Below are 129781 nucleotides of genomic sequence, written 5' to 3' on the forward strand. Positions count from 1 at the left end.
CTGTTTGGGTTATAAATGCATTTAACAATAAAATTAAATAAGACTAGCTTGCGTAGCAAGCGTTTCCGTTGGGTTTAGGAGCAGAAAATGAGAAACAAGAGTCAAATACCGCGCGAAAATTGGGGCGAGTTAAAGAGCGGGGAGGGCAAAACCGGAAATCCTGCTCTTCGTCGTTCCTCGGTCTTTCTTTACTCCGAAACCCCACGGAAACGCTTACTACACACGCGGGCTGAAATGAGACTTACTTCACTTGACCAGGTTTTCCTTGGAATTTTATTATGTACATGAAAGCTAAGATATTGGCTTCGTAAATCAAAAATCTAGCAATGTAAATATTTACACGGGCCACGGGCAAGATTTTCGGGGTGATGGCCGAAGCTTAGTCATCGCATGTCGTCAGGAAATAATTTAGCTTTGGTATTTTTGGTTAACTAAAGGAAATTAAGCAGTAATGTAATTAATGTCAAGAATATAAATTTCCTTCTTATTTTGTTATATTCTGCGGAATTGTCTGGTCGACGTTGATCTTGAGCGTTAACAATGACTATCATGTCCTTTGGTCTCGTGGGTCTTTTGATGGTCCCTGTTAAACTTGCATCTTTAGTTACCCTTGGGTCTTGTGTTTGGTATTCTTCGTCAATTTTGGTAAAATTAATTGAATCTTTGTTGCCGCAATCTGAAAATTAAGATAACAAATTACTAACAGGGCGAGCATGAAGATGTGGTTTAAACGGTTCATGGCTTTCTCAGCGGCCGTTCGCAGGTATAGCGTGATATTAGTAGAGATTAAGCATCGCGTTTACGGTAAACGGCAAACATGAAATTAAAGTTGAGGAATAATCAAAATAAGAAATGAACAGAAAAACAGCTCAAAACAATTCTTATTGATAGAGCTGTCGTGAATCTAACGAGTTTCGTGTAGTCGTAACCGAACAGTTAACGTCAAAGGGAAAACTTGGTCACGTGGTACAAATTTACGTTTGCGTTTGCAGTAAACTCGATGCTTTACTCTCCATTGTTAGCCATTGTTACGAAGACGCAACAAAACGATTAATTACTACTTTACCTTGCGAGCATCCAAAAATTGCTCATCCAATTTTTATCTACCACTTCATGATCAATTTGTATGTCTGAATCAATTAACGATTGACTAACTAGTCGATATTACCTTTTCATCTCTGCGTGGATTTAAAAGGGGTTCTGTACCTTAGGGACCGGTCATTATTTATCACCTGGGGGGGGTCGGAGGATTTTGGGGGGGATCACTTGATTTTTAGGAGAACAGAGGGGGGGATCAGTCGTAACTGAGAGCCCAAAAGGAGGGGATCACTGAAAATTTTGGAAGGATTCAGAGGGGGGACCACTTAAATCTGCTTGAACAATGCCAGTTTGAAAGCATACAACATAAATGTGCCCATTCTGCTGGGAGATGATGGCATTTGCAATCTCAATTTGTTCTATTAACACAACTTTAATTAAAAAACGGAAGTCTGTCACACTGGCGAATGTGTGCATTTCAATTTATATCGAGAAAGCTTTGTTTTAACGCTTTTATATTTTTCCTTTTCTAACGTGCTCATGACTTAGCTAACAGTCAAATGTTCGTATGCCAGTTTTAACTTTTGTACCAGATGACCAAATAGCTGAAGTTACTGTACAAGCAAACACTGGATGAAAAAAAAAAAAAAGGAAAACAAAAAGAAAACAAACAAAAAAACGAACAAAAAAAAAATTATAAAAATGTGAGCAAAGCTACAAAGGCTGATCTATTACATTATAGATGAAAATAAAAAAGGAGACAGGAACAGTGGCTGATCCTAGCCCTTCCAGATGGCCGAATTGTCGCTAAATATGACCTGCTGATAGGGACTTGGCGGACTGCTATTTGGCACTCTAAAAAAAGTAACTTTGCAGTTTCAAGCACTGATTGCAGTTTCAAGCACTTTGCAGTTTTAAGCAAGATTGCTTGTATGTCAACTGAATTCAGATGTCTGGATCCAGACTAGAAAAAGACACGGATCAAGAGACACTTTTAAAAAAAGACTGCGCGATAACGGCTTTATTATGCTGTAAGTACATCATAGTTAGAAATACTACCTGTATATGAACGTTTAAAACACTAAATATACACGTCGAAATATGGGTACAAAGACATGGGGGGGGGGGATCACGAAAGTTATATATAGTTATGAGGGGGGATCACTTCAATAAAATAACATTTAAAGGGGGGATCGGCTAAATTTCATCGTGTTTAGCCCAAAATCCTCCGACCCCCCCCAGGCGATAAATAATGACCGGTCCCTTAGTATTTTCAAGGAAAAAACATGAAACGTTGACTTCAAATATAGACCATGAAATTTTCTCTGAGGTTGCAATAGGGAAAAGGCGGGTTTTTCATCATTCGTCGCTTGACAACAGCGAATAAGGTCTGAAATAAGGTAACGGTTACGGTATGTACACTTACCCCCCCCCCCCCCCCCTCCCCATCCCGAGGAGACTTCTTCCCCCGCGCTCCCTTGCCCCTTCGTATTAAATAAATCCTCGTTTCCAGGTTTCGTCGTCTTGGGCGAAAATGAGACATCATGGTAATGATGAACAGTGATCAAACGTTTGAACACAGAAGTAAGTGGGACACCTTAGGACGAATACATAAAGTAGCCTAAGCTGTGCAGAGAAGTTGAGCATTGATTAAGGTTACGAGACAAAATGAATCAATGATGTTTTGTTTTATATGGGGTTGTATACGCGTCATACGGTCTCCGCTTTCCTTCTGGCATTAGGAATTCTATCTATAGTGATATTATTATTATTTATTATTATTATCATTATTATTATTATTGTTGTTGCTGTTGTTGTTGTTGACTTACCAGCGTTGACCTGTTTACATCCATAGATTTCAAGTCGCAGACATGCTTTCTCGTGCTTTCTCGATAACAGACGAATCCGCACAAGTCGAGCTTTCAAGGGGACTGATAACTTGTTTTGCCTCGCACGGTTGTTTTTGTATCCTTCAAAAATCTACAAACAATAGTTTATCGTCAATATGAGTATGTATTTTGGGTTAGGCAAGTTATAGCGACAGAAAAAAATCTTTGTGTTCTAACGTAACCCATCAGTAGTGACCTCTGCTCAGCGACAGAGTTCCTATAGCTTAGTGTTAAGGATGAAGAGTTGGGACGTACTCCCTATGATGGCCTATACGGGGAGGCTCCGCCAGAAAGGGGTACCTTTTTCGATCTTCAGGTATATGAAACGATAGGGGTTTTACTAATGAAGTATAAGAAAGGGGAGGGAAATCTGTCATTGCGGTCTGTGAAAGGACCTAAATAAATAAAATAAATAAATAACGATTTGCAGGTAGCACATCCACATAGTGGTTCTTCGTCTACCTGATTCCTTTAGGAGAGGGGAAAACCGGAGTACCCGGGCTAACAGATGAATTTTATGGCTGAGAAAAAGAAAAGAAAACGTCTTAGTTTAGTGATTTATTATATTCATATCAGTTTTTAAAAAGACAGTTCATTAACAGCAGTTGAGCCAGGGATACATTGTTCTAACCTAGTACGTCAATAGAAGGTATATGAGAGGGGTACCTTTTCTGTCAAAAATGATATTACATTCGACTCCCGATAACTCGAACCTTCAAGGGAAATCGAAAAAAGGTTCGAGTTATCGGGAGTTCGAAGAAAATAGCCGAGAGTAAGGTAAAAAACAGTTTTTACTGCACAGTGAACATTTTAATCACATTTAATTGTAGAAATGTCAAGTGAAAATTTAAAGATACTTATAGATACTTTTTTAAATCAGAACGTAACGTAACAAAACATAACCTAAATAGAGCATGCGTTTTACTATTTTGAGAAGAAAAGCTGCTTCACGTTAGCCTGTGACTATTAACATTAGCCTCCACTAGTAAACTATACTCCTACAACACGTCAATAGGAAATCCAAAATTCAATGTTTCGGACGCCAGTAGACGGCTTTTTAAGGGCTCAAAACATTGTTCGAGTTATGGAGGGTAAAATTATATAGGAAATGACCTGAGGGGAAACGAAAATTGGTTCGAGTTAGCGGGAGTTCTAGTTATCGAGGGTTCGGGTTACCGAGGGTAAAATTACAGTGAATATATGACGGAAATCCAGGGGAAATTGATTTTGGTTCGAGTTAGCGAGGGTTCGAGTTATCGGGAGTCGACTGTAAAAGGGTAAGGGGTTGGACATCTGGGCGGAGCCTCTCCGTGTAGAATTTTGTTGAGTACCCCTTCGGGGTTCAATTCCCATTGTTTTTCCAAAGTAAAATGTATCACCTTTCCATCTTGGTATTCAAACCAGACTTTTCCGTCGCAGCTGTAATTGAGTTTGTATCTCAAGGCTGAGTTGTCTCTGAGAGGAAGACCCTGTGTTGCCAGGGCCGTGATTACAGTGCTTGTTTTCAAATTCACTTGGAGAAAGGGATGGTTGTCGGAATCCTTTGCGCACCATCCTCCGAATGACCTTTTCTGGAGGCTCCTGTCAACAGAGACCACATAGGTAGTTGATTCAATAAACATTAGTTAAACCTCTGTGTTTTAATTCTAGTCTAGGAGAGGATGGGACAGTCCAGACAAGCTACGTGAAGATAACCCCTCTCTTATCTTAAATATGCGGTTTTTCTTTACTGCAAACAGGGCGCGACGAAACAGCACGTCCAAAAGCCTCGTTAGCGCGCGCGCACGTAATTTGCCGCAATGCGCCTATGCAACAGAAGGCAGATTTGCGCGCGTAAAGGACTGAATGCAACCTCTGTTGCTCAATTTGCCGCTCTGTCATTGGTCAATTCGGTTTTTAGATTCGTGTGCGCTGTAATAATCGAGGGATTCCTTGCAGCCTACAGCGCTAGTCTTTCACTTTAAAATATATCGGTTTGTGGCTTACAGTTGATTGTGAAGCCTTCCCTCGGATGGTCTGGTCCAAGAGCTTTTATAAGAAGACGCCTTGATCTGAGAATTGTTTATCGCACCAGACTGCATCCCGAGTGGTTCTGAACAGACTGTAAAAAATAAAGTAGAAATGGAAAGTTAGAAAGCCCACCCAAATAAACAAATCGAAGTTTAATAATGCCATATACTCTGTATTAACAAAACTGGCAAATCACACTACCTTTCGACAGTAAAAAAAAATCCGAATTAGAAGCAACAGAATAAAAACGTGCTTATATTCTTAGTAGCAAGGTGGGGGCGGATACCTGGATCTCTGTGATGGAAAATGTATCATGTGTATGCATTGGATCCTAAACGTGAAAAGTATTTTTGAAGGATTTGAGGACACACCGAACTCGGAACCTCTCGTTTAGAACTTAGGGCTTGATTAACCAACTTTGGCCAGTCCTTGCGGCTTAACATCAAAAGAGCATTAACTTCTCTTAGGAAAATTGATTGCCAGTTTTTCAATCTTTGATTACATGTATGGAGGAACCGCGATATATAGAATTGCCAAGAGACAAGTAAAATTCATCATAGCCGAATGTCAGTTGTTCTACCGGGGTGGGGATTTTTTTTCTTCCTAAACAGTGTCAGGGTTCCAAACATTCAGCTACTCACCTATACCTAAATATTCTTCACCCCCCCCCCCCCCCCCACCGGGTCTACCGGGGCCTTTGTTATAATGGGGTTCGTCATATCAGGTATCCAATGTAAAACATATCCCGGGCAATATTCCGCTCCCAAAGATTAACGCCCATTCATTCAATAATTTCTACCCGTGAACTAACCGATAGGTGTGGCATTAGTGGTGGGTACAGCAGTGTCCGTGACGTGTTTACCGCTGCTCCATTGGCTAGGACTCTGAGGCGATGTATTTGATTGGTCTTTGCCACTTGGCGCGGGTGTTGTCTTGGTAACAGCATTTGAAAGAGGAACTGCCTTGGTTGTTGCAACTAACGTTGTATCCTGTGTTGGGTGAGGGCAAACTGAAAAATAAAAAGATCCCTGACTGTGTTAATTACAAGAAAACAACTATTAGCACATATTTTGTCTTGGTTTATTTGTTGCTTTGATTAGTTAGGAAAAAAAAGAATTTCTCGCAATACTGGTTTTATATTGGTGCTACAGTAGTTTAAGCCGGTTGCAATCGAACGATCTGCCATTGCAAAGTAGTTGCAAGCTAGTTTTAATTCACTTGATCGTGCCCTGAAATTACTGTTTATTTTCCGGAATTCCCCTTGTCATAGACATTTTTAGAGTGGCTAGGTCGACTACTCTATTAACCAGGTAGTATTGCTTGTTCGTTTTACATAAGAAATTCATTTGCTTAAAAGCTAGCGTTCTATACCCTTGTAAAAGAACTGTGTAGTTTGGTTAAAAAGGTAAGGATAAGAGAAGTGTACGTTTGTAAACAGCCGCGTTTCCTGACCGAAGCCAGGCTCGCTGAAAGGCTGAAATTGAGCACTTTTTATACATGATTTTTCTAATGTAATCCTTTGCCTAAGAGAGCTTAGAGCTTAAAACTAGGCAGCCGCGTTTCGACAGAGTCAAAGCCGTTCGTCATTATAAACGATTCGGACAATTCCTTTCGACCGTTCTTTTTCTTTTCTTTTTCTGTTAATTTTTTCATTCATGTTTTTTTATTACCTTGGTTTGTCTGGCAGCCGTACAATTCCAGTCTTAAACATATTGATCCTAGCTGATTCCATGCCAGAGGGTTTATTCTAACAAAACGAGCCAATATTGGCACTTCAAGTCTGTTGGTTACCACGCTGTCAGAATCATTATTTGCCTTGAATACCTGCAAGTAAAATGGATCGTGATTTTTGACGTTATCAATCGATGCAGGGTTTGGCAATATGCAGTGAGATTAAGTCGGGCGTGGTTCAAGAGACGGGATGACACAGTGAGCGCGCCGGGAGATCGGAGTCTTGCGAGGTGATTCTAACTTTCGAGTCTGTGGAAAATCCCTTCCGTGTCATCAATAAAATGAAAAACTGTCTTTGTCAATACGTTCACATGGTACTATTTGTTCTTCAGCCTTTTACAGATAAAGGACATTTGAAAGTTTTGTCTAATTTTTAATCTTCTGGAGTCTCCGGGAAAGAAAGGTTTAGTGAGACTGGAAGGTAGAGGATAAAATTCACGGCACTTTAAAACACTTTCAAAGATTCTTATCCGAGTCAATAGGTAAATGGACGGGATAGAAAATGAATGTTCCCTGGCTCGTCTAATTTGGGGCATTATAAAAACTAAGGCCAACAAAGGTTATTGTTTTATGACCAGATTATGTTTACACAGCCGGATAGAGTTTCTCTTTAAGCCTCTGATGATTTGAAAATACATTGCTTACTTCATGGCCTCCTTGAAGCGTGTAACGAAACCATCTGACTCCATCACAGCTATAGTTCAAAGAGTACTGGGTCACCCAATGGTCACCGTACCCAAAGCCCTGAGACCCAAAGCCCTGAGATGCAACCGCTGACACATTCATAGTAGTTAGCAGGTCAATTTGAAACCATTGGTCATCATCTGTATCATCCGAGCACCAGGCCCCTAACGAACCACCTAATGAGCTCAAGGTTCTGAAATTCAATTGAGAGAAATGAATTACAGCCTCAGATTGTACATAATAAGACATTATTATCATATTGTTGTACTCAAAAACGCAAGGCTGGTCAGACAGCCGTGGATAGATAATTTATTTGCCCCATATTTATCAGCTCATCAAAGCTAACCTTCTTCAGGGGCTTAGACAAGCCGGTTACTATTCACTATCTGTCTTCTCATTGGCTAAGAGAAAACAGTTATTTTGAAAATCTGCGCAACATACCGATTGCTCAGTCAGATCTGCGAGCAATTGACTGACTAATCTGAAGATTTCTGGCACATCATTGCGTGATTTCCAAGGGCAATCGGTCAAACTGTGTTCCGTGCGATCCGAATGTCACAAAAAGAAAACTTATCCAATACTGTCTGAATAGAAACTTGCAGTGTAATCAATCCCGTTTAGGGTTTCTGTAACAGTCCTAAAGCCATAAGTCAGTAAATGTGATCGTCCAGATTAGTATAGTCCTGAATAGGACTGTTACCGCCGACAGTGAGTGGCGTTTCGACAGCCACTGATTTAACTTATGCAAAAACTTTGCGGAAGAAGGACCAACTAGTTGTTACTATGTTTTGTCTTTTAGGCCATCCCCTAAAGCTGGATTAATGTCGAGGATCTACTTACGCTGTGTTATGGAGTCTTCCAGCGGATGGCAGCTGTAAATCGCTCATGGAAGATGACGCGGAAATCTGGTCATCTTTTATGAACCTTGATTTCATACCCAGTGGTGATAAGCAACCTATGAAAATAAAAAATATATATATAGATATTCGCACGATACAGGCCGCTTTCTCTATCCTCGGCCTCCGCACAGACTTCCACTGAGTATCCCAATAAAAATAGCAATACATAGAAAAATAAAAAACCCGCGGGGCACGATGGGAAGAGGGAAAAGTCTCGCCTCCTCTCTTTTCAATCCCTTTCCCATCGTGCCCCGCGCGCTTTCTATTTTTCTTCTTTCCGGCCCCAGCCTCCTTACAAAGAGGCCTCCGCGCAGCCTCGTTCCCAGTGCTTTTCCCTAAAAAATTGGGAGGGGCGGGAAAAGGTCCCTTCTAGGGAAACGCCCTGGGGACGAGGTTGGTCTCCACGAAGGAGAGAGGACCGTTTTGTTTAACTTGGAATGTAAACAAACTCAATGCATTCTGCAGAAGTTTTCGTAGCCTGCGTAGCAAGGGTTTCCGCGCGAATGCGTCTAGAAAATTGGGACGAGAGCAAAAAAAGGAATGAAGGGAGACGGGGAAAGGAGAGAAGGAAAAATAGTAAACTGATCCTTGCGGCAGGAAGAGTGATAGAAAAAATAAAGAAAGAAAACAAAAATAAAGTGGGCAATTATATTTGCCCGATATTTCGTTTGCAACACAAACTTTCGACGGGGGTCATACCCCGTCGAAGGTTTATACCATTTTTGATTTAAAATTTGGTACTCAAGATTCTACTGGTCCAGGTCTACTAAAGATCCGGCGGACCCTCACGGGTTTGTCGTTGTGGTTTTGCCTTCACAAGTGTTTCCGAGAGAAGGAAACCCAACTTTCGCGCAATAACTCGATTGGAAACGCTTGCTACACAGGCTAAAGTTTTCGGCGAAGTGTACTATTACTAGGTTGCTAAGTGTGTAGACACGCAGTATCAGCTACCATGAGGGAGCTACCATAAAATGGTGAAACAAGTCAGTTGTGTAAGGGTTCAAAAATCTTTTGCAGTCCAATGGAGAGAAAAAGAATATTTACTATCATTGAACTGGGAGATTTTATGTTCACAATTTTCGTTTGAGACTATCTCAGTTCAAGCAAAGTTTACATTTTGGCACATGTTGACCAGTAATCGTAAATAGTTTAATATTGTTTTGAAAGGCAACATTTGATAGATCAACCAGGCTGCAATGGAGGGGTCGACTGGGCACTAATTTTTCCTCTTACACTCTCCACCATGGGACAAGCAATGTGTTAACAAGCAATGGCCTGTGTCAGAGCAGGTGTTCAAATGCGAGAGAAGAAAACGGGCTTGCAAGCTGACGCGATAAGTGGTCCTCGCGTGCCCGCGCGTGGCCTTTAATACGTACTTGCGCGCGCGAAATTCCCCGTCCATTTAGAGGGTAAACAAGCATTGTGTCAATTCCGCATTCGGAAGGAAGGAAGAAAATCGTAACATATATATTAAGAACTGAGCAATAAGATAAGCATTTTTAAGAACCAAACTGAATATTTATTTAGACATCTCAATCAAAATAAAGCCTGGGCGAAGGAATACTCACAAACGCAGTTTTCCATTTCCTTCAATTAGTCTATCGAGGGCGTTGAGTGTGAAATATTTGATGACACGACAAAATCCCGATTTTCACTTTCTTTGAAAAGCCAGCTTTAAGATAAAAAGGCGCAGTTCGGGTCTATTCATTTGGTTGTACCGATCTCCCAAGGCAATCGTGTTCTTTCGGATTGTTTCTTCCCATCCATTGTGGTCGTCCGATTTTATTTTCCTTCATCATCTTTGTACCTACCTCAGTCATCGTCTTATTTTCTGAGTACCCTTCAGAGGCCTGTAAAACGCGCACTAAGAGCCTACCAGAGTTTACTTTTTCACAACAAAGAAACAATAGCAAAGTTGGAGGAACTGTCAAAAGGAAATTAATTAACTGGTAATGAAATCTCATGATTTGTCTAGAGCAATTCATCACTTTTGGCAGCCGACAACTTCATTGTTGATCGATTGTCTGCAGAGTGGAGATGCGTATTTACAGAAGTTATCTTCTGCTTTCAAAAAGTGAAACAATTTGCTCGTTTTCGAAGTAATTTATCTTGTGCGTATTTCAGAGAGGAACTCATGGATTAAGCAACGTTCGCTTTTGACGTGAATAAAGTGCGAACATCGATAAACTCAATGTAATTGTGTCTGGAGTCAAACTGGCTTCAAGGGGGTAAGACATTGTACAAACTGTATTATACCGCGAAGCGAGATGAAAGATGTTAAAAAACTGTTTTGTTAGCAGAAAATCTAAAACACAGAGGCCGTATTTTAAAAATGTTCTCTATGTAAAATTTTTGTGGCCTAAATTCTTGCTTTCTTCGATGTTGAACCTTCTCAGTCCAACTTTGACAAGTTGTTGTTGCGTGTACGTAAGCTGTTGTTTTCCCGGCGTCTTTCACTTCAAAATGACCAGCGCAGAGCGTTCAAATCAGTTCAAAAAATTTTCTCAGAAATATGTTCAGCAAAGTTTCGTCTCTAACACTTACTAATGTTCTAATAGAGCTTCTCGCTTTGTTTTTGGTTTTTCTCTATTTTGGTCAAACTAACAAGGCTTCGTTCAATTGTGAAATGTTAACAGAACAGGAAGAAACTCTCACTGCAGTTAGTCTACTTTCAGCTATTAGTCTACTTTCGTTATCTTAATCATTACCTCAAAACCTTCAGTCATTTTGTTGCTAATCTTTTGGTTTAAGTGAGTTTGGCTTGAACGGAATATCTGAACATCACTGACTATGTAACAAGCTCCGATCAGTGCAGCCATGAGGGTCACCGACAGTTTAATAGCTCCATTTAGCACTAAAAGATTTACCCTCTTCTACTTATATAACACTGTTATTTTAAACCTTTTACGGCCAAAAATTCATGTTCACAGTTTTGTATGCCTCTGAAAGACCTTTATGCAGTCAAATCGGGAAATTAAACTGGCAAAAACTACTGTTGAATGGCTGCATTTGTCACTATAGCAGAGACGTGCAAGATGATCGATTAATTCTAATAGTGAGCGTGCGAACGGTATTTTTACCCATGAAGTTCAGTTTGATTTTCATAATTTCATTAGGTGTATTTTTCTTGTGTTTCAAGCTTAAAACCAAGGCAATTAACAGCACCATGTGAAACATGCGATAGCAATATCGCGTGTCCATAACTTGACATTTCACTTTGATAAACGAAAAGATACCACATCACTGCCGACTGGGAATATTTATACCCCGCGAATTTTTTCCTTGGTTGTTTTTTTGATTCAGGGAAAGAGTGGCTCTTTATAAAGTAAGTGAGTGAAAAACATCCACCTCACCGCCAGTAGAGAGTTTTTGAGTCTGCTCTTGCAATTAAGAGCCGCAAATACTTTTGCTAACCGCTTACATCCCGTTTCCTAACATTAAACAAACCGTCTTAGAACAACGTAATCAAAAATCGAACTCTCCTAAAAGAAGTTTTAAAGGCTGCTGTAAACTCTTTTGATATTGCAATACTTGGTTTAATACTCAAACCAACTCTGTCTGAAACATTTAGTTTGTGCATGTCTGAGAAGTGACCGTATAGCTAAAATTTCTTTCAGGTGTTCCGGAGTCTATCAAAAGCAATCCCTTATGGCCGCATACAGAGGACAAATACCTCCTTTATTCCGGTTAAGAACGCAGTTTTTCTGAGCTTATTTTCTGGTTTTATGGAGTCATAGGAAAGACTTTGATATATTTAATGGGCGTATGTTAGCGATAACTACACCTTAATTGCTCCCTGCTGAATAAAATGATTAGTTTTATGCTCCTCAGCTGTAAGTGTTATTCATCAGAAAATCGTCTTTACAACTGTGCTGGTCTCCACGTTAACGACCTGCTACTATAACGCTTAAGAGAAACTTGTAGAATCCGCAGTCAGTTTCCCTCTGAGAACAAAACCAAGACCCTTGAAAACGGATAGAAATGTGTGAATAATCCCCCGGCGAAGAAGCGACTTACCCGAGATTGTTTCCTCTGTGGCTGTGAAAAAGAGGATAAGTACTTGCAAAGCTGCAAAACGCATCTTGGATAAATCGCGTTTTGGGTCGAATCTTGTTTGCAGCGGTAACAGCAATCGATGCCGAGAGCTTTGACGATAAGCGATGCTGGCTAATCGAGGAATTTCATGCCCGGCTCTAACACTTAGAGTTTCACTTTGTAATATGATTACAGCACTAATCCACAAATCCGCAAATCTGTTGCCCTCAAGGGGTCACAGCGACTGGCCGGAAGGGAGTTGCATTGTTTACGGTGAAAAGTATGAGCCGGGTGTGGAGGATCGATGCATCATGATCCATCAATGTCTTGCGAGGGCAAATTGTAGAGCTCCAAACGCGGGGTCGGACATAACGCTTGTCAAAAAAGCACAGAGAATGCACCATGGTGGCGCAGAGAAATGCGGTAATGCGTCTAGCACAATAGATTTCAGCTGACATGATCATAAATCCCAAAGAGGAACGTGCTTTCCGCAGAAGTCAAAATGATTGTAGTGATCCATCATGGCGTCGGCCGAAAGACGACAGTTGATAAAATGTCTTTCCTCATTTCCTTGTGCGCAAAAATGTACATTTTTTGCAACCGAACTGAATACATTCACTGAGTATCCGGGAGAACGTTAGTAAGATTTTGTTTGCCTTTGCCTATGAGTTCGTGCGATTAATGGGCCAATCAGAGTCGCAGTGATCTGTGCTTGTTTACCAATCAAACAGATCATTCGTCTTCTTTAATAGGACAATTTGAACGAATTTCCCGATTCCGTAAAGATCGTTAAATACTATACATTCTCAGTCTAATAGATCATATGGTCACAACAATGAATAAGTTTTCCAACCAAAGGTAAAATTTTTACTTTTACGCGTTATTTTCAGCCTACCTCAAGAGAAACAATTTGTCAAAAGACTCCATGGAGCATTATAAATGACTCCTGGGTTCAAACCGTTCACATTAGAAATTTACTTGTTTTTCGTTTCAATTACATGCAGTCCCTAGCGTTACAGCAAGTTCACAGACAATCCTCCTTTGTCGACCAAAGATTTTATTCTAAAAAGAGGGCAAGTAATCTTGCAAAAACACTAATAAAAAGCAGATCCATAGAGACATATTTGAGATGTTTATTGGTCATTAGTAACCACCATCAAAAGAGTAGAAAATGGAAGAATGAACTGATTCCGCGTGCCCACGGCATAAGGATGAAAGTATAATAACGAATAATCAAATGTTAAAGTGCGTTTGCCCAATATTGCTGTATGCAAATACCATTTCATTTTCTTTAGTTAAATTTCTCTCCGTTTTTCCGTAAGCATCCGAGTCTTGTTTTCCCAGTCCCCGGGGGGGGGGGGGAGGGGTCAGTCCGAATGCACCTGAAAAACACATCTTACTTGTAGTCGGGCCAATGAGATGACCTCCCTTGAACCTTCAATTACTCTTTTCCTAAGCAAAAGCAGAAAACTACTTATGATAAACGTACAACAAGGCAAACGACAGATATATAAACAAATCGCAAATCACTTAGCCAACGTCGAGAAATCTAATTATGGTTTGGCACCGTGAACAGTTCACTTGCCCTTGAAAGCCACATATCGAAACAGGTATAGTTTTATATGCACAATACGCTCACTTGGATAATTCCGTCTAAGGCTGGCATTTACGTAGGGTACAAAATGCTCAGTAAGTACAAAGTAAGGCAAACATGCAAAAGAGGCATAAATTCTCGCTCCGGACGGAACTGTATTATTTATCCACTCTTATCGTAAAGTGGTCGTTATCCCAGATTAAAGAAATTCTTCAGTATCCTTTATGGTTTCCGTTAAATCAGTTTTCTTCTTGAAAAGAGCAACCTTTTAGATATAAATTAACGCGGATGTCTTAATATATTTTCTGTCAAGAAAAAGAAAATGTTGTCTTGAAATATTGCGCGCTTTTATTCCTAAAACAAATAAGGACAGCGGAAAGGCTGAAAGACACCCCGGTCCTGTGCCCCCTTGCGAAACAATGAAAGTTAAAATTATCCTTCCTTTAAGAATTTTAATAGTAGTATTTTTCCCATTCCCTAGCTATTTCCCATTTTAATTTTCATCAGTACTAAGGATAGACCTGAGCGCCTCATAGCTAGAGGTCAATCATTTGAAAGTTTCCTTTCTTCCCAGTTTTTTACTGGCTTTTGATAAGTAACGGGATGTTTTTGTTCCATTCTCTCCCTTCAACGTTTCCTCTTGCATTTCCTCGAAAGAGGTTAAACAAGCATTGAATGGAAACAAACTCTAAACTACTAAGTCTTTTAAAATCATGTAAGCCATTCTTCATAGGGCTAAGCCAATTTATAGCATTATTAATAGCCCTTTACCGCTTGTTACTCTTGCCACTTGTATACAAGGCTAAGGGCTAAATGGATCATTTTGGGCCAACCTGATCATCCTCAAAAACTTGGGTAATTCTGCGTCGTAATCTTTTGATCTCATTTACGTCCTACACCAACGTACACAGTTTATTCACATCCGAAAGAACGATGCTGCTCGGGATGGAATGTTGCAATTTTTTTTTTCTTAATATCTCGATACGATCACGAGCAGAGGGTGATTTTCAACAAAACGTTCATTCCCCAGGTATAGAATAACCAGTGATATCGTAAACATCTCAGGTACAATTGCATAGCGTGCTCTCAATCTGCTCGAGTATGCTTGGGCCAAAAGGTTAGACGCCAATTAATAACTGTCTACAAAGATATTTTATTTCGGAGATACATTAGACATTAATCATTTCAACTTGACACACAAAGACAGCCGTCACCAGGTCAGAGTATCTCTTCAATTAACCCTTTTTTCTTTAGTTAAAAATGCGGCATTTGTTTTAGTCAGAGGCTCCAAAAAAGAGGGAAACACCTACAACTTCTTAAGAACTTACATTTCATTCTGAAAGAGATTTAATTTGTTTTTTTGCCGCGTAGCAGAAACGATAGAAATTAAGTAAACTTTCAATAACAAGGTCATAGGCAAGAAAACTGGCTCCTTGTTTAGAGTGGAAAATCAAAGGCCAATGGGTTGACTGGCCCCTCCTGTGATGTATTGGCTTATAATAAGTTCACTCCTATTGATCACGAGATGCCTTGAATAACTTTTAGATAAGGAGCACCCAACAAGATGCTTGTTCAGAATAACGACTGTTTGTTTCCTTAAGCTCAGGTAGCAATGGAAACATAAACTTGAACTGATCATGACTTCTTTATATCGTTTTGAGTCAGAATATAAGTCGATTTTAGTACAGTTATTTATCTGGCCAGTTGGAAAGGCGAAAACACAGCTTGCAACTTTTTGTGAGATAACAATACCCCTCTGAATATCAGTTTGTGAAAAATTAGGTATTTAAAGACTCCAAGTGAACTGAAACGTTTTCCGAACGTTGATTCAGCAGACCGGGAAAATTTTGTTATTCTCTGACGGAATTGAGAGCCTATAAGGAGCCTATAAACGGTTATAATCTGATAAACAGGAGCAAAAGATCTAGAGTTTGTATGTGGCTTAATGTCCTACTGCTGGAACGAAAAACGTACCAAGAAAAGACATTTGAGTGCCTTTGAAGTAGATTGAAACATCAACGCCTGTACCAATATTTTTTTTCTGGGAGATTAACTTTCTCATTCCACCTAAAACTTAGATGGAAGTTGTTGTTTGGATATCATCTAATTAATGGTCTTTGTTGGTCAGATGCAATCACTAACATTTTTTACATGTTTTAGAAAGTTTTTGCTTGCTTGACGTAATTAATCATACATGCATGATGAAAACGTTGGTACTAAAAATAAGCTAACTAAAGGAAATCTGTGAAAACAGATCTTAATCATCACTAGAGTCTACACCTGCGTGTTTTTTATTCTTTACAACTCTAGAATGTTCTGAAATCTCATCTGTCATAAGGGTCAAATTGACTGTCAATGTTATCATGGGTAGTTTAAAAATGATAAATCTTGTCGTTATCGATGACCAGTGAGTATTGATCATCTATCATAAAGTAATTCCAAGAAAACGACAAGCAGTTTGATCCTTCAGGAAATGCAAAACTATTAACTGGAAAACAACACGAAACTGACTTTCAAACGGGGGAGGTACTCGAGAGACCTCTGTTACAACAAACACACCAGAGAATGAAAGTATACAATTTACCCCAGGTGATAATCATCAATTATTGTATGAGGCTGATCACGATGTGAAGAATTGTACAGATAGATACTGTTATCCTTCGGCCAAGTTGGATAAAAGACTCCCAGCTCTTCATACATCCTCACATTTTCGAATGATTGTTTTATTATCTTACCTCGGGCATAGACTTTCTTTAAAACTTTGGCCTTTTTCTCGACACGGTTTCAGGATACTCACGATATACAGTCAACTCCTTACAACTCGAACCAAAGTCGATTTCCCCTGGATTTTCTTCGTACATATGGCCTGAATTTCAGCGATTACTTCGCGAGTCGTTTTTACTCCCTCTGCAAAACAACCGTGTCAATTCTTTGTCTTTACTTTTTTGTCACTCCAGTTGAAATTCAGTGTCCATTCCTGTATACTTCGTTGCTAAATTGCTTTCCCTCCCTATCAATTTGCTTATTTGCTTATTTCCGTTTATATAGTTTGCTTCAAACTCCCGAAAACTCGAACTCTCCATAACTCGAACTTTTTTCGAGTTCCCTAAAAGGTTCGAGTAATCGGGAGTCGACTGTCAACAGTTGTTTATACTCCTCAGAAAATGTCCATAATATTCATCGAGCGATATTTTTGGCGTATTCTTGCATTTCTTCCGTTCAGTTTTAGTCAGAAACTCAGCTATTTCGTCCTCTGACAAGCAGCCTCGTTTCCAGGCTAATATACCAACCAACTAATCTATTCAACGCCGGCTAGGTATGAACAATTAGCCTGGGGATTTCTGCAAATCAGAAACGGAGAAATGTTTTGAATGAGTAGTACATAATCTTATTAAACCGTTTTGGCAAATTCTAAAATTCGAGTGGCTTTTGATTCCCAAACAAAAGGCCTCCTATGGATAACTGCGTCGTGTGTTTAGTCTTGCGTCGGTCAAGACTAGGGCACAGTTTTTCATATAAATTTAATAGTCTAATGGACAGAAAATGTTTTGTCCTTTTCTTTAACAATGCCTGTTCATATCTACCTTCTACATTTCAGTGTCATTTTTACACCTTTTCCCTCCCCCTTTTTTTCCTGTGACTTGACTTGCGGTACTGTTTTTTTTGTTACTAACAGCCTTTTTTCACAAATATGGTAAGATGCTATATAAGGACTCCTCTTAAATTGACTTTCCTCAATTCTGTAACCTTTTTCCTCCCTATTTTTCTCACTTCTTTCGATGCTTCAGGCCTTATAATCAAATATTGACATTGGACATCGGCCATATGCTGGCGTGAGCATACTTGAAGAGGTCAGCCGAAGCTGATATGATTTAAAAAAATTAACATCGAAAACAAAAACATTATTGTTGGTATATACGAGAACATGCATACGTTATTTTTTTTTATTGGTGGGAGGCGAGTGCTCTCACCACTGCGCCACCCTTGCTCCCCTGAAGACAAAGACTGAAGACAAAGGCCTTTTTACTCTTAAAGATCGACTGGACAAACACTACTCTGGGCATTTAATTTACTTGATCAATTAACTGGCGAAGGAATTTTAAAAAAGAATAATTTCTACTAGGCAAGTGAAAGGTGATTTCTTTATTACTGAGTTGACGTGGTTATTCGGTAGTGAAGAATTGCATCCACCAAGAATGTCAGGAAAGATATAAACCCCAGGATCTGAAAAAAAAAAACAAACAAACAAAAGAACGAGAACATTAAAAGGTTGTTACCATCGTTTTCACACTGCCAGGAGTTGCTTTTGACTGCCATCCCTGGAAATTTTATTTCTTTTGGTAAATGGTTGAATCAACTGACTAGGGATCATCAAAAATACATGTATACGCGACGGGCCGGTCTGGAGTGCAAGCTTGTATAAAAGGCATTGCTCAGGTAAACTATAGCAACCTTAGCAAACATCCAAAAATTAGCAGCTGCAGCAGGGCGTGAACAAGGCACTACTATGCAGGAAACGTTTCTTTCAAACAAAAGCTGTGGCACTTTGTTTCTAGAGGAAGGCAAGCAAAGCCATCAGAATAACAGTTAAATAACAGTAGCAATAGTAGCCAGAACTCAGCCTAGTCCCTAAGCGTTCTCGGCTCGGTCAATCCTGGACTCTACCGTGAGCTGTGACGTCACCGAGAGATACACGCCCGCTCTTTCCAGAGTTCGCGCGGACAACGGGGCAAGAGAGAACGGCTAGGGACTAGGCTGGCCAGAACTGAAACAACATTAGGACGAAAATAGGCGACTTCCTTACCACAGCTGCCAAGGCCTGTTGGTAGCGCCATTGAATACGCTCATCCTTTGATTGATCCCAGTTTTCTTTTTGTAGCTTTGCGATTACTTCACTGAACAATCCTGATGCAATGGCGCACAGTACAGCCCAGATCAACGAGAAAACCATTACCTAATGAAGAGAGGTTCGCAGTGAGAAAAACGAAACTGCATATCAACTAATTCCAATTCTTTAACTATCTAGCTAACGTCTTCGGTGGTGAAAACCTTCTCTGCAGAAAATTACAAAACGCAGGCAGGATAAAATACACCGACTAGAACTTTCAGTATTAGTTAACAATAAAGGACTGAGATTATTCGTGTTTACTCTGAGATTGATTGAAAAACTTCAGTCCTCTATTGTTACCAAAGTGTAATCAACAAGATTATGAGATGTAATAAAACAGTAATAAAATGATAACTAAAACTTTAAGAAAATGTTTTGAAATTTTCACAAATTCTAGCCACTTTTCTAATTCTAGCTTTTTTTTTTTACAAATCCTAGCCTGTGAACTATTTATAGCTTTTTACCAAATTCTAGCCTCTAAACTAAACAAATAAGGATAGTGGGCCTTCAAGAGTTAAAGCTGCATGAAAATAAGAGTGTTGAACTCAAGAAAACTTCCAGTTTTCACCTTGCAGGCGCCCAACGGAAAAGGTGATGTGGACATCTTGAATGAATATTATTTATCATCATTATCATCATCATCATTATTATCATCACCATCACTGTTTAACTTTATCATTATTATTGTTATTATTATGCAAATTATAAAATATTTCGAAAAGTAAAAATATATAATTAAAGTTGGAATAAAAGTATTCAGTGGGACCCTTCGTCTGTTTATGTTTTCCAAGAAAAAATTCATGAAAGCATTCGCATGCCATCAGACGACCTTACTTTTTTAAGTCACCAAGAATAATTATACCAACTTATGGAGTGGCAGTTATTACTTTAAACTAGTTTGAACACAACAAATGACGTGTGATAAGTTCAGTTTATTTTTTCTCAATACTTTAACTAATGCTAAGTTACAGACTTTATAGATTGTTGTTTACGATGTAAACTTTTCCATTGAATTAATATTAAAGCTTGAGCATGATGGCCAGTGAACCATTTGGTTTTCTAGTTGGCCACCGTAACAGCAAATTCGTTTAAAATATATAATCAGTATAAATTTATTTCTTGACATCATTCCACATCCTTCATTCGTTTACTAGATGACTCCACCCACTTTTAGAGCGTGATTGATTTTCTTCTTACTCAAGTTCCCTTGTTTCTTCAAAAAAAACTCCGCAAAATAACTTAAACCAGCAAATTAATAGAAGGCTTTATCGTCGGGTACAACTCTTCCATGACAATTTGCAAAACTCAGTGACTTTAAGAAAACAGACTTAAGTGGCTATGGTCTCTTAGATAAAGAAATCTTAAGAGTGCTAATTTCAGTTAATTAAAATATACTAGGAGTAATCGGAGATTACAAGAGTGCGTTCGATATGTTCAAGGCGTACAGGTAGCAGTTGAGAAGGGAGGGTGGATGGTTATTACGATAGATTAAGCCTGGTTTCCATATGATCGCTGAGAAAAAAAAGTTCAGCGATCATATGGAAACCACTCTCCAGCGATAGCAGCAACAACGATCGCTGAGATAGAACTTTTTATATCTCAGCGATTGTTGTCGCTTCGATCGCTGTAGAGTGGTTTCATATGATCGCGGCTGCGATCACAGCGATGGTAGCGATCATTATGGAAACCGGTTAATTTGATCATGGCATATTTTAAACGTAAGGATTGCTTACAGCGAAACCTCTATTTAAACTGTATAATTATGAAAAAGCCTTGAAGGCTACTGATATCGTATACGTATGGTCCGTCTCAATAAGTGCAGTAGTTTGGTCGCTAGTGTGTTGATTTCAGTGACTTGAGTGGAGCTACTGTGGGCTGTTTGTAAGTTTTTCCGAATAAGTAACAGGCCTAAAATGTTCGTTTGTCCGGTGCCGAAAATATCACAAGTCATGATGAAACGGCGCCGCCGAGTTTCAAATCTCGGTAGATTTACTTTGTGGCACAACGGCCGTCGAAACTTTTGAAAGATGAACGTTTTGAATGATTCAGCAAACACAGATCGATAGTAGAACTTCATTTAAGTCTTGAAATATGTGCGCTTTACGGAGATTCAGCAAACTTTTAAAACTGAGATGAACGCTTTACGAAGAGAGAATAAAAGACCTCAGCAAACGCTTGAGGACGCACGAATCAACACGTGAGTTAGTTCGTCAAAGTGAGGTAAAACGTAAGCAAGCGCCTCAAAGCGAGGCAAATGTGTGTCGACGACGACGACAAATGCAATCTCGAAAAAACCTCCCTTTTTAATTGCACAGGCCACCCAATAATGTACAGAACACCCAACACAAATTAAAGGTTGCGTTCGAGGTACGAGAACGCAAATATGCCAGACGGCTTGTAACCTTAAGACAAACATAAAGTTAGTTCATAATTTAATACGAAAATATAACAGTCAAAATAAGTTCTCTCTCAGTTTTAATTTACAACCGCCACATCCACCAAACGAAAAACCCCAAATTAAACATTGATCTTAAAATTTCAAATATTTTCTTGCAGACTATCACTTCACAGGGTTTCGTGTGAATCAAAATATTAATTAAAAGCTCGTTTACCTTGGGAATGTCTCCAGCTGCGAAGGTAAAACGCAGCTTGTTTCGGCAATGCAAGTTAATTATATTTAGTTATTGCTTATTGGATAATTATTATATGGTTCATAATACGAAGCAATAGTTTGCGCACAACAGTTTGGTTTTCGACAGCTGTGGAAGCAGGAATTCGTTTATGTTAATTTTGCTTGCCCAGCTGGAAGAAAAGGGCTACGTGCAGAGTAATGGAAATCCACACATTATTATTTTCTGGATGAGTCAAGGCTGATAAGTAATTTGCTTTGCAGGAAAATAAGGTGCTGTTGTCGTCACTGCTTTCTCTCTTTCTCCTTTTTAGCAGCAGGTTTGCTGAGGCAAAAGGTAAGCTTTGTTGGTCTTCCCTCTGGAAAAATTATGCCTCTAGTTTCAGAGATTTTTAGCATGTAGGTGAATATTAGTAAATAACTTTAAAATCATATTTATCTCTTAACAGACACCTCTTAGAGAAAGACACTTATAGGGACCTATAGACCTATAGTTAGCCCTTGTGTCGTTCTTCAGTCGTTTTCTTTGACTCGGTACGAAAGGGGATACCTCCATAACGACGGACGTTTCCAATAGTGTTGGCCTCAACGGGGTTCGTTTCAGAAAGAGTTCATTCAAGTGATTTAAGACTCGCTTGCAAAATATTTTTCTGTAAAAAGACACAAAATTTTAGTGAAATGTTTTAAGGAATTCAAGAGTAACTCGAAATTAAAGGACCAGCTGGCTAGGTCACTCAATTGCTGGCTGCAATTTTTGATTTGACCAAAAATCAACTGAGATCGACACTCAAATGAAGTGTAAAAGAAAGGAATAGAAATGCAGTAAAGAAAAAGAAAAAAGAGAAAATTTTATTGTTTTATTGTTTTATTATCTTTATGCTATACACACAAAATATACATATAAAATCTTTAAAAAAGATGATCTTCAGGCAAGGGAATAGGACCACCCTTAAAATTATGTTACCTAATTAACAATTACAATACTGACATAGGCAATTTAACTCTTAGTACGCACAATTTGTTTGGAACATAGAAAACAATTCTTCAATAGGATAAAAATAGAAAAGGCTGAACGTGTAAGTGCAAAAACGAGAGAGAAAAGGTGAGAAAAATAATGCTAGAGTAAAAGAGGAAAAACAAGCGAAAGAAGCGAAAAACTACACACAAGCTGATTAAGAGAGCTGAAGTGTGCGTATACCAAGAAAATGAGTTTAGAATTAAACAAAGCAGTAATTGGAGACGATCATACCTAAGAAACACATTGCATTCAAATAAACGTCGGCCCTGTCTTTTCTTAAAGTCAGTTATCTTCTTTTAAGATAGAAGTGCGATCTAGAATGATCAATGAAAAATTGTTATGTGGACGCGATTTTGTCATTAATAAAGACTTTTATGAGACTTATCTTTTTGTCAGTTTTGAATGGTTTGAACAGTGAAGATCTTTAAACTACAAAAGATATTTGGAATATATAATAAAATATATAATTTAATACCCTTTATTTAACGTGGTCAATGTTCTTAGCTAATTAGCTACTTTACAAATAAATGCCACGAAAAATAAATAAATAAACTAGAAATAATAATAGAAAGAGAAGATTTCTCATAAAAACCTATATAAAAATATATATATATACAGTTAAAAATTATTAAAACTAAGAGTAGATCACAAGATTATTACATAATGATGTTAAAACTAAGCAAAATGTATTTACATGTATTTGCGCGATTAAAATGTAAAATTTGAGAAATCGAACTTAGACATCAAGTTCTTAAATGTTCCGATTTTATTAGCGGCCCGAAACTGATCCGGAAGAGCGTTCCAAATCTTAGCTGCAGTATAACGCCACGAATTAAGTCCACTTTAGGTGGTTGTATTTACTTTGGGTAGCTCGAGGATGTGTTTTCCTCTAAGATTATAATTAGTTGATCGTTCATGCAATAGCTCTCCTATTCCTCGAGGGACTTTATACCCATGGATAGCTTTGTAAACACCAGTGGCCATTTTAACAATTCTTTGATTAAGTGGGGACAGCAGGTTTAGTTGTTTTAGCAACGTCTCGTAGGTGGCTGACTTATCACGGGTCACAAAGCGAAGGGCTCGTTCATTGATTTTCTCAAGTTTGCCGCAACCTCTTTTACCACAGTGATGCTACGACTCTGAACAGTAATTGAAACGCGTTGCAATGAAAGCACGATATTTATCTATCCTCAATTCAAAAGGCAATATTTTCTTCAGACTATCGAGAACTGCAACCTTTTGACTAACTTTACGATAGATTTTACGAATCTGTCCCTCAAACTTAAGCTTGTTATCGAGAGTGACGCTAAGGAGTTCCATTTCGTCTTGAATAGGGATAACAGTTCCTTCACAGGTCAACACAGGATTTCTCTCGACCCTTCCAAAAGTAATTGCTTGATATTTTGAATGATTTCTTTTCATTTGATTGAATTTATACCACTTATCAACCTTTTTCAGATCGGCATTTATGGCATGTTCAACCTGGTCCATATCTTCCGCGGACTTAAACAATTGAGTGTCATCGGCGTACGTGAATAATGTGCATTCATCTATAGCATAAGACAGGTCATTCATGAAAATATTAAAGAGAATGGGACTCAAAATTGATCCCTGGAAGACACCCTTCATTATAGTTTTCATAGAAGAGTGCTGTCCACTTAGTCTGACACGTTGCTGTCTGTCACTTAAATAATTCGTAACGAGATTGATAACTTTTGAGTCTCCACCGTAATCTTCAAGCTTTTTGACAATAAGATCATGGGGAAGTGTGTCAAATGCTTTTGACAGGTCCATAGACACCAGACTAATGACTTTGTGATTATCTAATTCTTTCTTGAATTGTTCAGTTAGACTAAGGATAGCTGTGTCGCACCCAAAATTTAAAAAAAAGAAAAAAAGATAGAAAAATCATTCTCCTAAAATTTACTCGGATTCATGACTTCTGACTAATCTTGAAAGTAGTGGAAATAAAAAAACAAATTAAAAAATAAAATTAATCAAAGCTTACAAAGAATTTTTCTCTCTTTTTGAATATTGGAAGGACCTTAGATCACGAAATCAAACGTGTTTTGTTTTATGTTAATCCTTTAAATGTAAGAGAAGAAACGATTCATATACCGTAAGGGCGGCATACGCAACTTACAACCTGTTCGGCAATTTTTAGTTTGCTTTTGCGCAGCGATCGTATACACGAAGTCGAAAGATATCCAGTCATTTCAGCCTATTTGATACAGGTTATTTAAAAACTTGGAGTAATCGGAACTTACGAGAGTGCGTTCGATATGTTTGCTAGGCGTACAGGTATATAGCAGTTGGAGGAAAGGGTGGATGGTTCTTGCGATAGATAACTATGATTATGGTATATTTTGAACGTAAGGATTGCGTACAGTGAAACCTCGACTTAAACTGTGTATCATAATGAAAATGTTTTGAAGGCTAGTGATCAGCATGGTATCGTATGGTTTGTGTCAAGTGCTTTTTATTTGAGGAGATACTGGCCAGAGTGCTTCGGGCGTGTAAAAAGAACTTTTTGTTTTGATGGCGCAATAGATGTTCTACTGGGCGCAGTTGTTCGAAGGCCGATCAGCGCTTAACCCGGGTTTCTTTTTCTTTCGTTAAAAAAACATTTCTTTGGATAATTTTCTCAGTTGTTTTTAAGAGCGTCTAATCATCAACTTGTTGGAAAAATGAAGCTTTCACATATGAGATCAAATTTCGCACTAACCCTCCTCGCCTGGGTTATCTTAACCCAGCTTTGAACAACCAAGCCCAGGTACTGTTAAAAAGCAAACAGTTGACAAAGTTTTAGATGTAATCGTTAATTATATTTAATATTGGGAATTCCACATGTAGACAATTACTGAATTTTACTATAAAATGCCGGAAACCGTTTGTGGAATAACAGTAGATTTACTTTGTGGCACAACATACAGACGCTGAGCTTCACAACTCGCCAGCAAGTTTACTTTGTGGTTCAACGGACGCCGAGCTAAACAATCCGGTTTGATGCATGCACCAGGCGTAGCACGCATTTTCCAAAGAAAAATATGAAGGCTTAATCCAAAGTAAGATTTTACTCAGGGTGTAAACCTTCAGCACACTTTTGAAAGATGAACGCTTTGGAAGATTCATTAAACACAGATCGATAGTAGACCTTCAGCAAACTCTTAAATATGTACGCTTTACGAAGAGTCAGCACACTTTTAAAAGGTGAACGATTTACGAAGACAGAATAGCAGACCTCAGCAAACGTTTGAAAGATGAACGCCGAGGACACACGTATCACCACGTGAGTTAGCGCGTCAAAGTGAGGTAAAACGTAAGCAAGCGCCTCAAAGTGAGGCAAATGTGCGTCGACGACAAATGCAATCTCGAAAAAACCTCCCTTATTAATTGCACAGGACACCCAATAATGCACAGAACACCCAACACAAATTAGGGGTTGCGTTCTCGTACCTCGAACGCAATGATGACATTTCGATACATTCCTGTTCGCACAGGGAAGTATAACTAGAGTCAACACCCAAGGAAACAGATTCCCTTTCTCAAGGGGTACAAATAGTCTTTAATTGAATTTTGCGACCACGCCCCTTTCGGCGCCTCACTAAAATCGAGTGCGATTTTCGGATGTTTTGTCGTCGTGCTGATTCTGTACACTAAAAGTACTCAATGTACCACTGAAATATTTAACTATAATATAAGGGCTTTTCATTTTGCTAATTTTCTAACTCCAAAGTAAAGTTTTCCCTCGTCATTTTTCAATTTTCCCGAGCGGTTCGATCAAAATTAACAAGGCGTTTGTTTGGCTACGGTCGAGTGACAATATTATTAGACCAAAACATGGCACGTAGTTTGCATTATATACCTGCAGCTGGTCCGTGTTTTATATACACCCAGTCTGCAGTCCGTGGTCCGCAGTTCGCAGTCCGCAGTCCGCAGTCCGCAGTCCCTCATTTATACTACGCGATCTAAAACGCTCCACCCTGCGTAGCGTAATGCTGCAAGGTTACAACAAAGGCGTACTACCAGTGAAAAACATTCAGCTCATTTCTTTAAAAAGGTCTCGGCCATGATACAGGCAGGCCTTAGACTGCCGTTGGCTTAACATTTCCTCTAAAGACAGCTCGACGAAGACACGGAACACTCGGTCACTTCAAGACGACCGCCATCTTGTTTGCAGCCGCGCCACTTCTGGTTTTAGCCTCCCCTTCCATACGCTCTTCTCACATATGGTAATATGCCCGTCTAACCTCGTTTACGGGTAAAAATTCTTTTGAAATTGAAATACGAAAACGTCGTCTGATTAGCATTTCAAAGGATTTTTTACTCAAAAACGAGGTTAGACGGGCATATTACCATACGTGAGAAGAGCGTATAACAGGTATTTTTGGTTGGTTGGCAATTTTGTTTTTCATAAATACGAAAATCAAAAAACGATTTTTATTTTGTATTTCACCAGCAGTAACACCGTTTCTTGCAGAATTTGTTACACATGAATTGCTTTGTTAAGTTTGAATTTTTAATAGCTTGAATCTTGGGAGGAGGAAATTGTAAACAAAAAGTTAAAACCACTAACTGGCCATTTTCAATAGTTTTTGATTTTCAAAATATTGAAGAATGATGTTTAATTTTACTTTTCTTAACAACAAAAATTGAAAATTGAGTTTGTAAATTTTTGATTTTCAATTTTTGAGGAATCAAACATTGAAAATCACGATTGTGAAGTTTTGATTTTCAATTTCCAATATTGAATGAAAATCAAATGGACGAAAACCACACGGACCTTGCTCCTTGTGATTTTTGCCAGTTTTCCAAGCGTGAAAGGAATAGGAGAGGATTTAATGGTATCAGAAATTTGGGATTTAAAAAAGTGCAAGAGGTAGGTAAAAGATCATTTTACCTGTTTCTTTCAGTGGCTGGAATTGGTTTTTTTTTTTTTACTAGCCTTTTTAAAAAAGTTCAGTTTTGAAACCTTTCTCGTTTCATCCGCGGGCCTCATGATCATGACACCCGATCACGACATTAGAGAAGGGAAAAACCTCTAAGCTGCGCTATTAAATGGGTAGTTTGTAATATCCGTGACTTTGATTGTTTGTTCTTTTAAACAGAACCAGCCGACATGAAAGAGTATTTCAGTTATCACATTTTCATCATTCTCTTACCATTGTCCATCATCTGTATTGGCAGCAGTACAAAGCAGGTATCGTTTCAGCCATTCATTAAGGAAATATATGTTACGCCAGAGCACCAACTTGCTGGCAGGCTAGTTGGATATTATCTGTCTGCCCTTAGATGAAGACCCTCTTTGATTGAGTTGCTCTTTTATCCCGTTTTCAAGAACTTAAATCTTTATACAGCTTGCACTCAGTGACAATTTTCAGAGTTTCTATGTGAGTTGTAATATTCTAAGGCGCTGGATAAACATTTGTAAGGTCCAGCATCTGCCGAATTCATTTATCCCATAGGAATGTTCCTCTCAAGGACAACCGGGACTGCCAGGGACCCCTGGGGCACCTGGAGCATCCGGAGCTCCGGGAATTCCGGGTAGCCCTGGTACCCCAGGCACCCCCGGTACTCCAGGAACCGCTGGTAACTGTGGAACTCCTGGAATGGCATTTAGCTCAAGGCGATGGAAACAATGCGTTTGGCCATCTTCCAATTCACGGGATAACAGAGACAGTGGGCAAGTGCATGTAGGTATATTCAGTGGATATTAACTGATTGTCTCGTAATTAAGATGGTAAGGCACCGCAGACAGTTCAGTTGGAGACTCAGGCCCCGGCCGTCCACACAGATCCGGATATTTTTGAATCCGCAACTTTTTCCTTCCGGATACGACTTCCGTCCACACGTATCCGGTGAATCTGGAATACGAATCCGCAACTTTTTTAATCCGCTCTCCAGTGTGGAAATTTTTGAATACGCTATGAATCCAGAATCGCGTGGACGCTAAATCCGGGTATTGTTTATCCTGTAAAGTTACCAGATCGAATCACCCAGTTGTTTACCGTGAATACTGTATTCACTGTATTCAAGATGGAAACCTCGTTCCCAGGTTCTCTCTCTTACCTGTCTTTACGAAGCATGCTCTGTTGCCAATGTTCCCAGAGAAGTCCTGGGTACTATAGTAAATCCGCATACGTGTCGGATACGTGTGGACGGGCAAATTCGATTTGAATACGGATACGTGTGGACGTAGAAATTTTTTAATCCGGAAAGAAAAAGATGCCGATACGTGTAGACGGGGCCTCAATCTCATTATATTAATATTGCCGAGGCTTGCGAGGTTGTGAGAGACTCAGGTTCAACGACCTGGAACACTACCAAGGCTCTTAAAAAACGGAAAGGATCATGCTAACTGGTAACAAAGATCTTTTTGTAGTCTTAGTTTTCTCCTGTTTCCCTTTGATCGACCTCTCATTAGCTAGTTTAGTAATATTTAGTGAATGTTTCGACAAGTGTGCTGACCCGCATGATTAAAATTTAAGAAAAGTGTGACGTCACGTTACCATGGTAGCAAAATGTCTGGATCACAACAACAAGGAGCTTAAGCAACGACGCCGGCGACGGCAACGAGAACGGCAAAAAAAACAATAGGTTTATATCTGCAAAACAACAATTGTGCACGTGCATCGCGCTTTTTTTAAGTTTCTCACCCGTCGTTGCAGGACTGCGACGTGAAACTTTTTAACTTCACGCACCCGCTTTACGAAGTAGGCGAGCACAACGCAAAATTTTTTTTTCTTTTTCTTAACTTAGATACGGTCCTTTCGGATTTAACCCTAGAAAATTTGCGAACATTTGACAAATTAAATGAAATTGAATAAAATCGATGAAGTTTGAAACAGTGCGAATTTACGTTTTTGGTTTGTTGTCATCCAAAATTTGCTACCATGGCAACGTGACGTAACCACTTCTCCTCTCTTTTCATTTTAATAGGACATTTCCGAGTCCCAAAAAATCTCACTTTCAAAACGAGGCTAAGTGCGAAACCTTTGTTGTGAAAATGAGTTTTATTTGCATCATAATTAAAAATCATTTTCGTATCAATGGCTTCGCACTTAGCCTCGCTTTGAAGGTGAGATTTTTTGGAACTCGGAAATGGCGTATTCAATCTTTTTCGCGTGACCTCAGGTATGTGATTTCACCAAGCTGAAGTCTGGCACTTTCTTGCGAGTGGTATACATGGGTGTCACTCGTATTCGGAGCTGCAAAACCTGCTGCAAGAGATGGTACTTCACTTTCAACAGTAAGGAGTGCAGCAAACCAGCGCCCATCGATGGCATTGTTTACCACAGCAACGAAATAAACATCCACAGGTCTACCAACATTGAGGGCTATTGCGGTGGGATTCCAGCAGGAAAGGTGCAAGTTGGATTCAACGTTGGCGACTGTACTGGATCAGGGGCAAGCACAGGAGACGCCTGGACGAGTTGGTATCAAACCATCAGGATCATCATTGAAGAGGTGGAGCCGCCCGTTGCTTAAAATAGATAAAATCCGGATTTTCTTGCTGGTATAGAGAAGTCGATGTTAAAGCGCTGACGGTCTCTTTTGTAGGGATTAACCATGTATAGTGGTAATCAATAAAGGCTGCAAGATCACGACTAACTTGTGTTCGATTAATTCCGGGAAAGTAATTAATTTTTTGAAGGAACAGTTTGAGTCCGGGGGGTACTCCCCTATAAAAGTGACGAAGGTGCTTGTCGGAAAATTTAGAGAACACTCCTAAATAGCCTGAGATCAGGCCCAATTTTAGCGGTTCTCATACATTCTTTCTGATGGCTACCGCTAAAATTGGTCGCCTTACCCGCCGGAATGTTATTTACAAAGCGAAAAGAAAATTGATCCTGATCTCAGGTTACTCCTAAAAGGTACCAGAATCTTGTTTTATGGGCTTGTCCCAAATTCATTTCCACCCCAAATTCAACAACAACAAATTATATAACTGGCACTGCAAATTTTAATAGTAATAAAATAACTTTCGAACACTTTCCTCTCAAGGACTTTTTGAAAGTATTGTCATAAATCTTTATGCTAATCAGTCATTTTAGGTTTTAGCACCCTAAGTGGTTCTAATCCACAAATTTAAACCCCTAGAAGGTATGATTAGCACCCCCGTCACTTTTGTAGGAAAGTACCCCTCCCCGGGCGTTTGAGTGCCCTGCAAGCATGATTTCATCAAATTGCATCATAATTTACGGGTTTCCATAAAGCGCCGCGGATATATCTAAAAGTTCTTCTACATCCGAATAATCGAATAAGGAGGTAGCACTATCACTTGAAGAACTACAGTCAGCCATATTCGAGATCATTTGTTGTTCCACACGTGTGACGTCACGTCGCGTGATCAGCAAAATCGAAGCGTTAATGGCGGAAGATCGAATAAGCGGCAAATGTAACACTTTGAATTTTGATTTCGGAGCCAAAAAGATCGTTGAAGATATATTTCTTGATGGTATTACAATAAGAAAAACATTTGCAAGGTTTTTCCCAAACAAGATGTCCTACGCGAGAGTTGCCCTTTAACAAAAGCGTCACCAACGCTCTGCCCAAGAATCTATAGAGTACGAGCAGTGTCTCATTATCCTCAGGGATAGTTGGGGGATCGAAATTCGCGAGCGCACGTAAAATAAACGCGCGCATGAAGAGACGAGACGAGGAGGAAGGAGAGAAACCGGGGTTGATTACCATTTGCACAAACCACCTGAGTAGAAACCTTGTGCATAAACATAAACTATAACTTTGACGTGGTAGGAGAGCGGCCCACTAAAAAGTATATCCAAATCTTCTGAACAGATTAAAAAGAAATTGCATCGCGTCAAATCACAGCCCGTATTTTTCACTGAAGCTTCTCAGACGGAATTCACCAAACCAACTGATTTTCCGTTTTTCCAATTTGAATAGAGGGTAGGTACTCTGGCGGGTGTCACCTTCATCTCGTCGGTGGCGCTTTTCGCTCACGCTTGCGTATTATACTTGCTCAATAATCCCTGTATAGTGAAGAAAACGAAGGACTACTCTTAGTCCAAAGCACCTCGGTAAAGTACCTTCAGGTTGCGGTTATGAAAATTGAGTAAACCGTTTTTACTTACAAAGGAAGTCTACCCTAGTTGTGATCCATATTTTTTACTGTAAGATTAAGAAATGAATTCGAACTCGTGACCTTTCAAAGCCTTTTTGGTAGTCTATTAGGAGCTTCACTCGCAGGGATTCTACTGTGCAAATAGCCTTCTGGAAATGCTCAAGTAGTTCAACGCCTGGGTTTGATGGGTTTACCTATGAAAAATGATTTACTGGCTATATCTTCGGGAAAGAGGAAGGAAATGAATTAAAATTTGGTACACATAAAGAACTCATCGTCCTTAATATTTTAGAGTATAAATATCATGTTGGTTGGTTGGTAAACAATTGTCAAATTGGTGACGGGTTTAAGAAAAAAAAATCAAATAATAACATTGTTCTTATTCATATTAAGTAACTCTGGCACTCCATGTTTGGAATGACTGTCCATTGCACTTCAATTAAAAAATTACAAGAAAATGTATGGTCGTTTTGACGGGCGGCCCAAAAAAGTGGCCGTAATAATGAGGTGAACGTATTACCGAGGTGGTCGTAGGGGGGGGGGGGGGGGGGGGGTCAGTATACATTTATTTCAAACGTAGGAAGTAAACTATGTTTATCCGCTATCAGAAACGCCAGTTTATTTATCCAAAGAAAGTAAATTCGCCACCAATTTGCCAATTTCCTGCGCTGGGTACCAGAGGTTTTTTCTCGCGTGCTACTAGGAACTTCGTCGGCCGAAAGGCGATGACACGAGTGGCGAAGCACTTCTTAAGACTTGATCGAAACCGGAAACCGCGCATGAAAACCCTCTGGCACCCAGGGTACCAATTTCCTTCATTTTCAATTTTTAGTCACGAGACATGTCACGTGACCATAATTAATAGCTATGTCACAAGAAGACCTCAAGATATACTTTTGGGAAAAAAAATTCACCTTGTTCTAGCTATCCTAGCGAAAGATATTGCCAATCAATCATATTCTCTGAACACTCATTGGACTTATGCCAGGCCTAAAACCCCGGCCTTGAATTGAGTGGAACAATATATTTTAACGATCAGAACATGATTTCCCTCAGCCATTATTAGGAAGACAATTGAAATCTTTAATTTAGAATTATATACAAGTCATAAATGATCAGTATTAATGGGCTTATCTCCTTTTAAAAGAAGAGATTTAATACGTAGCTTTCTATAACCTACCCTGCAAGCAGAGACCCTTCGATCTTCCTACTTATCTAGGAAGATTACTACGAAAGTTACGATATTTCTAGGTGATCTAGAGATTACTACAAAATCCGAAATTCTTAGGTGAACAAACCACACAAACCCCGAAACTCTGAGCCCAACGAACAGTCACCACGAAACATTTTCGAAATTTTTAGCTGTTCTTGGGCTCTCGAAAATTTTAGCCATTCTAGAGGGCTCCGAACAGATATTTCCCAGAAAACGGTCGTTGGGTGCCCCTGAGGGCCTCTGCTCGCAGGGTATCTATAACCTGACATGTTTACAAAGGAAATCAGCCAAAAGCAAGATAGCGTGGCTTGAATGATAATTGCAAATCACGTTCTAATGTGCATAATTATATTCTGATACATAAACTTGTTTCAACGGGAACTTGCTAACCAAGAAAACAAGGATTTTTTGTAGTTCAGTAGTGTTTATCAGCGAGTTGTGATTTAGCTAATCTGACGACGGACGGTAAGGTCGCAACTTTTTGCCAGTTTCTTAGTTTTCTGGAACCCTTATCCACTTGATTTCTATTTTTTCTAGATCATTGAGTTCAGACAAGCCAGACTCTTGAATAGTCATATTTGATACTGAAGGTAAGAAACTAGAGATTTTATAAATTGCTATGTTTTTGCGCTTCAATTATCATCAAGCTAGAATAAAAGGTCCTAAAATTCCACTTCAGACATTTTTAGTAGCGAAATCATGAAGACTTTCTAAAGTCCTTCACTTCTCGTTTCTGGTCCACCTAAAACATAAAAAATTTCTAGCTCCTGCTAGAAATTTTGAGCTCGACTTGTGGTCAAAGTCTATAGCGAAATCAGTTTTATCTGCCTTCCAGTATAATAAACAGAATTAACTTAAATCACCTTTCTTTATCTTGAAATTTATTACAATGTACATAGTTGGTGGTACACAAGCTAGATACTTAATGGAACATTTCTCAGAATTTTTCGTTTGCAATATTTTCTGTTGAAAAGAACTACAAAAATACAACTATAACTTCTTTAATGCTGCTTGTTCGTTTGTAAGACAAAGATTCAATCGTATCTTTTTTGTCGTTACACACTCAGAAGCTAAAAGCTAATACTGATTAAAATACAGCAAAGACGTGAAGAGCTTCAAAATAGTAATATTTATAAACATCATGGGCTCCTGTCAGCTGGCCATATTTTAAGACACAATCCAACATTAAACTAAGGCGGTGCATGTGTGTTAAACTGATCCGTATTTTTTGAACTGAACCAGGCATGAAACTACATCTAATTTTTGTCAACGCACTGGTACTTTGGGTTATCATCATTGGAGGCAACGGGTTTCAGCAGGTATAGTTAATCTTTAAGGAACTACATTATGAACAAGCCGATACAGTGTATGTTCTCGGCTTAACTGGACACCCTCAAACTTAGTTTCTACTGAGTCCTACTCATTAAGAGTTTCGTAATAGAGTTTACTTCTCAGCTAGAAGCCACTTTAAAATTATCGCTTTATACCTGGGAGTTGGTAAGGAAGAAGGCGTAACCTGAAATCAGACCGATCTATTCTCCTATTCAAGAGAGTTAAATGTCTAGTCTGTATCTTGTATTCCCAGGTTTTATAGAACGCTCATCTGACCTGGTTGCCAATGTAATGAAATCGAGAGCAGTAAACATTATGGGCCCTTGATAAAACCTTGATGTCCACTAGTTAGCTGTTAGTTTGTGGTCTCTGAAAAAGATTTGTTCATTTTATCTTGTAGCAATGTTCTCTTCAAGGACAACCGGGACAACCTGGAACCCCTGGGGCACCTGGATCTCCCGGGCAACCCGGAGCTCCAGGGATTCCGGGTACTCCTGGTATTTCAGGAACCCCGGGCATCCCGGGTACGCTTAGTATCGGGGCTCCAGGAATACATGGAATGACATTAAGTTCACGTCGATGGAAACAGTGCGTTTTTTCCTCTAAAACGTCAAGAGATGACAGAGACAAAGGACAAGTACATGTAAGTATAGCGCGAAATGAGAAAGGAATAAATATCAACTGATTATAGGGTAATTTACTCATTTCTTTTTTAACAAAGAAAGACTGGCAACACAGGTAAGAAAAATCGAATCCTTTTAGTGGCTACTACGAAGTAAACAAAAAGCCGCTATTTTTATAACAATCGAGGACTTGTATATATATTTATATACCCAACAAGATGACTGAATATTCATATATATCTCACTTCCAGGCACTTTATCTATCACTTTTTGAGTACCAACTTCCTAAATATTTACATTTTCCATTATCATCAGTCTCTCAAAAACATCAGATCTTGATTATTTTCATCTTATGCCATGTTCAGCTTGCCCTTTGAGCCAGCGTTCTTTTGCTATTAAACTGTTTGAGAGATTTATTTATTTCGCCAACGGCCTTTCCCTCTTTGCTTGATCAATAATATTTCCATCTGCCCGAGTTGCGTCAGAAAAACGAATGTTTTCACAAACAGGATTTGTGTTACTCTTCTCTCGAAAATACAGGCATGCGATTTCACCAAGCTGAAGTCTGGGACCTTCCTGCGTGTGGTATACATGGGTATTATTCGTATTACGGGCTGCACAGGCTGCTGCAAGAGATGGTATTTCACTTTCAACAGTAAGGAGTGCAGTAATCCCGCACCCATTGATGGAGTCATTTACCACGGTATTAACGCAAACATCCACAGGCCTGCCAACATTGAGGGTTACTGCGGTGGGGTTTCTGCGGGGAAGGTGAAAGTTGGATTCAGCGTTGGCGACTGTGCTGGGGTTAAGGGAGGAGACGCCTGGACGAGTTGGTATCAAACCATCAGGATCATCATTGAAGAGGTGGAGCCGCCCGTTGCTTAAAATGGATAAAATCCATATTTTCTTGCGAGTGTAGAGAAGTCGATTTTAAGCGCTGACGGTCTCTTTTGTAGGGCTTAACCATGTATAGTGGTAAACAATAAAGGCTGTAAAATGATGACTAACTCGTGTTCGATTAATTCCGGGAAAGTAATAAATTTTTTGAAGGACCCGTCTGGGTCGCCTTGCAAATAAATTGACATCGAATTGTATCATTACTGAACCAGGCCTCTTTATGAAGCGTATAGATATTAACGTGGACACCCAACAAGAAAATTCATGTTACTTTCCCATAGCATCACCAAGGCTCTGTTCAAGCAAAATAAAGACTACGAGTAGTCTCTTATTTTCTTCAAGGATAGTTGAGAGATCAAAATTCGCTTGCGCGAGTGCAAATCGCCGCGCGCTAGAAGAGGCGAGACGTGGATGAAGAAGAGAATTCGGGTGTCACCTTCTCCTAGTCCAAAACACCTGAAAGTTCCAGTTCTAAAAACAGAGACAAGCGTGTTTTTTTTTTGGCAATGCGTATTTCCGCTTTAGCGAGCATTATTTAATTGCCTCAGGGCTTAGTCAAGTCATGCATTATAATTAAATCAGGCACTTACAAAGGACGTCCACCCTCTTGGTGATCCACATTTCTTACTGTAAGCACAACCAAACAGAAAGTTGAGGAACAGGAAAACAACGATCACAAGACCAATAATAAACACGCCATAAAACAGAGCCGCCCGATCAAAATCCCAGTTGGGAAGGTCTGAAAGGGACACATCTTTGTGGTACTCGGTGATACAAGCTATGGCTGCCGAAAGAAGAACCTGAAAATACACAATACAACACGATTTGTTAGAAAATACCGCTAGAATCAAAACATCATCTTATTTTATCAGGAATCGGTATTTAGAGATATTTACCCTCAGCGGCTGCTACCCCTTGTTAAACGCTAACTATTACCTAATCGCCCCATTTTTTCGAGAAAAAGCGGTCGGTGTAGTACTACTACAGTCACCGTTCCAAAATTTAGACGCCAAGCCGTTCAAAGTTGCTTGTAAACAGAGAAAAAATATCAAACGGTCCCGTGTGAACAAATTGTCCCGTCAAAATTTTCAGCCGGTCGAAAATTCGCCCAAAGCCATGAACGTGTAGCCTGAGACTAGGAAAACCAGCTTCCTCATCCCCACGCCCCCCTCCTCGTTCTAGCACGGCGCCTAGGGTCATTGGATGGACGCTGTCAGCACTCTCTTATGTGGCCTCCACACACAAGGCAAACAAGGGTCCATAATTTAATATAATGAAACTCACCATTTCCAAGAGTTTGAGCATTCCTTCCGGGTCCATGAGATACATAATTGCCATTTTGTACATGCACTGTCAGTCAAATAATAGACAGCCGCTTACTCTCACCTTAACAAGAATTAAATTCACAAAACATCACACCAGTTATTCAACTATAGCCATTGACTTTGAAACGACAATCCTTTTTTATAAGCATTTGCCACAAAGAAAAATCACTGTTAACAAAGAAGCAGCTAACCTAACTCGAGAATCTTTATTTTTTTTCTTCACTCCAGTAGGAGAAGTGAGAAGAGTAATCTGCATGTCGATCTACAAAGCTTCATGGCTTCATAGTTTAGTTCAGTGGACCAAAATAAAGTAAAACCAAAAAACAAAATAACAATAGCCAGATTGATTCAGATGTTTATAGAAATCAAGGGCGGGTGCTCCCCGATTTTTCTTGACTTTCTTAAAAAACAGAACTGCACTGATAAACAGCGAGATCAGCGTTACTATCTTTTACTCACGGTAGCCCTTTCATCAAAGTCAGATTACACTTTTTATTAATTAATATTCAGTCTAGGCTGATATTAAATGTCAGAGATAAGAGGGTGAAAACTTCACTGAAATATTTTTTACTACATTTATAACAAGTCCAATTTCAACCTTATGGAGCTCAACATACAGGGCGAACTCGGATCAGACAGTTAATTGTAAAGAAACACGTAAAATATTTTGGTACTGGATCCTTTCGTCGCACTACTAACTAAAAGAACGTATAAACAAATGACAGAAGGATAAATGAAAACAAATAAACGAACAAGCAAACAGCAAAACGACGTGCAACAGAGAATGAGGATCTAATAAGATACTTGATAAACAACTATTGCGGGGTATCTTGAAAATAGTTTCACTTAAACAATGCCTGAAACATTTTAGCGATGAGCGCAATCACGCATGCACAAAAATAACTTAAAAATCCAGTCAATTCAGTTTTACATGATGAAAAGAAAAAAGATTCAACTGAAAATGTCTGAGCCCTTAACTTCATAATAGTGCAGCTCAACGGATTGGTCCCAAAACAGCACGAGAAAGTCATCGACTTCTAAACTGATTCCATTTAAGTATTGTACATATTCTTATCGAGTAAATAAGTTTGATGACTTAGCTACAGGATTACAAATACGTTGCGTACAATAATTTTAAGAGAGTGAACCTACAATAGTCACCATGAAATGACAATACTTACTCTGTATTTAATAGACCTTCTTCGTTGTTATCTTGAACAAGTTGAGACTGAACACGTTCGGATATAAAAGACGATCAGACTGAATAACTCTCAAAACAATGTCGACTCTAATAACCGTTGATGAATATTCATTATAAAGTTCTCGGTAGTTTGTTGTATAAAAAGCAATGATCTGGAAAACGACATAAATGAACTAGAAATTTCGGGGCTTGTATTTGGAATTGCAAGTACGGTGTTGGAAAGAAGTTTTAATTACAAGTAGCAGTCATACAACCCAGGGCTCATTATTATTGTTAAGAGCTCGATCCGACCCCCTTACAATTCTTCCCTCTAACAACGCTAAGCTAGTGGTTGAATTAAGCCAGAAACACTAAGATTTTTCTTCTCTTTTCTCTATTTCTTTTATCTTTCATTTCGAAAAAGGAGAGAAAAAAAGTCTTTCTTTTCCTTTTTTTGTGGATTCGATTGTCGGGATGTGAGATTTGGCTTGTATACGAAAATATTCGGGAAACAGATCGAGGAATAAGACTCAGTCTGCTCCTTGGGATACTGAGGGATTAACGTCAAACGGGACGCGTCATTTGGCCACCTTAATTTCAGTAATTTGCGAATTTAGAATGGGGAGATGTCTTTTTAAAGAACCGAGATCTGGGTCTCTAGTACATGTAGTTTTCCTTTTAATCGTGCCATTTTCGTTTCTGACCATCCGTTCGACTGGACTTCCGCAGATACGAAAGGAATCCTATACCCTAGGGATTGGGATAAGGTGGAAAAATCCGTCGGGACTGCGGGATTGGGGAACCCCTAAGAGGGACCTTCCTCCACCAACTTATAGTTTTTTCATTTACTGCAATCATCGTCAAAAGTGTTGGGAAGGCTGTTAGTTTTGACCTCTTTTTCTTTTCCTTCTTCCGCCGTTTCTGGCCCAATGTTGAACAAAACTTTAATGTTTGTGCGCGCAATTGTTCTGTTATATCCCAACATTGAAAAGGGGGTAATATTTAGCAAAAAGGAAAACCATCTTTTTTGAAGATTAAATAAAATGAACTTCCGGTAACTTGTACAACCTTCCCAACTACTTTTGTTTGTGGTTGTAGGTTTGAGCCAGGAAAAAAAATCAGTGCCTTGCGGGTACATAAAAGACAGAAAAGAAAGCACACATCAGAATTTTATAGACTGTTAATGCTTAGTCTTTTAGCTTGAAACCATCAAATTATTCACAAAAAGAAATGCATAAATAACAATTTTAAAACCGGTTTCTCAAGTTAAAAGAAAGGGAAAACAAGACATACCTACTCTGATAGTCAATCATGGCCCGTACATATATCTAGCTTAAAATTAATGAGCCTATAACACCTTTGCAGGAAAACAAAATTTTTCAGTGTTTAACCCTTTAAACCCTAAGATCAAAATTTAAATTCTCATTTGTTGCACCTATTTATTTCCTACTGAAGTAGTGGGGAGAAGTTGATAAAATATCAAGCAAATTCATGTTGTGTGGTCATGTCTGTAAATCTCATGACCACTCTGTCTACACAGCATTGATATTACAAGGAGAAATTTGATGCTGATCACTCTTAGGGTTAAAGGGTTAAATGCACCCATTGTTGGGATGCAGAGCTCATTTATGTTTTGGCTGTTCTCTGCGTCCATTATTTTAGTTTAAAATATGGTATGTTTGTACTCAATAAACTAAACTTGCAATATTGAAATATGGCAATTTACAGTTACAGTATGTTGTTAAAGTTATAGTATATAAGGGAAGGACCATTGGAAAATTGAAGGGGGATGGAATATTGGGGGAGACGAGAATTTTTTCAAACATTGAAGGTAGTCTGCCACAGAGATGTCTTTTCTTAATTATTTACTGAGAAACATGTTTCACTTTATTGCTTTTGCCTACCACATGCCTGTCATTTTTTTAATGGCCCATCCCTTACAGCTTGCTAGTGACAACCTTGAGTAGAAGCAAGCCCTATGAGTTTTCCCCACCCCTCCCTGCTAGGGAGAAACGGTAACCTTACCACCCTCCCTGCCACCCTTTTGACACTTCAACTCTGCCTACCAGGCCTAATGACGTTATTCTTCTCAGGGGACAGCACAGCCTCCTTCATTAACTTAACAAAATTCCAATTAAATAATATTAAAAGCCTATTGACAGGCTCACTCGCCGCGGTTGGCGTAGTATCCTAGCTATGCAGACGTTCCTCTGATTCGTCACGCAACTTTCCTCTATTAAGGCGAGAAAGAGTGCGTGATAAGACAGAAAAACGTTTGTGTAGAAGGCCTGGTACCAAGAGTTCACGTGGTCAGACAGACTCGCCGTTTTGAACAGGAAGTAAAGACTTCATCAACTCGTTCGCGGAAACCAAATGGTCCTGCACAATCCAGTAACGTTAGAAGAACTTGGACATTTTGATGGAATTGCAGCGTGTCTGGTCACGTATGATCTATTCATTTTTCACTCAAGACACAAACCTTGATATTCATATTATTTAAGCTACCACTGGTACCCATTTCCTAAAATTGGAACTGCCTCCTCATTAAAGAAATCCTTTTTACTTAAAGAGACCTATTAAAGACTTTTTTTTTTACTTCAAAACTCATAACGGAAGTACTCATGACCCATATCGGTGCAGTTCACCATTTTAGAACGTTTGAGGCTGACCGAAAATTTGCTTGGTTATAGTAAAAGCCTGTACGTCTTACATTCAAGCAAGGTTAAGGAACAAGAGCTGTCAAAAAAGACTTAGGTACCTCTCTGGCTCTCTGGCTCTCTGGCTGTGACATGAGGAAGCTAATTAAATTTATTTCCGGCTTGGGGTTACTGGAAATAGTGATGAACGGATTAAGTAATGTTCTTTTTACTATTCTTACATCAACTTAAAAATTTCAAGAGCAGATTCACTTTCTGAGAATTTTAACGATGCGCTTTACGTCTTATTAAATAAAATTCCTAAAAAGCCATGAAGCTTTTTCCTCAATCGACTTCGCATTGCTCCTTGCTAGGTGATGACATTGAAATTGAGACTAAACACAACTCTGTAGGCCAACAGGGCTTATATATACTCGGTGTAAAAACCTGAGAACCGCATGAGTGACGTAAGATAATTAATACAAAGAAGCCAGTAAGAAGTCAACACAATAGAGCCAAGGATAATAACAGCAAGAAAACAAAGAAAAACTTCACAGGTTTTACACCGACGATGACCCCAAACAAGGTTCAAATATTAACAAAAGAGGAACAATAAGCTTCACAAATCGTCTTAAGTAAGGTAATCCAAGACACTTTTGGATGCTGGATTCCATGCTGTGGATTTTTGATTTTACACCGTGGATTCCAGAATGTAGTACCTGGATTCTAGATTCCAATCATTAGCTTGGATTCCAGATTTCACAAGAAAAACTTTCCTGTATTCTGGATTACTTGTCACAAGAATAACAACTTTCTACATTTGTAAATAAAAGGACGATCACGTTTCATCGTGGACTCTGTATTCAGGTGACATGAACCTACAATTCTCAAAAAGTAAAACCACAATAGTTTTATATAAATTATCAAAGGAAACAGACTTGTATAACCATCTTAAATTAATACGCTGGTTTTTCCGTAGTCTCTGACACTTCGTCAATGTTTTCTCCATCATATCCCGGTGGAGGCTTTGCTGAGCCCGTGTTCCTGTTCTTCATGAAATACAGGAAAGTGTCCACCGCAAACAGTACCATGGAAAGGACACCAAAGGACTAGAGAAAGAAAATCATTATTTTTTGTTAACCATTGAAGTCACTAGAGTGACCGACACCGATTTTCTCCTAACAACATCAGCAGATCAACAAGAGTAAAGATTATGAGAATTAATAAAATGATTGCTTATTAAAAGGGAATATGCTTTGATCTTTTAACAAATTCTCTCAACCAATTTTGAAGAAATGTGTGCAGGCCAGTCTGGAGAATGTGCATGTTGATCTTGGGGCTTAAAGGGTTAAAGAAAGAATGAAGATTCAGCTGTTGGACTATTCAAAATCAAACAAATGTCCTTTGGGTATATTTTATACAAAATCAAAATCAATAGCAACAAATTTCTTAAAAGTTACGCAGATCTTTCAGAACCTGTCCGGATACCTTTATCAGTGATGCTTACAAAGGAGGCGGCAAATAACAGCAAACTTCACTGACGAAGGGATCTGCATGGGTTCTGAACCCTCTGTGAAACTTTCAAGAAATTTGTTGGTGTTGAATATTTCTTTGTAACTTTTTTTTATAAAATTTACTCCAAAGAGCAACTGTTGAATACAGAGAAAACCCCTCTTACAAACATAATTATTTCTACCCTTCTCTGTTTCGCTTTTTTGTTTACTTTTTCTCTTTCCCTTTTTTCAGTTTCTTCTCTGTCTTGCTTATTATCACTATTTTGTTATTTCACCTACCGTAAATTCTCTATTAAGCCTCCCTCTCAAATAAGCCCCCTCCCTCTAACTCTAATAAGCCACCCCCCCTTTTCAGGGGAAGAAAGTTCATAAGCCCCCCCCTAGACTGTATCAATCAACCACGACTGTAAAACTTCGTGTGGACTGATCCTGGATGGTTTATTTACCAACTGGAAGATTGGATTTGATTCTGATCCTCAGCTGCATGACCTAAAACTTCTTGTACTTGAGCTTTTCCACTTTGCAATCTAGTTCTTTATGAAGAACTGATACCAATTGTCGTTTTTAAATTAAATAAGCCCCCCCTCAAAAATAAGCCCCCCGTCTCTATTAAGCCCCCCTCAAATGGGCTTGAAATAAATAAGCCCCCCGGGGGGCTTAATAGAGGATATACGGTATCTTGACACTACCACCACTCCATTTCTCTAGCGATTTAACATTACGTCAAAGGCAGCCTGTGCTGTTTAAGTCTCCTCGTTTCTTAGGGCTTCCTTAACATTTTTTCTGTTATATAGTTCGTTTATGACATCTTACAGAGAGTAAAAGAAAATGGTTAAAGAGCAGGAGGCCGCAACTCATGGTCTCTATGTGCCTGTTTTAGAAAAATGCCCATCTTACAAAGAGTCAAAGAAGTCAAAGAGAATGACTGAAGAATAAAAGGGAGTAACAGCAGGGAGCAACAGAGGTGTCTGATTTAACCCTTTCACTGCCAGAGTGCCTGATGGAGTTTTGTAAGGTGACTATAACTTTCGAGTCTGCAGACCAAATCCTATGATGTGACCATTCAAATGAAAGCTCTCTGCCTGTACTTACACAAGGTGCTGTTTGTTTTTCAAAATTTCACAAAATGAAATTTCGAAATTTGGTCGAAATTTGGCAGTGAAAGGTTTAAGATAGCCTGCAAAAACATCTGTTTCTCCTCGCTCTTTGCCGTTAGGGACATTTCGCGCGGAAGAACGTCTGCGACTCAGCGACAGAAATTCCATACTGATGATGTAAAATCTGTCTGGAATCCAGTCAGAAGAGCTGATTGGTCAACAGAGTAGTTACATTGTTTAAGCTATTGTTTACCAATGAGAGACAAAAGACAAAAGGCCACAAAGGTCAAATGTAAACATGAAGAATCTCTAAAAAAACAGTCAATATTTGTGGAATATAGTCTCTAGAAGAAGCAATTGAGTTTTACTGGAGCTTGTTGGCAGATAAGCAAAACACTTATCAGCACTTATCACAACCAGAAGACAAGTTAAATTTGACAAATTTATATTTGGAAACCCATGAGTACCAGATTCATTATGTAAACATTGATTGGCGTCATCAGTATGGAATTTCTGTTGCTGAGTCGCAGACGTTCCTCCGCGCGAAACGTCCCCAGCGGCGAAGAGCAAGAAGAAACGGATGTTTTCGCCGGCTAGGTTTAAGAAGGTTTGCATTAAGATAGAGTCACCTACAGCTGTACATGTTGTAATATCCAGGGCTGTCATTAAAGGGGGGGGGGGGGGGGTGGCACTGGGGAACACCCCTGGCTACTATGAAGGTAACGCCTGGCTCTTTTCATAAGAACTGAGAGAAGGACTATAGAACAAAAAGAAATTATCCTTAGCTTTTTTATTCCCAACCTACACCAGTTCTTGTGAAATTTTAGCCAGCAACTTGAAAACTTGGTGACAGCAGTGCTATAAAAATGATACTTACTCCAGCTGCTTCAACATTGCCACAAGGTTCTTTTTCACAAATCACGAAAACTCCATCCTTGAACTCCTTTTCATTTCGTCTAAAATAAATGGCGGCATCCAGGACAAGTGCGGAAGAAACAAGTAACAAAAATGCCACGACAGGGGAGAAAATGGTCATCTGTTGGAAACATATGACCATTCATTAAGTTTTAAAATTAATGTACAAATGCCATGTATTTTAATAACAAAAAGTATTCAAATACAAACTATTTTTAATAAGGTGTTGACTCACTAAGCTTTTTAATTCTTACTGTTTTTTGGCTTGGTCAAGTGAAATTTGAGTTGATAGTTTAGCATGTATTTTTTCATAATAAAGACATGACCAAATGAAACTTTTAATCTCACTTGTACTTACAACAAAGTCCCAGTTGATATTGGCAAGTCTCTCATGCAGCCTCAACGCAAAAAGTACATAAATTATGATGACCAGTAACCATGGTGTAATAGTCGCGAAGTAAAAGAAATCAAATCTGCCACCATACAACTCATCTTTGAAGTGTAAAGTAAATCCAGAAAGTGAGGCAAAAGCAATAAGGAGACAAAGCTGAAAGATAACAGAATCACTGCTGGTTATACATGACAGTTACTGTTGAACCTGATCCATTTAGCAGCCACCCTCTATAAAACAACCAGTAATCAAAGTCCTGAAAACTTTGTAGAAAGGAATAATATTGTACAATAATTAGCCCTCTACTATATAAGCAAGCATCTCCATCAAGGTGGTCGCAGCTAGCCACCGACTGGCCATCCTAAAAAAAATTCTACTATTGTTGTCAACTTTATTAAGTCGCCATTAAGCACTTGATACAATTAGTTTAAATGGCTTTATTTTGAAAATATAATGAAGGAAAATACAGAGCAAGATATATAGAAGGTGACATCTGATTGTGGACCAGTAATGCTGAACCCATCGTCTGTTTGTTCCAAAACAAAGTGATATTTCTGCTAAAAATTATGCCTTAATTATGACGAACCTCTACTAAGTGGCTAACCTCCATTAAGCGACCAATTGCCTGTATTCCTAAGGGTGACTGCTAAGCGAAGGTTCAACTGTATTTTTAGCATAATTTTTCAGACTCCCGAGAAGCAGAGCACTCAAGTGCATAGCTTCTGCCAACTATACATAATCATTAAAATCTAGATGAATGCAGGTGTCTTGTCTTGCTTCTTGCTTGACCCTATGATCTGCTGTAAAATGGCATTATAGCAGTTTTTTCAAAACTGTTACATCAGTGATGTAAACAGTATTATTGTGTTTTTTAGGACATAAGTTTTGATACTTACAATTTCAGCAACTTTCAATAAACCTGGTAAGCTTTTAATATACTCTACATCCAGTGTTCCTGAATTCAACCTAAAATTGTCAGCCATGACCAATTGCTTCTCTGCAGTTTAGCAAATGTGGTAAACAGTTTACCTACCATGAACACAACAAAAACACTTGTAAGATGTCAAACTATGCTTATAGCTTTCATTGCTGTTTTTGTTATATAGTGTCACCAGCTGAAGTTGTTGCACTAGAAACTATTTATGTTACATGACATTTGAAGACACTTTGCTAGGTTTAGGGGTATACACCCACCTGAACATTGCTGTAGAATGGTAAATTTGAGATATTGCAAGACCCAAGTTTCAAAATTCAAGCCTGAGACTGAGCAAGTTAGAGACTCTGATCGAGACGCAAAATCACCCAACAAAGTGACTTAATTGCTTTCGAGATTAGGCCAAAATTTTCCAAGACCCACGTTTTTCAAGGAACCATTCTATACCCCTCAGATTTGGTCACTGTTATACAGCAGAATTTGGATTTAAAATTGATAGAGCTGAGCCAATAATAATAGTAACAGAAACTCAAGTTTATATTTATTTGCTATAATAAATCACAACAGATTCCTATCACTCTGAATGATGATTCCACGACAGGTCCTGGGAGTCAACCATTACTTGAACTTGTTCATTTTACAATGTATTTCAGCATTGTATTATCCACTACACTCTTTTTTTTTTTTTATAAGAATATGTATTATAAGAATATCGAGGCTGAAATTTGCGAAATTTTAAGAATATTTTAAGAATAAAGCCGAGGCTGAGATTTTAAAAAGGATAGATATAATTTTGTGTGTTGAAACATCTGTAAATACAATACAATTTTATGTTTTTAACTTAACCGTATAAAATTATTCCTCTCTCTGAACGGCGAAACTAGCCAACAAAACGAAAAAACCTGCACTAGCTATAGCAAAAATGTTCAACGCTAATGACAGTTCGATGAACGGTACATGTAATACATGTACATATACCCCAATAAATTCTAAAAGCTATAATTTAAGAATAATACAAGAATATTTTCAGCCTAAAATCGGCAGAAAAATAAGAATATTCAGCCTGGGCCGGAAAAACAACATTCTTATAAAAAACAAGAGTGTAAAGCACTATGACCTCATATACTATATCTAAATAAAGTGGTTAGATATACTCTGGCTAATGTTTACTTGATGACATCATAACCAGGGTTAAATAAATCATTTTTAAAAAACTGCACGGTTGATGGCGCGTGACATTTATAAGATTATCAATTCAATAATTCCCATCAAATCGTGCCTTACTAAATTTAGACGATTTTTACAGGGTAGGTTGACCGTTGCTATAAAATTATCTGCGGCAGCGTTCAGGGATTAATCCTTCAATGGAAAAATATATTGCAACCTTCTTAAGAACAGACACACAATTTGTCAACAACTATAAACATACAAACGAGAAACGCTTTTCTGATCACAACCGGAAACAAATCGCTAAACGCGCAACGTTGACTTAAAATTAAAATCTACAAGCTTCAGGAAGCTTACATGTATTGATCAAGAGAAAAATTTGGGTAGTTTTTGGGTATGAATTTAGTTCAAATGTCAGGTTCAACATAAGCTTAAAGAATATTCAGCAACCTTATGTCAACAAAACAGACAACGGAAAATCAAGAGTCTTCAGAGCAAGTGTTCTAAAGCCAGCTGAATTGTTATTATTATCTTTTTCGGCAGCTGGGAGCCCCCGGATGGTATAGTAGTAAAATTGGTTGGGCTTGTAACTTTAAGGGAGAGGGCCGATATTTCACGATTATATAAGTAGCATTTCTTTGGAACAGATTTCAAACCAGCAAGAATCTTACCTTGTATGAAAAGGAAGTTCTAACACAACTCTGATCTGTTTCAATACAGCGGTAGCATACATGTATTATTTCATCGATTGTAAACGAGGAAACATACGTATTTGGAGCAATACAAAATGAACTCTTATTGGCTAGCAAAAATATTAGCCAATCAACGTGCTTGTAAGATATGGTTCTTTCAAAAATTAACTATTACCGCTGGCCTCACTTTGGTGGGTACAAAAAATGGCGGCAGATTGGAAGAATGGAGACGTCAGCACGTTGGTATTTGGTTGATTTCCTTATCCTCTAGCTACTTGCATACAGCTATTAACGACAACTTCAAAGTAAATATTACGCATTATATGGAACACTCTCAAAGATAAGGATGATATCAGTGGAGGAAAAAGCAGATAAACGTGAGTGATCTCTTCTATTTTAATAGGTGGTTTTCGTGCATCCTTGGGAGACACAAATAACAATGGTGAAATGAACAAATGCTGGTGCACAAACAAAGCGAGCTAATGAGCGATCTTTTGCTTACCGTCCACCAGCATGGCGACGATGACCACCTATAAAGCATTATTTTACTGATGCTTTATTAAAACATTCATTCTAAGGTGATTTAACTAGTAGGACTATGCTAAACAGTAGAACGATAGATTTGTATCCATTTGCATCTGATCAGGATACCGGTCTGGGTGATCCATTCTTGATTAGGAGACTGAGAGTAAAAGTTCTTTATACACTGTGTGTACGTACAGATGTAAGCAAGTATATCCTTTACCCCCGGCAAGGGCTGCAGGAGACCTACCGAAAGAGTTGGACTTTCCCTGGATCACTTGTGCATTTGTGCATTTCCCCTTCTACAACTGTCTGCCCAAATCCTTGACCTTCTCAAAAACTGTTTGGGTTTCTTGTATATGTCAGAGGTCAAAGTTGATTTCAGGTTTACTAAAAAAAAGTTAACCTACAATACTCGTCACAAATCTTGAAACACTTGTGTGATTTTCCCCTTCCGCAATGTTGATTTGGGTATTACAGTCGTCTCAGTGCTCCAAAATATGCGTGGCTCAACATTGGGGAAGGAGAGTCGCACATTTGACTGAGAATGATGGTGTCAGGAGTGAATGTAAGAAATTTGGAGAAAATTCAAGACAAATGGCTCCTGTTTCAACAATTTGTGACAAGTATTGTAGGTTGACTCTCAATTTCCTTTGTCTTCTAGGGCTAGGAGACATTGGAATTGAGAATCAACCTAGGTTAAATGAAAATTAACCTGAAATCAATTTTGACCTGTAACGTATTGGGAATGATACTACAATACCTTTTTTGGTTATAAGGTTCAGCATTTTGCTGAAGATATTTTGCTTGATGGATACTTATGCGCCTATCATCAGCCATCCCCTGGGACGGACCCCAGGCAAGGGAGGGAACTTTGTAAAGGACCCTGTAAAAGTGCTTAATTTTCCCTTCCTTGATGGCAGCACAGAGCAATCAATGTTAAGAACTCCCCCTTATAGAGGCGTATCATATGCTAGAACATGAAAACACAGTAAATTTGAGATTGCATTATAATGACCCAACTCACATGATAATTAGAAGAAGCATATACAAGAAATAACCTGACAGAAATGGATTTGCATGACAATACCTTGTCGTTTGATTACACAGTCTGTGGAGCCAACCATTATATTCACCATGTGACAAATGGTCTATATATGCCCCTGATTTAAGACAACTTGAAATTGACCAAAGTTCTTTATACAAAGGTCTTGGTTTTCCCCTTGGTGCAAGGATATGGTAAACCAACCCTACCTAATTTCCCCTACCTCCAGGGTAAAATAATATTTCAAATCCCGCTATACCTGTAAGTCCCTGTACAAAGTTATATTTGCCCAGGGTCCCCTCCCCCAGGGGATGGCCAATGATAGAAGCAATAGTTCTAAATCTATTATAACTAGACCATCTGTTTTCTTTGCTTTGCTGATATTTCAGTGAACTCCAGTTTGCCTGTTCATCTGACTTCTTCAAATGTAAAGCAAAACCCAGAATTTGCTAAACTGTTGACATCCTTGACAAGACACCTTACAAACACAGGCATGTCACTTACTGTTCACAAGGACTTGATGCAGGTTAGTGATATAATCGCTTTGAAGCAGGCTTGTGTTTTGGACATTTCTTTTCCTTATTCTTGGATGCTAGATACTATCAATCATTTTTCTGTCTTTCTCTATTTATGGGGAGGGGATTTATAATACTCAAACCTACTACAGTCAACTCTCTCTAAGATGGATACCTTTGGGACCGGCAGTAAGTGTCTGTCTGAGAGAGGTGTCTGTCTCATAGAGAGTCAAATAAAGGGAGTAAAGAAAGGCAGGGACCAACTCTAAGTGTCCGTTTTACAGAGGTGTCCGTCTTATAGAGGTGTCTGTTAAGAGAAAGTCGACTGTAGTAAGTTATATCCCTATATATATGTGCTGATATAAAGGAGGTTATGAGAATACATGTATTAAAGCTCCTCCCCCCCAAAGGCGGGAGAAGCCAGTACTGTTCCAAAGTCCAAAATACACCACAAGAAGACCCATTTGGCTTTAACAGATTGGACAGTTTTAATTACATTTCCCCACATGCTGAACTGATCTCTAAATCTCTGAAGGATAACAAATTTAGTAAAAAAGTTAGAATACAGAAAAGCTGGAAAAAAAGTGTAAAGAAAAGTACAAACTTACCCCTTCCTGGGCTCTACAGTCAGACGGTGTGGTTGATAACTAACAAAACCTAACACTCAAGGGCCAATATTTATGATGCTTGCCTTGCATAAAAATGGTGGTAAAGCAAAACACGGGTGCTGCTACACTTGCTCTTTCTGTAATCAGTAATTCCCTAAGTATAGTCCAAAATGGGAGGTGATGCCCCTGGGGTTTTTGGGTCAGTTGCTGCCAAACATGCAGCATTGATTTCTTTTACATCTGTTTATGCACTGACTATTTAAATGCCATTTCTAGGCTGAAGATGCACTGAAACAGCAAAAGCTTAAGTACTTACAGCTCTTAGCACTTTACTCAGAACTGAAGGAACTGCTCATGGAGTATGACATGAAGAAGCAGGACATTCATCCTGGTTCAACCACTTCACAGGTCAGTCTTGTTTCATTGCATGTAAGGGAATCCAGATTCTTGATCTGTAAAATGTTCGCTTGTGGAATCCACAATCTAGGAAATTTTTGATTGTGGAATAATTTTACAATCCTGGGCTTTGGAATCCAGAATCATGCTCAAGGAATCCGGAATCCCCCAAATGAAATCCAGAATCCAAGTTCCGCTGATAAAGAATCTGGAACCCAGTGCCTGGAATCCGGAATCTACGGTATGGAATCCAAAATCTAAGACTGTCTTGGATTACCTTGCATGGAGTGACTTATTTTATTGCACCCACACACATCTGGTCCACAAGTACTGTAAACCTTTCAAATTCTTTTTAGCACTCATCATAAACTGTTTGATAGACTGACCATGAGTAGTGTATGTTTGGGAAAGTTTGACAGTGCTCTTTTGACATTTCCTGACAAAAGATTGTAAGACATTCTGTTTGGCTGTGCAGTGATTACAGTGAATGTTATGAAGCAAAATAAGATGCTGGCCTTAGATATTCAAAAGGTGAATAACACTATCCCTCAGACAGATAATCTCTTTCCAGTGGATTTAACAATATGGTTCGAACTCTCATTGACCAAACTCAAGTGCAAAGTTTTGAACATTTTGACATCTTTTCTACATGTATGGTCAATACGAATATAAACCATGGAAAAATTATTGTAGAGGGCCAAGTTGTTCGAAGGCCGGTTAGCGCTAACCCAGGGTTAAATTTTAACCCAGGTCTCTTTTTCTTTTCATCAAAAGCATTTTCTCAAAAAATTTTCTCTATTCTACTTAGAGTAACTAATCATCAAATTGTAGACAAAAAGAATTCAACTGAATTTGCTTTTTAAGCTTTCATATCCAAATTCAAATTTTGTACTAACCCTGGGTTATGTTAACCCGGCTTTGAACAACCCGGCCTTTAACAGCCCGGCCCAGTTGTTGATTTCTTTTTTACAAGAACAACAATTGACAGTTTTTGACGTCCATTTTTGCTGAATTTTTTCAATGAATAATACACAAGAGAAATCTGAGAAGAACAAATTGCACCACCGGTACATCATTTCCATGGTCTGTGCTCTCATTGGTCATAGCTATCATCCCATCAAACTGTGAGACATTGCTCGGTTATCGTAAAAAAATAATAATCAGCAGCTCTGTTACAAGAGTGTTTTCATTTCTCACTTAGCTGTATGAAGCTTTGAAGGAGTCCCTGGCTCAGGCTGAAGCAGTTAATTACCTTGATTTCCATCCTGAAGGAGGAGACCAGGCTGCCACGTTTCTTGGGCTTAAAGCTGAACACCTCACTGGTGAATGTCAAAGGAAGTCTTTACATCAGGTATGCAGTGTTCTCCCTAAATTTTAGCTCAGCAGGTAAGGGACTATTCATTGCCAGTAAGGCAAAAAAAAAAAATGCCCCAGAGAAGCACTTTCCTGGGGGAGGGGAGGGAGTAGTGGAGTGAGGGGCATGGCCCCACCCTTGGAGAAGCTAAGTTCTTTGAAATGTCATTCCCTCATTTTAAGACCTATTTTACGTAAATCGGCCATTGTTATCTTTAGACAACAATTTAAAATGTTTGATCCCAATAATTTTACTCTGTCTTCAGAGTTCTCTTTCCAAACTGTGTGACCCTTAAAAAGAAAAGGTACAGGTGTATCTTTAAGTACTTTTCCATATAATTTATTCATTTATTTCCTTGATCAGATAGGATCACAACTTGCGTATTTTTTAAAACTACATAATGTTTAATTTTAGTAAACCTTCAAGCACTGGTTGCAGGCGGTAAGAAGTGTTGCTTCAGGCAGTATTAATTTTACCAGTTACCACCGGATAAGGAGAACACTGCGTATGTTGAATTCCCAAGAGTGACCAACGTCAGTTTTCTCCAGACAATATCAATACAGTCGACTCTCTAAGACAGACTCGTTTGGGACCGGCTCTATGTGTCGGTCTTAGAGAGATGTCCATCTTATAGAGAGTCAACTAGCCTGCGTACTGAGCATCTCCGTGTGGTTTTGGAGCAAAGAATGACCAACAAGAGTCAAAGACCAGGCAAAAAATAGTGTGAGTAAAAGAGCAGGGAGAGGCTGGGGAAGAAAGGAAGGAATTAAACAAGCATTTCCTTCCTTCCCCTCCCCCTCCCCCTCTTTCATTTTTTGGTTCTCATTCCATTTTTCACGCGGCCAAAACCAAAAATCCTGTTCCTTGGTCTTTCCTTGCTCCAAAACCAAACAAAAACGCTTGCTATGCAGTCTAAGAGCCAACTAAAAGGAGTAAAGAAAGGCAGGGACCAACTCTGGCTGTCCATTTTAGCAAGGTGTCCATCTGATAGTAATAGAGGTGTCCGTCAAGAGGGAGTTGACTCGACACAAACAAGAGGAAAAGTTATGAGAATTAATAAAATGAATGCAGAAGAGAAAATGCTTTGATCTTTAATCAAATTCTCTCAACCAATTCTTTAAGGAAATGCAGGGAGATCAGTCTGGTGAATTTGTGTGTGGATATGATTGGCGCTTAAAGGGTTAAGTCCTTTAATAAACCTGACAACTAACTTAAAGCTAACTCAATTAAAGATCATGGTTTCTTATTGCCGGGATTGTTGCTAACAGAGCTGAGAATTTATTTTAATCATTTGTACGATGCCAAGAAGAAAGCAGTGGATTTTGTTTCTTTTCAAGTGTGCTGAGTCACTAATAAGTTCATTTTTCTCTTTCTATAACATGTGTAGAGTAATACCAAGCCATGGAACTAAATAAGTTAAAAGAAAATAAAGCAGCCAAAATTAAAATGCTGGAGAAGGTGACTGGAAGTTTTGTTCAGTGCACTTCAAGGCCTTTTGCAGGGGCGTCATATAAACAGCTGAGACCGTTGCTTCAGAAATTGGTTCTGGCCCTAAGCTTTGGCTAGTCTTGTAAATACCAGGCTGAAAGACAGTCTTGGTTAACCAATCTACCTCTGTAAATCACTTGGCAAACCTGGCTCATGTAAACAGACCCTCTGTATGTCTTAATGCTAATGTGGCTGGTACAATGACTGTGCCACCTCCTTCATTCTTTGTTTGTTTTTTACCACTTTACTTTAAGTTTTTATTGTGAAACACACAAAACCGTGAACACCAGAAATATTTATGGAATGTTATAGTGTTGCAAGAAATAAACCAATAAGGCATGAGATAACTAAACCGCAAACAGCAACGGTAATTTGTTTGTGGTTTTGAGGTTTGCTTGCATATCCTGAACTTTATTGTGTTTGGCCAGTACACAATCAACATTCATGAAAATTTTCATTCGGTCGCAGTTTTCTGAGTTTGACAGTAAAGCTGCTGAGATTTTAACCAGTTGTCTCTGTCTCTGTGCATCAAGTCATTTCAGCAGAACATCATACCTGAACTGGAGTCAAGATTGATGAGCAAGTGTGAAACAGTGGCAAGTTTTCACAAACCAACAAAACAAGTTGGTAAGATTTGATGCTTATAGCTTGCCAGTGGCTTTATATTTTCTAATATTATAATATCTATTTTATCGTTGGGCCATTGGCCATGGGCCATAAACAGTCATGTATGTGATGTAACAGACCTGTCAAATTGGTATGCCCTAATAGACAGTATAATACTACTGATAATGCTCAGTTTTTGACAAATCTAACAGCATTTCTTATACTTTGGGCTCTTCAAGTAAAAAAAAGCCTGGGGGAGTGTAAACAGAAAATGTTGTCACGGGCACATGTAACCACCCTTTGGCAAGAAATGGTCTGTCAGGCAACAGAACATATCGTACATTTTTTTTACAAGTAAATAATTATCTAACTACATCCTAACTAAATCCTTATCCAAATGTCTGCGTTATCAAATGTCACGAAAAAAGGATGACCGAACTGAACTCTACCCACTCTTATTTCTATAGAAGGAATACGTTAAAAATTATTATTTTGGTTTTTATCACAGAAAACGAACAGCTCTCATTTGCAAAAGCCACACAACTGCCAGCGTTCCTTGAAAATGAAAAGCAACTTTTGAAGGAAGAGACAAAGCAGCTTCAGAACAACCGAATACTGAGAGATAAACAATTTAGACAGTTGCATGAGGTATGTTTTATGAGACACTGTGTTTGTTATTCAGTTTAACAGTAACTGAACTTTTTGGAGCTGATACCATAGACTAAGGGTACTTTCCATTAAATTTTGTCAGGACTGACTGGTCAGACCATTCCCATCGTAATGAGAATTTCACTTTCAATAAAAAAAAATATCCTGCCAGATCAGTCAAATCCTAAAATGCATGCACGAAGGAGATGGTTTTTCAGCAAAAACTCTTGGGGAAAGCCTATTTCAATTTCAAAATGACTGGTCTGGTCATGGTTCCGGCCGGCCAATTCTGTCTTTTGAAAAGTGTCCTAAGATTGCACCCACCCCAATACCGTTTCAAAACTTCCACTTCAACCTGTTTCAACCAGTTTAAATGAATCAGGGAGATCTTAAACAGAAGGTTCTGAAGTTATATCAGCCTCTATGTGAAATTAGAAAATACCAACTGTGAAAGCAACAGACATGTACAATAGTGAGAAATTCGTTAGAGTGTCGTAAAACCAAAACCAAAGTAATTACTCTAGCCAATCACATAGGACACAGACAATACATTGAACCAATCAAAACTCGAAGTAATTACATGTGGCTGACGCAAAGCGCGGGAAAATGCATGCGAGCGCGTCACATTTGGCTTTGGTTTTACTTCTGATTGGATGAAAAGGTGGCGCGAATCTTTTAAGCCAATCGCATCGTGTAGAAAGTGCAAAACCAATTACTTTTCGACACTCAAATGAAAACCGCTCTATCATAAGGTAGTTTCTACTGTTTCTAATCGCTGCCAGGTTAGATTAATTGGCCGGCCCAGCGGCAAGCCATCTGAGTTCAAACTCCTACCGGAAAAATACCCAGGGTCAAAGTGCTACCTTCGAAATGACATTTGCAAACAGTTAGACTTTAATGCGTTACCAGTGAACCGCTGCTTAACCTAGCTCCCGTCTCACAACCCTTGCTCATTTAAAAAAAGTGGAATGTTTAACAACGCACATAATGTTCAGTCAAAAGAGTAGGGGACCAACCAGTGTGGTGGTCTAATTCAATTGAACGGCTTCTAAGCAAATGAGATCACACCACGCATACAGCAGACTTCGTGCTAAGTGCAGGAACCCTCACTCAGATCTTAGAACCGTGCGCGTACAAGGCAGTTTTTCCCTTTTAGAGTACTGCTAAGTTCTACGGTATTGCATTTTGAATGTTTATTTATACCTTAAATTCAGGTTCTGATGCAGTCTCTTCAAACTCTTGAGAAACTGATAGCAGATCACAGATTACAGTCTCAAGCCAAGTACGATCGTGTTACAGCTGAGTGGCTGACTGCTAAATGTGACGCCATGTGTCTTAAAGTCAGAGTTCTACAGAATCAGATGATTAGAGATACCTATACCCCAGAAGCTATCGAGGCGCTGAAAAAAATCAAGTATGTGGTAGATTAGGCATAAAAATACCTGATCTGCTTTTTACCTGGCGTGAAAAGAAATACATGACAAATGGCTTTGGTTGCTAAGCTTCTTAATAGGCAGATTTAGCAAAGACAACGCATTGCCAAATGAGAACGCAAAAGCGCACGGAAAGGACTGGAGCTGACTTCTTGGTGCCTTCAATTTGCCGGTCTGCCAATGGCCAGTTCGGGTTTTAGAACTGCGCGCGCTGTATTTACTCTGGCGGGAAGCCAGTGGTTTAGCCCCCCCCCCCCATGAGTTAGCCCACCATGACATCGAATTCGCCTAGTACTGAATTAGCCCCTCAGTTAGCCCTTAATAGCTATAGAATGAACTACGCCATCCATCAGCCGTTTCCAATCACTTTGTACTAAAGATAGCTTCGACTTCAGCCATTAGGCTAAAACGAACTAGGGGCGAACTCGCTGATGTTCCTGTTGTCTCGTTATCTTTGCTAACTCTACCTATTAAGTTTTGTTGAGGCCTGTATATGCAAAGGCGATTTTTGTTTCAACAAATGAGGGAAAATAATAGATTTTTGGAGGTTTGTAGTTGCGAATCGCGCCGCCAACGCTTCTAAGAACCTACTCTTTCGCTTAGTTTTATCCGATTTTTCGACGAATTATGCGCGAGAGTTGATGAAAACCTTTCGTAGGTCTCTTGGCGGATGGGCCGTTAATTTAGATGCGCGGCTTACGATAATGGCGGGTTACAAGTCAGTGCTTAAATATAGAAAGTCGTTAGAAAATCGCCACGAAATTGTACGACTATCTCTATCTCGTGTATAAAGGGGCGTCAAAAATTCGTGCTACTTTAATCTGAAACAATCACAGATTAATCTTAAATGTAATGCTCGCACCAGTTTGCTGATGCTGGTTAACTCGAATTAACAGAAATAGGCGGAAACTACATGTACGGCTGTAGCTACCGTACTATTCAGGGCCTAAATCTACAGTCTCAGTCAAAATTGTTTGGACACTTAACTGTCTTCTTACCCTCCCAATGCTGTTGTGCAAGATTTGGTGAGTTAACTGCAATAAAAAACATTGGGAGGGAGAGGAGACGGGCTAGAAGGAAAAAAAAAAACAGCGTTCGGGGAATTGTCCCTACTATTTTTATCTGAGACTGTAGTTGGTAATTGCAACTGATATTTTTTCGCTTGAGAAGGTCTGGACCACCTACTAAGACTCTCCCTTTATGACCTTTATTTAAGAGAATTTCTGTTGAGCAAACCAAATATCAAGTCTTACCACTTTACATTGTTTACATATTTTCACGCAAATTGAAATCTCTAAGGTCTATGTTGAGAGTCTAAACTATCGCGGGTATTCTGTTATTTCAGGGCTTACTTAAAAGACGCTGAGGAAGAAAGCAGTGCAGAGCTACACCGTCTCACTCAAACGCTTCTGGCTTACGAGTCAGTTGGCATGGGTTTTGACTCCCTTGTGCAGCAATATACAACACTTATGGCCGAGATTGACAACAAGAAATGGGCTCTGAGTGAACTCAGGCAAACACAGGACTATGACTTGAGCGATTTATGGAATCAACGGTGATAAAACTAATCATACTGAACAAAAATCCATAATTAAACTTGGGCAAAGTTCTACGAAACGTAAATGAAAAACTGGATGAGAATTCGAAAGAAAGAAACTTTTATGGGTGGGATAGTAAATGAGAAATTAGTTAATGGTTTTAACCCGTTCTGAATTTTTCCAGTCACACTAGCCCTAATCATTTACCTTTTTTCTACTGTGTATAAGCGGTTGTCTTGAATTTATAGCGTAGACTTGAAAAGTATTATTGCGGGCGACAGGGGAAGCCTGCAATCTCCAGGTTACTATTACGCATGCTTGGCACGTATGTAGCCAGCGTTCGTTTGGACTTCCACTAAATGAATGCATGGCACGCTATCTAATCTCGCGCGTTTTTGGCCTTCTATCACGTGAAACTTACGCAGCAACGTTGGAGCAACAGCGTTTTTGAGGGCTGAAACTCGCCCGCATTCCCTAACCTTTGGTTATTACCAGTTTATCTGCTAAGGGCCTAGGGCCCGTTTCTCGAAAGTCCTGATAATTAACGGGCCCGGTAAGCTGTTGCCGTGTGCATTAAAGATCGAGGTTTCAATAGTTTCGCATCTAACATGATAAAACTATTAGTTAATGAAACGAAATGAAGAATTTTGCTAGCCAGGACCCGCGGTCTTATTGTACCTATTTCGATTTGAATATTTGATTTCGGGCCCGAAAAGTTACCGGAACTTTCGAGAAACTGGCCTCTGTTTACAAGGACGTGGGAGACCCCAGTTAGGTGAGGTAACCCCCTTAGGTGGGATAACCCGCCTGTCCATATAATCTCTCATTTTAATGTGATCACGCTTACATGATAGGTGGGGTGACCCGCCACATGTTACCTCACCTATCTGAGGTCCGCCACCTGCATATAAACAGGCCCTAAAATAAACCCTTTTAATGGAGATGTGAGATTGCCTTAAAACCGTGTCTAGGTTAGTTTTCGTTAACTTGACCATCACCATCACTCTTTGTATCTCTGCTGTAGCATGTTTAAGTCAGTCACAGTACAAAGATGATTTGAGTAGCTTTGGGAGTAAATAGAAAGGTTTCCCGGCAACTGCTTGTCGTAAGTGATTTTGCTGACTACCCTGAGCTCGTTGCCTTTGTGGTTGACTGGAAACATCTGGCGCCACTTAATTGACCAATCAAAGAAGACCAAAATGGAAACGTTCCCGCTCCTGGGCCAGGCTACTTCTCTATACAGTCACTGAAGTGATACGTTCACTTGAATACTTCACTTTGATGAAACACAATGATGACTTTGGTTTTGCCCTTAAAGGGCATTCAGTGGAAAAGCGCTCAATCGTTTGACCAACACTGCACCAGAACTCTGTGGTCATAGTATAGAAAACTTACGACAGATAAATAAAAAATTAAATCATCATTTCTGGTTTATTTCTCTGAAAACCGGGTCAGTAGAGGCCTTTAGATTCGAGGACCATGACGACTACGAGCACGAGATATCACACTTTATTACACACTTTATTATTATTATTATTATTATTATTATTATTATTATCATTATCATTATCATTATTATTATTATTATTATTATTATTATTATTATTATTATTATTATTATTATTATTATTAACAAGCTACATTTACATACTGAGTCCATTTCCGCCCGCAAATAGCAGGTGCTAGTCGAGGCGGATGGAGATAATAGGTACAGCAGTCAGTAATTAATTAATAAAGAAAGAAAGAAAGAAAGAAATAAATAAATAGATTTATATAAATAAGTGAAATAAAACTTAAGCATAAATTAATAACATTTACAAAATCAACTACTTGAAACTCGTAAAATTAACTGCGACACTGAACTAAGATATGTATACGATATGTATACTTAACAAATTAAACTCTGTATTTGAATGGGCGATTCGACATAATCGTCCTCGGCCTCTAATAACGAAAATAACATGTCACTGATATGTTTTTTGAAAGCTCTCTTGGGGAGTTGACAGTTACAGTTTTTCCGCGAATTCTCAAAAAAAATACACCCGGGAAAGCTTCATTTTACCTTTTACACCCGGAAAGTTAACACGGTTGTTTTTATTGAAGAAGGTTAAACCTCTCTCTTCTCTTCAGATTTGATTGTGTTCATTTTCCAGCCTTAAGGCTATTTTTTCCTTTCCTTCAAACAGGTACAGTTCCTACTTTATGAAGCTTTTTTATGTTACTTTCATCGTTCTCCTCTTCCTCCTTCTCATCATCATCGCTTCCGTCACCATGATCGTCGTCATTGCATTATTAGTATAGGAGTATAGGTAATAGCGTGATTTGTAGTGATATTTGGCATAAATACCACGAGTCATATTTCAAAATTGTTTTACGTAATTTCACGAGCAGCTAGGCGAGTGAAATTTGAACAATTTTGAAATATCGCAAGTGGTATTTATGCCAAATATCACGTACAAAACATGCTATTATTTGATTATACTGCTACCCACGAAAGGTTTGTAATTTTCACGTGTAGGTATTTCAAATTCAGCTGAAATACCACTGGTCTAAGCCAATCAAATGGCAGACATTTCTCATGTAGTAGTCTAAAAACTATGATATATGTTATTGTCAGAGTTAATTATGTGTTTTATATTACGCTAAGCATGTGTTGTTAGTCAGTGTTTTAACACCGCAAATGTCATGAAATTGAATCAAGTCACCTCACGCAAGCTTGTTTTATGACTTCCAAAGTCGAGTCAAATACTTCTTCAGCTTGTGTCTTGGTTGTGACATGTGGGAAATACTCCACGGCCCAGTAAAGTCGCCCATCTACTGTCATGATGTTATTTCCAAACAGGTGGCTTGTCTTTGTGCCTTGCAAGCCAAAATACGAGCCAGCAAACTTGTAACGCGGATCATCTTCTGCTTGCTCCGTCTGCAATGCTCCGCAGTTGGTTATGTTAAGGATCTGGACTCTACGACCCTCGTTAAAATCAATGTTGGACATTTTGCAGTAGGATCGCACATCTACACAGTGATATAACTTCGTTAGATTTCGATACTTTCCAGAATCCAGCTGCGCGTGGACGTCGCGAGTACATGCACGCGCGAACTCCCAGAAGCCTTGCTTGTCGTTTGACTCAACCGGAGGCACGGCAATTGTCAAACCACTGGCGGTGACGTAGGCACCAAATTCTTCGCTGCTGACCTTTGGCTCGCATTCTCTTCGTAAACTGATGGTGTAAGATGATTCCAGTGGCACTGCAGTTTTCAGATCGTGTTTCCCTCGGTGTAGAATTCGCGCAATTGCGAGATGCGTGGAAGCAGTAATTGCGCCGTGCACCGTGCACTTATTTTCCTTACAACTCTTGATCAGCAACTTGGTTTCTTCTTCAGAGAGACTTCGAGCTAAAAGACAAGTCTTCTTGGTCGCAGATGGATCTTTTTTTGCCACTGGGGGATAAATGGACAGAAACAAATTCTTAGGCTTGACAAGAAACGCTTTGGTTCGCTGGAGCTTGAAGAAACTCGAGAACAATATCTTCTCTTTTCTGTCTGGGTGAACTGCATCGACCAGTGATTCCAATGGAGGCCGGATAGGAAGGCTCTTGGCTTCAACTTCTTGGCCGCTGCTGAGGGAATTGATAAATTCCAGTAGTTGTTTTTGAAGCGCAAAAATAGAGAGCGCATCACAGATGACGTGTAGAAATGTGAATACCACCGCGTTTTTGAATTTTCCCTCGCGGAAAGTTTCTTTCAGTAGTCTAGCGCGCCACAAAGGCCCTCTAGTGATGTCAAACTCATAACCGTTTAGTTCTGCCTCGAAGCCTTGTATCCAGTTATCGGCTGTTGTATGTTTCAACAGTTCAAAATCAACTTTATGGTGGTCTTCCATTTCTTCAAAGTACACTCCATCGGTGGTTTCTTTTATCCTCATTCGCAGCAATGGATACCGTTTAGGCAGAAGGCCAAGTGCTTTTCTGAGGTCATCTTGATTTAGTTCTTGCGTAGAATCGACCAACAGAGCAGACGTTACGGTCCCCCATTCATTGATCCGTAGCCTTTCCAATAAAACTCGTTCTGTTAATCCTAAAAGCCTCGATGCGTTGCTCGTATTGTCCATGTGCTCGTGTTTTCTTTCCACTTGAGGTTCAATTGCTTCCACTCCAACTTTGCCCATGTTATTTGCCATTTGCTCTAGTAAAATAAACACCCGTATAGTAATTTTAAAAAGGCGTCGGGTTTGCTTGTTGTTACACCTACTTCTGATGCTGTGTGAGATGTTGACACTGTATTTATACCGTAACAAAAATGTAAATCCTAATTTTAATTGGGATTTGCATTCCTTGTTCTACCAGAATGACAACACTAAATTATCATGCAGTCACGTAGCCTCTTGGGACTTCGTCACACCTTCCGTGGGGGTGGAAGGCGTAAAGAATCCAAAAGAACGCCTGCGTAAGAGCTTAAAAAAAATCTTTACATTAATTTATGTAACTAAAAACACACGAATAAAGAGATAGAAAGAACTGAAATTGAAAAAGTAATGAATTCTCTCGGAATAGAGCTCCTTGGCTTCGAAAAAAATCACCGCTTCTCTTTTAACTTCTTTTGTTTTTAATTTTGCATATTGGCATGCAAGGTCACTCAACGATAAAATTATGGCGTCACATGTTTTGTTGTGACGTTGGTATTTGAAAATCCTTAAATAAGAATGACCGAGACAAGGTTTCATGAGCCCGCGAGACTGAGCACGCCACCCAAACCCTTGTTTTCACTAAAACCGCTGGATGCCAACCTTGGTGAGGTCATTGTTATCTAAGTTAGGTTACAAAACGCGATAGTCAACGTTATGACTAAGCACTGGTTTGCGAGGTATCAGACGAGACGTCGCAAAATTTTATCGCCGGTCAAGAGAGGGAAAATAATCGATGTGGATTAGGGGCCTGTGTGTGGAGTTAACACTTCGGGAAAATTATTTGAATAATAATTCGAATTTTTTAGAAGCTTGATCGAAGTGTTGTTATGAATAAGTTCCAAGCACGCAGTGTTCGTCAAGTTGTTCCTACAGACAATAGTTTTTATACTTCAAGAAGAACTGACAAACAATAGTTGTACGTCTAGAAATGACGTCATTTTGTAGACAATTGTTTTACCCACGCGAGAAACAAGTTTCTTCTGCTTAACCCAGTTAAACCCGACAGTCAGATAAGTAATCAGTAATTATCAAACAAGTCGAGGGTTGTCCAATAAACCCGCAATGTAACGGTCCGTATTATCCATGTCACGATCCGTACGGACCGTAAGGATTTAATTATGGCGTACAGTCCGTAAAGGGCCGTTTACGGTCCGTAATTTGCATCTCATTAGTGGGAATATTTTCATGGCAAGAGTGGAGATATACGGTTTGTCGAGCCGTACAGACCGTACGGATCGCAAAAGTGATATAAGGTCCGTAAATTGCATCTCATTAGAGGTCATACACGGTTTGCCGATTCGTACGGACCGTACGGATCGCAAAAGTGATATACGGTCCGTAAAGAACCTTGTTACAGTCCGTTAACTGCATCTCTTAGTGGGAATATTTTCATGGCAAGAGAGGTCATATACGGTTTGTCGATCCGTATACGGACCGTACGAATCGCAAAAGGGATATATAAAGAACTTTTTATGATCCGTAAATTGCATTTCATTAGTGGGACTTAAAACATTTTCATGGCAAGAGTGTTCATATACGGTTTGTCGAGCCGTACGGACCGTACCGATCGCAAACGGTCCGTAAAGAACTTTTTACGGTCCGTAAATTGCATTTCATTAGTGGAACTTAGAATATTTTCATGGCAAGAGAGGTCATATATGGTTTGTCGATCCGTACGGACCGTACGAATCGCAAAAGTGATATACGGTGACTATTTTAAACTTTTTTTTACGCAGAATCCAAATGATGTGAACTAAATTTCTGTTGAAACTAAGTAGAGCATTTGCACTTTTCACACGTTTAATTTGACGCAAACGTAGTTTTTATGAACTGTCATGGACGGGACAAAACCAAATATGCTATTTGTTTAGGTCTCTTGTCGTTGTGTCAATAGTAAAAAAATTACAAATAGGGAGTTTAAACTGACTTCAGTAAAAAGAAACATATACATATTTGAACTCACACTCACTGACCTCGGTCGTTTTGCTGATATGCAGAGTCCTCACACACCGTTGACTACTTTTTTCCTTTTGCTTTCGTTTTCTGAACTTGCCCTTGGGTTGCAAACGATGACCAGCGCTAAGAATCTAAAGATATTTAACCTGCGAAAAACGCTTTATGATCAATGTAGACAACAGGAACATAATTTCTTGCATTTAAATGTAAAATAAGACTATTACCCCCGGGGGGGGATACTCCCGCGAATTTTGGATAGGGGTGTGCCGCGAAGGTCCGTAAACCCTAACCCTATTTAAGGACTAAGAAAGCAAAAACTGATACTGTACCCTTTTTAAGGCCCAAAGCCGAAAAATGACACCCTATTCAAGGAAAAAACAAAATCATTCATAGCATGAAAAGGAAAACTTTATTTCTTCTCTGTAACATTGGATGTATAGCGTCAAGCATAAAATACTAGAATACTTAAACGGATACATCAAGTTTAAAAAAAACCATTCGCTTAGGCGGGCATTTTCACACTGCAATATTAGATAATACAATTAAGCTACCCTATCTAAGGACGACACCAGGGACACAGAAACAAAAGGGTCAAAAAAGATACCCTATTTAAGGACCGAGAACCTCAAAAACCATACTCTACTCCGCCGCACGTACCTATAAAGCCCATATATGGGAGTACCCCCCCCCCCCCCCTCTTGGGCTATTACCACCTTTTTGTGTAGGAAAAAATGTTCGAATCACATAATTTGAACTAAATTTCAAAGGAATTTAAGTAGAGCATTTGCATCTTTCACATATTTCATTCGGACACAAATGTGGCTTTTATGAACTTCCGTTCTCTTTCGATTGTCGCTATGTCAGTAGCAAAGAAATAGGAGGTAGTAGGCAGGTTAAACTTCGGTAAAAAGTAAAACATATATATATATATATATATATGTATATTGTGTTAAAGAAACGGTACCGTAAGAAAGCTGTTTTTTTATACTGATATAGATTTGTAAAAGACGGCTTTTTTACAAAAATATATTTTGTAAAAAATATATATTTAAAAAAATAATAAAATAAAAGTAAAAATATATATTAAAAAATATTTTTGTAAAAAACGGTCATACTCTAAATGTTGCTGGCGAATTCAGCTTGTGTTCATATTAAAGTTGTTCAGCCTTTACAAGGCAGTTTTCTGGCTTTTTTCTCGATCTCTCAAATAAAACACGCATTGCCGTACGTTACAGATCGATACAGACCTTTATAGTCCTTAATTCTTATAAACAAATCGGCTGCTGTTTTTATGGCCTTACAAGTTGCTCTTTGTATTGCAAAAATTAGACTAACAAGCGAGGGTATGTACGCTTGTAGCTCCTTTTGCTTGATTAGCCGACTAAACATGTTCCTACATCATGCTGGAAACTTAAGTTGTAACGCAGACATGACACTCTTGAATGCATCAACATGGATTTCAACATTGCATGAATCCCGTGATAGAAATCTAGCGCAACATAATACAAGAAATTGCCTAACAGTTGCTGTCGTTCTTAATACCGACTAGTGTCAGAACTGTGTGCACGTGCAATGCTCAATTTTTTTAAAAATTTGTGTCATTTGTGTTATTTGTGTCTGCAACAGTGTTGTGCCCTTGCAGAAACAAATGACTCGCGTTATAGCCAAGTGTTTTGTTGACAGTTAAACCGATTATTGCAGCTGATAGCCTTGGGAAAATAGATAAATGATACAGACCAATATTCTGTACAGTTTTCGGCTTGAACAAAAGTAGCAATGAAGGAAAGAATAGAAGGCTTTGGTTGCTGCAAGAGATTGTGAATAGCATTGCTTATAAATAAGACAACTAATATGAAGTTACTGCCGTATGTGACTTCGGCCAATAAGCATAACAAATGAAATTACTGCCCGTTCCTTCTTTGCATGTTAAAGAAAACAGCCTGTCTTCGATAGATGGGTTTGTCAAATGGTCTGAAGGGAGAGCATGAAGCTCCTTTTTTCACGAAAATTTATTTGTGTAAAAATATATTTTTGTAAAAAAGCAGTATTTTTACAACCATTCAATTTGTAAAAACATAGCTTTTTTACATAAAAATGACGCTTTTTTACAAGAACCGTTTTTTATGCAACATATATATATTTGAACTCACAATCACTGACCTTGGTCGTTTTGCTGATGCAGCGTCCTCACACACCGTTGACCGCCTTTTTCCCCTTTGCTTTTGTTTTCTAAACTTGCGCTTGCGTTGCAAACGATGACCAGCGCTAAGAATCTAAAGACAATCAGTTAACTTGCGAAAAACGCTTTGTGACTAATGTAGACAACAGGGAACATGAATTCTTGCTTTTAATTGTAAAATACGACTATTTTTAAAATTTTTGTGTAGGAAAATATGTTGTAGTCACAAAATTTGAACTAAATTTCAAAGGAAACTAAGTAGAGCATTTGCGGCATTTTTCACATATTTAATGTGACGCAAATGTGGTCGGTTTTATGAACTTCCACAGAGAAAACAAAACCAAATTTTGTTTTTTAGGCCTCATTTGATTGCCCCTGTGTCAATAGTAAAAAAATAGAAGTAAGCAGTTTTAAACAACATCTATTTGAAGTCACACCCACTGACCTCGGTTGTTTTGCTGGTGCAGCGTCCTCACACACCGTTTACTACTCTCTTCCTTTTGCTTTTGTTTTCTAAATTTGCAGCTTGCGTTGCAAACGATAACCAGCACCATGAATCTAAAGATAATTTAACCTGCATTTAACCGCTTTGCGATTAATGTAGACAACGCCTACATAAACAATCAAGAAGCAAAAATTGCTAGTTTTAGTTTCATCCAATAGCGTCTTCTCGGAAACTAGCTGTGTCGTAGTAGAGTAGTAATTTGAATAAATAATTCGTGCGGGGATTCCACAATTAACGCAATTGTCTATCATTGCTCATTTTCTTTAAAAGTCAAATGAGGTCATTGCGCTCTCATTAACAACTTAAACCAATGAAATATTTGTTCGATTCTCGCGAGAGGCTTTTACTAGGCAGGCAAGTGATGTGTCAAAAAAATTTGTATAGCCGTTTAAATGGCTACAACGTTTTTATTCCCCATTCCTCTTAGAACTATTTAAAAAAAACCCAGTACATTTATAAATTTTCATGAAAGTTGTTAGACTTTGTTAGGTTTTGCAAATATTCTACTTTGTCGCGCGCTATTTCCGGACACTTTTTACATAAACTGTGATGGGCTAGAGATGACACCACCATTTAGAAATTTCAATTTTTGTGAGACAGCCATTAAGTTTCGACGACAGTCTCCACATAATTTTCCCATTTTTGTCATAATGGCGAGGACAAATTGACAAAAGGGAGCAAAACATTACGTGTGTGATTGTCTGGGAAAATAGGGCCACCTGTCCGAAAAACAGACCGCGTTTTATACAAGACTTGAAACAGGGACGATAAAAAAATTCCATACAGATTACGTGTGGAGTTCTTACATAAGGAGGTTAAAGTATGAATTTGAACACAGTGTTTCCAGACTAATCTATTCTTTTTAATGATATTGGTGGCGGACTCGTCTTGAACAAGAACAATACCCTCCCATAAGGCGTTGCGGGCATGAAGGTAGACTGGTGAACGTATCTTTTAACATAACATATAATAATCATTATCATAATCATAAGACGAAATCTGAAGGCAACAACTGCTTACCTTGTGAAGAACAGTTCGAATCTCAGGGACATCGTTAGAACAAAATAATAAAGGAAAAAGGAACAGAAGGTTTTTTTCTTGCTTGGTCGTTTTGGCAGGCATTACGAGAATTAGATATGCGTAAAGAAATATGGGTGATACTGTGCCAAAATCGGCCACGAAAAGATTACAGAGCAAGGGCAATCACGCAAACTCGCAATTCTCCCAGTGTTATATTAAACTGAACGAACTATGTATTATAATGCTACAGGATGAAATCCGATACTGTAAAATAATAATAATAATAATAATAATAATAATAATCAAATTCATAGTCAGGGTAGTCAGCGGTTGTCGACCAGCGTGAGTCTGTATTGCTCATATTGTCATTTTCATTTCATTATTAATCCAACTCTCGTAAATCTGCTTCTATTTTTTTTTCTTATACCTATCTTTTGACGTCTCCTGAACTCCAACCGCCAGTCCAAGATATATCTCCACAAGGTCCACAAGCTGAATTTAGAATTTTCAGCTTCTCGTGGCGATATAAACTTTTACAGGGCTTACTTCCGCACTGGAGCGGCTCCAGTCTTGTCAACTTTTCCTTCTAATCATGGATTATTTACTTTGTGTCTCCTCATACTTTGCTGTGATATTTCACTCAACCCAGGACCTTAATCTCGTACCCAGATCTCACTCTGTTTTGGCCGTGGGAGATCTGGGTACGAGATTACCCAGGACCTCTAAGATATCCATGCGAAATATGTGGCCAAGCAGTGAGAAAAACCCAGAGGGCTATTATGTGCAAGGAGTGCTCAGTCTGGTTTTACCAAGCATGCTCGTATATTAAAGATTTTAACTTCAAAACCTTGGGGAAGCACCCATTATACGTTAGGCCATGTTGCAACTGCGGCCTGACAAGTTTTTCCTAGTCAATGTTTTCATCTGGTATTGCTACCAGTGACAGATTTGATACATTACCTGACCTTCCTTCTTCCTCCCCTTGAAACCCAACAGGCACACAAGCTACGTCTACCTATTTGTTCCCGTCGGTTTTCCCCTGCACTTGTCTAGTCCTTCTCGTGAGAACACAGAGCAAAAGAAAAGTGATATGATGGACAACATCAAGCCGATTAGCATCTTTATTCTCTACGAATCTCAAAAGTGATATACGGTCCTTAAAGAACCTTTTTACAGTCCGTTAACTGCATCTCATTAGTGGGACTTAGAATATTTTCATGGAAAGAGTGGTCATATACGGTTTGTCGGTCCGTACGGACCGTACGGATCGCAAAAGTGATATACGGTCCGTAAATTGCATCTCATTAGTGGGAATTAGAATATTTTCACGGCAAGAGAACGTAGGCACGGTTTGTCGATCCAAAGAGATAGCACTGATTGCAAAACTCGTATACTTCAGCTGATACTCAAGAGGTGTAGTAGGTTTATTGCAGGATTTTTTGGGGGCAAAACTCTTCCGCGCGCGCACCGCGCTCTGTAGTTCAGCTGTTAGGCGGAGGTAAGTGTAAAACAGAGTGAGATCTGGGTACGAGATTAGGTATATGTAGGAAGTAAATGGGCGCAACAAAGAACGTGTGCGCGCGAGGGGAGAGGGAGCGCCTGCACGTAAGGCCCCCGAAAATCGTTTCAACTCGCACTCTGTGAGAGCGGGATATTTCCAATCGGTCGAGATTTAGAAAGATTTACAAGATGGAAAGATTTACACTACATTAAGTTTAACATATGTGTCAATTCATTTTAGGATGACCTAGCCTAATTAAAAGGCTTTATAAGGTAGATGCATAATGCATGCTAGCACGCGCCAGCTCAGTTTCTTGGCGTGCACCCACGGGCAAATAGTAGTGGCTAACTGACCAATCAGAGCGCGCGATTTACTTTTGTTATGTTATAAAGTAAGATTTATCTTTTGTTAAAATCTGTCTTTTGTTCATACTAATTGGACGCGCTGGTAAAACAAAGGATACGTTCCGTTGGCCTTAATTGACTTTTACTTGACCAAACAAAACCTTTCCAGAAAAACAAAGTTTCGCCTGGAACATACTGTTTTTATTACTCGCCTACGTTTTCAAGATCTTATTTGAGCTGGTTTGCGTTTTAGTGACAGAAACCTTGTCTATCGAGATCTCCGGATCAATCATTTAGTTGTACTTCATTAAGCGTAGTTGGTTGGCAATTGTTTGAGACTGGTTGTCAAGTGAACTCTTTTGTTGGATAATCCGTGTAATTATATCTGTACGCTAATTAGTTTTATTGCAAAACTCATAAACAACTTTAAGTTAATATATTGAAAAGGCGGGACAAATTAGTATTGTTAATTATTCCTACAAGAAGACTTAAAACGACAACTTGTGTAATGCACAAAAGTTAACTAGTTGTGCTTTTTGAAGTAACGATAGTGTGAATCAGCGATTTATATATACAAATACATTCTTTGTGATCTTTATATCTCTCTGACCATTTGTTTTGACTGGACATTAACTGGACTTGAGTGAATTTTATAGTCAAAGCTGATTTTCGGACTGCGTCAAAACCTCGAAGGAAAATATGATAATATTCCTTACAGCCAATCGGGTTTTTACTGACGTAAGACTAAATTTCAAATGATTGGGATTGGCACCTGTCATGTCCAGTCAGGATAAAAGGAGCCACAACAGGCTTTTGTCAGAGAGAGATAGCACAAGCTAGTGTGAGATTATGTTGACTTGTAACAACACTGAAGCTTTAGAAGAAATACAGAGTTTGCTGAACCAACAAAGTACGTGTGTCTCTTCTGTGAAGTCGACCCGAGCCTAGTCCCCTTCAACTGGGTTCGGACTTTTCACACTTTTACACAGTTAAGAGAGAAAAAAATGGCACCTACTTTATTAGTTTCGATTTTGGGAGTAACCTCACTTTGTGTACTCGTATTAGCGCTACTTTTGGTCGTAGCTCTCAAAGTTTTCCCCAAGAAAGTTAAAGATGATTTGATCATACACCAGTCGGACGGGGAAGAAAAAACATCGAGACGTCTCGGTATGTTGGAACAGGTGTTTCTGGAAAGACAGAAGATCAACAACTGGGGAACTGTTTCTTCTGTCTTGCTGTTGGACTCTACGCAAGAACTAAGGCAAGATGAATTCAGAAAAGCTCTTGTTCTTCTGGCCAAGCGGTATCCTTTGCTACGTATGAGAATACAAGAAACCACCGATGGAGTCCACTTTGAAGAAATGGAAAACCCTACTACAATTGACTTTGAACTGTTAAACCATGTGACAGCCGATAACTGGGTACAAGGCTTCGAAGCAGAACTAAACGGTTATCCGTTTAACATCACTAGAGGGCCTTTGTGGCGAGCAAGACTACTGAAAGAAACTTTCAGCGAAGGAAAATTCACAAACGCGGTTGTGTTTACGTTTCAGCACATCATCTGCGATGCGCTGTCCATCTTTGAGTTCCAAAAAACGCTGTTGGAATTTCTGGCTTCTCTTCATGGTGGGGTAAAGTTTAAAGTTGAGAGTCTTCCTCTAAAGCCTCCTTTGGAGTCACTAATGCCCAAACTAGTTCAACCTAGCATCGCAGAGAGGGCGTTGCTTTCGAGTTTCTCCTCAATCCAACGGGCCAAAGCTTTTTTTGTCAAACCAAAAAATCTGTTTCTATCAGTCTACCCTCCTGTGGCCAACGCAGACCCAATTGTGACCAAGAAAACTTGTGTTTTGGCTCGTAGCCTCTCTGAAGAAGAAACCAAGCTATTGAAGAAAAGCTGCAGGGAAAACAAATGCACGGTACACGGCGCAATCACTGCCTCCACGTATCTCGCGACTGCGCGAATTCTACACCGAGAGAAACACGACTTAAAATTTCCACTTTCCCTGGAATCATCTTATTCTGCCAGTGTACGAAACGATTGCGAGCCAAAGCTAAACAGGGAGGACTTTGGTGCCTATGTCAGCGCGAGCAGCTTAAAACTTCCAGTACCTCTAGTGCAGCCCGATGACAAGCAAGGCTTCTGGGAGTTTGCCCGTGCGTGTACTCGCGAGGTCCACGCGCAGATAGATTCTAAAAAGTACCTCAATCTTTTGAAGTTTTACCACTGTATAGACATTCCCAAATACTGCGCTATGTCTAACTACGAACACAACCAAGGGCGCCGAAGCCACATTTTTAACATTAACAATTACGGAGCTCAGCAGACAAATCAGAGTGATACAGGTCCGTTTAAATTTGCTGGTTTATTCTTTGGTGTTCAAGGAGCGAATACTGGCCCAACATTTGGTAATAATATCATAACTGTGGATGGTCGACTTTACTGGACCGTGGAGTATTTTCCACACGTAACCTCGAAGACGCAAACAGAAGATTTCTTTGAATTGTCCTTACAAACATTAAGACAAGTTTATACGTGAATGATTTTTTCTACAAGCATGTTATCCTCGTCATTGGTAAACGAGTTATTTATTCATTTATATATTTATTTGTCGAATTAAAGAATTTTTATTCGCACAGTTTCCGTCCAAGGTTGACGACTTGTGTATGTATTTACGTTTTAAAAATTAAATAAAACAGCTTTTATCCAATCCGCATTGTCACCATTATTAGAGAACCCATTTATCTATTATCTATAACCACAAAGTTTTTTAAAAATTAACATTTCCTTCCGATTTTTAGAAATGAGTAAAAAAAGGAAATATATTATATTTAACAGAATGTTTTTTGTTTATAGTATCTAATATAGTACACATTGTTATCAAAACAAAGCAAATTGACTCATATTTCAAACTAAATAAACTCTCTAACTAACCCGTATTTTTAAAATACTTCAAAGCTAAAAAGAATACTTTTCTAATTAAAGAATGATAAGTAAGTTTTCCTTGTTTTTGAATTTTATCAGTATATGGGGCTCTGACGAGTACTTTTGAAGTTATAAAAGACTTTCTTACGAAACAGTGCAGTTTACTTCGAGGAAAACAATTTTAAAGTAAACTATTCTCTAAAACGCTTAAGAAGGACGCTAGCCTTATTGATAATTGACGTAGCTCCCTCGTAAAAGAATCTTTGACGTCAAATTTAAGTCAAGTTGTTTGAAAACAAGACGCACTCGTGATATTGCACGCCTAGTGCAAAATAATTTCCGCTGATAAGAAATAAATATTATTCATACCACTCAATAAATATGCAATATTGACCAAGTGGGAGATCAAAATGGCTGAACATTGACTCAAGTCCTTTTAAAAACACGGTCCGTGAGAAAAATAACCGCAGAGAAACTCAAATAAGAAGAAAATAAGAGGCCAATATTCAGCCACTTGACCAAAAAAGCTTGCTATTATTATTTGGGCGTGGCCCAAATAGAGTAATGGAAACGGCTTGTTTTGACGTAACATCCGTAAACCTGAAGAAGGTTGGTATGGCCAGCCGAAATATTGTTATAAAAAAACAGTACACGTTGTTATGAATCAGCTTTACAGTTAATGCATCAGTCAATTCCTACTGCGCCAGACCCCCCCCCCCCCGCCCCCACCCGGTCTGACCCACGGGCATTAGCATTTTTTTTGCCTTAGATGGCAAATTCCCGGGGGTGGGGACTCTTGAGCTGTCAAATGCCCCGAAAAAAAATGCATAAAAATGCATAAAATGCATCCCCCAAATGCATAAAATCGAGAACATGCCTTTACAACCCTCTTTAATTTTTTCCTTCCTTGACAGGTGAGCCAATCTGCTTTTTTTCCAGTTAAAGCTTCTGTGTAGTTATATTCTGATAGGAAACTGCGTGAATGTCAAAAGATCACTAATGGCTCCGGGGTTGGCAAATGCCCAACCCCTGGGCAGTGCAAAATTTGCAAATGCCCCACCCCCGGGACTGACAAGGCGGGCAAATGCCCCGCAGGAGCTCGGAGGGGGCTGGGCGCAGCTGGAATTGACTGATGCATTAAGTCCTTGGACTTCATTGTCTTTGTTTTGACGCAAATGTGCAATAGGCACGCAATACGCGCTAACCTAAACAAGGTAAGTAAACAAGCGAAGCGAGTCTACAAGGTAAGGGGCATGTGGGAAAGAAAGCTCTGCCAGCACACCGCGCTTTATCGCACTTTCACGATCTTAAAAGTTAATCTGAATCTTTAGTAGTTTTGCTTCATCGAAAGTCTTTCGGAATGGGCTAGTCCGTCCGTGAACTCAAAGAAAAACAAAGGAAATTATCACGACATTCAAGGACATCAAAGACTCATGGACCCCATAGACCCTTTTTTGGGACCCTGACAAGTGTGTCAGTTCATTTCATGATGATCTAGCCTAATTAAAAGGCTTTATAAGGTAGATGCATAAACAAAAAGCTACTAAGTTGGGATTGCGAAAATTACTTTTTTCCTAAAGAGACTAAGATGGAGTCTACAATATGGCCAAATTATAAACCGAGAGCCAGTGGCACATACCCAGCAAAAATTAACCCAAGTAACACCCGCCCCCCCGTAATCCTTTAAGCCCTAAGAATGATCAGATCAGATCCTTGTAATGTCAATTATCTATTAAACAGGGTGGTCAGGAGAATTGAGCACTTGATCACACTGGAAATCTAGGTACCCTGGGTGCCAGAGATTTTTCTAGCGCAGTTTCCGGTTTCTGTCAAGTCGTGGCTTCGGCCTACGGCCAAAGGTGTGTCGGCCTTCGGCCAACACCGAAAATTCCCGCCGTACGCCAGAAAAGCCTCTGGTACCCAGGGTACTTTGCAGGTCGTTTCAGTGGGAAGTTTCCGGGAGCAACGGAACGTCTGAAAAGGTACTGATCCTGTTTTCCCGTTCGAAATGTTCCAAACGGGAATTCGTGTTCTATTTCTTCAAAGCCACTGTTTTTGATACCAGTTTCAGGTTTTCGCTGCTGTTTTTTTGTTAATGGAACTAATTTGTGCAAATGCATGAAATGGTAAACGCGATTCCGGGACGAAATTTACCAATCCTGAGTGTCGTCACCATTTGTATTTACATGTACTTTACTTAGAGGTTTAGCCCACTGCTACCTGTACACCTTTTAAATGGCTAAAAACATGTCGATCCTAGTTTACTTGGGCCCAGTTGTTCGAAGGCCGATTAGCCCTTAACCCGGGGTTACATTTAACCCAGGTTTCTTTTTCTTGTGTTCAAAAGCATTTTCTCGGATAATTTTCTGTGCTATTTTTAGAGCTTCCAATCATCAACTTGTAGACAAAAAGCATTAAAATTGAAATGCTTTCTAAGCCTTCATATCTGAATTCAAATATCGCACTAACCCTGGGTTGTCTTAACCCAGCTTTGAACAATTCGGCCCTGGTACACATGATCACCGCAGTTGACTCCCGATAACTCGAACCTCGCGTTAACTCGAACCACTACTGTAATTTTACCCTCGGTAACTCGAACCTCCCGCGAACTCGAATATAATTTTACCCTCGATAACCCGAACCATGTTTTAAGCGCGTGACAAGTCGGGAAAAAAAAAACAACAGTGTGCTGAAGTCCGAAACAGTGAACTTATTTATAAACAACAGTGTCATCAAAGTGATAGATGTATATGAATTAAATCATGTAAGCAAATGACAGGAAAGTGTTAAGTGTTATTTAAAGTCTTTGTCTTTACTTCTCTGTCACTCCAGTTCAATTTTCGTGTCCATCCCTGTATATTAATTAATCAAGATTTGTTGCTTTTTTTTTTTTCAAAATATCAACCTTTATCCCTTCCTGTCATGAAGTGAAGTGTGCATGAAACTTACATTTCCTCATTTCCTTATTTGCTGTCATTTCTCGAACTTTTTTCAATTTCCCAAGAAGGTTCGAGTAATCGATCGGAAGTCGAATGTTATATTACACCCTGTCTTGACTGCCTGTCTTGATTGTTGTTTCATTTTGGGCTTTACACCATTCCTGGTCTCCTTTCCTTTTGTTTAATTTCTCGGGCATTTTTTCTACTTAATTTATTTACTTGTCAAACAGTCTGTTAAAAATGAACTTGAGAAATTAATTTCCTTTACTAAAATCAGCTAACGGGATAATAAACCAAATATTTAAGACGTTTATTATTCATTCAAAATATTTCCCTATTCTGATTGGCTAAAAGCACACGCATAATTCACCATAACCAGTTACTGATGACCAAATTTGGAAAAATTCTGTGTTTAACGAGGAAATGACGTCAAAAATGCAGCGTTCTTACAGGTTAATGCACCGTTAACCGAGAAGACCTGGACCTCATTAGCCGTCGAGCGGCCTAGTACGTACCCAGAAATTTCCCTGCATGATGCATATGTGTAAAAACCTCTAATTTGCAGATGTCCTATACAGTCATTGACCTAGAATTTTCCTCTTAGGACCACAAACAAACTTAGTGCGTCAAGCGAAACCCTCGAGACACGAAAATGACCACGCGCGTGCGCGAGACTGGAGAGGAACTCAGTTTTCTGCCCCGCGCCCTCTTTTGTCCTCTTATTTTTTTTGAAAAAAATTCCCATAATTCAGCCTCGACAAGAGAATAGTGAAATAAAAAATTAAGGCGCTAGGAGGGTCTCTGATTTGCGGAAACTAAAATCGGAAGAATTTTTTGCTGCTTCGTTTTTGCCGCCAAGCGCTGCAGCCGCGTGATTCGTGATGCGAGCCATCTACCGGAACCGACACTAAAATACACAGCTCGCCAGTCACGCGACTGCCAAGTTCAGACTTTTTAGACTTTTAATGTCATGTAACTGGTCGCTTTTGCTATGGAAATGAGAATAGAAAACAAATGAAAGCCAAAAAAACAACAAGGAAAGAGTCTGTCTGGGTAAAAGCGTATTTAAACCGTAGAGATCAAATGATAATCGTAAGAAAACAACTCTTTTGCGCAGATCGTTTATCAAACTAATCTTTTTGACGTAAAACTAAAATGGTTCCTCAGCCCTTCCTCAGTACACACTTTTTTAATGCTTTACCATAAAAGGCAACCGTGTTTTTATTCAAAAAATGGAACATGCGTGCAAAAAAAACAGGTAAAATGCAATATTGACAAATTTTAGAATAATTCATGGGCGCAACAGTCGCTTTGTGTGTTGAACTTTTATAACGAAACTTGAGATCTGAAGGTCAAACCGCTTCACACATGAGCTGACGGCAGGAACACGTATCAAAAATCTTACGCCGTGCACTTAAACATACAGAATATGCAAAGAACGATGGCATTCGGTTAATGATACAACAATAAGCAGAATAACGTTTGCTCAAGCACTCTCAAGAACATACCCTACGTAATGTTACTAAGTTCGGAGATCACTTACGCCGTGCACTTAGTATAAAACTATACAATACTTTTGTGGAAAATTTTAAACAAACAATTTATCTTCTCAATGCTAAAAAGATTTACGACCAGTGACTTGTTCGATCACAGTTTGGCCAGTATCACCAGTATCTTTGAAAATTAGTTCCGCTAAATCAACTCCCAAGATCATTTATGACGAAACGTTCGGTACTTCGCATCACACTGCTTAAACATTAAATGCAAAGGACCTTTGGATATTGCTCAGCCACGGAACTTTTTAGCTTAAAGTCATTTCCTTTCGTGTTTCCTTTTTGCTGGGCTATATCCGTCTTCATAAAATTTGCTTGTGACGTAGTAACTGATAACCTATTGGGATCAAAACTTACCTTTTCGAAAATTTCAGCCAGAAAAAAGGCTCCAGAAAATTCTAGGTGAGCTTTTTAGGGCAAAAATCCGTTAAAGATGGCAATTATACCAATTTTTAGATGTTCGAAAATCCTAGGAGAGGTAGGCAAGCAATAAATTTTACAAAAAATGTTCCGAAAATTCTAGATCTCAAATCGTCTTCCGAACAGGTATTTTCCGAAAATTGACGTTGCGTGCCCCTGATTTCCCCCTTTCGTGTTCCTTTTTGTTTTGTTGTTTGTGACGTAGTCAGACTGACAACTTACCTTCTATTCAGCATCCTTCGTTTATTTTGGTTTCTAGCGGGAAATTTAGAGAATAACATCATATTGACGAATATATGTCAGCAGCAACTTGACTCTATAAATTAAGGGATTTGCATTCGTAAAATAACCAGAACAATTTGCCTTTTACACAGTAAAGAGAGAAAAAAAAATGGTACCTACTTTATTAGTTTCGAGTTTGGGAGTACCCTCACTTTGTGTACTCGTAATAGCGCTACTTTTGGTCGTAGCTCTCAAAGTTTTCCCCAAGAAAGTTAAAGATGATTTGATCATACACCAGTCAGACGGGGAAGAAAAACCATCGAGACGCCTCGGTATGTTGGAACAGGTGTTTCTGGAAAGAGAGAAGATCAACAACTGGGGAACTGTTTCTTCTGTCTTGCTGTTGGACTCTACGCAAGAACTAAGGCAAGATGAACTCAGAAAAGCTCTTGTTCTTCTGGCCAAGCGGTATCCTTTGCTACGTATGAGAATACAAGAAACCACCGATGGAGTCCAATTTGAAGAAATGGAAAACCCTACTACAACTGACTTTGAACTGTTAAACCACGTAACAGCCGATAACTGGCTACAAGGCTTCGAAGCAGAACTAAATAGTTATGAGTTTAACATCACTAGAGGGCCTTTGTGGCGAGCAAGACTACTGAAAGAAACTTTCAGCGAAGGAAAATTCATAAACGCGGTTGTGTTTACGTTTCAGCACATCATCTGCGATGCGCTGTCCATCTTTGAGTTCCAAAAAACGCTGTTGGAATTTCTGGCTTCTCTTCATGGTGGGGTAGAGTTTAAAGTTGAGAGTCTTCCTCTAAAGCCTCCTTTGGAGTCACTAATGCCCAAACTAGTTCAACCTAGCATCGCGGAGACGGCGTTGCTTTCGAGTTTCTTCTCAATCCAACGGGCCAAAGCTTTTTTTGTCAAACCAAAAAATCTGTTTCTATCAGTCTACCCTCCTGTGGCCAACGCAGACCCAATTGTGACCAAGAAAACTTGTGTTTTGGCTCGTAGCCTCTCTGAAGAAGAAACCAAGCTATTGAAGAAAAGCTGCAGGGAAAACAAATGCACGGTACACGGCGCAATCACTGCCTCCACGTATCTCGCGACTGCGCGAATTCTACACCGAGAGAAACACGACTTAAAATTTCCACTTTCCCTGGAATCATCTTATTCTGCCAGTGTACGAAACGATTGCGAGCCAAAGCTAAACAGGGAGGACTTTGGTGCCTATGTCAGCGCGAGCAGCTTAAAACTTCCAGTACCTCTAGTGCAGCCCGATGACAAGCAAGGCTTCTGGGAGTTTGCCCGTGCGTGTACTCGCGAGGTCCACGCGCAGATAGATTCTAAAAAGTACCTCAATCTTTTGAAGTTTTACCACTGTATAGACATTCCCAAATACTGCGCTATGTCTAACTACGAACACAACCAAGGGCGCCGAAGCCACATTTTTAACATTAACAATTACGGAGCTCAGCAGACAAATCAGAGTGATACAGGTCCGTTTAAATTTGCTGGTTTATTCTTTGGTGTTCAAGGAGCGAATACTGGCCCAACATTTGGTAATAATATCATAACTGTGGATGGTCGATTTTACTGGACCGTGGAGTATTTTCCACACGTAACCTCGAAGACGCAAACAGAAGATTTCTTTGAATTGTCCTTACAAACATTAAGACAAGTTTATACGTGAATGATTTTTTCTACAAGTATGTTATCCTCGTCATTGTCAAACGAGTTATTTATTTATTTATTTATCGAATTAAAGAATTTCTATTCGCACAGTTTCCGTCCAAGGTTGACGACTTGTGTATGTATTTACGTTTTAAATATTCAGGCTCGTTGCAGGGGGAGGGGCAGGGGGGGCTCGAGCCTTTCCAGAAATTTTCAGGCTTGAATTAAATTCTTCTACAAAAGTGGAATTTTTCTACTAAAATGGACAGCTGTTGAAGCTAAAGTTTCAAAGTATTGTCGATCATAGTAAGATTATGTACTGTTGTTCTTCTGTGCAATTTGGAATTGTGTAAATGAACGAAATCGTATTTTTGCTCTGCCAAAAACAACCAACAGCTTTAAATTAAAATATCTGCTTATTAAGCATCAAAATAGTCAGAAGCAAAATGGATCGAAATGCACAAATGACAATCCCTGAACTTGACCTCTTGAACTTTATTGGTTTCCTAAGAGGTCCGCCATTGTAAACTAGTAATAGTTGACACTACAGCTGCCCCCGCTCTGTATGTATATTGTCCGTCAATAGCATTCTTGCTGGTTGTGTAGCTCTTTGAAATATACCGATTCATAAGGAAGATTTTCACACATATTCCATACAATAGGTGAGACAAATACAGGAAACGCAAGGTTCCATGCACAGTTTCAGGTCAAAACATTCTCAGTTTCGAGAATAGTTTATTCTAAACCATAAGAAAAGATTTAATTAGAAGTTGAATTTTTCGCTATTTCTCTTTTACTTTTTACTCGCGGGTAGAGGTCGCGGGTGCGGGTGTGGGTAAAGGTCGCGGGTGCGGGTAAGTGTCGCGGGTACAAATAAATCACCAAATTTAACAAAGGATAAAACAAACAACAACAAATTTTTTTTTTTTTAATTTTTTAACGAAGACTAGTTAGCAGCACTAAGGAAGACTTATTGTAGTTGTACGCTTTTTCGTTAATATCTCTGACACGTTTCGTCTCCTACTGAGACTTCTTCAGGAAATGAATACAACTGACAAAGAACAGCAATATATAACACGTTTTCAGCGTAAGTAAAACTTCCGATAGAAGTCTGAATAATAACTTAACTATGCTGTAAACAGACCTTATAAGAAACGCCTTAATACATATGTTATTGCGTGTTGTTATATTTTGGGTGCCATCAGCTGGTGGGCTCCTGGCGCTAATCGTATGGCCCCCAAAAACTCAACGGAACTATCGGACTTCATCAGGATAAAGAATCGATCGAAGTAAACCTGGAAATGTTCTTCCTTTTTGTCAGTGTGAAATCAGAACTATGAAAAGTTTTACCCACGTGCACGAGTATTGTTGCCGTGATCAAGCCGCCAGTAATGTGGGAAAAATTAGCCTTCCCGCAGACGTCCTTTGGGGTTCGTTTGTCACGCATTCATTTCTCCCCCACGGACCGTGGGGGAGAAATGAATGCGTGACAAACGAACCTCAAAGGACCGTCTGCGGGGAGGCTAGGGAAAAATTCGATTTATCAGGATGGCAAATTCTTTCGTGCTACCGCGCCAAAATTGAGCACGAACGACGATAACCTGAGATCAGGCCCACTTTGAACGGTTCTCATACATTCTCTCTTTTCGTTTCGCCATGCCCGCCGGAATGTTATTTACAAAGCGAAACGAAAATAGAGCCTGATCTCAGGTTAGAACGACGAATGACAACTCTCAATTCATTCTTTTTGGTAAGGAATTAAGTACGCGCAAGTCTCATTTAGTGCAAAAAAAAAGTCAAAGCTGTATTTTCGATGAACCAAATTGTGTCTACATAGGGTAAAAACCATTTCTTTTAAGTAAACAAGTCACATGACATAAGCTGACACTGCGGACCCCTACACTGAATAAAGAACGGGTCAAGAAGGAGAGAGAAAACATAGGGGGTGGTCAAGAATGTCGTTCAAGGGGAGGGGAGAATTCTTACTTCAAAGAAGTAGCCACCTTTGTAAGATCTTGCTGGAGGTTTTTATTTAATTTCAAGAGCTCGTAGTTGAAAAACAAAAAAAGTTCTAATTGAAGTATTATAGGGTCTTCTTAAAGGTAGCAGCTATTCCTAACTCTTTCCTGTCTAATCTATCACGGCGCTAAACCCTGGTTTCACTTGCCATTTCCAGGTTTTGGGGCGGGGAGGGGGGGTCTTGACGAAATTTTGATTTTTCCATTTTTCCTCAAAAATGAAGATAGAATGCATTAGGCATGGAGGAAACAAGATTTAAGACTGATCACTCGCAAAATGGTAATGATAAAAAAACCTACTGGGAGATAACGCATTTGTGCGACCAAAATTAACTGTATTTGTCTTGATTTGCAGAAAAAAGAAAAAAAGAAGTATTAGTTAAAGTTAGTTTTTCAGTCCGATAGGGTTTCGGCTGTTTAAGGCGGGCACTGAATTTTTACACTCCGTTTTCAATACACTTCGCTGCTGCATATAGGTAATATAGAGGTCAGCAAAGGGCCAACTGCATTTGTGTACTATTGCAACTTAGTACCCTTAAACCCTTGGGCGTACAAGGTAGGGGAGTGGGTGAAATCCCGGGAAGGTTTTTTGAATCAACCACCAAGACAAGTCATCACATATCCACTTATACTTTTCCTTTTCTCTATCAGAATTTTAACCTCCTCCCCAACAAATCCCAAACGCAGGTAGCTCGGTTACTTAGTGCAATTTTAAGTAACCTATGTTATGTAGTTTTAATCATGTGGATTTTTCTTTAGTGACTTTTTCCTTTGTATCGCCCTTAGTTAGCTTTAAAGTATTGCAAATCTTCTTTGAAAGATAATCAAATTTTCCTTTATTTTATTAACAATTTAATGGTAAATTTGGTGATTTATGTTTACCGGCGACCTTTACCCACACCCGCACCCGCACCCGCGACCTCTACCCGCGAGTCGCGACCCGCGACATTTAGACATACTCCCTTGAAACACAGAAACTCACCAAACGGATCGAAATCCACCAATCAGAAATCACAATCCATGACCTTTTGAACCCATTAAAGAAAGGTTTGGTTTCCTAAGAGGTCCGTTAAGATGATTGACGGCAGCGAAAAACGCAAACGTCAGTTGGCTTTTGAACTTCGCATGTTTGTGAAAAGCACAGTAAATAGAGGATAGGGGAGCACACTCCCAATACACCAGGCAGCCACACAGCAGAAGCCACTATGCATACCCACCACTCTAAGATGAGCATGCACAGCAGCCACACGTGCCGTCCAGCAAGCCAAGCACATTGAGAGCACACACCCCTCTCCTGAATGCCTGAAGACTGGTCTTACTGCGTAGTTCCTAGCTTTTCTTGCCCCATATGTGTGGGCCTAAATATCTGATACTGTGCTTGCCATACTTAACAGTATTATATCTTCGAACAGGAAAATCACTTCGTAAGTTATAATGCTTATCTTGCTGAAAAAACATATTACATACATGCTCTGGAGCTAGTGAATTTTTAACCTTATACATTAAAATTAGTATATCGTCTATCGTTCTGCTAGTGAGAAGCTAGCCGTTGTTCATTCGTCTTGCTTGCTTGGGGCTGAGTCTTATTCCGGTCAAACAGAGAGAAAGAGTGTCTGGCAAGGTTTCCAATTAAAGATTTGTGAACTCGTGTCTGGCAAACTCTCCAAGTGTTAAAATATACACAGTTATACGCACCTTATAACTTCGTCTGCGCTTAACGAGTGTCGTTAAAATTTTGGTCCATAACTTTCACTGAAACAACTGCTCCACAGAATGTCACTGACAACAAGTAACGTAAAAGAATGTCAAAGCATGACTGCACAATAAATGTCGCAAAATCTACCTAAGCGGTCCCTTGGGGATGTTCTGTCTTTACGGCATCCTAACCATTTCGTACTTGCGGGCGCAAACAATAGAAACGTCATCATTACCTAGCGATTCCTCGCGGCCCCTGTTCAAGCAAATCGAGATTTTTTCTATATTGAATGTATGACTGTATATTTCAAGTGTAAGTACTTTCTTTAATATACGCGCGAGTTACTAGAGTGTCTTCTTGGGATTTCGCCTTCTGGGCGAAATCCCTGCGGGGGCAAATACACTACTGTACTAGAGTAAAACTTAGGTTTTTGCGCGTTTATATTGAAAGTCTTACAATGTCTTCGCAAGAGCCGCCGAAAAAGGAATCCAAACAAGCCGAAAATATTAAAGCAGGAAGCAGTTTTATCATTTACCCTCATGGGTAAAACCTAACCTGAGATCAGGCGTTATTTTTTTTATTTTTTGCTTCTTTGCTTCTTTGGCTAGAGGGGAAAAAAATAACGCCTGATACATTTATTTAACAAGCCGTCAACCGCCCCCTAATTTACATAATCTCACGTCTGCTTGACCTGTCATGTTATTAGCCAATAAGCGTTTACCATAAGGGAATCAAATTTGGCGCGAATAATGTCTCTTTTGAAATCAATTTTAGCTAGGGAACAGAAAATGTTTTTAAAAGTATGTCCATGTTCAGATGGCGCTTCCTAAAAAAAAAATTTAAATGTGTTGTTTTTGTGATGAAATACTGCTAGCTGGAGCTGCCGTACCTTTTTAACAGCTACAAATAATAAAGACTTTACTGGTTAAAGCTCGTTGACTTCGTACTGTACCGAAAGCAGTGGAAAAAAAAATTAGGCTAAAGCACCTGAAAGGTGTTGTGAAAACGAAGATCGCTCAGAATAATTCGCAGGTTTGTGAAGGACGAATTACAGTCAAACCAGGTCAAGATTCCATTCATGAATTATTTGAAAAGTGAACCCGTTTGTCGCTTCTGTAACTTGTAGCCGGTATCAAATTGCATTCAAATGATCGGTGAATTTTAAGTATACGACGAGATGGAAAATATTTCAATGGATGAAATTTCTATTTAGGCATCCTTCAAATTCAAGAAAACTCAGTCGGCAGAAATTTCATAACGAACTCGCGTGCGTATTCACTGCTCATTACGCAAGCAAAAATGCAGACTGAAATCAACAACAACTAACGGATGGCGGCATTTTGGCCAATCAGAACGGCGCAAATCATCCGTATTGTTTCCTATCCAATCAGAAAAAAGTCCAGATTCTGGGCGTTTTTACATGTGATCCGACAAAGAAATGTATCATGCCCTCTTCCCGTGAGAGACATAAAGGGATAATAGGGAGAGGGCATGATCTCAGGCTACGGGTAAAACCATACACTAGTGACACAGAGCCTGGTGTAGTCGAAGAAACAATCCGAACGTAGTTCTCTATTTCGTCAAAGTCAATACAAACAGAAAATTAGAGACAAGAACAAAAGGTATTGTAGACAAATGTAGTGATCTGACATGTACCAAGAAGTATGCTTTAACCGAGGGACCGAAGCGGGGAAGGGGGAGTTAATGTGGGCCACCCGCTCAGCTCCCCCCCTCCCCAGTCTTTTTATGCTTGCTACGGGCCTGAAATTAGATAAAAACAGCTTTATCCGATCCGCATTGTCACCATTATTAGAGAACGTACTTATCGATTATTTATAACTACAAAGTTTTAAAAATTAACATTTCCTTCCGATTTTTAGAAATGAGTAAAAAAACGAAATATATTTAACAGAATGATTTTTGTATAGTATCTAATATAGTATACATTGTTATCAAAACAAAGGTCGAAATTGGCTCATATTTCAAACTAAATAAACTCTCTAACTAATCCGTATTTTTAAAATACTTCAAAGCTAAATAAAACACTTTTCTAAAGAATGATAAATGAGTTTCCCTTGTTTTTGAATTTTATCAGTATATGAGTCTCTGACGAGTACTTTTGAAGTTATAAAAGACTTGCAAAACAGTGCAGTTTACTTCGAGGAAAACAATTTTAAAGAAAACTATTCTCTAAAACGCTTAAGAAGGACGCTAGGCTTATTGATAATTGACGTAGCTCCCTCGTAAAAGAATCTTTGACGTCAAATTTAAGTCAAGTTGTTTTTGAAAACAAGACGCGCTCGTCATATTGCACGCCTAGTGCAAAATAATTTCCGCTGATAAGAAATAAATATTATTCATACCACTCAATAAATATGCAATATTGACCAAGTGGGAGATCAAGATGGCTGAACATTGACTCAAGTCCTTTTAAAAACACCGTCCATGATAAAAAATAACCGCAGAGAAAAGAAGAAGAAGAAAGAGGAGGACAATATTCAGCCACTTGACCAAAAAAGCTTGCTATTATTATTTGAGCGTGGCCCAAATAGAGTAATGGAAACGGCTTGCTTTGACGTAACATCTGTAAACCTGAAGAAGGCTGGTATGGCCAGTCGAAATATTGTTATAAAAAAACAATACTTGTTGTTATGAATCAGCTTTACAGTAAATGCATCAGTCCTCCGGTCTGACCCACGGGCATTAGCCATTTTTTTGCCTTGGATTCCTCCGTGAACACTGCAACATTTCTCATTGATCGCACAGTCGAATAATGCCGTTTTAAGCATTTTGTGTGCGATTTTTCGTTTCAATGGCCGTTTTTATGCTAGAGACGTCAAAGCCGTCTGAGACGTTAAAGTCGTCTTAAGACGACTTTAACGTCTAGTATAAAAACGGTAAATAAGGCAGACGACTTTAACGTCTGAGACGTTAAAGTCGTCTGGTATAAAGACAGGACGTGGTAAACTAGGACGCATTTATGCTCGACTCGTCCAGAGCACACAAACCTATTGCTTTGGCTGTGTCTATCTCATCATCTTCCATCATCTGAAGTTTTCGCTTTCGCGATTCACTTTTCTGTGTTACCAACATCTGCATTTCTAAGTCATGCCTTTCTTGGCGACGGCGAGAAATAGACTTTAAAAGTTATAACGCCGCCGCCATGTTAGAGTTTGAACAATTTGTTCGCATTTCGAGGGCTTCAAGTTCATTTTTGGCGCCGCTTTAACTCGTGTCCAGTGTCTTCCGAGAGTAGAGCCTAGTCCTTTTTCAGAAAAATCTACCTTTTTAAATAAGGTCGTCTACTTTTGTGCGTCTCGTTTTTACACTAGACGACTTTAACGTCTCAGACGTTAAATGCGTCTAGACGACTTTAACGTCTCTAGCATAAAAACGGCCAATTAACGTCTTCCTTTGTAATAGCGCTAGGATTCTAATGGAGACTTCATGCCGCGACGACATGCACCAGTGCAGGGTTTTAGTATTGATATAAAATTATTGACATTAAAATTAATAGAACGCTGTAACGTTATAAATATGAAAGGATGTTCTTCAAACAATATCAAGAGAAATTTGATTCAATAACCAAAACACGTTGATTCACATTGATGGCTCCGGTTTTCGCTATGTAATTCTGGCTTGATAAGCAATGAAGAAATGCGTGCATAAAATCGAGAACATGCCTTTACAACCCTATTCATTTTTTTTCCCTTCCTTGACAGGTGAGCAGATCTGCCTTTTTTCCAGTAAAAGCTTTTGTGTAGTTACCGTAAAATTCCCTGAAATTAGCCCCTGGACTTACATTTTTCAAAGGTCCTTTTTGAGGGGCTTTTTTTTGGAGGGGCCTATATTCGGAGGGGCTTATGTACGGAGGGAAATTTGCGTTTCAAAATCGATTGGGCTAGCTTGTAGTGGCACATCCTCGGAGACCCAGGGGCAGATAGTGGGGGCGAGGGAAAGTCTAAACGGAAAAATATGGCAAGAAAAGTAAAGCACGGCGAGAAGAGCCCCTGGGGACAATGTCTTACCAGACCAGTTCCAAACGGTCGCAGCCGTTCTGGCTGCTGATTGGTGCCAGAAAACTTTTGTGTTTTTCTGCTTTTTTACTTTGAATTCGAGGACAAATTCCAAGTACAAGTCCCCCGGGGGGCTTATATTCGGAGGGGTGATTTAACGGAGGGTTTTTTGCGTTGCGATTTTGGGGGGCGTATACATGGAGGGGCTTATTTTCGGGATTTTACGGTATACTCTGATAGGAAATTGCGTGAGTGTCAATAGCTCACTAATGGCCCCGGGGTTGGCAAATACCCGGCCCCCGGGCAGTGCAAAATTTGCAAATGCCCTACCCTTGGGACTGACAAGGCGGGCAAATGCCCCGCAGGAGCCGGGGGGCTGGGCGCAGCTGGAATTGACTGATGAATTAAGTCTTTGGACTTCTTGTCTTTTGACGCAAATGTGCAATAGGCAGGCAATACGCGCTAACGTAAACAAGGCAAGTAAACAAGCAAAGCGAGGCTAATGTCTGCCATGCGAACGTCTTGTACAAGGTAAGACACATGTGGGAAAGAAAGCTCTGCTAGCACACGGCACTTTATCGCATTTTTGCGATCTTAAAAGTTAATCTAAATCCAGTATTTTTGCTTCATCGAAATTTGGAAGTCTGAAGTCCAGGGATGAAATCTAACAAACATATTTGGAAAATTAACGTCGGGTTTTGTTCACAATAAGATCACAAGCAACGAACCTTGAAACACAGAAACTCACAAAACGGATCGAAATCCACCAATCACAAACAATGATCTTTTGAGCCCGTTGAAGTAAACTTTCGTTTCCTAAGAGGTCCGCTAAGATGATTGGCGTCTGACATTTTTTTAAAGAGAGGATCAAAATGTACCAATCATAGAAAGACAGTTTTAATTGCATGTTTCCTAAGAGGTCATCTGAATTTGCTGTTTTCTTTATTTTCTGTCCATTTTCTTTTCCTTATTTTGTGATAGGTCGATTTTGTTCGGTGGAGTGGCATAACGAGCTGCACGGTCTTAGCAACCAAAAAAACCCCTCAGTATCCAGCTGAGATAGCTGAGTAAAAGTCAGCTATCTCAGCTGGATACCCAGTAGCTTGCAACATTCCCTATTCCCTTCATCTCTGATCGTATTTCGCATCTAATATGATAGAGGCGTCAATTTTCACGCAAGCATGTCATCATCCTGGGGCGACAAATAAAATTAATTAAAAATGCGATATCAAACCAAATGTCCGGAAAAAATAATTCAGTGCCTTCTAAAAAGAACATTTTAAAGTCTGCGGTCGATGTCATTGCCAACGTGTTATATATCCTAGAAGCGCTCAGGCATAACAACATCATGCCAGGACTTCTACCTGGGTGAACCAGAAAGGATATAGAACAACAGCCTAATTTTTTTTTCGGCTACGGGTCGAAATGCTAAACGTGTTTTATATCCTAGAAGCGCTCAGGCACAATAACATCATGCCTGGACTTCTACCTGGGTGAACCAGAAAGGATATAGAACAACTGCCCAAATTTTTTTTTTCGGCTACGGATCGAACTGCTAAACGTGTTATATATCCTAGAAGCGCTCAGGCATAAGAACATCATGCCAGGACTTCTACCTGGGTGAACCAGAAAGGATATAGAACAACAGCCTAATTTCTTTTTTTCGCCTACGGATCGAAATGCTAAACGTGTTATATATCCCAGAAGCGCTCAGGCACAATAACATCATGCCAGGACTTCTACCTGGGTGAACCAGAAAGGATATAGAACAACAGCCTAATTTTTTTTTCGGCTACGGGTCGAAATGCTAAACGTGTTATATATCCCAGAAGCGCTCAGGCACAATAACATCATGCCAGGACTTCTACCTGGGTGAACCAGAAAGGATATAGAACAACAGCCTAATTTTTTTTTTCGGCTACGGGTCGAAACGCTAAACGTGTTATATATCCCAGAAGCGCTCAGGCATAATAACATCATGCCAGGACTTCTACCTGGGTGAACCAGAAAGGATATAGAACAACAGCCTAATTTTTTTTTCGGCTACGGGTCGAAATGCTCAACGTGTTATATATCCTAGAAGCGCTCAGGCATAATAACATCATGCCAGGACTTCTACCTGGGTGAATCAGAAAGGATATAGAACAACTGCCTAAATTTTTTTTTACGGCCACGGGTCGAAATGCTAAACGTGTTATATATCCTAGAAGCGCTCAGGCATAATGATATCATGCCAGGACTTCTACCTGGATGAACCAGAAAGGATATAGAACAACAGCCTAATTTTTTTTTCGGTTACGGGTCGAAATGCTAAACGTGTTATATATCCTAGAAGCGCTCAGGCATAATAACATCATGCCAGGACTTCTACCTGGGTGAACCAGAAAGGATATAGAACAACAGCCTAATTTTTTTTTTACGGCTACGGGTTGAAATGCTAAACGTGTTATATATCCTAGAAGCGCTCAGGCATAAGAACATCATGCCAGGACTTCTACCTGGGTGAACCAGAAAGGATATAGAACAACAGCCTAATTTTTTTTTTTTTACGGCTACGGGTTGAAATGCTAAACGTGTTATATATCCTAGAAGCGCTCAGGCATAATAATATGCCAGGACTTCTACCTGGGTGAACCAGAAAGGATATAGAACAACAGCCTATTTTTTTTTTTACGGCTACGGGTTGAAATGCTAAACGTGTTATATATCCTAGAAGCGCTCAGGCATAATAATATGGCAGGACTTCTACCTTGGTGAACCAGAAAGGATATAGAACAACTGCCTTTTTTTTCTACGCGTCGAAGTTCTAAACGTGTTATTCTTAGAAGCGCTTAGGCTTAATAATATGCCAGGTTTCCAGCGACTGATTTTAGCTGATTTTGCGGTGCGCAAGAATGGATAATTTACCCGACTTGTAAACAGATATTTCCTTCAGTCGATTGTGTCTCATGCAGGAGAATGTCATGCCTGCGTTGTTTTGTTTCTACTGAAGTTTGATCAAAGAAAGCGTAATAGGGAGATCGCAATTTATACTCTTACGAACTATAAATTAGGGCTGACCTGGAAGACGCGTTGAATTGCGCCGCCATCCTTCAAAATATAATCTGGCTGCGTTTCAGGAGACAATTTCCTCTTCCATCCAGATTTACTTGGTATATGTGTTTGCAAGAATCTTCAGACAAAGAATTGGGTATACACTGATTCGAATGGCTTGGCGATACTAAGTGCTTAAGTCTACTTACCGATTACAACATGTTTTGGAAGTATTGAGAAGCGCGCCAAACGAGGTTGTCACAGCGTTCTCGAACGAACAGTGATTTCTCCTTTCGTCGCATAGTGAATAGTTTATGAGCACATCCTCGACTCTCGAAACATTTGTCTTGCGCCGCTATAGAGTACTAAAGTGATGACGTCATAATAATAAAATTTCTGAAATTATGGGATTTGTCAGGATATTTTGAAAGAACAATGTCCAAGAGGCCTACTTGCCAAAAATGAGCATTTCGCGGCAAATTGTCTCTGAGATCGTAGCCCAGTTATACTCAGAAAACTCCATACAAACCCTTCTAAATTTTTATGACGTCACACTTTAGTACTCTATAGAAGTTGCTTCTCCCGCGAACCATAGGTAGATTTCCCGCTTAACATAATGTTTGATAATTTATGCAAAAGTTGACCTCGTGAAAGTCAGCAGTGCATTAATCGACTCAAAAATAAACAGACTTCCTACAGGGTTTTGAACACGGTTTTAATTAAAGTACTTTACGAGCGCTGCGGTAGTTGACCGCAAAAGTGTCACGGTGATGGATACTCAACTGGATGATTACGTCACTTCATAGCAACCAGACGGTACGAATTTTTTAACTTCCGGAGCGCTGGGGCTCGTAGTGTAATCCAATGAGGGACGATTTGGATATCGTTTGATCCGCAATTCTTCGAAGCAGCTGTAAGAAGCAGTTTGGATAACATTTGGCCGCGATGTTTCGAGGAACTTGTTAATATATTGTTCAATTATGTTATCCCTGGTTAGACTTACAAATGCACACACTGTTAGCAGTAGGCCCACACTAAAAAATAATACTGAGTGTTTTCGGAATGGGCTAGTCCGTCCGTGAACTCAAAGAAAAACAAAGGAAATTATCATGACATTCAAGGACATCAAAGACTCGTGGACCCCATAGACCCTTTTTTGGGACCCTGACAAGTGTGTCAGTTCATTTCATGATGATCTAGCCTAATTAAAAGGCTTTATAAGGTAGATGCATAAACAGAAAGCTACTAAGTTGGGATTGCGAAATTTACTTTTTTCCTAAAGAGACTAAGATGGGGTCTACAATATGGCAAAATTATAAACCGAGAGCCAGTGGCACATACCCAGCAAAAATTAACCCAAGTAACACCCGCCCCCCCCCCCCCCCCGTAATCCTTTAAGCCCTAAGAATGATCAGATCAGATCCTTGTAATGTCAATTATCTATTAAACAGGGTGGTCAGGAGAATTGAGCACTTGATCACAAAGGATGAATCTAATTTTAATTAGATCCATTTAAAATACATCCAAAATTTTCCCCACTACTTTTATAACAATGTATCAGGACATCAAATGAGGAATTGAATTTTTTTCTTGATATTAGGTTTTTTAAGGTTATAAGGGACGTTAAACTGTGATTACAGATATTTGCGTGGACAAATGTGAAAAGATGGTTGTTTACCATTTACTGGAAATCTAGGTACCCTGGGTGCCAGAGATTTTTCTAGCGCAGTTTCCGGTTTCTGTCAAGTCGTGGCTTCGGCCTACGGCCAAAGGTGTCTCGGCCTTCGGCCAACACCAAAAATTCCCGTCGTACGCGAGAAAAGCCTCTGGTACCCGCAGTACCTTGCAGGTCGTTTCAGTGGGAAGTTTCCGGGAGCAACGGAACGTCTGAAAAGGTACTGATCCTGTTTTCCCGTTCGAAATATTCCAAACGGGAATTCGTGTTCTATTTCTTCAAAGCCACTGTTTTTGATACCAGTTTCAGGTTTTTGCTGCTGTTTTTTTGTTAATGGAACTAATTTGTGCAAATGCATGAAATGGTAAACGCGATTCCGGGACGAAATTTACCAATCCTGAGTGTCGTCACCATTTGTATTTACATGTACTTTACTTAGAGGTTTAGCCCACTGCTACCTGTACACCTTTTAAATGGCTAGAAACATGTCGATCCTAGTTTACTTGGGCCCAGTTGTTCGAAGGCCGATTAGCCCTTAAACCGGGGTTACATTTAACCCAGGTTTCTTTTTCTTGTGTTCAAAAGCATTTTCTCGGATAATTTTCTGTGCTATTTTTAGAGCTTCCAATCATCAACTTGTAGACAAAAAGCATTAAAATTGAAATGCTTTCTAAGCCTTCATATCTGAATTCAAATATCGCACTAACCCTGGGTTGTCTTAACCCAGCTTTGAACAACTCGGCCCTGGTACACATGATCACCGCAGTTGACTCCCGATAACTCGAACCTCGCGTTAACTCGAACCACTACTGTAATTTTACCCTCGGTAAACCGAACCTCCCGCGAACTCGAATATAATTTTACCCTCGATAACCCAAACCATGTTTTAAGCGCGTGACAAGTCGGGAAAAAAAAAAAACAGTGTGCTGAAGTCCGAAACAGTGAACTTATTTATAAACAACAGTGTCATCAAAGTGATAGATGTATATGAATTAAATCATGTAAGCAAATGACAGGAAAGTGTTAAGTGTTATTAAAAGTCTTTGTCTTTACTTCTCTGTCACTCCAGTTCAATTTTCGTGTCCATCCGTGTATATTAATTAATCAAGATTTGTTGCTTTTTTTTTTTCAAAATATCAACCTTTATCCCTTCCTGTCATGAAGTGAAATGTGCATGAAACTTACATTTCCTCCCCATCCATTTGCTCATTTCCTTATTTGCTGTCATTTCTCGAACTTTTTTCAATTTACCAAGAAGGTTCGAGTAATCGATCGGAAGTCGAATGTTATATTACACCCTGTCTTGATTGCCTGTCTTGATTGTTGTTTCATTTCGGGCTTTACACCATTCCTGGTCTCCTTTCCTTTTGTTTAATTTCTCGGGCATTTTTTCTACTTAATTTATTTACTTGTCAAACAGTCTGTTAAAAATGAACTTGAGAAATTAATTTCCTTTACTAAAATCAGCTAACGGGATAATAAACCAAATATTTAAGACGTTTATTATTCATTCAAAATATTTCTCTATTCTGATTGGCTAAAAGCACACGCATAATTCACCATATCCAGTTACTGATGACCAAATTTGGAAAAATTCTGTGTTTAACGAGGAAATGACGTCAAAAATGCAGCGTTCTTACAGGTTAATGCACCGTTAACCGAGAAGACCTGGACCTCATTAGCCGTCGAGCGGCCTAGTACGTACCCAGAAATTTCCCTGCATGATGCATATGTGTAAAAACCTCTAATTTGCAGATGTCCTATACAGTCATTGACCTAGAATTTTCCTCTTAAGGCCACAAACAAAGCAGGGAGCGAGTTAAAGGGGGAAATCCTGCTCAAAGTTTAATTGAGCAAGCTGGCACTATAGACCTTGGTCCCCTTAGCCTTATTGGGTGGGGCGGAAAAGATTCCCTTCAGCTCGCCTCTCCCAGGGAAAAGCCCTAAAGACAAAGTTTGCATTTGACTAATTTAATTTAGATTTCTTGGAAATAAAGCGACTTCATTGGATTGCGCAGGTTCGTGTAGCACAGGCTTCTGCGGTCAGTAGTTCCGCTGGGATTAACTACACCCTTCGCTAGGTTTTTCCTTTGTTATCTCTGCAAATTGTTTCTGAATCAGCCGACTTTAAAATAGATGCGCGTTTCTCTCTTACAGTGTAAGTGCTGTAGACTACGAGCAGTCGCTCTTTTTTCTTAGTGCGTCAAGCGAAACCCTCGAGACACGAAAATGACCACGCGCGTGCGCGAGATTGGAGAGGAACTCAGTTTTCCGCCCCGCGCCCTCTTTTGTCGCTCTTATTTGTTTTGAAAAAAATTCCCATAATTCAGCCTCGACAAGAGAATAGTGAAACAAAAAATTAAGGCGCTAGGAGGGTCTCTGATTTGCGAAAACTAAAATCGGAAGAATTTTTTGCTGCTTCGTTTTTGCCGCCAAGCGCTGCAGCCGCGTGATTGGTGATGCGAGCTATCTACCGGAACTGACACTAAAATACGCAGCTCGCCAGTCACGCGACTGCCAAGTTCAGACTTTTTAGACTTTTAATGTCATGTAACTGGTCGCTTTTGCTATGGAAATGAGAAGAGAAAACAAATGAAAGCCAAAAAAACAACAAGGAAAGAGTCTGTCTGGGTAAAAGCGTATTTAAACCGTAGAGATCAAATGATAATCGTAAGAAAACAACTCTTTTGCGCAGATCGTTTATCAAACTAATCTTTTTGACGTAAAACGAAAATGGTTCCTCAGCCCTTCCTCAGTACACACTTTTTTAATGCTTTACCATAAAAGACAACCGTGTTTTTATTTAAAAAATGCAACATGCGTGCAAAAAAAAACAGGTAAAATGCAATATTGACAAATTTTAGAATAATTCATGGGCGCAACAGTCGCTTTGTGTGTTGAACTTTTATAACGAAACTTGAGATCTGAAGGTCAAACCGCGTCACACATGATCTGACGGCAGGAACACGTATCAAAAATCTTACGCCGTGCACTTAAACATACAGAATATGCAAAGAACGATGGCATTCGGTTAATGATACAACAATAAGCAGAATAACGTTTGCTCAAGCACTCTCAAGAACATACCCTACGTAATGTTACTAAGTTCGGAGATCACTTACGCCGTGCACTTAGTATAAAACTATACAATACTTTTGTGGAAAATTTTAAACAAACAATTTATCTTCTCAATGCTAAAAAGATTTACGACCAGTGACTTGTTCGATCACAGTTTGGCCAGTATCACCAGTATCTTTGAAAATTAGTTCCGCTAAATCAACTCCCAAGATCATTTATGACGAAACGTTCGGTACTTCGCATCACGAAGAATCTACAGGGTCTTGCTGTGTCAGAAGAACACCATGATGAATTTGTAAAGAATGATGCATTTCATGAACACACTGCTTAAACATTAAATGCAAAGGACCTTTGGATATTGCTCAGGCACGGAACTTTTTAGGTTAAAGTCATTTCCTTTCGTGTTTCCTTTTTGCTGGGCTATATCCGTCTTCATAAAATTTGCTTGTGACGTAGTAACTGATAACCTATTGGGATCAAAACTTACCTTTTCGAAAATTTCAGCCAGAAAAAAGGCTCCAGAAAATTCTAGGTGAGCTTTTTAGGGCAAAAATCCGTTAAAGATGGCAATTATACCAATTTTTAGATGTTCGAAAATCCTAGGAGAGGTAGGCAAGCAATAAATTTTACAAAAAATGTTCCGAAAATTCTAGATCTCAAATCGTCTTCCGAACAGGTATTTTCCGAAAATTGACGTTGCGTGCCCCTGATTTCCCCCTGTCGTGTTCCTTTTTGTTTTGTTGTTTGTGACGTAGTCAGACTGACAACTTACCTTCTATTCAGCATCCTTCGTTTATTTTGGTTTCTAGCGGAAAATTTAGAGAATAACATCATATTGACGAATATATGTCAGCAGCAACTTGACTCTATAAATTAAGGGATTTGCATTCGTAAAATAACCAGAACAATTTGCCTTTTACACAGTAAAGAGAGAAAAAAAATGGTACCTACTTTATTAGTTTCGAGTTTGGGAGTACCCTCACTTTGTGTACTCGTAATAGCGCTACTTTTGGTCGTAGCTCTCAAAGTTTTCCCCAAGAAAGTTAAAGATGATTTGATCATACACCAGTCAGACGGGGAAGAAAAACCATCGAGACGCCTCGGTATGTTGGAACAGGTGTTTCTGGAAAGAGAGAAGATCAACAACTGGGGAACTGTTTCTTCTGTCTTGCTGTTGGACTCTACGCAAGAACTAAGGCAAGATGAACTCAGAAAAGCTCTTGTTCTTCTGGCCAAGCGGTATCCTTTGCTACGTATGAGAATACAAGAAACCACCGATGGAGTCCAATTTGAAGAAATGGAAAACCCTACTACAACTGACTTTGAACTGTTAAACCACGTAACAGCCGATAACTGGCTACAAGGCTTCGAAGCAGAACTAAATAGTTATGAGTTTAACATCACTAGAGGGCCTTTGTGGCGAGCAAGACTACTGAAAGAAACTTTCAGCGAAGGAAAATTCATAAACGCGGTTGTGTTTACGTTTCAGCACATCATCTGCGATGCGCTGTCCATCTTTGAGTTCCAAAAAACGCTGTTGGAATTTCTGGCTTCTCTTCATGGTGGGGTAGAGTTTAAAGTTGAGAGTCTTCCTCTAAAGCCTCCTTTGGAGTCACTAATGCCCAAACTAGTTCAACCTAGCATCGCGGAGTGGGCGTTGCTTTCGAGTTTCTTCTCAATCCAACGGGCCAAAGCTTTTTTTGTCAAACCAAAAAATCTGTTTCTATCAGTCTACCCTCCTGTGGCCAACGCAGACCCAATTGTGACCAAGAAAACTTGTGTTTTGGCTCGTAGCCTCTCTGAAGAAGAAACCAAGCTATTGAAGAAAAGCTGCAGGGAAAACAAATGCACGGTACACGGCGCAATCACTGCCTCCACGTATCTCGCGACTGCGCGAATTCTACACCGAGAGAAACACGACTTAAAATTTCCACTTTCCCTGGAATCATCTTATTCTGCCAGTGTACGAAACGATTGCGAGCCAAAGCTAAACAGGGAGGACTTTGGTGCCTATGTCAGCGCGAGCAGCTTAAAACTTCCAGTACCTCTAGTGCAGCCCGATGACAAGCAAGGCTTCTGGGAGTTTGCCCGTGCGTGTACTCGCGAGGTCCACGCGCAGATAGATTCTAAAAAGTACCTCAATCTTTTGAAGTTTTACCACTGTATAGACATTCCCAAATACTGCGCTATGTCTAACTACGAACACAACCAAGGGCGCCGAAGCCACATTTTTAACATTAACAATTACGGAGCTCAGCAGACAAATCAGAGTGATACAGGTCCGTTTAAATTTGCTGGTTTATTCTTTGGTGTTCAAGGAGCGAATACTGGCCCAACATTTGGTAATAATATCATAACTGTGGATGGTCGACTTTACTGGACCGTGGAGTATTTTCCACACGTAACCTCGAAGACGCAAACAGAAGATTTCTTTGAATTGTCCTTACAAACATTAAGACAAGTTTATACGTGAATGATTTTTTCTACAAGCATGTTATCCTCGTCATTGGTAAACGAGTTATTTATTCATTTATATATTTATTTGTCGAATTAAAGAATTTTTATTCGCACAGTTTCCGTCCAAGGTTGACGACTTGTGTATGTATTTACGTATTAAATATTCAGGCTCGTTGCAGCGGGAGGGGCAGGGGGGGGCTCAAGCCTTTCCAGAAATTTTCAGACTTGAATTAAATTCTTCTACAAAAGTGGAATTTTTCTACTAAAATGGACAGCTGTTGAAGCTAAAGTTTCAAAGTATTGTCGATCATAGTAAGATTATGTACTGTTGTTCTTCTGTGCAATTTGGAATTGTGTAAATGAACGAAATCGTATTTTTGCTCTGCCAAAAACAACCAACAGCTTTAAATTAAAATATCTGCTCATTAAGCATCAAAATAGTCAGAAGCAAAATGGATCGAAATGCACAAATGACAATCCCTGAACTTGACCTCTTGAACTTTATTGGTTTCTTAAGAGGTCCGCCATTGTAAACTAGTAATAGTTGACACTACAGCTGCCCCCGCTCTGTATGTATATTGTCGGTCAATAGCATTCTTGCTGGTTGTGTAGCTCTTTGAAATATACCGATTCATAAGGAAGATTTTCACACATATTCCATACAATAGGTGAGACAAATACAGGAAACGCAAGGTTCCATGCACAGTTTCAGGTCAAAACATTCTCAGTTTCGAGAATAGTTTATTCTAAACCATAGGAAAAGATTTAATTAGAAGTTGAATTTTTCGCTATTTCTCTTTTACTTTTTACTCGCGGGTAGAGGTCGCGGGTGCGGGTGTGGGTAAAGGTCGCGGGTGTGGGTAAGTGTCGCGGGTACAAATAAATCACCAAATTTAACAAAGGATAAAATAAACAACAACAACAATTTTTTTTTAAAATTGTTTAACGAAGACTAGTTAGCAGCACTAAGGAAGACTTATTGTAGTTGTACGCTTTTTCGTTAATATCTCTGACACGTTTCGTCTCCTACTGAGACTTCTTCAGGAAATGAATACAACTGACAAAGAACAGCAATATATAACACGTTTTCAGCGTAAGTAAAACTTCCGATAGAAGTCTGAATAATAACTTAACTATGCTGTAAACAGACCTTATAAGAAACGCCTTAATACATATGTTATTGCGTGTTGTTATATTTTGGGTGCCATCAGCTGGTGGGCTCCTGGCGCTAATCGTATGGCCCCCAAAAACTCAACGGAACTATCGGACTTCATCAGGATAAAGAATCGATCGAAGTAAACCTGGAAATGTTCTTCCTTTTTGTCAGTGTGAAATCAGAACCACGTGCACGAGTATTGTTGCCGTGATCAAGCCGCCAGTAATGTGGGAAAAATTAGCCTTCCCGCAGACGTCCTTTGGGGTTCGTTTGTCACGCATTCATTTCTCCCCCACGGACCGTGGGGGAGAAATGAATGCGTGACAAACGAACCTCAAAGGACCGTCTGCGGGGAGGCTAGGAAAAAATTCGATTTATCAGGATGGCAAATTCTTTCGTGCTACCGCGCCAAAATTGAGCACGAACGACGATAACCTGAGATCAGGCCCACTTTGAGCGGTTCTCATACATTCTCTCTTTTCGTTTCGCCATGCCCGCCGGAATGTTATTTACAAAGCGAAACGAAAATAGAGCCTGATCTCAGGTTAGAACGACGAATGACAACTCTCAATTCATTCTTTTTGGTAAGGAATTAAGTACGCGCAAGTCTCATTTAGTGCAAAAAAAAAGTCAAAGCTGTATTTTCGATGAACCAAATTGTGTCTACATAGGGTAAAAACCATTTCTTTTAAGTAAACAAGTCACATGACATAAGCTGACACTGCGGACCCCTACACTGAATAAAGAACGGGTCAAGAAGGAGAGAGAAAACATAGGGGGTGGTCAAGAATGTCGTTCAAGGGGAGGGGAGAATTCTTACTTCAAAGAAGTAGCCACCTTTGTAAGATCTTGCTGGAGGTTTTTATTTAATTTCAAGAGCTCGTAGTTGAAAAACAAAAAAAGTTCTAATTGAAGTATTATAGGGTCTTCTTAAAGGTAGCAGCTATTCCTAACTCTTTCCTGTCTAATCTATCACGGCGCTAAACCCTGGTTTCACTTGCCATTTCCAGGTCTTGGGGCGGGGAGGGGGGGTCTTGACGAAATTTTGATTTTTCCATTTTTCCTCAAAAATGAAGATAGAATGCATTAGGCATGGAGGAAACAAGATTTAAGACTGATCACTCGCAAAATGGTAATGATAAAAAAACCTACTGGGAGATAACGCATTTGTGCGACCAAAATTAACTGTATTTGTCTTGATTTGCAGAAAAAAGAAAAAAAGAAGTATTAGTTAAAGTTAGTTTTTCAGTCCGATAGGGTTTCGGCTGTTTAAGGCGGGCACTGAATTTTTACACTCCGTTTTCAATACACTTCGCTGCTGCATATAGGTAATATAGAGGTCAGCAAAGGGCCAACTGCATTTGTGTACTATTGCAACTTAGTACCCTTAAACCCTTGGGCGTACAAGGTAGGGGAGTGGGTGAAATCCCGGGAAAGTTTTTTGAATCAACCACCAAGACAAGTCATCACATATCCACTTATACTTTTCCTTTTCTCTATCAGAATTTTAACCTCCTCCCCAACAAATCCCAAACGCAGGTAGCTCGGTTACTTAGTGCAATTTTAACTAGCCTATGTTATGTAGTTTTAATCATGTGGATTTTTCTTTAGTGACTTTTTCCTTTGTATCGCCCTTAGTTAGCTTTAAAGTATTGCAAATCTTCTTTGAAAGATAATCAAATTTTCCTTTATTTTATTAACAATTTAATGTTAAATTTGGTGATTTATGTTTACCGGCGACCTTTACCCACACCCGCACCCGCACCCGCGACCTCTACCCGCGAGTCGCGACCCGCGACATTTAGACATACTCCCTTGAAACACAGAAACTCACCAAACGGATCGAAATCCACCAATCAGAAATCACAATCCATGACCTTTTGAACCCATTAAAGAAAGGTTTGGTTTCCTAAGAGGTCCGTTAAGATGATTGACGGCAGCGAAAAACGCAAACGTCAGTTGGCTTTTGAACTTCGCATGTTTGTGAAAAGCGCAGTAAATAAAGGATAGGGGAGCACACTCCCAATACACCAGGCAGCCACACAGCAGAAGCCACTATGCATACCCACCACTCTAAGATGAGCATGCACAGCAGCCACACGTGCCGTCCAGCAAGCCAAGCACATTGAGAGCACACACCCCTCTCCTGAATGCCTGAAGACTGGTCTTACTGCGTAGTTCCTAGCTTTTCTTGCCCCATATGTGTGGGCCTAAATATCTGATACTGTGCTTGCCATACTTAACAGTATTATATCTTCGAACAGGAAAATCACTTCGTAAGTTATAATGCTTATCTTGCTGAAAAAACATATTACATACATGCTCTGGAGCTAGTGAATTTTTAACCTTATACATTAAAATTAGTATATCGTCTATCGTTCTGCTAGTGAGAAGCTAGCCGTTGTTCATTCGTCTTGCTTGCTTGGGGCTGAGTCTTATTCCGGTCAAACAGAGAGAAAGAGTGTCTGGCAAGGTTTCCAATTAAAGATTTGTGAACTCGTGTCTGGCAAACTCTCCAAGTGTTAAAATATACACAGTTATACGCACCTTATAACTTCGTCTGCGCTTAACGAGTGTCGTTAAAATTTTGGTCCATAACTTTCACTGAAACAACTGCTCCACAGAATGTCACTGACAACAAGTAACGTAAAAGAATGTCAAAGCATGACTGCACAATAAATGTCGCAAAATCTACCTAAGCGGTCCCTTGGGGATGTTCTGTCTTTACGTCATCCTAACCATTTCGTACTTGCGGGCGCAAACAATAGAAACGTCATCATTACCTAGCGATTCCTCGCGGCCCCTGTTCAAGCAAATCGAGAGTTTTTCTATATTGAATGTATGACTGTATATTTCAAGTGTAAGTACTTTCTTTAATATACGCGCGAGTTACTAGAGTGTCTTCTTGGGATTTCGCCTTCTGGGCGAAATCCCTGCGGGGGCAAATACACTACTGTACTAGAGTAAAACTTAGGTTTTTGCGCGTTTATATTGAAAGTCTTACAATGTCTTCGCAAGAGCCGCCGAAAAAGGAATCCAAACAAGCCGAAAATATTAAAGCAGGAAGCAGTTTTATCATGGGTAAAACCTAACCTGAGATCAGGCGTTATTTTTTTTATTTTTTGCTTCTTTGCTTCTTTGGCTAGAGGGGAAAAAAATAACGCCTGATACATTTATTTAACAAGCCGTCAACCGCCCCCTAATTTACATAATCTCACGTCTGCTTGACCTGTCATGTTATTAGCCAATAAGCGTTTACCATAAGGGAATCAAATTTGGCGCGAATAATGTCTCTTTTGAAATCAATTTTAGCTAGGGAACAGAAAATGTTTTTAAAAGTATGTCCATGTTCAGATGGCGCTTCCTAAAAAAAAAATTTAAATGTGTTGTTTTTGTGATGAAATACTGCTAGCTGGAGCTGCCGTACCTTTTTAACAGCTACAAATAATAAAGACTTTACTGGTTAAAGCTCGTTGACTTCGTACTGTACCGAAAGCAGTGGAAAAAAAAATTAGGCTAAAGCACCTGAAAGGTGTTGTGAAAACGAAGATCGCTCAGAATAATTCGCAGGTTTGTGAAGGACGAATTACAGTCAAACCAGGTCAAGATTCCATTCATGAATTATTTGAAAAGTGAACCCGTTTGTCGCTTCTGTAACTTGTAGCCGGTATCAAATTGCATTCAAATGATCGGTGAATTTTAAGTATACGACGAGATGGAAAATATTTCAATGGATGAAATTTCTATTTAGGCATCCTTCAAATTCAAGAAAACTCAGTCGGCAGAAATTTCATAACGAACTCGCGTGCGTATTCACTGCTCATTACGCAAGCAAAAATGCAGACTGAAATCAACAACAACTAACGGATGGCGGCATTTTGGCCAATCGGAACGGCGCAAATCATCCGTATTGTTTCCTATCCAATCAGAAAAAAGTCCAGATTCTGGCTTTTTTACATGTGATCCGACAAACAAATGTATCATGCCCTCTTCCCGTGAGAGACATAAAGGGATAGTAGGGAGAGGGCATGATCTCAGACTAGGGTAAAACCATACACTAGTGACACAGAGCCTGGTGTAGTCGAAGAAACAATCCGAACGTAGTTCTCTATTTCGTCAAAGTCAATACAAACAGAAAATTAGAGACAAGAACAAAAGGTATTGTAGACAAATGTAGTGATCTGACATGTACCAAGAAGTATGCTTTAACCGAGGGACCGAAGCGGGGGAGGGGGAGTTAATGTGGGCCACCCGCTCAGCTCCCCCCCTCCCCAGTCTTTTTATGCTTGCTACGGGCCTGAAATTAGATAAAAACAGCTTTATCCGATCCGCATTGTCACCATTATTAGAGAACGTACTTACCGATTATTTATAACTACAAAGTTTTAAAAATTAACATTTCCTTCCGATTTTTAGAAATGAGTAAAAAAACGAAATATATTTAACAGAATGATTTTTGTATAGTATCTAATATAGTATACATTGTTATCAAAACAAAGGTCGAAATTGGCTCATATTTCAAACTAAATAAACTCTCTAACTAATCCGTATTTTTAAAATACTTCAAAGCTAAATAAAACACTTTTCTAAAGAATGATAAGTGAGTTTCCCTTGTTTTTGAATTTTATCAGTATATGAGTCTCTGACGAGTACTTTTGAAGTTATAAAAGACTTGCAAAACAGTGCAGTTTACTTCGAGGAAAACAATTTTAAAGAAAACTATTCTCTAAAACGCTTAAGAAGGACGCTAGGCTTATTGATAATTGACGTAGCTCCCTCGTAAAAGAATCTTTGACGTCAAATTTAAGTCAAGTTGTTTTTGAAAACAACACGCGCTCGTCATATTGCACGCCTTGTGCAAAATAATTTCCGCTGATAAGAAATAAATATTATTCATACCACTCAATAAATATGCAATATTGACCAAGTGGGAGATCAAGATGGCTGAACATTGACTCAAGTCCTTTTAAAAACACCGTCCATGATAAAAAATAACCGCAGAGAAAAGAAGAAGAAGAAAGAGGAGGACAATATTCAGCCACTTGACCAAAAAAGCTTGCTATTATTATTTGAGCGTGGCCCAAATAGAGTAATGGAAACGGCTTGTTTTGACGTAACATCTGTAAACCTGAAGAAGGCTGGTATGGCCAGTCGAAATATTGTTATAAAAAAACAATACTTGTTGTTATGAATCAGCTTTACAGTTAATGCATCAGTCCTCCGGTCTGACCCACGGGCATTAGCCATTTTTTTGCCTTGGATTCCTCCGTGAACACTGCAACATTCCTCATTGATCGCACAGTCGAATAATGCCGTTTTAAGCATTTTGTGTGCGATTTTTCGTTTCAATGGCCGTTTTTATGCTAGAGACGTTAAAGCCGTCTGAGACGTTAAAGTCGTCTTAAGACGACTTTAACGTCTAGTATAAAAACGGTAAATAAGGCAGACGACTTTAACGTCTGAGACGTTAAAGTCGTCTGTTAAGTGCGTCGTTCGGACGCACTTAACAGACGACTTTAACGTCTCAGACGTTAAAGTCGTCTGGTATAAAGACAGGACGTGGTAAACTAGGACGCATTTATGCTCGACTCGTCCAGAGCACACAAACCTATTGCTTTGGCTGTGTCTATCTCATCATCTTCCATCATCTGAAGTTTTCGCTTTCTCGATTCACTTTTCTGTGTTACCAACATCTGCATTTCTAAGTCATGCCTTTCTTGGCGACGGCGAGAAATAGACTTTAAAAGTTGTAACGCCGCCGCCATGTTAGAGTTTGAACAATTTGTTCGCATTTCGAGGGCTTGAAGTTCATTTTTGGCGCCGCTTTAACTCGTGTCCAGTGTCTTCCGAGAGTAGAGCCTAGTCCTTTTTCAGAAAAATCTACCTTTTTAAATAAGGTCGTCTACTTTTGTGCGTCCCGTTTTTACACTAGACGACTTTAACGTCTCAGACGTTAAATGCGTCTAGACGACTTTAACGTCTCTAGCATAAAAACGGCCAATTAACGTCTTCCTTTGTAATAGCGCTAGGATTCTAATGGAGACTTCATGCCGCGACGACATGCACCAGTGCAGGGTTTTAGTATTGATATAAAATTATTGACATTAAAATTAATAGAACGCTGTAACGTTATATGTTATGAATAGTTTTATAAATATGAAAGGATGTTCTTCAAACAATATCAAGAGAAATTTGATTCAATAACCAAAACACGTTGATTCACATTGATGGCTCCGGTTTTCGCTATGTAATTCTGGCTTGATAAGCAATGAAGAAATGCGTGCATAAAATCGAGAACATGCCTTTACAACCCTATTCATTTTTTTTCCCTTCCTTGACAGGTGAGCAGATCTGCCTTTTTTCCAGTAAAAGCTTTTGTGTAGTTACCGTAAAATTCCCTGAAATTAGCCCCGGGACTTACATTTTTCAAAGGCCCTTTTTGAGGGACTTTTTTTGGAGGGGCCTATATTCGGAGGGGCTTATGTACGGAGGGAAATTTGCGTTTCAAAATCGATTGGGCTAGCTTGTAGTGGCACATCCTCGGAGACCCAGGGGCAGATAGTGGGGGCGAGGGAAAGTCTAAACGGAAAAATATGGCAAGAAAAGTAAAGCACGGCGAGAAGAGCCCCTGGGGACAATGTCTTACCAGACCAGTTCCAAACGGTCGCAGCCGTTCTGGCTGCTGATTGGTGCCTGAAAACTTTTGTGTTTTTCTGCTTTTTTACTTTGAATTCGAGGACAAATTCCAAGTACAAGTCCCCCGGGGGGCTTATATTCGGAGGGGTGATTTAACGGAGGGTTTTTTGCGTTGCGATTTTGGGGGGCGTATACATGGAGGGGCTTATTTTCGGAATTTTACGGTATACGCTGATAGGAAATTGCGTGAGTGTCAATAGCTCACTAATGGCCCCGGGGTTGGCAAATGCCCGGCCCCCGGGCAGTGCAAAATTTGCAAATGCCCCACCCCCGGGACTGACAAGGCGGGCAAATGCCCCGCAGGAGCCGGGGGGCTGGGCGCAGCTGGAATTGACTGATGCATTAAGTCCTTGAACTTCTTGTCTCTTGACGCAAATGTGCAATAGGCAGGCAATACGCGCTAACGTAAACAAGGCAAGTAAACAAGCAAAGCGAGGCTAATGTCTGCCATGCGAACGTCTTGTACAAGGTAAGACACATGTGGGAAAGAAAGCTCTGCTAGCACACGGCACTTTATCGCATTTTTGCGATCTTAAAAGTTAATCTAAATCCAGTATTTTTGCTTCATCGAAATTTGGAAGTCTGAAGTCCAGGGATGAAATCTAACAAACATATTTGGAAAATTAACGTCGGGTTTTGTTCACAATAAGATCACAAGCAACGAACCTTGAAACACAGAAACTCACAAAACGGATCGAAATCCACCAATCACAAACAATGATCTTTTGAGCCGGTTGAAGTAAACTTTCGTTTCCTAAGAGGTCCGCTAAGATGATTGGCGTCTGACATTTTTTTGAAGAGAGGATCAAAATGTACCAATCATAGAAAGACAGTTTTAATTGCATGTTTCCTAAGAGGTCATCTGAATTTGCTGTTTTCTTTATCTTATGTCCATTTTCTTTTCCTTATTTTGTGATTGGTCGATTTTGTTAGGTGGAGTGGCATAACGAGCTGCACGGTCTTAGCAACCAAAAAAACCCCTCAGTATCCAGCTGAGATAGCTGAGTAAAAGTCAGCTATCTCAGCTGGATACCCAGTAGCTTGCAACATTCCCTATTCCCTTAATCTCTGATCGTATTTCGCATCTAATATGATAGAGGCGTCAACCATGTCATCATCCTGGGGCGACAAATAAAATTAATTAAAAATGCGATATCAAACCAAATGTCCGGAAAAAATAATTCAGTGCCTTCTAAAAAGAACATTTTAAAGTCTGCGGTCGATTTCATTGCCAACGTGTTATATATCCTAGAAGCGCTCAGGCATAACAACATCATGCCAGGACTTCTACCTGGGTGAACCAGAAAGGATATAGAACAACTGCCCAAATTTTTTTTTTCGGCTACGGATCGAAATGCTAAACGTGTTATATATCCTAGAAGCGCTCAGGCATAATAACATCATACCAGGACTTCTACCTGGGTGAACCAGAAAGGATATAGAACAACAGCCTAATTTCTTTTTTTCGGCTACGGATCGAAATGCTAAACGTGTTATATATCCCAGAAGCGCTCAGGCACAATAACATCATGCCAGGACTTCTACCTGGGTGAACCAGAAAGGATATAGAACAACAGCCTAATTTTTTTTTCGGCTACGGGTCGAAATGCTAAACGTGTTATATATCCCAGAAGCGCTCAGGCACAATAACATTATGCCAGGACTTCTACCTGGGTGAACCAGAAAGGATATAGAACAACAGCCTAATTTTTTTTTTCGGCTACGGGTCGAAATGCTAAACGTGTTATATATCCCAGAAGCGCTCAGGCATAATAACATCATGCCAGGACTTCTACCTGGGTGAACCAGAAAGGATATAGAACAACAGCCTAATTTTTTTTTCGGCTACGGGTCGAAATGCTCAACGTGTTATATATCCTAGAAGCGCTCAGGCATAATAACATCATGCCAGGACTTCTACCTGGGTGAATCAGAAAGGATATAGAACAACTGCCTAAATTTTTTTTTACGGCTACGGGTCGAAATGCTAAACGTGTTATATATCCTAGAAGCGCTCAGGCATAATGATATCATGCCAGGACTTCTACCTGGATGAACCAGAAAGGATATAGAACAACAGCCTAATTTTTTTTTCGGTTACGGGTCGAAATGCTAAACGTGTTATATATCCTAGAAGCGCTCAGGCATAATAACATCATGCCAGGACTTCTACCTGGGTGAACCAGAAAGGATATAGAACAACAGCCTAATTTTTTTTTTACGGCTACGGGTTGAAATGCTAAACGTGTTATATATCCTAGAAGCGCTCAGGCATAAGAACATCATGCCAGGACTTCTACCTGGGTGAACCAGAAAGGATATAGAACAAGAGCCTAATTTTTTTTTCGGCTACGGGTCGAAATGCTCAACGTGTTATATATCCTAGAAGCGCTCAGGCATAATAACATCATGCCAGGACTTCTACCTGGGTGAATCAGAAAGGATATAGAACAACTGCCTAAATTTTTTTTTACGGCTACGGGTCGAAATGCTAAACGTGTTATATATCCTAGAAGCGCTCAGGCATAATGATATCATGCCAGGACTTCTACCTGGATGAACCAGAAAGGATATAGAACAACAGCCTAATTTTTTTTTCGGTTACGGGTCGAAATGCTAAACGTGTTATATATCCTAGAAGCGCTCAGGCATAATAACATCATGCCAGGACTTCTACCTGGGTGAACCAGAAAGGATATAGAACAACAGCCTAATTTTTTTTTTACGGCTACGGGTTGAAATGCTAAACGTGTTATATATCCTAGAAGCGCTCAGGCATAAGAACATCATGCCAGGACTTCTACCTGGGTGAACCAGAAAGGATATAGAACAACAGCCTAATTTTTTTTTGTTTTACGGCTACGGGTTGAAATGCTAAACGTGTTATATATCCTAGAAGCGCTCAGGCATAATAATATGCCAGGACTTCTACCTGGGTGAACCAGAAAGGATATAGAACAACAGCCTATTTTTTTTTTTACGGCTACGGGTTGAAATGCTAAACGTGTTATATATCCTAGAAGCGCTCAGGCATAATAATATGGCAGGACTTCTACCTTGGTGAACCAGAAAGGATATAGAACAACTGCCTTTTTTTTCTACGCGTCCAAGTTCTAAACGTGTTATTCTTAGAAGCGCTCAGGCTTAATAATATGCCAGGTTTCCAGCGACTGATTTTAGCTGATTTTGCGGTGCGCAAGAATGGATAATTTACCCGACTTGTAAACAGATATTTCCTTCAGTCGATTGTGTCTCATGCAGGAGAATGTCATGCCTGCGTTGTTTTGTTTCTACTGAAGTTTTATCAAAGAAAGCGTAATAGGGAGATCGCAATTTATACTCTTACGAACTATAAATTAGGGCTGACCTGGAAGACGCGTTGAATTGCGCCGCCATCCTTCAAAATATAATCTGGCTGCGTTTCAGGAGACAATTTCCTCTTCCATCCAGATTTACTTGGTATATGTGTTTGCAAGAATCTTCAGACAAAGAATTGGGTATACACTGATTCGAATGGCTTGGCGATACTAAGTGCTTAACTCTACTTACCGATTACAACATGTTTTGGAAGTATTGAGAAGCGCGCCAAACGAGGTTGTCACAGCGTTCTCGAACGAACACGGCGCGACCTGGATTGATAAAATTACTATTACATGCAGCTATCATGCCAGTGATTTCTCCTTTCGTCGCATAGTGAATAGTTTATGAGCACATCCTCGACTCTCGAAACATTTGTCTTGCGCCGCTATAGAAGTTGCTTCTCCCGCGAACCATAGGTAGATTTCCCGCTTAACATAATGTTTGATAATTTATGCAAAAGTTGACCTCGTGAAAGTCAGCAGTGCATTAATCGACTCAAAAATAAACAGACTTCCTACAGGGTTTTGAACACGGTTTTAATTAAAGTACTTTACGAGCGCTGCGGTAGTTGACCGCAAAAGTGTCACGGTGATGGATACTCAACTGGATGATTACGTCACTTCATAGCAACCAGACGGTACGAATTTTTTAACTTCCGGAGCGCTGGGGCTCGTAGTGTAATCCAATGAGGGACGATTTGGATATCGTTTGATCCGCAATTCTTCGAAGCAGCTGTAAGAAGCAGTTTGGATAACATTTGGCCGCGATGTTTCGAGGAACTTGTTAATATATTGTTCAATTATGTTATCCCTGGTTAGACTTACAAATGCACACACTGTTAGCAGTAGGCTCACACTAAAAAATAACACTGAGTGTTTTCGGAATGGGCTAGTCCGTCCGTGAACTCAAAGAAAAACAAAGGAAATTATCATGACATTCAAGGACATCAAAGACTCATGGACCCCATAGACCCTTTTTTGGGACCCTGACAAGTGTGTCAGTTCATTTCATGATGATCTAGCCTAATTAAAAGGCTTTATAAGGTAGATGCATAAACAGAAAGCTACTAAGTTGGGATTGCGAAAATTACTTTTTTCCTAAAGAGACTAAGATGGGGTCTACAATATGGCCAAATTATAAACCGAGAGCCAGTGGCACATACCCAGCAAAAATTAACCCAAGTAACACCCGCCCCCCCGTAATCCTTTAAGCCCTAAGAATGATCAGATCAGATCCTTGTAATGTCAATTATCTATTAAACAGGGTGGTCAGGAGAATTGAGCACTTGATCACAAAGGATGAATCTAATTTTAATTAGATCCATTTAAAATACATCCAAAATTTTCCCCACTACTTTTATAACAATGTATCAGGACATCAAATGAGGAATTGAATTTTTTTCTTGATATTAGGTTTTTTAAGGTTATAAGGGGACGTTAAACTGTGATTACAGATATTTGCGTGGACAAATGTGAAAAGATGGTTGTTTACCATTTACTGGAAATCTAGGTACCCTGGGTGCCAGAGATTTTTCTAGCGCAGTTTCCGGTTTCTGTCAAGTCGTGGCTTCGGCCTACGGCCAAAGGTGTCTCGGCCTTCGGCCAACACCAAAAATTCCCGTCGTACGCGAGAAAAGCCTCTGGTACCCGGGGTACCTTGCAGGTCGTTTCAGTGGGAAGTTTCCGGGAGCAACGGAACGTCTGAAAAGGTACTGATCCTGTTTTCCCGTTCGAAATGTTCCAAACGGGAATTCGTGTTCTATTTCTTCAAAGCCACTGTTTTTGATACCAGTCTCAGATTTTTGCTGCTGTTTTTTTGTTAATGGAACTAATTTGTGCAAATGCATGAAATGGTAAACGCGATTCCGGGACGAAATTTACCAATCCTGAGTGTCGTCACCATTTGTATTTACATGTACTTTACTTAGAGGTTTAGCCCACTGCTACCTGTACACCTTTTAAATGGCTAAAAACATGTCGATCCTAGTTTACTTGGGCCCAGTTGTTCGAAGGCCGATTAGCCCTTAACCCGGGGTTACATTTAACCCAGGTTTCTTTTTCTTGTGTTCAAAAGCATTTTCTCGGATAATTTTCTGTGCTATTTTTAGAGCTTCCAATCATCAACTTGTAGACAAAAAGCATTAAAATTGAAATGCTTTCTAAGCCTTCATATCTGAATTCAAATATCGCACTAACCCTGGGTTGTCTTAACCCAGCTTTGAACAACTCGGCCCTGGTACACATGATCACCGCAGTTGACTCCCGATAACTCGAACCTCGCGTTAACTCGAACCACTACTGTAATTTTACCCTCGGTAACTCGAACCTCCCGCGAACTCGAATATAATTTTACCCTCGATAACCCGAACCATGTTTTAAGCGCGTGACAAGTCGGGAAAAAAAAAAACAGTGTGCTGAAGTCCGAAACAGTGAACTTATTTATAAACAACAGTGTCATCAAAGTGATAGATGTATATGAATTAAATCATGTAAGCAAATGACAGGAAAGTGTTAAGTGTTATTAAAAGTCTTTGTCTTTACTTCTCTGTCACTCCAGTTCAATTTTCGTGTCCATCCGTGTATATTAATTAATCAAGATTTGTTGCTTTTTTTTTTTTCAAAATATCAACCTTTATCCCTTCCTGTCATGAAGTGAAATGTGCATGAAACTTACATTTCCTCCCCATCCATTTGCTCATTTCCTTATTTGCTGTCATTTCTCGAACTTTTTTCAATTTACCAAGAAGGTTCGAGTAATCGATCGGAAGTCGAATGTTATATTACACCCTGTCTTGATTGCCTGTCTTGATTGTTGTTTCATTTCGGGCTTTACACCATTCCTGGTCTCCTTTCCTTTTGTTTAATTTCTCGGGCATTTTTTCTACTTAATTTATTTACTTGTCAAACAGTCTGTTAAAAATGAACTTGAGAAATTAATTTCCTTTACTAAAATCAGCTAACGGGATAATAAACCAAATATTTAAGACGTTTATTATTCATTCAAAATATTTCCCTATTCTGATTGGCTAAAAGCACACGCATAATTCACCATAACCAGTTACTGATGACCAAATTTGGAAAAATTCTGTGTTTAACGAGGAAATGACGTCAAAAATGCAGCGTTCTTACAGGTTAATGCACCGTTAACCGAGAAGACCTGGACCTCATTAGCCGTCGAGCGGCCTAGTACGTACCCAGAAATTTCCCTGCATGATGCATATGTGTAAAAACCTCTAATTTTCAGATGTCCTATACAGTCATCGACCTAGAATTTTCCTCTCAAGGCCACAAACAAAGCAGGGAGCGAGTTAAAGGAGGAAATCCTGCTCAAAGTTTAATTGAGCAAGCTGGCACTATGGACCTTGGTCCCCTTAGCCTTATTGGGTGGGGCGGAAAAGATTCTCTTCAGCTTGCCTATCCCAGGGAAAAGCCCTAAAGACAAAGTTTGCATTTGACTAATTTAGTTTAGATTTCTTGGAAATAAAGCGACTTCATTGGATTGCACAGGTTCGTGTAGCACAGGCTTCTGCGGTCAGTAGTTCCGCTGGGATTAACTACACCCTTCGCTAGGTTTTTCCTTTGTTATCTCTGCAAATTGTTTCTGAATCAGCCGACTTTAAAATAAATGCGCGTTTCTCTCTTACAGTGTAAGTGCTGTAGACCACGAGCAGTCGCTCTTTTTTCTTAGTGCGTCAAGCGAAACCCTCGAGACACGAAAATGACCACGCGCGTGCGCGAGATTGGAGAGGAACTCAGTTTTCCGCCCCGCGCCCTCTTTTGTCGCTCTTATTTTTTTTTAAAAAAAATTCCCATAATTCAGCCTCGATAAGAGAATAGTGAAATAAAAAATCAAGGCACTGGGAGGGTCTCTGTTATTTACGGAAACTAAAATCGAAAGAATTTTTTGCTGCTTCGTTTTTGCCGCCAAGCGCTGCAGCCGCGCGATTCGTGATGCGAGCCATCTACCGGAAACGAAACTAAAATAGGCAGCTCGCCAGTCACGCGACTGCCAAGTTCTGACTTTTTAGACTTTTAATGTGATGTATCTGGTCGTTTTTGCTATGGAAATGAGAATAGAAAGCAAATGAGAGCCAAAAAAACAACAAGGAAAGAGTCTGTCTGGGTAAAAGCGTATTTAAACCGTAGAGATCAAATGATAATCGTAAGAAAACAACTCTTTTGCGCAGACCGTTTATCAAACTAATCTTTTTGACGTAAAACTAAAATGGTTCCTCAGCCCTTCCCCAGTACACACTTTTTTAATGCTTTACAATAAAAGACAACCGTGTTTTTATTTAAAAAATGCAACATGCGTGCAAAAAAAAAGGTAAAATGCAATATTGACAAATTTTAGAAGAATTCATGGGCGCAACAGTCGCGTTGTGTGTTGAACTTTTATAACGAAACTTGAGATCTGAAGGTCAAACCACATCAGACATGAGCTGACGGTAGGAACACCTAACAAAAATTTACCGCGCTGAAAAGAACTAAAGCATACAGAATATGCAAAGAAAGAGCAATGGTATTCGGTATGATACAACAATAAGCAGTATAACGTTTGCTCAAGCACTCCCACGAATGTACCCTACGTAATGTTACTAAGTTCGAAGATCACTTACGCCGTGCACTTAAACATACAGAATATGCAAAGAACGATGGCATTCGGTTAATGATACAACAATAAACAGAATAACGTTTGCTCAAGCACTCTCAAGAATATACCCTACGTAATGTTACTAAGTTCGGAGATCACTTACGCCGTGCACTTAGTATAAAACTATACAATACTTTTGTGGAAAATTTTAAACAAACAATTTATCTTCTCAATGCTAAAAAGATTTACGACCAGTGACTTGTTCGATCAGAGAAGAACCGAGAAGACCTGGACCTCATTAGCCGTCGAGCGGCCTAGTACGTACCCAGAAATTTCCCTGCATGATGCATATGTGAAAAACCTCTAATTTGCAGATGTCCTATACAGTCATTGACCTAGAATTTTCCTCTCAAGGCCACAAACAAAGCAGGGAGCGAGTTAAAGGAGGAAATCCTGCTCAAAGTTTAATTGAGCAAGCTGGCACTATGGACCTTGGTCCCCTTAGCCTTATTGGGTGGGGCGGAAAAGATTCTCTTCAGCTCGCTTCTCCCAGGGAAAAGCCCTAAAGACAAAGTTTGCATTTGACTAATTTAGTTTAGATTTCTTGGAAATAAAGCGACTTCATTGGATTGCACAGGTTCGTGTAGCACAGGCTTCTGCGGTCAGTAGTTCCGCTGGGATTAACTACACCCTTCGCTAGGTTTTTCCTTTGTTATCTCTGCAAATTGTTTCTGAATCAGCCGACTTTAAAATAAATGCGCTTTTCTCTCTTACGGTGTAAGTGCTGTAGACTACGAGCAGTCTCTCTTTTTTCTTAGTGCGTCAAGCGAAACCCTCGAGACACGAAAATGACCACGCAAGTGCGCCAGACGGGAGAGGAACTCAGTTTTCCGCCCCCGCGCCCTCTTTTGTCGCTCTTATTTGTTAAAAAAAAAATTCCCATAATTCAGCCTCGATAAAAGAATAGTGAAATAAAAAATTAAGCCGCTAGGAGGGTCTCTGTGATTTGCGGAAACTAAAATCGGAAGAATTTTTTGCCGCTTCGTTTTTGCCGCCAAGCGCTGCAGCCGCGCGATTCGTGATGCGAGCCATCTACCGGAAACGAAACTAAAATAAGCAGCTCGCCAGTCACGCGACTGCCAAGTTCAGACTTTTTATACTTTTAATGTCATGTATCTGGTCGTTTTTGCTATGGAAATGAGAATAGAAAGCAAATGAGAGCCAAAAAAACAACAAGGAAAGAGTCTGTCTGGGTAAAAGCGTATTTAAACCGTAGAGATCAAATGATAATCGTAAGAAAACAACTCTTTTGCGCAGATCGTTTATCAAACTAATCTTTTTGACGTAAAACTAAAATGGTTCCTCAGCCCTTCCTCAGTACACACTTTTTTAATGCTTTACCATAAAAAGCAACCGTGTTTTTATTAAAAAAAATGCAACATGCGTGCAAAAAAAGGTAAAATGCAATATTGACAAATTTTAGAATAATTCACGGGTGCAACAGTCGCGTTGTGTGTTGAACCTTTATAACGAAACTTGAGATCTGAAGGTCAAACCACATCATACATGAGCTGACGGTAGGATCAGGAACACCTAAGGAACACCTAACAAAAATTTACCGCGCTGAAAAGAACTAAAACATACGAAATATGAAAAGAAAGAGCGATGGTATTCGGTATGATACAACAATAAGCAGTATAACGTTTGCTCAAGCACTCCCACGAATGTACCCTACGTAATGTTACTAAGTTCGGAGATCACTTACGCCGTACACTTAAACATACAGAATATGCAAAGAGCGATGGCATTCGGTTAATGATACAACAATAAACAGAATAACGTTTGCTCAAGCACTCTCAAGAATATACCCTACGTAATGTTACTAAGTTCGGAGATCACTTACGCCGTGCACTTAGTATAAAACTATACAATACTTTTGTGGAAAATTTTAAACAAACAATTTATCTTCTCAATGCTAAAAAGATTTACGACCAGTGACTTGTTCGATCACAGTTTGGCCAGTATCGCCAGTATCTTTGAAAATTAGTTCCGCTAAATCAACTCCCAAGATCATTTATGAAGAAACGTTCGGTACTTCACATCACGAAGAATCTACAAGGTCTTGCTGTGTCAGAAGAACACCATGACGAATTTGTAAAGAATGATGCATTTCATCAACACACTGCTTAAACATTAAATGCAAAGGACCTTTGGATATTGCTCAGGCACGGAACCTTTTAGCTTAAAGTCATTTCCTTTCGTGTTTCCTTTTTGCTGGGCTATATCCGTCTTCATGAAATTTTTTTGTGACGTATAACTGATAACCTATCTTCTATTCAGCATCCTTCGTTTATTTTGGTTTCTAGCGGGAAATTTAGAGAATAACGTCATATTGACGAATTTATGTCAGCAGCAACTTGACTCTATAAATTAAGGGATTTGCATTCGTAAAATAACCAGAACAATTTGCCTTTTACACTGTCAAGAGAGAAAAAAAAATGGTACCTACTTTATTAGTTTCGAGTTTGGGAGTACCCTCACTTTGTGTACTCGTAATAGCGCTACTTCTGGTCGTAGCTCTCAAAGTTTTCCCCAAGAAAGTTAAAGATGATTTGATCATACACCAGTCAGACGGGGAAGAAAAAACATCGAGACGTCTCGGTATGTTGGAACAGGTGTTTCTGGAAAGAGAGAAGATCAACAACTGGGGAACTGTTTCTTCTGTCTTGCTGTTGGACTCTACGCAAGAACTAAGGCAAGATGAACTCAGAAAAGCTCTTGTTCTTCTGGCCAAGCGGTATCCTTTGCTACGTATGAGAATACAAGAAACCACCGATGGAGTCCAATTTGAAGAAATGGAAAACCCTACTACAATTGACTTTGAACTGTTAAACCACGTAACAGCCGATAACTGGGTACAAGGCTTCGAAGCAGAACTAAATAGTTATGAGTTTAACATCACTAGAGGGCCTTTGTGGCGAACAAGACTACTGAAAGAAACTTTCAGCGAAGGAAAATTCATAAACGCGGTTGTGTTTACGTTTCAGCACGTCATCTGCGATGCGCTGTCCATCTTTGACTTCCAAAAAACGCTGTTGGAATTTCTGGCTTCTCTTCATGGTGGGGTAGAGTTTAAAGTTGAGAGTCTTCCTCTAAAGCCTCCTTTGGAGTCACTAATGCCCAAACTAGTTCAACCTAGCATCGCGGAGAGGGCGTTGTTTTCGAGTTTCTTCTCAATCCAGTGGGCCAAAGCTTTTTTTGTCAAACCAAAAAATCTGTTTCTATCAGTCTACCCTCCTGTGGCCAACGCAGACCCAATTGTGACCAAGAAAACTTGTGTTTTGGCTCGTAGCCTCTCTGAAGAAGAAACCAAGCTATTGAAGAAAAGCTGCAGGGAAAACAAATGCACGGTACACGGCGCAATCACTGCCTCCACGTATCTTTCGACTGCGCGAATTCTACACCGAGAGAAACACGACTTAAAATTTCCACTGTCCCTGGAATCATCTTATTCTGCCAGTGTACGAAACGATTGCGAGCCAAAGCTAAACAGGGAGGACTTTGGTGCCTATGTCAGCGCGAGCAGCTTAAAACTTCCAGTACCTCTAGTGCAGCCCGATGATAAGCAAGGCTTCTGGGAGTTTGCCCGTGCGTGTACTCGCGAGGTTCACGCGCAGATAGATTCTAAAAAGTACCTCAATCTTTTGAAGTTTTACCACTGTATAGACATTCCCAAATACTGCGCTATGTCTAACTACGAACACAACCAAGGGCGCCGAAGCCACATTTTTAACATTAACAATTACGGAGCTCAGCAGACAAATCAGAGTGATACAGGTCCGTTTAAATTTGCTGGTTTATTCTTTGGTGTTCAAGGAGCGAATACTGGCCCAACATTTGGTAATAATATCATAACTGTGGATGGTCGACTTTACTGGACCGTGGAGTATTTTCCACACGTAACCTCGAAGACACAAACAGAAGATTTCTTTGAATTGTCCTTACAAACATTAAGACAAGTTTATACGTAAATGATTTTTTCTAGAAGTACGTATGTTATCCTCGTCATTGTCAAACGAGTTATTTATTTATTTATAGAATAAAAGAATTTCTATTCGTACAGTTTCCGTCCAAATTTGACGACTTGTGTATGTAATTTATTTTTTTAAAATTAAATAAAACAGCTGTATATTCCGATCCGTATTGTCACCATTATTAGAGAACGTATGTAGCCATTATTTATAACTGCAAAGTTTTAAAAATTAACATGTCCTTCCGATTTTTAGAAAAGAATGAAAACAGGAAATAGATTTAACAGAATCTTCTTTATTTATAGTATCTAATATGTCAAAGCAAAGGATATTGACTCATATTTCAATGTAAATAAACTCTCCGTATTTTTAAAGGCTTCAAAGCTAAATAAAACACTTTTCTAAAGAATGATAAGTGATTTTCCCTTGCTTTTGAATCTTATCAGTTAGCTGAAGCTCTTACGAGTACTTTTGAAGTTACAGTCGACTTCCAATAACTCGAACCTTCAAAGGAAATCGAAAAAGGTTCGAGTTATCGGGAGTTCGAGTTAACCAGAGCTCGAAGAAAATACCCGGGAGTAAGGAAAAAAACAGTTTTTACTGCATAGTGAACATTTTAATCACATTTAATTGTAGAAATGTCAAGTGAAAATTAAAAGATACTTCCAGATTATAAATCAGAACGTAACGTAACAAAACATTGCCTAAATAGAGCATGCGTTTTACCGTTTTGAGAAGTAAAGCTGTTTCACATTAGATTTGCGACACACAGCCTCCAATAGTTAGCCTGCGAAAACATCCGTTTCTCCTCGCTCTTCGCCGCTGGGGACGTTTCGCGCGGAGGAACGTCTACGACTCAGGAACAGAAATTCCATACTGATGATGCAAATCAATGTTTACATAATAAATCTGCAAGTCATGGGGTTCCCAATATAACTTTGTCCAATTTTACGTGTCTTGTGGTCGATTTTGGAAAAGTGTTGTGTTATGACTAGGAATAAATTTTACTATAAAGTCCAAATATTACCCAGTTACCTATAAACGGTTTGATCAATGAACTGATGAACTCTTTTAATTACTTTGTCAATATACAATTCATAAAATATATTTCAGCTTGTTTTGATGTTTGTGACAAATTATTATCAGAGTAACGTAATTGCCCTGTTTTGTAATTTTGATTCCTAAACATAGCTTTTGGAATACTGTATGTGTTTGTATGGTCATGCAAATAAAGCTCGTTGTTGTTGTTGTTGCTGTGTTCATCTACCAACGAGCTCCCGCAAAACTCAAATGCTTCTTCTACAGAAGACTATATTCCACAAATATTGACTGTTTTGTTAGAGATTCTTTGCGTTTAGATTTGACCTTTTGTCTTTTGTTTGCCATTAGTAAACAACAACTAAAACGATGTAACTTCTCCGCCGACCAAGCAGCGCTTCTGACCGGTTTCCGGACAGAGTTTACGTCATCAGTATGGAATTTCTGTTCCTGAGTCGCAGATGTTCCTCCGCGAGAAACGTCCCCAGCGGCGAAGAGCGAGGAGAAACGGATGTTTTCGCAGGCTACCAATAGTAAACTATATGCCTACAACACGTCAATGAGAAATTCAAAATTCAATGTTTGGGACGCCAGTAGACTGTTTTTTCCCGACTTTAAAGAGGGTAAAATTATAAAGAAATGATCCGAGGGGAAACAAAAACTACTTCGAGTTATCGAGGGTTCGAGTTACCGGGGGTAAAATTACAGTAAATGTATGACGGAAATCCAGGGGAAATCGATTTTAGTTCGAGTTAGCGAGGGTTCGAGTTATTGGGAGTCAACTGTATAAAAGACTTTCTTGCGAAACAGTGTAGTTTACTTCGAGGAAAACAATGTTAAAGAAAACTGTTCTCTAAAACGCTTAAGAAGGACGCTAGGCTTATTGATAATTGACGTAGCTCTCTCGTAAAAGAATCTTTGACGTCAAATTTAAGTCAAGTTGTTTTTTGAAGAACAGATGCGCTCGTGATATTGCACGCCTAGTGCAAAACATTTTTGGTTGATAAGAAATAAATATTATTCATACCACTCAATAAAGATGCAATATTGACCAAGTGGGAGATCAAGATGGCTGAACATTGACTCAAGTCCTTTTTTTAAAGGAAGCACGGTCCATGAGAACAAAAACCGCAGAGAATAAGAAAGAAGCCAATATTCAGCCACTTGACCAAAAAAGCTTGCTATTATTATTTTTTTATATCTACAGTAATATCCCACGTATAAGAACCTGGGTTTTAAGAACCTGTTAGGCTAAAATTTTCATTTTAAGCCCCCTCCACATAAGAACCTTTTTACGCTAAAATTTTAAGTTAGGTTCTTATCAGTGGGGTTGCTGTAAAAGTGTATAGGTAGAAACTGCTGAATTAAGATCATCATCTAAGACATATGCTGTACCTGCACTGAACTGACTATGGGCATTGCTCTATGGTACAAATAAATGATTTATACTGTATTATCAGATGATATTTATAATATATATAGTATATTCAGATGAAATTCATATGAAAATATAAAAACCTATTTTAAGAACCTCGGTAGCCTAAATTTGCTTTAAGTACCATTTATATAAGAACCTATTTAGGCTAAATTGAAAAATTCGGGTTCTTATTCGTGGGCTATTACTGTATGGCTAAAATAAAATGTTTTCCGGCTGGAAATCCCGATCGGGCAGTTCAACCTATTTTGCCTTACCCGCGGCCGCCACATAATAATGTTTGTTAATAAAAACTGAATCATTGGATAATGCAATTCTAGAGCTCTGATTGGCTTAGCCATCATGGTAAATGAGACATTATACCATGCTCTCCGAATATAGTAACTGTACGCGCCGGCTCAAAATTAAAAACAAGCTGAAAATCGGTTGTTTTTACAAATAAAGTCGGAAAGAATTGTCGATACTTTCTGGGCGTTTTTAATAAAACAATTATTCCACCGCGCTTGTTGGATATGAGATAATCATAGCCGACTCGGCACTACGCACCTCGTTGGCTATCTAGCATCTCATATCCAACACGCACTCGTGGAATAATTGTTTATTAATGAATGATGAAATCAGATTTCATTAACAAGCACAGCACACAATCAATATATAATAATATCAGCTTTTCCTTCTCATCAAGGTAGAAGCTGGCGTGAGTGATAGCTTTGCATGATCTTGCTCGATATCCGACGTTAAATCACGCAAGGCTAATAACTAGGATAGCATAGATAATTCACGATTAGCCTGCGAGCAAGCTCTCCATTTGGGGGATATTGTGAAAAGTACACGCGCGAGAGGTACGCGAGAGGAGACGCGCCGGCCCCTCGCGGCTTCGCCGCTCGCTCGCGCGCTCTCGTGCGGCTCGCTTCGCTCGCCCAAATAGGAGAGCTTGCTCGCAGGCTGATTCACGGTATTCCATGTGCAGGCTTGACTCTTGATACTCGTGTCTGCTTTAGCGTGCCACTCGCCCATAACCTCTCACGATAGCCCCAAAATGCAGGGCTTACTCGCAGGCTAGATACAAAATGAGATTTCTGATTCTTATTGCTCACTCCTCACACTTTCATGGGCAACAACTCTGGCTTAGAGACCACAGAGTCACGCAAAACTTTCAAGGCTTCTTGTTGCTTCATTGTAGCACTGAGCTGCCTTCCTTTATCAAAACTGCGTTCCGTAATAGAGTGACAGGATACAAAATATCTTAAGGCTTGCTACTTGGCATCCTACTCGCTCAGAGAAAGTATTAATCACTAAATCCAGCGCTTCGCAGAACTCAGGACGTAAAGCGCAACCGTTCCCACGGAAGCCGTAAGCGTCCATACCGCTAGTTTCATGTAAGGGTTCGATTGACTTGGAGACTGGATGCCCGCTGGAAGTTGAAGCGCATCGTTTGAGTATTGAGCGAGTTGTTTCCTTCGCTGTCGTAAAACAGAATCCGGTCTCTGATCCTCTAACTCTCTGATGAACTGCTTGTGTTTGGCCAGGGCCATGCTGAAATACAAACAAATGTACGTTTAATGTAGAGAGTCGCGTTAACGCCGGTGGGTAATCGTGCCGGAGCTTAACACAGACTATGTAGCATTGAGCGACTAGGAGCTGCTCTCTCCTATGCCTGAGTGGCCGGCGCGAAAACAAGGAAGGGGAGGGAGGGGTGGAAACCCGAAAGGGAAAAGGGGAGAAGGAGTCCCATTTCCTCTCTCCCCAGCCCCTCTCCCGACCACTTTTTCACACGCAGGCTACTCTCTTGACAGTTTGCCAATAAACCTCAGGGTTAGCCCCCAAGCCCCGAATTTTCGCCACCGGTACACAGTTTAAAATGGCTCATACAAGGAAACAACACAGCGACAATGCATCAATTTCTACAAATGGCTCGAGGAACACAAAGTAAAGCAAAGGGTTTTGTCTGAGAAAACAACTGTGACAATGCATCCATTCATACACCTACAACTACAGTACAAGCCTGCGTATCAAGCGTTTTTTAAGAAGCTGGATGACGCCCTTACATTGGGTTTACTCAGGTCCCACCATCGTTCTCAGTTCTGAGTACAAGCAGAAACGGGTGTTACACAGCCTATTTACCTGCAATCGGCGACGAAATTAGCCGGCACTTTTCCCTCAAGGACATTCTTCGAGATCTACCGAAACTATTTACTTCAAAAAGTGGAAATGAAGCCTAAACTCTCCTCACCCCCTATGCAATGTTGTGCCGCTAATTAAGCTACATGTAAAAGAGTACAAATATCACCCCTGCAACTTTAAATGATCTTGAGTGGAGGTGGGGGAGGAGGTGTAAATATTTTGTCCTCCGAAAGATACCGTATCTCAACAATAATCTCAACAAATTTGTCGCCAATTGCGATGGTTGGAGAAACACAGTGAGTAGTGAGTATTCTGAATGGACTAAAGGGAAAGAATGAACAACATTCCTCCTCTCAGAATGATAAATCTTCCGTTTTAACTTACTCACCTTTCCTTAAGGTAACGTTCTGCAGCGCCAGCTAGCTTCTCGGGAGGGAATTTACAGAAGAGTGAATGAGATGCAGTGACAAGTTCTTCCACGTAATCAGGCAGATCATCGGGGATTCGAGAAAGAAGATGGTGAACGTAACTCATTTCACATTCACCGCTTAGAACATCAGCACGGCGGCGAATAACAAGCTGCAAAGGAGAAAGCGATCACGGTACACAGAGAATTTCAACGCAAACTAACGTAGTCAGCTGGTAGTCGCAGAGTGCAGACAATGTTAAGAAGGTGGAGTTATACGGAGCAAGCTTGAGAACAAATGACATGATATGCGTAAAAACCACAAAAAATCGGACACAACACTCGACAGAGTATGCACAGCAAACTCGCAACGAAAGGGCTTTGTTTTGAACTAACCTGGGATCAGGCCCAATTTGAGCAGTTCTCATACATTCTCTCTAACGGCTGCCGCTGTTCGTATTGCCCGCCGGAATGTAATTTTCAAAGCGAAACGAAAATAGAGCCTGATCTCAGGTTAGTTTTGAACATGCACAAAGGAGAGCTGAAGTGTTGCTCTTTGCGCCTGCCTGAACTTTAGAAGCTGATATTTAGTATCAGGCTGATCAGGAACAGAAGGCCGCGAAATATTTGACCTATGAAAAGCGTTTTGGGTAGTTTTGGTTCTTTTGGGCCAGAAAGTGACTCGCGTTTTTCAGCAAAATGTCCAGGAGAGAACAGTATAACCTTTCTCAAACGACCACCTTCCTATAATGACCACTCGCTTCAAGGCAGTCATAGAAGGGATGGTTCGATTGGCTTTACGGTCATTTCGCCCCAGTTACTTAGCCACCCTATTTTAGAACGAGGAATATTATATTTGAAGCTTACTTTTTTCGGTTTATGGCTTAAAGAACGAGAAATATTACATTTGAGGCGCGCTTGTTTTGCTTTATGGCTTATAGAACGAAGAATATTACATTTGATGCTTGCTAAAGGACTCGAAAAATGGGGGCGAAATGACCGGTTACCTTCGACTGTATATCGAACGTGGGGTTTTGATCAGAAGGAAGGCAGGAAGGAGGGTAATTTTCTGAGATTCCACACTCACGTACACACGTACACTCACACAGACCGAAAAAAAGGAAACAGACTTACCGCAGCTCCGAAGTACACGGGCATAAGAGGATGAGTGGCTAGGAAAAAGTCATACAGTCGCACAATGGTGGTAAAGTCCTTAAGCACGTGACCATACCACGTGATCAGCCAGCTAAGAGCGAAAACTTGGCCTACTTCAGACCTGATTTGTACATGTACAGAATAAATAAATAAATAAATAAATAAATAAGCACTTTATTTGAGTGTCAATGTATTTAGCACGAAAGTGCTAATTGGGGACACTATTTTTACGTCTCCTACTGGGGACGGGACCGCCATTTTACGTGGTCATCCGAGCCACGCGAAGGTCTACCCGTTTGCAGGGCAAAGGGAGTACCTTCATTTCTCAGTTAGTTTAAGACCCTGAGTATTGGTCCGACCCCGGGAATCGAACCCGCGACCTCCCGCTCTGCAGTCAAGCGCTCTACCGACTGAGCTAATCCTGCCGCGGTCAGAAAAAAATAATAACAAGTAATGTTTGAAATTTAGGGCGTGCGTTCGACAGGGAGGGGGTGATAAGGAAAAGGGAGGGGTGGGGGTGGGGAAGTGGGAGGTGGAGGGAAAGGAGTGCAAGCAGCACCTCACAAGCACAGTTCAATATGATTGCACCTTACATTACTCACTACTACCATTTTCATTATTCATTCAAAGTATTTCTCCGTTTCTGATTGGCTCACATTCCACGGCTAATTCTTCGGATAGCGTTGACCAAATTTTGAAAACTTTTGTTGTAGTTAATTTTTTACCTCGCGTAATTTTTCTTTCTCTTTTGTTTTTGGGTATGGTAATGTATGCTAATGAAGTTGAAACAAAAAAAAATTAAAAAAACACCAAAGATAAAAAATTAACTACAACACTTTCGCAATATCCGAAAAATGACGTCAATAGTACAGGTAATCGCCAGAAAAAAGGACGGCATCCAAGAAGATTTGGGGACAAGATTCCATTTTTTTGCTACAGCTGTAGAAAATTGTGGAACATTTCACATATCAGCCTTGGCCGATAACACCCTTCTCAATCTCCACCATTCTTCAGAACAAACTCAGCCTTATACTACTGCCAATAATGTTTGTACCACTTTTTGGTGGGGGAGGGGGAGGTGGAGAGGGAAGAATAGAGTACCCTGCCTATGAGACAATGCAACTGTGTATTTGGCTCACTGGTGAGAGTAATAATGCCTCCCACCAGTGTGGCCTAGGTTCAGATCCTAGTGTTCACACTGTGTAAATAAATAGAGGATATAACATGGCCGTGCGGAGATATGAAATTTCCCTGCGAGTGTTGAAAAATATTTCACAAGTGCGCTCAGCAATCAAGTGAAATACTTTTCAACACGAAAAGAGAAATTTCACCTCACCAAGCTTGTGAGCATGTAATATCCTATTTATTATATAATCACCAATGAAATTCCAAACCATTTCACTTAAATATTTTTTTGGCCGCAAAAGGCATGATTTATTATGTAGCCATAACAACGGTGATATTTTCACATGTAAAAATAACATATTATTTTCACGTGTGAAGATATCATGTTTTCACGCGAAAGCTCACCTAGTATTTCATTGGTGTTTATATACCGTAATAAATAAATATCTTCTCCCCTTATGGAGCCTTTCAGGGGTGATTTAATAATTAAACTTGATCATAACATTGTTAAGAATCCCAACAGGTAGAAAGCGAACCAGTTGGCTATTTTAAGAGCCTGGCCAAGGATTTGAACATGGCACTATCAAGAACAATCCAGCTAGAGGTCAGAGCAAGACTTGAACCAGGGGCCTCCGGATTACAAGTTCAGTGCTCTAACCATTTAGCCATGCTGCTTTGAGATGAAGGACCAGATGTGGGTTGAGTTTGTCTGAAATCTCAGGCATCTCCTCCCTATAACCCATGTGGGAGAGGGAGAGGAGGAGAGAGCCGGGGGTAGGGGGTTGGGCATGGGGTAGAGAGAGGGTAATCATAGGTTTATCAGCTCTTGGAACTACAGTTGAACCTCTGATAACGGCCACCCCTCTACAACGGCCACTTTTTCTTGCCCCGGCGGACAAAAAATCCATACATTGACTCTTGTTTAATACCTCTCCACTCGGCCACTTTCTTCTGTCCCCAAGGTGGCTGCTGTAGAAAGGTCCAACGGTATCGAGTGTTACTCTCTCTCTCTCTCTCTAAGCAACATTGTTTTTTGCGTTACAATTTGTAAATATTAACAGATGGACAACAAAGAGGGAAAAAAAAAAGCTGATCCAAAAAAGGTGAAAGTTGTTCAGTACATACCTAATGAGGAAATCTTCTAATTCAGGATCAGCTTCTTCAATAATCGGGTGCAGAAATGCCAGCATTTTATTAGTCTTCTCCATGGAACCCTCCATAAAATCCCTTGAGAATTAATAAATTGAAAGACAACAAAAGGATTTCAAAAGCACTCAAAACAATAATAATTAAGACGGAATCCACCAGGAAATTGAGTAATTTTAATTTTCAGTGGATGAAAACCTTGTACCAGAATAATTTAAAGCATATTGCATTCTTTTTTACATTTTTCAAGGGCTACAGATGTAGTTTAAGTCATCTGTAATAACACCAAAGAAAATCTCTCAAGGGAGCCCGAGAAAATAAATGTCAAATTTCACCAAATTACATCTCACACATGAAATTTTCAGAATTTTACCTGTGTTTTCACAATTCTTGTGAAATTTTGACATTCATTTTCTTGGGCTCTCATGAGAAATAGTCTTTGGTGTTATTACAGATGACTAAGTACCTCTTTAGGCCTCGAAAAATGTAAAAAAGAATGCAATAATTCTTTAAATTATTTTGGTACAAGGTTTTTGTCCATTGAGAATTAAAATTACTCAGTTTCCTGGTATATTCCATCTTAATATGGAAGAGGGGTGGTGTTTTGATTGCCAAGTTGGATCTCAGGAGATGGTTGCATCAAAATTAATGACTGGGCTGAACATTATACACTGGATGTTAAGACAGACATAAAATTTAATTTATATACAGTGGAACCTCCACTAATGTCTGCCTCTCCACAACGGCCATCTCTCTACAACAGCCACACTTTTAGGCCGACAGTCCATACGTTGACTCTTGTTTAAACCTATATACAACGGCCACTCCCTTCTGTCCCCAAGGTGGCCATTGAGGAAAGGTTCTGTCTGTGAGTAACCTGATTCACACTTCGAAGTTTGGTTCTTTCCTTTGAAAAAATAGCTCTCTAGAGAGAGCAAGTGTTAACAGTTTTTGTTATACATCTGCGGTGTCCTTGTGATTTTATTGGCTTTCTAGGTCATTTAAGTATTGATGAACGTAACCTGTTTTGTTGAAGAAAATAAGATGTGATTTCTTGCATGGGAGACAAAATATTTGAAACACAAGGTGACGCTTATTCATGATGTATTAAGTTATGCTTCACCTTAAAGTCTTATAACACACTAATGAGAAGTGTCAAAGAGAAAATAAAGCGTGACTTCTTGCATGAAGAAAAATAATTTTTTCAACGCAACAGGTCACTCAACTTCATATTATGTAGCACACCAATAACCACAATTACCACTATTAATTTTTTTATAAAATTTCCTTTGACTAGAAAAAAAATAAATTGATAAACAGTAACAAACGATCACTATGGAGCATATTTATTTCATAGACTTTCCGAAATTTATGTTTGCAAACTGAATCATACAGTATTTTGAATATATGGCCTTCAGAATTATCGCTTTTCTAACTAATGGACGTTATGGACAAAATGTGAGTGCAAAAATTGGTTTGGTGCAGCATCTGGTAATTCCTAATCTTTACCTTCAGGCATAAAAAAATCTAGGTTTTTGCCAAAAAATACATATATAGTATATATAAGCTAGAAACCATTTTTTTCATAGGTTTATAAATACTGGACACTCTACAACGCTGAAGTAAGTTTTCAAACAAGTGATTTTCTTAGGTTTATAAATACATGTACCTGCATGTATTGTACTCTCTACAAGGTTGAAGTTTCAGGCAAGTAAGATTTTAACCCTGCTTGCCAACAAAAGCCTCCAGTAATTCAGCAGTTAAGGCATCTGAACTAGAACTCAGAGGGTTGTGAGTTCGAATCTCATCTGGAGCTCATTCTTATTTGTGGGCTCTTTGATACTTGATTTCCCTTTCTTTCAGAACATTATTTCAAATGGCACTTCTAGCATTTTGATGACTTATTAATGGTGATCAGACCTTACTTTAATTTAGCATTAGAATATCATTCACAAGTCTTGAAAATAAAAGAATTGATCACTACTTAATTAAAATGTCACATTCCCCTCATGATTACCACTGGAAATGTATGGATAGTAGAAAGGAGCATTGATTTCACCTGAGCTGATACAGTGATAGCTGTTCAAGTAGTGCAGAGGCAACATCCTCTCCAACAACAAGCAGAAGAGTTACTGCTACATCATGGTAACCCTTGGAAGTGAAAAAAAGTAACGTAACCAAATGAATATACTAGATTTTACACTGTACTATGTCTACAAGCTACACTTTAACACAAAGAAAAATATATTATTGACTTAGACCACTGTTTGTCTATTTCTGCATGTTTTGGCCAATACAGTGCATCTACACTAGTCCTCCCCTGGAGTTTGGTGAAAGCTCAAGGGTAAACAGCCCATGTGATAAAAATCATCAATGATTACATTTGCGAATAGATTTTTGCAATGTAATACAACAGTTGTATCAACTGTTACATTAATTCTGGGGAAAAAAATCAAGTTAACTACTGATAATAATGGTTAGTGATTTTATCATTATTGCTACGTGTATATTGCTGAGGTCAGACTGTTCTGGTAACCAATAACAACAATTACCTGATAGTAGTGTAGGTCCAGGTTTCTACACAAAACTCTCATAATAACTCTAACAAGTTGTTCTTGAAGTGCACGGCGTCTTGAAGCCCTCATTTCTACAGGGATATGTCACAGGTCAAAATTAAATTCAGGTTAACTACTCATTTAACAAACAATAGGTCAGATCTCAATTTCGAGGCCCTGCCAGCGTGGGGTCCCATGTTGCTCGTCTGAGTTTTAAAACGTCTTGTGTCTGTGTTTATAAATACCTCACATCCATGTCAGAAATTGAATGAAATTCTTTGTCTTTGTCGGAAGGAGGAGGATAGCAGTGAGTTGTAAAGAAACCATTACAGTTCTGCAATTTCTCAGTTAACATTTTGCTTATCAAACACCAATACATTGCCATTTACAATTAACACAATTCACAGGAGGGTCCACTGAAGCTCACTGAGGAGAGATGTTCTCTGAAGCGCAAGAAAAATTGACGAAAATTACTTCTTCTCAGCACTCAGACTGGCGACAAATTAGCCAAACCGCCGTTCTTTGTCATTTATTCACGGCTTTGCCGTCACTGTCGCAATTTGGCTTAGGGATATCAGGTTGTCTCTTGCCGCAATTTCATTTTACACTCTCTCACTACTTTTTGGGTCATGTTCCTTATTATTTCATTTGTCTCCTACATGTAGCCCGAAGTCATGAACATTAGGGCTAGGAAATAAAGAAAAATTGACAATCAACCCAGGTTAAAAAATTTTAACCTTACTTTAATTGTGACCACTAACACATACATCAGTTTAGTAGGTAGGAAACATGCATGATTACACAGTAATGTGAAACTGGTAATGCTTAAAACATTTTCTAAGACAGATTATTTTTACGACATATTTTTGCTGCCCTATTTAAGATAAGAGCCTTTTGGCATGACCCTGATTCATTTCACTTCCAATACAGAATTTGTATTAAAAAAAACTGACATACATGCATTTAACAAAATTATATTTTAGAAATGTTGGTATTTTACACTTAGATAATTTGTGCACTGCCAACCTAAACTATGTTTCCAATATAAGTACTTGGATTCTGAACAAACTACTGTACAACATATAATTAACCCAAGTTCACATAGTTATAAGAAAGTGCCTTACAATTATTATTATAATATTTCAACACTCACGAATAAAACTAATTCAGTGCCTGAAATTACTTTTTTTCTGTATGTACAGAAGTACACACAGTGTTTACCTACAATCTTGCAATAAAAGCATGACTAGTATATATAAAGGTTTTGTTTAAAACCTTTGAAAATATTTGCTTGTTTTGGCTACAGGAAGAATAAGCATGATTGCCCCACCTGCTGGAAATCTCCTGTGCGATCGATCAACATCCAGGTTAACTTGCCTCCAATATTTATGTGCGCGAAATTGCTTGATCTCCAGATTATCTGTCAGTGCAAATAACACTACATAATTATGAATTTACATTTCATTAATAAAATGCATACATAAACAAACCAAATTCCTGAAAATGGTAGATAAACTGTACCAAATAAAGAGGAATCCTTCAAGTTTCCAGCAAGCAGAGCTTTCTATGCCACTCCATGTCACTACTGGCTGGGTAAATGAAATAAACATTTGAAACAATTCCCAACCTCAAAAAAGAACCCTGCTTGAAAGGATTGAGTTGATAACTAAATTGACTGCCATATAGGCATTGAGAAACAGCCATTTCTAGGATTTGTAGCTCTTGGTCACAGCAAGTTGAATGGATTTATTTTGACAAAGGCTAGTACTCAAAATGCAGATGTAGAAAACAGACAATAAATATATGTAACTTTCATGCTATGTTAATCTCACTTAATTTATAAAGACTATTATAAAAACTCTAATAAACACAATAAAAACACTAATAAAAACGCTCAGTTGGTAGAGCACTTTCCACAGTTCAAATCATCTTCATTCTAAAAGACACTACAGCTTAGCACATGGCTGCCAAATACAGGTTGACTTTTC

The 129781-nt window shown here is 39.4% G+C and overlaps 12 protein-coding genes across 13 annotated transcripts in view; 7 read left to right on the forward strand and 5 right to left on the reverse strand.

Moving 5' to 3' along the window:
• Positions 1–209: 209 nt before the first annotated feature.
• LOC140926564 (lactadherin-like) lies at positions 210–12906 on the reverse strand. Its single transcript, XM_073376292.1, has 9 exons — positions 12269–12906; positions 8193–8307; positions 7314–7545; positions 6608–6761; positions 5749–5946; positions 4914–5028; positions 4307–4508; positions 2868–3018; positions 210–676 (listed from the first exon to the last, which is right to left on the reverse strand). Exons 1-9 carry the CDS (start codon positions 12330–12332, stop codon positions 432–434), a joined length of 1476 nt encoding a protein of 491 aa, XP_073232393.1. The 5' UTR covers positions 12333–12906; the 3' UTR covers positions 210–431.
• Positions 12907–17796: 4890 nt separating this feature from the next.
• On the reverse strand, positions 17797–38164 carry LOC140926568 (uncharacterized). Its single transcript, XM_073376296.1, has 5 exons — positions 38075–38164; positions 36853–36954; positions 36159–36368; positions 18685–18834; positions 17797–18104 (listed from the first exon to the last, which is right to left on the reverse strand). The coding sequence occupies exons 2-5, from the start codon at positions 36913–36915 to the stop codon at positions 18027–18029; spliced, it is 501 nt and encodes a 166-aa protein (XP_073232397.1). The 5' UTR covers positions 36916–36954; positions 38075–38164; the 3' UTR covers positions 17797–18026.
• Positions 21629–30008, forward strand: LOC140926567 (collagen triple helix repeat-containing protein 1-like). Its single transcript, XM_073376295.1, has 4 exons — positions 21629–21734; positions 27524–27615; positions 27881–28108; positions 29550–30008. The coding sequence occupies exons 2-4, from the start codon at positions 27535–27537 to the stop codon at positions 29901–29903; spliced, it is 663 nt and encodes a 220-aa protein (XP_073232396.1). The 5' UTR covers positions 21629–21734; positions 27524–27534; the 3' UTR covers positions 29904–30008.
• On the forward strand, positions 33096–35599 carry LOC140926565 (collagen triple helix repeat-containing protein 1-like). Of its 2 annotated transcripts, XM_073376294.1 has the most exons (6): positions 33096–33178; positions 33251–33303; positions 33956–34032; positions 34446–34570; positions 34601–34688; positions 35209–35599. In XM_073376294.1, the coding sequence occupies exons 3-6, from the start codon at positions 33958–33960 to the stop codon at positions 35554–35556; spliced, it is 636 nt and encodes a 211-aa protein (XP_073232395.1). In that variant the 5' UTR covers positions 33096–33178; positions 33251–33303; positions 33956–33957; the 3' UTR covers positions 35557–35599. The 2 variants fall into 2 exon arrangements, with proteins under 2 accessions (XP_073232395.1, XP_073232394.1); XM_073376293.1 differs by having other exon boundaries at positions 34446–34688.
• Positions 38165–39241: 1077 nt separating the features above from the next.
• On the reverse strand, positions 39242–47464 carry LOC140927609 (plasmolipin-like). The gene is made up of 5 exons (XM_073377286.1): positions 47399–47464; positions 45523–45655; positions 44594–44782; positions 44198–44356; positions 39242–41818 (listed from the first exon to the last, which is right to left on the reverse strand). Exons 2-5 carry the CDS (start codon positions 45607–45609, stop codon positions 41666–41668), a joined length of 588 nt encoding a protein of 195 aa, XP_073233387.1. The 5' UTR covers positions 45610–45655; positions 47399–47464; the 3' UTR covers positions 39242–41665.
• Positions 47465–47657: 193 nt separating this feature from the next.
• Positions 47658–58627, forward strand: LOC140927611 (HAUS augmin-like complex subunit 4). The gene is made up of 8 exons (XM_073377288.1): positions 47658–47796; positions 49376–49512; positions 50386–50517; positions 51707–51856; positions 53881–53974; positions 54462–54601; positions 55816–56015; positions 57380–58627. Exons 1-8 carry the CDS (start codon positions 47766–47768, stop codon positions 57591–57593), a joined length of 1098 nt encoding a protein of 365 aa, XP_073233389.1. The 5' UTR covers positions 47658–47765; the 3' UTR covers positions 57594–58627.
• Positions 58628–58977: 350 nt separating this feature from the next.
• LOC140927610 (uncharacterized) lies at positions 58978–61882 on the reverse strand. The gene has a single exon (XM_073377287.1). The coding sequence runs from the start codon at positions 61747–61749 to the stop codon at positions 60274–60276; it is 1476 nt and encodes a 491-aa protein (XP_073233388.1). The 5' UTR covers positions 61750–61882; the 3' UTR covers positions 58978–60273.
• Positions 61883–70264: 8382 nt separating this feature from the next.
• LOC140925552 (uncharacterized) lies at positions 70265–71847 on the forward strand. The gene has a single exon (XM_073375489.1). The coding sequence runs from the start codon at positions 70265–70267 to the stop codon at positions 71795–71797; it is 1533 nt and encodes a 510-aa protein (XP_073231590.1). The 3' UTR covers positions 71798–71847.
• A 5540-nt stretch (positions 71848–77387) lies between these two features.
• LOC140926569 (uncharacterized) lies at positions 77388–79058 on the forward strand. The gene has a single exon (XM_073376297.1). The coding sequence runs from the start codon at positions 77487–77489 to the stop codon at positions 79017–79019; it is 1533 nt and encodes a 510-aa protein (XP_073232398.1). The 5' UTR covers positions 77388–77486; the 3' UTR covers positions 79020–79058.
• A 16279-nt stretch (positions 79059–95337) lies between these two features.
• Positions 95338–97028, forward strand: LOC140926570 (uncharacterized). Its single transcript, XM_073376299.1, has one exon. It carries the CDS (start codon positions 95457–95459, stop codon positions 96987–96989), a length of 1533 nt encoding a protein of 510 aa, XP_073232400.1. The 5' UTR covers positions 95338–95456; the 3' UTR covers positions 96990–97028.
• Positions 97029–115264: 18236 nt separating this feature from the next.
• On the forward strand, positions 115265–116852 carry LOC140926571 (uncharacterized). The gene has a single exon (XM_073376300.1). The coding sequence runs from the start codon at positions 115277–115279 to the stop codon at positions 116807–116809; it is 1533 nt and encodes a 510-aa protein (XP_073232401.1). The 5' UTR covers positions 115265–115276; the 3' UTR covers positions 116810–116852.
• A 551-nt stretch (positions 116853–117403) lies between these two features.
• The window catches only part of LOC140927614 (TBC1 domain family member 20-like), a 16154-nt gene continuing 3776 nt past the window's right edge, over positions 117404–129781 (reverse strand). Inside the window, exons 3-9 of the mRNA XM_073377292.1 lie at positions 129124–129213; positions 127791–127885; positions 127298–127389; positions 125218–125319; positions 122947–123088; positions 121795–121985; positions 117404–120818 (exon numbers count right to left, since the gene is read on the reverse strand). Coding sequence (XP_073233393.1) covers positions 120578–120818; positions 121795–121985; positions 122947–123088; positions 125218–125319; positions 127298–127389; positions 127791–127885; positions 129124–129213 — 953 coding nt within the window. The 3' untranslated portion in view covers positions 117404–120577. The remainder of the gene's footprint in view (positions 120819–121794; positions 121986–122946; positions 123089–125217; positions 125320–127297; positions 127390–127790; positions 127886–129123; positions 129214–129781) is intronic.

This window comes from Porites lutea, chromosome 2 (genome assembly GCF_958299795.1).
Source record: "Porites lutea chromosome 2, jaPorLute2.1, whole genome shotgun sequence".
Lineage (NCBI taxonomy): Eukaryota > Metazoa > Cnidaria > Anthozoa > Scleractinia > Poritidae > Porites > Porites lutea.

Coding starts and splice junctions, on each gene's coding strand:
- LOC140926564 (XM_073376292.1), bottom strand. CDS start 12,332: ATGCGTTTTGCAGCTTTGCAAGTACTTATCCTCTTTTTCACAGCCACA. Junction 8,308..12,268: donor CACAGAGGAAACAATCTCGG/GTAAGTCGCTTC, acceptor TTATTTTCATAG/GTTGCTTATCACCACTGGGT. Junction 5,947..6,607: donor CGGCTGCCAGACAAACCAAG/GTAATAAAAAAA, acceptor TTTATTTTTCAG/TTTGCCCTCACCCAACACAG.
- LOC140926567 (XM_073376295.1), top strand. CDS start 27,535: ATGAAAGAGTATTTCAGTTATCACATTTTCATCATTCTCTTACCATTG. Junction 27,616..27,880: donor TTGGCAGCAGTACAAAGCAG/GTATCGTTTCAG, acceptor TTTATCCCATAG/GAATGTTCCTCTCAAGGACA. Junction 28,109..29,549: donor GAGACAGTGGGCAAGTGCAT/GTAGGTATATTC, acceptor GCGTGACCTCAG/GTATGTGATTTCACCAAGCT.
- LOC140926565 (XM_073376293.1), top strand. CDS start 33,958: ATGAAACTACATCTAATTTTTGTCAACGCACTGGTACTTTGGGTTATC. Junction 34,033..34,445: donor GAGGCAACGGGTTTCAGCAG/GTATAGTTAATC, acceptor TTTATCTTGTAG/CAATGTTCTCTTCAAGGACA. Junction 34,689..35,208: donor GAGACAAAGGACAAGTACAT/GTAAGTATAGCG, acceptor TCGAAAATACAG/GCATGCGATTTCACCAAGCT.
- LOC140926568 (XM_073376296.1), bottom strand. CDS start 36,915: ATGTACAAAATGGCAATTATGTATCTCATGGACCCGGAAGGAATGCTC. Junction 18,835..36,158: donor CAAGAGGGTGGACGTCCTTT/GTAAGTGCCTGA, acceptor TCTCTTCATTAG/GTAATGGTTTTCTCGTTGAT. Junction 18,105..18,684: donor AACAGGCCTTGGCAGCTGTG/GTAAGGAAGTCG, acceptor TTTTTTTTTCAG/ATCCTGGGGTTTATATCTTT.
- LOC140927609 (XM_073377286.1), bottom strand. CDS start 45,609: ATGGCTGACAATTTTAGGTTGAATTCAGGAACACTGGATGTAGAGTAT. Junction 44,783..45,522: donor TATTGAAAGTTGCTGAAATT/GTAAGTATCAAA, acceptor GTTATCTTTCAG/CTTTGTCTCCTTATTGCTTT. Junction 41,819..44,197: donor GCAATGTTGAAGCAGCTGGA/GTAAGTATCATT, acceptor TTCTTTCTCTAG/TCCTTTGGTGTCCTTTCCAT.
- LOC140927611 (XM_073377288.1), top strand. CDS start 47,766: ATGATATCAGTGGAGGAAAAAGCAGATAAAC. Junction 54,602..55,815: donor AATTTAGACAGTTGCATGAG/GTATGTTTTATG, acceptor CCTTAAATTCAG/GTTCTGATGCAGTCTCTTCA. Junction 56,016..57,379: donor GAGGCGCTGAAAAAAATCAA/GTATGTGGTAGA, acceptor CTGTTATTTCAG/GGCTTACTTAAAAGACGCTG.
- LOC140927610 (XM_073377287.1), bottom strand. CDS start 61,749: ATGGCAAATAACATGGGCAAAGTTGGAGTGGAAGCAATTGAACCTCAA.
- LOC140925552 (XM_073375489.1), top strand. CDS start 70,265: ATGGCACCTACTTTATTAGTTTCGATTTTGGGAGTAACCTCACTTTGT.
- LOC140926569 (XM_073376297.1), top strand. CDS start 77,487: ATGGTACCTACTTTATTAGTTTCGAGTTTGGGAGTACCCTCACTTTGT.
- LOC140926570 (XM_073376299.1), top strand. CDS start 95,457: ATGGTACCTACTTTATTAGTTTCGAGTTTGGGAGTACCCTCACTTTGT.
- LOC140926571 (XM_073376300.1), top strand. CDS start 115,277: ATGGTACCTACTTTATTAGTTTCGAGTTTGGGAGTACCCTCACTTTGT.